Source organism: Mustela putorius, unplaced genomic scaffold (genome assembly GCF_011764305.1).
Source record: "Mustela putorius furo isolate JIRA1106 unplaced genomic scaffold, ASM1176430v1.1 tig00000407_pilon_pilon_pilon, whole genome shotgun sequence".
Lineage (NCBI taxonomy): Eukaryota > Metazoa > Chordata > Mammalia > Carnivora > Mustelidae > Mustela > Mustela putorius.
In genome coordinates, this window is record NW_025421373.1 from 16,484,594 (window position 1) to 16,628,772 (window position 144,179).

Sequence of the window (144,179 nt, forward strand, 5' to 3'; positions counted from 1 at the left end):
CCTGACCACAACATTCTACTAGACTTATCACATTCTGTACATCTAAGAGTGCCTGGGGTGTGGTATATATTCAATAGATGTCTGCATAATGAGTGACTGAATTTCTTGTCTTCTGTAGGCATTTATTATCCAGAGAATCAGAGACATCAGAAAGTTTATTAAGAATTAACTTATCAAAAATATCAATTATTGCTCATTTATAAAAAGAAATATTTAAAGGGAGTTGTGTAATTTTTAGATTGGATAAAGATGAAAACATTGGGGCTTATGGACTAGCATCTAATTGCACTTAAATAGATTCTTTGGTTTTTAAACCACAGGATTCCTGAATACCCCAAAAACATAATTATTGTATCTATAATAAAAGAAACAAGTTTACTTTTTCATTCTTTTTTTTTTTTACCATCATACAAATAATGTGCTGTGTGATTCTGTTAAAAATATATTAGACCAAACTGCCAACTTAGAATTTACTTCTGTTTACATGTACCTATTATTAAAGAAAGTTCAAACTGATATAGATTGCTTTTTTAGTTTAAATAAATTTACTTTGGCAGTATAATTTAATTAAATAAAAATTGATTATTTTTAAATCAACTTTTGATTAAATAAATATGTTACAGAAAGGCCACGTGTTTTCTTAAGAGTCAAGTATTTATTTTAAATATTAAGAAATAAGAAAATAGGGCGTGTGAGTGGCTCAATGGGTTAAGCCTCTGCCTTCTGCTCAGGTCATGATCTCAGGGTCTTGGGATCAATTCCCACATCGGGCTCTCTGCTAGGCAGGGAGCCTGCTTCCCCCTCTCTCTCTCTGTCTACTTGTGATCTTTCTCTCTCTGTGTCCAATAAATAAATAAAATCTTTAAAAAAAAGGAAGAAATAAGAAAATAATAATAAAAACCTTCAACAAAACAGGTTTAGAGGGAACATACCTCAACATAATAAAGGCCATCTATGAAAAACCCACAGCTAGCATCATTCTTTTTTTGTTTGTTTGTTTGTTTGTTTTTAATTAATTTTTATTTTTTATAAACATATATTTTTATCCCCCAGGGTACAGGTCTGTGAATCACCAGGTTTACACACTTCACAGCACTCACCAAAGCACATACCCTCCCCAATGTCCATAATCCCACCCCCTTCTCCCAAACCCCCTCCCCCCAACAACCCTCAGTTCTTAAAGGGGAAAACTGAGAACTTTACCCCTAAGGTCAGGAACAGGGCAAGGATGTCTATTCTCACTACTTTTATTCAACACAGTACTGGAAGTCCTCGCCACAGCAATCAGACAAGAAAAAGAAATAACAGGAATCCAAATCAGTAAGGAAGAAGTAAAACACTCACTATTTGCTGATAACATGATACTATATGTAGAAAATCCCAAAGATACTACCCAAAACCAGTTAGAACTGGTAAAGGAATTCAGCAAAGTCGCAGGATACAAAATCAATGCACAGAAATCTGTTGTATTTCTATACATCAATAAAGAAGCAGCAGAAAGAGAAATTAAGAAAACAATCCCACTTACAACTGCACCCAAAATAATAAGACACATAAGAATAAACCTAACCAAAGAAGTAAAAGACCGATACTCTGAAAATTATAAAAAACAATGAAAGAAATTTAAGACAATACAAAAAAATGGAAAGACATTCCATGCTCATGGACTGGACGAACAAATATTGCTAAAATGTCTGTACTACCCAAAGCAATCTACAGATTTAATGCAATCCCTATCAAAATGCCAACAGCCTTTTTCGCAGAACTAGAACAAACAATCTTAAAATTTGTACGGAGCCCCAGAAGGCCCCACATAGCCAAAGAACTCTCGAGAAAGAAAACAAACCTGGAGGAATCATAATTCTGGACTTCAAATTATATTGCAAAGCTATAGTCATCCAAACAGTATGGTACTGGTACAAAAATAGACACATAGATCAATAGAAAAGAATAGAAAATCCAGAAATAAACCCACAATTATATGGTGTATTAATTTTCAACAAAGCAGGAAAGAATATCTAATGGGAAAAAGACAGTCTCTTCAATTAATGGTATTGGGAAAACTAAATATCAATATGCAAAAGAATGAAACTGGATCAATTAAACCATGTTCAAAAAGAAATTGAAATTGGATTAAAGACCTAAATGTGAGACCTGAAGTCATAAAATCCTGGAAGAGAACACAGGCTGTGACTTCTTTGACATTGGCTGTAGCAACTTCATTTTAGATATGCCTCCTGAGGCAAGGGAAACAAAAGCAAACATGAACTATTAGTACTACATCAAAATAAAAAGTTCCTGCACAGCAAAGGAAATAATCAACAAAAATAAAAGCAACCTATAAAATGGGAGAAGATATTTGCAAATGACATATCCAATAAAGGGCTAGTATCCGAAATATACAAAAACTTATAAAACTCAACACTCAAGAAACAAATAGCCTGATTAAAAAATGGGCAGAGGGCATGAACAGACATTTCTCCAAAAAAGACATTCACATGACCAATAAACACATGAAAAGATGCTCATCATCACTTATCGCCAGGGAAATGTAAATCAAAACTACAATGAGGTATCACATCACACCTGTCAGAATGGCTAAAATAAAAAATACAAGAAACAACAAGTGTTGGTGAGGATGTGGAGAAAAAGGAACACTTGTGCACTATTGGTGGGAATGCAAACTGGTGCAGCCACTCTGAAAAACATTATGGAAGTTCCTCAAAAAGCTAAAAATAAAATTATCTTACAATCCAGCAGTTACACTATTGGATATTTACCCAAATAAAAAACACAAATTCAAAGGGATATATGCAAGCCAAGATCAAGCCAAGATAAAGAAGTAACCCAAGTTTCTATCATTGGATGAATGGTGATAAAGAAGATGTGATATATCTATATTTTTATGTATTTATATTATAATATATATAATGTTCCATATATATATATATATAAAATATTCAGCCATAATGAATTTTCAAAAAGAATGAAATCTTGCCACTTGCAATGACATGGTTGGAGCTACAGAGTATTATGCTATGTAAAGTAAGTCTGTCAGAGAACGACAAATAACCATATGATTTCACTCCTATGTGGAATTTAAGAAACAAAATAAAAAAGCAAGGGAAAGAAATGAGAGAGAGAGTCAAAGCCAGAAACAGACTTTTAATTACAGAGAACAAGCTGATGATTAACAGAGGGGAAGGTGGATGGAGGAATGAATGAAAGAGGTGATGGGGATTAAGGCGTGCACCTGTTGTGGTGAACACTTCCATGTGTTGCATGGAAGTGTTCGATCACTATATTGTACACCTGAAAATAACATAACACTGCATGTTAACTAACTGGAATTAAAATAAAAATTTAAGAAAAAAATTTATTTTTTTAAACTAATAAACAAATAATAATGGGATGCCTGGGTGATTCAGTGGGTTAAAAACCTCTGCCTTAGGCTCAGGTCGTGATCCCATGGTCTGGGATCGAGCCCCGCATCGGGCTCTCTGCTCAGCAGGGAACCTGCTTCCTCCTCTCTCTCTCTGCCTGCCTCTCTGCCTACTTGTGATCTCTGTCTGTCAAATAAATAAATAAAATCTTAAAAAAAAATAATAAATAGATTTATTTTCACGCTAGTTAGATAGCCATGAATATTCTTTGTATTCTTAATGACCACTTTCCTCTTTGTACATGTGGATTTTTTAAAAAATATATTATTTATTTATTTGAGAGGGAGAGAAGGAGAAAGTGGGAGCAGGGGACAGGGCAGAGGAAAAGAGGGGACGGAGAGAAAAGCGTCTTGCTGACAAGGACCCCAATTTGTGGCTCAATCCCAGGATCCTAGGATCATGACCTGAGCTGAACTCAGAGACTTAACCAACTGAGCCACCCAGGTGCCCCTGTGTGGTGAATTTTATTTAACAAGAACAGCATATTCTCTGAGTGGAATATAGTGGTTCTTTGACTTTGGTGTATATGCCAGGGTCTCTCTAGGGTTTTATATAATGTATTTAATATGTATTCTTGGGTCTAACCACTATATGGATCCTAGATACACTTTTCTTATAAGTCTAACAAGTGATTCTGATACTACGAATTTAAGGACCCTACTAGGGAGAGACAAAAACTAGAATATTTCCTGATAATATACAGGAAAACAGTGAAATGAGAGAAGGAACTTGTTTTTTGCTTTAGAAGAGAAAGTTAGAATCAAAGGAATTCAAGTAATTAGTGAGAAGAGTGGTAGAATTACAAGTAAAATGAAAAAATCCATACTGTTCATTACTGGTCATATATTATGAAAAGAGCCTGACTGGAGAAATTTCTGGGCTTTTAAGTCAGAAAACCTTGGGTTGAAATTTTAGTACTATCTCTCAGCAACTATGTCCTTACTAAGTATCTCTGAAGCTAAATTTTTGCATATGCAAAATGGAAATAATGTAATAAAGCTGATGTCAAGTGGGAATCACGTAAAGTGTATGCAATGGTTTTATCCTTCTCCAGACACTTTGAAAAGGTTTGATTCATTTATTCATTTTATTCATTCAGTAAACATGCGTTAGAAAATTAATTAGGTAGTCTCTCTAAGACACATGTTAAGGGCATAGAAAAGATTTCAAGCCGGGAAACCTTTAATCTCTGTAACAAGTTAGAATAGGTATATGTTGTTGCTTTAAAAAAGAAATCTTTGTCAAAGCCATAGATGAATCCATGCCCTTTGTGAACTTGCCAAAGTCACTCATTTCCCATCCTCTAGCTCTTTTCTCTCCACGGTTAATCATTATGTGGATCTGCCCAGGATCTTTTTATTTTTTTATTCTCATTATGATTTTATAATTAGTCTACCAAATCGAAGAATCAGATCTTTTTATTCCCCAATAATTTACAGTGACAAATGGAAACTTAATGATAGCTGTTTATCATCTCGCAGGTCAAGTCCAGACACGGGACAAGCACTCCCAAGTAAGCCCAAGCGCTAAATGAGAAAAGCAAGGACATGTGTCCCCCCCTGCTTCCAGGTCCCCACCTTCCACTTATCAGAACACCTGCACCTTAGTTCATGGTGACAAAAGGGCTACAGCTCTTTTAAATATCAGGTCTTCAACAATGTCCAAAGGCACAAACTGCAGTTTTCCTAACACATCTCCTTATAACACATTTTTCCCAGGAGTCCCAGGAAACTTCCCCTGACATCTCATTGGCTGGATTAAAATTCATGATATGCCTGAAAAAATTACTTGCAAGAACAGAATTACTATAATTGGGTTAGACAATTGACATTCATCCTCATACTCCCTGCAAACACAGGGAGAGTAAACGCGGACGAATCCAAGTCTCTGCCCCAAGAAAGAACCTGGGTGAAAAGATGGACGCCGTGTTGGCAACAGTCAGAGACTGCCAGAAACCCAAATCACCTGGAGACTGTGTTCCATAATGACAAAAAATATGTTGCTAGAAAAAATAAAGATAAATGTTTCTAGTCCTCGTTCAAATCTCAGTTCACCCTTTGCTTCTACCCCCGGCAAGCATTTCCTTGACTTCCCGAACTAGGTCACATTCCTGGTGTATCTCATCGGGGGACCGTTAGCAATTTCAGAGTGAGCGAGCACAGTACCGCTGAGATTCTTTGATCATGTATGACTTCCCGACTGGCTTATAAAATCTATGGGTTATTTTACTCACTTTTATAGACTTCAAGCTATACAGTGCCTGACTCATATTTAGGTCCATACAACTTTTATGTAGAATAAATGAATCGAGAAAAAGGGTAGTTTTTCTGATAGTGAAATAATACAACACAGCGAAGGGATGGAAATAGAGCATAGAAAAGTTAAGCGGATGATTAAGCAAATTTTAAAAGTTGGTATATGCAGAAACTGCCTAGACCTTAAGAATTGAAACATGCTATCTCTTAGGCAAGGAAGTGTTTTGAATTTCTTAGTACTGTATTTAAACACACACACACACACACAACAACAACAACGGTAAGAAGCAGACACGAACACTCCAACATGAATATTTTAACACTTAAAGGCCTCCTTAGTTGGTCTCAATCTACCCCTGTTCTGTGTGTGCGTGTGTGTGTTTTGTAAGTGGAAGACCCCATCTCTCAGAAGATCCCATTTCTCTTTGAAACAGAGTTCTGTTTCAAGTTCAGAAAAATTAAAATTAGGAAAAATTAAGAAGTTAAAACAAAATAGAGCAAACTAATAGAAAAATAGTACTCTTCAGTAGAGCATAGAAATAGACAATCAGAATATAAGGTCTTGAGGTTGGAAATGAGAGAGAAAGAAAGAGAGATAGAGGAAGGAAGGAAGGGGGAGAGGGAGCAAGAAAGACATGCAGAAGAATGTATGTGCTATTTTATTTAAAGATTCTGAAGAGGGGAGGGAATTCTTCCAAAGAAGGGACATACTCCATCTGTTTGGTCTTACAAGGAGTCTGAGTTCTGTCACACTGTCACTAACCTACCTCTGGCCATCCTGGTTGTGTGAGATTGATGGCAGAAAAACCGAGCAATAGGAAATCAAGAACAGAACAGTCCTATCAATCTCTTTAGACTGGCGCTTTTGAAACACAGCAGCCTTGAAAGGCCATGATGTATGAATTGATCTTTTTGGAATCTTCCTGCCGCAAGAAAAATCCATGAGTCTTTCCAGATAAAGAATGATAAAATCCTTGTACCGTGGTGTTCTGAAACTTTGTTATAGTCCGCAGAATTAAATTCTGGTTCTTGTACTTTTTGTGGTCTGTATAACTATGTAGAGGAGGTGTCTCATTGTGTTCTCTTACAGATGACAAGGATCAGTTTTTTCCCCCAATGTTGTCGTCCTTAGAGATATCATGGTATGTGCTCAACAGATAGGTGGATACAGTTTATTATCAAAAAATCATGGTGACATGGTAAAATGAATAAAGCAAACAGCATTTGTTATAAGGGAAACATTATTTCAACTACACCTGCCATCCTCTTCCAAGATCATAAATACACCTTTAAATCAGTTGGCCGTTGGTGCCAAAATAATTTCCAGTGAATATTAAAATATCTTGACTATTTAGCTTAGGACAACTGATTGCATAGAGCCAGAATTATTTCCAAGGAAGAATAAATATGAGAAGCTTTCTCAATAATGAGAAATATTCTCTCTCAGCATTCACCAAATGCTGAACTTGTTCTAGTTCTTCAGTAAGTTCAGAATTGTTGGCTATTCAACTTTATAATGTAAAAATAGAGTCAATTTTAACTGAGGGCAGCACTTTTAAAGGTTCTCATCAACTTGCTCAAGAGTATGAAGGTCAGAGGAAATTGGGATTGTCAGGACTGATATAAGTATATTCAAATGGCTGATGGATTTCTATCTCGAAATTGCTGACTTTCTTATAGATTATATATAGTTATAAGGTTTCATGAAAAATATTCTTGACTTCTTAAGGAAACTCTTTCTGACTTTACAAAACAAGAGCTGTTTTTCCCCAAGAGTCAGGATATGGAGGGCCCCTCTCATCACTTTTGCTTGTGGAACACTTTCCCAAGTTTTCCTTATTTTCTTCTCTTAGGTGTATATGAGGTGAAAACTACTGATAGTAAACACAGAACATCCTGCGTATAAAGCTATAAAAAGTCAAACCTGCCACTGTGGTTGAGACAATTGTCATGTTGATTGCAATCAATAGCCTACAGCACGTACTCTCTTATTTCTTCATTTTACATTTCCTTTACTGAAAGAAAACTCATGATCAAGTATTATTACATAAGAAGAGAGAACACCTGACGTTGTATCACAAGATTCTTGGTCTTGAAATTGAGTTTAATTTAAAATATGTATGAGATGCTTTATTCTTACTAAATTTGTTTATGATACATGACATAAAGTGATTAAAAATTAAATATTTCATACTATGTGAGCAGTAGAGGTTACGTAAATGATAGAACTAATGTGAATACTTGTTATATTCTGCCTTGATCAAACTGACACAATCAAGCAAAAGTTCATCCAAATTAGATTTCAGTGCTTTAAAGGAAGTCATTCAATTGAAACTAATTTTCTTATCCCTCGTCTCTTCTGTGTGTTGTCTGATTAATTTATAGTCAAAGCCAAGGGGTGGAAATGCATTACCACAACGTGTTTGTTTCTCTTAGAGGTTACTTATTTCCTTGGAATGTTTATTTCAATTGCATTGCCAATGGAGAGAAATTATGTAAAATCACTGATATAAGGCCTACATCAAGCTTTCATAAAAACAGACCTTATAGAATAACAATTTAGAAAGATGTTCCAAAAATTTAACAAACAATAATACAATGAAAAGAACATCAGTGTTACCAGAAGCAGCAAAGAGATTTCTTTGCTCGAGACAGTTTAAATTTGTGACTGTTTTGTGTATTAGGTTATTAATTATTTTCTGAATCTCATTTTCTCCTTTCTATCTCTTTGATATAGCACCCTGTGAGTTCTACTCAAATAATTTTTTTTTAGTACATAAAGAAATAGAGGGCATGAATACAAGCAAGAGAATAAGACAGCCCAAACTGATATTCATAGTGACAAACAATGTACATAAACAGAAAAACAAATTTTTCGATGAAGACCTGAAAAATCTACCCAAAATCTGTACGTTAAACAGGAAAAATGAAAGTATATCTAATTATGTGTACAGTAACATAGAAGATGATATTTTTTAGCGTGCTGAATGAAGGTGTTATGTTACCCTAATACTATTTAGTATCTCCAAATTTCTTTTTAGCAATTAAAAGTCAACAGTAGGGGTTTTCAAGCTATAATTTGTGGGTTGGCTGCCTGTTTTTGTAATAAAGTTTTATTGGAACACAGCAATACCCATGTGTTTACATATCATTTAGGCTACTTTTGTGCTGCAAAAGCAGAGTTGATTAGTTGTGATAGAGACTCACAAAATATAAATCTATACTATATGACTCTATACAGAAACGAGTTTTCCAAATACTGGTATATACAAATGAAAATAAGAACATGTCAACTACTTTAAAATAAAATAATTGACACAATTTTTCTAATAAAAAGATGAAGATGAGTTATAGAAGTCTAAGATAAGTAAAGGTGTATTACAATGCTTATATTTCTAAAATTGTATGTTTCTTAGAAAAAGCAGTTTTCTTTCAAGGACACAACACATATGAAACATTATCTGTTTGGATCTACAAAGGAAAGAAAAACATTCTAAAAATATATCTACTTGTTAGGATAGACTACCTGTTACATCAAACAATTCTAAAATTTAAGTGACCTACCACACTATTAGTATTACTAATTAATCACTCGGAAAACAATCCAAGGAGTGTTACCCTTCAGAAGGCTTTTCTGGGGTATTGTCCTTAGCTTAAGACTATTGGGCTCCTTATATTTCTGTGGTAGCATTTTCTTCTGGGTCCTTGGAGTTTTCTTCAGTTCATTTTCTGATGGAGAAAAAGAAGAGAGGAATGTGAGGGGGAGGGTATTATGGACCATAGCTGAAAGTCCAGTCCAGGGTGCCTGGGCGGCCCAGTCAGTAAGCTCCTGGCTCCTGATTTCGGCCAGGTCATGATTTCAGCGTTGTGAGATCGAGCCCTGCCTTGAGCCCCATGTGCAGCCTCATGCTGGGCACAGAACCTACTTAAGATTCTCTCTGCCCCATTCCTCCTTCCCATCCCCTCTCTAAAAAAAAAAAAAAAAAAAAAAATGATAAAAAAAGGAAAGTGAGGTCTGTCATTTCCATCCAGATTCTGTTGTTCAGAACTTAGCTATATGGCTTTCATGTAATTGCAAGGGTGGCTGGGGTATGTCGTCTTGTTGTGTGCTTGACTAGAATAGGTAATTAGTTTGATAAACTAGCTAGTTCTGTGTATTAAGTGCATGTGCCTATGTGTGCGCACACATACACACCCATACATTTTAATATGGAAGAAGCAGTTGTAACCTTATCTATAAATAGCAGTCAACTGTTATAGCTAATAAAGTGACTTGACTTTTTAAAAAATATTTTATTTATTTATTTGACAGGGAGAGAGAGAGAGAGATCACAAGCAGGCAGAGCAGCAGGCAGAGGGAAAGGGAGCAGTCTCCCTGCTTAGCAGGAAGCCTGATGCAGAGCTTGATCCCAGGATCCTGGGATCATAACCTGAACTGAAAGCAGACACTCAACTGACTAAGCCACCCAGGTGCCCCTAAAGTGACCTAATTTAAGAGTCTGTGGCAATTTTTCAAGTTCATGCATTCAAATTACTAATTTATTTACAGAAGTGATTTTTCTCTTAAAGTATGCATTTATGACAAGTAGCTTATATTTATGCAATAAAGATAAACATTAGTACTTGGGTGTCACAAATAAAAATCAAAAGTAAATATTATTTAAATTTTCTAATAAATTTTTAAGAAAACGTGAATGTCTCAGTGTAAAATTGAATAAATATGTGAAGTTATTATCAATATCTTCAGTCTAGAGAGCAGTGTCATGCAAAAGAAATATGATGCAAGCTATATGTGTCGTTGACAGTCTTCTAGTGGCCATGTTAAAATATAGAAATTGTGACTTTCGTTTTAATAATATATTTGATTTAATTCAATGAATCCATAACATTATAGTTTATAGAATGTAATCATTATGTAAATTTTTTAAGATATTATTTTATATGAGTCTTCAAAATCTTTAATGTATTTGATGTCTCACACATTTCAGTAGACATATTTCAAGGACCTAATATCCACATGTGACTATGGCTACCTACATTACTTTAGGGAGTCTGACAATTCCACGGGGAATTTGTTAAAAGTACAGATTTTACTTTCTCACTCAAAGTGTATGATTCAGCAGATTGGGATGTGGCCCAAGAATCTGCATTTTAACAGATATCTCTGTGATTTTCATGTGGGAGACCAGGGGTCTACAACTAAAGAAAAGCTGTTTAGAAATCTCTAAGGTCACTTCCATGAGAAACTTCTAAAGTTTCAGAGGCTACAGTTGGTTGATTTCAGCTTGCAATGTTTGTGATAGCCTATCATTTTATGGAAAATTTGTTTTAAAAAGCATATTGAATTTCCAGTCTTCAGAGATTTTTTTAAAATGTTTCTTCTATTTCACTTTATTTTTTTTTTAATTTTTAAAATTTACTTGACAGAAATCACAAGTAGGCAGAGCAGCAGGCAGAGAGAGAGGGGGAAGCAGGCTCCTTGCTAAGCAGAGAGCCTGATGCAGGGTTCCATCCCAGGACCTTGAGATCATGACCTGAGCTGAAGAAAGAGGCTTTAATCCACAGAGCCACCCAGGTGCCCCAATCTTCAGAGATTTTTAACAAAGCCACAGGGCACATTAGAGTTGACTGGGGCTATCTCTGTCCTAGGTCTTTTTCTTTCTCCACTGAGTAAAGGGACAGATGGATGGAAGGCACCTTCATAGTGTCACTGAGAAAAATATGTCTTATTGCCAGATATAAAGTAACTTATACATTTTGATAATCACAGTGAACTTTTGATTTCAGAAAACAAATTAAATCCATATGTAGTAGATCTCAGCTTTAAAAAAGTGTTTCTCACATTCTAAATCATTAGCAACATATGGTTTATTTTTACTGTTTTATTATCCTTCTCTTTTTTGAATTTCCCCTCAGATCTTCAAGCTAATATGCTTTCCTGTATGCTCTACCAGATGTCTCATTCTATCTGATACTGTACCTGTCTGAAATACAAATGACTGCTATTTAAAAAGTTCAACATCTCTGTAAATGCAAATGATTTGGATATGTATGAAAAACTTCTAAAGCACTATAAAACATCAAGTCTCTTAAAATCTTACATGTACGTTAGCAGCAGCTTCTGCTTTAGAAATAAATGATGGCTTTTCTTTTTTATCCAATTTAAAAGGATTGATTCCATTCACTCATATCTGTGAATCATTCTCCTCTAAAATCAAGGCAGCCAAGGACATCTTAGAGTTTATGTCTTTTTATTTTTTTTTTTTTAAGGATCTAAAGAACAGAGAAAATATACTTTTCTCCAAGGCTGCTTCATCTGTTGGCATGAATTCAATTTAATCTTCTCCATGATTAATCATGGTCCAACATATTTCTCCCAGCTATTTTCTTTCCAAAGACATGTACTTTTAAGTGAGGTATGGAATGTTTTTAGCTTTATCAGAAAAGAAGTTGGGAAATATATACTGTTAAGTTAATCTTTATCGCTTGAGACTTTTCTGTGAAATTTCTTGATAATTTTGACAGAAAATGGAAGAGATAACTTCTAATTACTTAAAAAGTGAAGACTTCTTTGGGAATGCTAATTCCAATAATTTATTGGATCTAGGTTTTTATCTGTAAATTAAGATGTTCTATATGCAAGAGAGTGCCACAGGTATTGTTAGGTATTCATTGAACCTTAAGACATGACCCTTACTTCCCAGAAGATGTAAATTGTGTGTATATGCATGCTATTTCATTTATTTCTTGGATAAAACTTTGTAAAGTATATTATTATTGTTATTGTTATTATTCCAACGTGACCGTGAATCTCAGACCCAGGATAACACAGCGCTTAGTGTTAACATTGGGAGTACAAGCCCCATATTTTAACTGAGGTCTGGAACTCTTTCTACTACATCTGGCAAGTATAGAGAAACAGGGCAGAGACAAAAGCAGAATGTACTCAATTTCAATGAACATTATTTATGATATTTATCTTAATTCTTCCTATTAAGTAGCAAATGTAATGTCTCAGATGGTTTTCATAAAATTAGAGAAATCTTGTGTTTGAACAGTGATGTGGAAAAAATGAGACTGGCAAAGATTTTAAAGAGTAGAACCAAGCTAATCATTTCTTTCCTTTAAAAAACACATGATAAATTACTTATTCTTACGTTCTCATATAGCCATTTCCTTGTCCCCAAAAGATATTTAATGTTACATTGTTATGCCATCACATACTGAACAGTGAAAATTAGTATAATTTAGTTCATGTAGAATGCTATCAAGATGCTTAGAGTAAAAAATATTTAAAGTGACATTCTTTCCTGGAGTATTGAAAATATCAATTGTTCTATGGTCTGACAATTCAAAGTTAAATGATAGTTAATAACATGCTTTTAATAAAGAAAAGACACAAAGTACTGTACTATCTTTTGTATCTTTTCATGTTAGCGAGGAACAATTTTCTAGCTCCTTTTGGTCTCCACCCACCAAAAAAAAATTTTAAATGAGATCTAAAAATCAACATTTATTCAGCCACAATTGGGTTACAGAGGACACCATTACAGAGAGATTTTATATTTGGAAAATATTTTCCCACATTAATGATGGCTCACAGTAACTGAGCGTTATTGGTATGTACATGCTGTAGTCTTACACAACCAACCTTTCTTCAACTTCTTTTTGTAGAATAGTTACCCTAAGGCTAAAGATGAATAAATTTAAAAAGATTGGTCTTTAAACAATAATGACTGAGAGTTGACAGTGGGAGGTAAGGTCAAGATTAAAATAAGCAGCAACCTAAATTTCTATCTTTTCTTCTTCTATTTTTCTCATAGTCTCCAACTTTATTACAGAACTTGCTCTCTGTACTTTGGACACGAAGTCTTTTTTTTTTAATATTTATTTTTTTAATAAAAATTTTTTTAATAAAATAAAAAAATATTTATTTATTTGACAGATAGATCACAAGTAGGCAGAGAGGCAGGTAGAGAGAGAGGAAGGGAAGCAGGCTCCCTGCTGAGCAGAGGGCCCCAAGTGGGGCTCCATCCCAGGACCCTGGGATCATGACCTGAGCCCAAGGCAGAGGCTTTAACCCACTGAGCCACCCCAGCGCCCCTGGATACAAGGTCTTTAACCTTGTTTTTCCTCTGCTAGAGAAGGTCTCCTAATCCCTTTGTTCTATAGATAGTTGATGTATCACTTCCCCTCCAAGAGACCATTCCCATCTCTGATCAATTCTCTTGGATTTATCTTTTATAGGTCTATAGGCCTCTCCTTAGAACCATTTATCATGAGTTTAATTTTCTTTTTGATTGTGTGATTATTTAATTTGTCTCTATTTTCTCTACTAAACACATGCCATTTTGAGAGCAGGGCTGATGTCCCTGGCTAGCCAATGTTCTACCAGCATCCATTGAAAGGCATGGTGAAAACCTGAGATAAGATGATATTAGCTCTTTATCTACTCATATAGCCCCTAGTATTTCTCTCCAGTTGGTAATTTGTTGTTTTGTCATAACCGACAGCAGTCTTTCCATTGGATCCATACCTCTAGCACCAATTTGATTACAAAACATTTTTGATTAAAATTAAGGATCTAATTTTGTTGTGATTGATTATTTCAGGGAAGGGACAAAGGTTAAAGACATGGATTCAAAAACCTTGTCAGATTTATTGAATGAATAAAAAATCAATTAGAATGTTTCCTAATATTGCTTAATTATAAAGCATTATTAAGTAGTTAACTTAGAAACCTAACACTCAGCTTAAATAATAAAAAACACAACTTTGCTGATAGCTGACACACTCTGGGAACATCCCAAGATCACCTTTCCCAATAAGCCCCACGTGGTAAATACACTAAATTAGTTATCATTCTATGTATCTTTCTATGTATATATCTATGCATATATGTATATATTTTTCTATGTAAATTCTACATATATATATCATAAACATATGGTATGGGTTTATATATTTTAAGTTTTATATATTTATAGATTATTTATATTTCATACACATTTTTCACCACCATAATTTTTTCACTCTACATCATAATTTTAGGTTCATTCATATTTTTTTACAGCTTTAGTTAATTAATTTTTCTCTCTGCTGTAGAGAGAAATTTAGGCTGCTTTCAGTTTTTAGTGTTTAATAAAGTGGTTTCTTTGAATGCTCTTGTGAATTTTTTTTTTTAAAGATTTTATTTATTTATTTGACAGAGATCACAAGGAGGCAGAGAGGCGGGCAGAGAGAGAGGAAGGGAAGCAGGCTCCCAATGCAGTGCTTGAGCCTAGGACCCTGGGATCATGACCTGAGCCAAAGGCAGAGGCTTTAACCTACTGAGTCACCCAGGTGCCCCATGGATTTGTTTTTATGTAGAGTTTCTCTAGAGCCTGTATGTAGTTTTGAATGGTTGGGTCACAAGTTATATTAAACACAGGGCTGTACTGGTTATATCAAATTGTTCTTCAAAGTACTTGCACCTTAAGTCATTTAGGTTTATTCTTGCTTCACATCCTGATCCACACTTAGTATGGTCAGATTTTAAAAATTTTGTCAGAATAGAGCAATGGATACTATGTGGATAAATCTCAGTAATAGTTGAATGGTAAAAGTAATCTTTAGATGCATATAGTATCATGCAAACATCCTTTTTTGAAAGCAGAGGAATAATAAATCCAAAGACCTGAAAAGCAATTCTCTCTGTGAGAGACCAGATATAGATGGGTGAATGGGAGGGGAAAGAAAAAATAGGTAGCAGAACATTTTAATAATGATCTACAGCTTGAATACGGATTTGGACTTATTGCTGTTACCTACACGAACAAAGAGACAAGTTACATATGTATCAATATTCTAATTGTGTTAGTAGTGTTAGTATGTCATGAGTTGTAGAGTTCAATTACTCCAACAATGTGAACACAATGACCAAACCTAATAGAAAAAGACAAAGTTAAATTTGTAAATGGAGCTATATGACATGAAATCATGTCACATTGTGATTCAAATCAGCATTTCTTCATTTTCCAATAATGTCAACCACATTTTAAATGTATTGGCAATTTGAGACTTCTGTAAATTAACTGTTGCTATGTTTTTTCCCGATTTTTCTATTGAACTAATTATATCTTTCTTTCTGATTTATATATTTTAAAATATATTTTGACTATTAATTCTTTGTTTTTCAAAAGCATACAAATTTCTTCTCTCTTTATTTCAGTTATTCAACCACTACATATGAATTTCCAATTATGCCCTAGGAAAATGCAAGTTTCTAAGAACTTGGGATACAGGCATAAACAAAGCAGACACATTTTGAGCTTCATGTGATGTATTTTATTTTAGGAGAAAAGAAGGTTAAAAACACATTAGGGGCATCTGGGTGGCTCAGTGGATTAAAGCCTCTGCCTTGGGCTCAGGTCATGATCCCAGGGTCCTGGGATCAAGTTCCGCATCGGGCTCTCTGCATCGGGCTCTCTGCTCGGCAGGGAGCCTGCTTCCCCGTCTCTCTCTGCCTACTTGTGATTTCTCTCTGACAAATAAATAAAATCTTTAAAACACACACACACACACACACACACACACACACATTAATGTTTAAGAGAATGAAAAGACACAGACTGGGATAAAACATTTTCAAAATACTTACCTGATAAAGGATTGGTATCTAAAATATACAAAGAACTCTTAAAAGTTAACAACAGAAACAACAACAACAAACCCAAGCAACCCAATTCCCAAATGGGTGAAAAGTCTGGATAGACACTTCACCAAAGGACATCTATAGACAACAAATAAGCACTTTTAAAGATGCTCAACTTCATATGCCTTTGAGGAAATATCAGTTGAAACAATGTGATGCTACTACACGCCTGTTAAGATGAATAAAATCCCAAACACTGAGAGCACCAAATATTTGTAAGAATGTGGAGCAACAGGGACTCTCATTCATTGCTGATGGGAATGTCCAATGACAAAGCCACTTTGGGAGACAGTTTGGCAGCTTCTTACAGAACTAAATATACTTTTACTACATGCTCTGCCAATAACGTTCCTTGGTATTTACCAAAATGAGTTGCAAACGTATGTCCACATAAAACCTGTGCAGGAATGTTTATAGAAATTTTACTCATAATTGCCCAAACTGGAAGCAACCAAGAAGCCCTTCAATAGATAAATGGATGAGAAAACTATGATATGTCTCACTTGGGTAAGCCTCCCTCGAGTACACCTTACTTGGAGTAAAGTAGGAAGTCACTAGAGGGTTTGAGCAGAGACCTGGCCCTATTTATTTTTACAGAATCATTCTGGCTGTGTTGAAAGCAAACTGTAGGTGGCAAAGACAGAAGGAGGTTCCCATTCAGTGACTCGATTTTTATTTTCATTAGAGGTGTTTGATAAAGACATGTTTTTAATTTTAATAATTTTGCATCCCTACCCACTTGTACAAATATATATTTGTAATAGATTTTTTTAATGTCTTGTAAAATATATTGCATTTGCCCTACCTTATTCTTCAAATTGTATTAACCATTTTTAACCCTTTGTCCTTCCACGTGAATCAACTTACCAAGTACTCTGAAAATTTGAGCTAAGATCTTTACTAAATCATTGAACTTGTAGATTTTAATGCATATTCCTACAATATTAAGTCTATTAATGAATAGGGACCTATATTCCTAACTATTTATGACTTCTTTGATAGTTTTTTTCTTCATTCTTCATGTACAAAATTTCATGTACAAAAATGAGTGACCTTTAAATACATCCTAGGTTTTCATTGTCACTTTTACTGGGACAGACTGAAGATTAGAGAATTACCAGGACTTCAGATCTATTGCTCTCTGCTCTGCAGCAGAACACAACATCTAAGGGTGTCAGATCTCAGATTCTAAAGATGGATCTATGGGCTTTGAGTAAGTTCTCAAATTTAAGTTGCACGGATTGGTCTCCAACAAGAATATGGCTGCTTAAAACATAACATCCACCCTGTCCTACCGTATCAGCATTCATGGGGGTGGAGCACAAGTCTCTCCCCTAATGAGACCAGGGAACTGGGGTCCATGTTTGTAAATTTCCCCTGTGTGGTGTGGGAACCAGTCCCCTGAGCACTTTGCGCTCTACCAAAGTGATTGCTTGAGGAGTTTGGTGTAGCTGGTTTTCCATAGAGTTGTTTGTTTGTTTGCTTGTTTTAAGATTTTTTAGTTATTTATTTGACAGAGAGAGAGATCGCAAGTAGACAGAGAGGCAGGCAGAGAGAGAGGGGGAAGCAGGCTCCACACTGAACAGAGAGGCCAACACCGGGCTTGATCCCAGGACCCTGAGACCATAACCTGAGCTGAAGGCAGAGGCCCAACCCACTGAGCCACCCAGGCGCGCCTTCCATACAGTTTTATAAGAGAAATTGCATAGCCTCAGTTTTGGACAAGTTAATCTCTTCTTCCCAGTTTTCTACATAATGTAAATCTTTTGTTAGATTGGCTCCTAGGCACTTTATATTTTTGTCATTATTGACATTCTTAAAAATATCTAGCAGCTTTGCTAACCTTTCATTAATACTAATATTTGTCTATATGCTCTTGGGAGTCTTGTTATAAGCTGAATTGTGTTGCCCCCAAATTCATATATTGAAATCCTAACCTCACTACCTCAAGTATGGTTGCATTTGCACATAAGGTATGTATGTATGTATGTATTTAAAATATTTTATTTATTTATCTGAGAGAGAGAAATAGATCATGACCAGGAGGAAGGGCAGAGGTAGGGGGAGAAGCAGGCTCCCCGCTGAGCAGGGAAGCCTGTCAGATGTGGGACTTAATTCCAGGGCTTGGGGACCATGACCTGAGCTGAAGGCAGATGCTTCACTGATTAAGCCACCAAAGTGCCCCTGGATATAAGGTTTTTAAAGAAAAAGGTTAGAATGAGATAATTAGAGTGAGTCCTAAGCTAAGATGACTGGTATCCTCATCACAGGAGATTAGGACAGACACACACACAGAGGGACGACAATGTGAAGACACAGGGAGAAGACAACCGTGGACAAGCCAAGGAAAGAGGTCTCAAAGGAAACCAACTGCTGACACCTTGATCTTGGACTTCTAACCTTTAGAATGTGAGAAAATACATTTCTATTGTTTAAGCCATCCAGAGTATAATACTTTATGTGACAGCCCTATCAAAATACTACAGATTTCATATTGAATTGTCCTTCTTAGATTTGGTCAACTCAGAAGCTCTTTGTCTATGGTAGTCTTTACATAATCATACAATCTGTGAGCAGTTATACTTTATTATTATAATGCTGTTATTATATTTTCATTTTTTTTTTTTTTACTGAAAGATTTAGAGCTTCCAGAGTAATGTTGAAAAAAATCAGTGAGTGAGCACGAAAGGGAATGTTTCTAACTTTTCACACTATGTGTGATGTTTGTTATGGATTTTTGATAGATAACCTCCATTAGGTTCATGACTTTTCTTCAATTTTTATTTGAAGAGCTTCTTTTTTTTTTCTTTTAAAGTTATGAAAAACTATTTAATTTTTTTCCTTATCAAAACAATATGTTTCTTCTTTCTTGCCTCATGTTCTTTGTAAAATTTTTTACTGGATAGGTAAAGGTATTATTTATATGATATAAAAAGAAGGGGAAAATGGAGTGAGTATTTATAATCTCCTGTATGATTTAACAACATCTGGTGGGTATAGACCAATTAACAAAACACTTGCTAATTATTTGTAGCCACAAACTTCATTAATTTTATTGGTGACATTTCTCAAGCCATACAGTTCAAAGAACATACAGAGTAAATACACATTTTTCAACGTGAAAAAAAAGACAGGGAGAAATTTCTCTTCTAGAAGTACCAGATGATGCTGGGAATTAACTCTCCATTCACTCTAACGAAGAGGGAAAAATTGTGGATTCTCATTAAATTATTCTTATTTTTTCAGCTTCACAAATAGTTGTGCAAATTATTTTACTTTTTAAAAAAAAATACATTCTGAGACTTAAAGAAGTTGTTATTTTTATGTATATGTTGTTCCATGTGCAGGTGATCATGTGTCCTAAGTCAGGGCTCAGTAGTATTTATTTGTGGGTTATGATGATATTTTCACAGTATCAATATTGATTCAATATAAGATATAATTGGTCTGGGTCAGGCCTGGACTTGTTCTTGACCTGAATACCTGAATTAATTCTTCACTTCCACTTTTATAAAATCAATAGTTTCTTCTCAAGCCATATATAAAACACTCCCATGAGACACTTACTAGGTTCTTTGTGCTAGGGAGATCTTTGAATTTGAGCATCTGCTAGATATATTGGCTAATTTTGTTTATCTTGGAAATCTGGCATCAAATCAGTCAGAAACAACAAAAGAGGGCGGTCTGAGGGGGAAAAGAAGAATTTTAATTTCTTCTTAAATCATCCAATATACATTTTAAAATTTTATTTATTTTTATTTTTACAAATTGAATTATAATTAACATAGTATTATATTAATTTCAGATGTACAATATAATGATTCAACAATCCTATACATTACTCAGTGCTCATCAAGATAAGTGCACTCTTCATCCCCATCACCTGCTTCACCCGTCCTCCTCCTCACCTCTGGCAACCACCAATCTGTTCTCTGTATTTAAAAGGGTTTGCTGTTTGTTTGTCTTGTTTCTTCATTTGTTCATTTGTTTTATTTCTTAAATTCCACATGTAAGTGAAATCATGTGTGATTTATCTTTCTCGGACGGACTTACTTCACCTAGCATTATACCCTCTAGGTCCATCCATATTGTTGCAAATAGCAAGATCTCATTTTTTTTTTTTAAGATTTTTTTATTTATTCATTTGAGAGAGAGAGAGTGAGAGAAAGAACACAAGCAGGGGCAGTGGCGAAGGGCAGAGGGAGAGGGAGAAGCAGGCTCCCAGGACCCTGGGATCATGACCTGAGCCAAAGGTAAGTGCTTAACTGACTGAGCCACCCAGGCATCCAAGATCTCTTTGTTTTTATGGCAGAGGAACATTCCATTCACTTATCCATACCACTCCTTCTTTATCCATTTATCTATTGATGGACACTTGGACTGCTTCCATGTCTTGGCTGTTGTAAACAATGCTACAATAAACATAGGGGTGCGCATATCTTTTTGAATTCGTGTTTTCATTTTATTTGGGTAAATATCCAGTAATCAAATTACTGGACTACATGGTATTTCTACTTTTAGTTTTCTGAGGAAGCTCCATACTGTTTTCCACAACGGCTGTATTAATTTACATTTCCATCAACAGTGCACAAGTGTTCCTTTTTCTCCACATCCTTGCCAAGAATTTTATTTCTTGTCTTTTTTATTTTAGCCAGTTAGACAGGTGGAAGTTGATAGCTCATTGTTGTTTTAATTTCCATTTCCCTGATGATGAGTGATGTTGAGCATCTTTTCATGTGTCTGTTGGTACGTCTTCTATGGCAAAATGTCTAGTCAGATCTTCTGTTCACTTTTTTCCATATAGGTGTTGCCAAAGCGATCACCTCTGTTCATTTGCAAATATCTTCTCCCATTCAGCAGGTTGCCTTTTTGTTTTGTTGATGGGTTCGTTCATTATGCAAAAGCATTTTATTTTGGTATGATCCCAATAATTTAGTTGGCTTTTATTTTCCTTGCTGGGGAGACATATTTAGAGAAGTGTTTCTAAGCCTGATACCAGAGAAATTACTGCCTATCTCTTCTAGGGGCTTTATGGTTTTAGGTCTCACATTTAGGTCTTTAATCCATTTTGAATTTATTTTTGTGTATGGTGTAAGAAAGTGTCCAGTTTCACCCTTTTGCATGTAGCTCTCCAGTTTTCCCAACACCATTTCTTGAAAAGACTTTTTCCCATTTTATATTCTTGCATCCGTTTTCATAGATTAACTGGTCATATAAATGTGGGTTTATTTCTGAGCTCTCTGTTCTATTCCATTGATCTATGCCAACTACATTTTTAGTGTGCTTTGAAGAAGGCAGAGTATATGAGATAACTTAAGTAACAATGTGTCATTTTCACTGATGCTAAGGAAGGAATTCTCCAAAGTTTTCCCATCCTGTTACAAGCATAAGCTGAGTCATCTCTGTGATTGAAATTTTTCTGACTGATTAAAAAGATAATGCTAACTAAGTCTTTTTGAGTTCTATCACTTCTTAATAAGACAGACAGCGGCTGACACATCATTTAGTGCAAGCTACTATTGTACATAAAATGTTACCACGACTAAAAATAATTTATCTCAACATTCTGTAGTTCATCTAAAACAAACATAATACCAAGAGTTTTAGTAAGGTAATGTCTAAGGAAATTCCAATTGAAAAGCACTATGTCTATGTGTATATATGTTTGTACATATATGCATATATATTTTGTAACAAATAATTCATTGAAAATAGACACATTAGTAAAAGTTTGCTGTTAAAATCTTCATGTAAAACACTTAGGTTTCATTAACTTCTTTTTTTTAAATTAAGAAGGCATCTCTTGATGCACAGTATTCCTATAACAAGAGCTTTCAAATTTGAAAAATAGGAAATGTAGTAGATTCAATAATTGACCCTATTTCTTCACCCTTTCCTGCAAACCCATTGTTATTCCTATTTTTGTAGACATTTCCCTTGACTTTGAATTTAGGTATATGACTGGCATTAGCTGATGGAACATGGACAGGATTGACAGCATGCCAGATTTAGGCTTAAGTTTCCAATGACCTTCCATGCTTTTGCTTATTCTCTTAAGCTTCTGACATTGCAAAGAGAACACATACCATGGTCAGCCTGCTGATCCAAGGAAAATGAGAGACACAGGAGCAAAACTGCTCCAGCTGGACCATAAATATACAGGGAGAATCACAGCTGCCCCACTCACTGCAGCCTGAGCCAGAGTTGCCCAGCTAAGCCTAGCTTAGATAGTGTAATTCAGTGAATTAATGAGAATCATGAATAGTTCTGCATGCCACTGAAATTTTGTGGTATTTTGTCATGCAGCAGTATTGCAGTAATAGCTGACCAATCCAGGGAGATTTGTATTTATGGAAATAAATAATTAAATTCCTTATAAGGTAGTTCTCAGTCTTAAAAACTACTGTTTTTCTCCCTGTCATTGCTATTTTGGAAAAGAAGAAGGAGGAGGAGGAGGAGGAGGAGGAGGTGGTGGTTGTGGTGGAGGCGGAGGAAGAGAAGAAGTAGTAGTGATGACCAGAGTCTCTCCTACTGACATACCTTCAAGACAGTTACTCAGTGTTCCCAGAAACATGAATCATGTGCCTACAGTAACTTGCCAATTTGTCTCATTTATATGCATGGAGCAGAAGTTGCGTATAAACTTTCCCTTCAATCCTCAACTCCAGTTAGGGTGGAAACAATCACTGAAACTGTGCCCAGAGATTAGATGTCCTGTCCCATGTCAGAAGCCACCCAGGCATTCTCTTTCTTGCTCTCTCAATTTTAATCATTGCTCCATATCTCTGGGATCCAGGGGAAAAGTTTCTTCTAAGGTCTTCCCCTGTTATATGTCTCACATGAAAATACAAGCCATTAAGTCAATATTTTGTTTCATAAAAATTTTAATTGGGAAATAGCAATTCTGCTTTTCTAAGAATTACCTGCACACAAATTATCAAGAACTCATTAATAATTAAAACCGTGCTGGGTGGAAGGCTGATTTTATAGTTTAAGAAAATCATTTGAGGTTGGTAAGTTATTTAACTACTCTCGTTCCAAAAAAGGAATTGCTGAAGAATGATAATTAAATGTAAATCAGAGGTCTTCACTAAGAGTGTAGGTGTGGCTGAATGAGTTTTTGTCTGTATGTCTTAAATATTTAACATGACTCTCTATAGCATCAGAATGCATTTATACTTATTCAAAAGGAAGAGAGCCCTTGAATTAGTTAAACTAAAGGAACTTTGGAGACAAATGATCTTTAGCAAAAGCAGGCTGTACCAGCTAATGGATATCTGTTTGGGAAACAGAGAATATAACATATGACAGTTTAAATCTAATTATAATTTAAAAATCTGTTGCTTGCTCTTTGAAATTACAGAAAGAAAAACCAGTGATTGAGATTGTAAGGTACATGGTGTTTCCAAGATGTTCCTTGGTAGCACATTAAAGTGCCACTCTGATATCTGAAAATCCACCTGCTTATTGTGCTAGGGAGTGGTTCAAAGAACACTGCTTTTGTGTATCTGTGAGGCATCTCTCATGTCTCAAGATGTGGGATGTTTTTTCATCTTTCTCTGGAAACTCAGTACTGCAGTAAAAGGAACAGTGAGTACGGGTGCAATGGCTCTTTTAAATTTAATGGTATAAATGGATTAAAACTTAATTTGTAAACTTTCACTTTTTCACCATTAATTTCTCCCGTATTATAAAAGGTATGAGGACCTAATTACCACAGTTGAGAACAGAATTGTGTTAGAGGGTACATATATCCTTTGTATTTCATTCATTCTAAATTTATGATTTTATATAAAACAAAGACTTCTGACAAACCAGTAAATTGCCCAAAGTCAAAAACCAATGTAGCAGTTATTGTGAGAGCTATGCTCACATCCCCTCTTACCAATTTGATTTATTGTAGATACCCATCTTTCAGCTTTGGTCCTGCTTAGTTCCTACTGGCTCAAAAGTACAGGTGTTTTACCCAGACACTAAGAAGTGCAAGTGCCTGGGAGTTGACATCCCCTGAGTCATTCATTGCCAATGATGGAACAGTGCAGGAGTTTGCAACACAGCTGTCTTCAACTAGTTAACACTCCAGGGCTCTGGGAGGAATAGGGCAGAGATTGGGAATTTGCTTGTAATTGTACTAGTTTGGTTTCTTCCTCTTCTTTTCTTGCTTCCCTCAATCCTTCATTGTTCTCCTCAGGCAGTACTGACACAGGAAACCACAACCAGAATCTGCTTCTGGGGAATCCAACCGAAGGCAGGCAAGATTTGAACAGACATCTAACCAATGCAGAAGCCCAACTGCACAATCACTCCAAAAGGTCACCTCATTTTTAGTTACCCATACTTATTTTTTTATCAGTTTATTTTATTCCTTTTTCTTTGTTTTACTTTCATACACCTTTATTTTTATGTACTAAACTGACACTTGGTCTATACACGCACATTACGGCATAGAACATGGAATGTCTATTCACAAAAAAAGGTTCGTTTGTAAATTTTAGTAGCTTTCGTTGGAATACTGAATTTTTTTTTTTTTTTTTTTTTTTTTTTAACCAAGAGTCTATTGTCCCAGTAACCTTCTAGGTAGAGGCCTGATTCTCTTTAGTGGAAGCTAATCTTCTCCTTAGAGAAGTGAGAATGTCAAGGTTCAAGAAAGACTATTTTAATTTGCTGTATAGAACATCTTAAATGTTGATTCATTGGTATATTGATTTATATATTGACTAATAAATATTTATGAAGAGATTATCATTTTTCAGGCATTATTTTAGGGTCTGGAGATACAGAAAAGATAAGCAAGTATTCCACTTATTTGCAATAATGGCTGTGCAAGACAGACAAACCAACCAACCAATAAAAACAATACTTAAAAATACCAGGTAATTGGGACGCCTGGGTGGCTCACTTGGTTAAGCAGCTGCCTTCGGCTCAGGTCATGATCCCAGCGTCCTGGGATCGAGTCCCACATCGGGCTCCTTGCTCAGCAGGGAGCCTGCTTCTCCCTCTGCCTCTGCCTGCCATTCTGTCTGTCTGTGCTCGCTCTCTCCTGCTCTCTCTCTCTGATAAATAAATAAAATCTTAAAAAAAAAAAATACCAGGTAATGGGGCACCTGGGTGGCTCAGTGGGTTAAGCCTGTGCCTTCGGCTCAGGTCATGATCCCAGGGTCCTGGGATCTAGCCCCGCATCGTGCTCTCTGCTCAGCAGGGAGCGTGCTCCCCCCAACCCCCTGCCTACCTCTCTGCCTACTTGTGATCTCTATCAAATAAGTAAATAAAATCTTTAAAAAAATACCAGATAATGAAAAGTGCTATGAAGGAAGGAAATAAATACCAACACTAAATAGTAAGGGTTAAAGACAACTTCTTTACATACGGAGGTAGCATTGGACACCTGGATAGTAATATATAGAGAAGGAAGAAGCCATAAGAATGCTGGCAGAAGAACGGTCCAGTCAGAGGGAGACCTTGAGATGGGAGCACTTTTGTGTGTTTATAGAAAAGAGTAAATAGCCACTGTGGCTGAAATACACGGAGAGAGAGAGAAAACAAACAAACACACAAATGCAGGGCAGAATAAGGGAAGCGAGAATTAACCAAGGACTGGGGTAAGTTCTTTGTGTTGAGGTAAGTTTCTTCTATACCTATTTTGTTGATAGTTATTATGAAGAGATGGAGCACATATTGAGATGATCATATGTTTTTACTTTCATTCTGTTAATGTGGTGTATGATGTTGACTAATTTAACTATGTGAATCCAACGTTGCATCCTAGGGATGCATTTCACTTGGTCATCTTGTATAGTCTTTATTATGTGTTGTTAAATCAGTTTGTTAGTATTTTACTGAGGATTTTTGCATCTATGTTTATCAAAAATATTGGCCTATAGTTTTCTTTCCTTGTGGTGTGTTTTTCTGGATTTGATATCAAAGTGATGCTGGCTTCATAAAATGAGTTGGAAGTTTTCCCTCTAGTCCACTTTTCTGGAAGAGTTTTTAAAGGATTGGTATTAATTCCTTTTGAAATGTTTGCTGGAATTCAGTAGTAAAGCCATCTGGTCTTGGACTTTTATTGGTTAGGAGTTTTTTCATTCTACTCTAGTCTCCTATTTATTATTGGTCTGTTCAGACTTTCTATTTCTTTTTAATTCAGTCTTGGTAGGTATGTTTCTAACAATTTATCCATTATGGGTTATCCAGCTGATTGGCATATGGTCGTGATAATCTCTTATAATTCTTTTTATTTCTGAGACAGTCATTGTGAAGTTTCTTTTTTCATTCCTGATTTTCCTTATTTGAGCCTTCTCAATAGTTGGTCTAGTTAAGTTTGTTGATCTGCTTATTAAAAAAACCCTCCCATTTGGTTGATTTTTATTTGTTCTATATTATTCATTGATTTATCTCTGCTCTGATATTCATGGTTTCTTTCCTTTTGCTAACTTTGGGTTTAGTTTATTCTTTTCTTCTCTAGTTCTTCGTGGTGTAAAGTAAAGGTTTTTACTTGAGATCTTCCATTTTAATCCAGATTATGGCCACTAGAAGCTTTCCTCCTTTAAGTGTGATGGAAGGCCATCAGTAAGCATGGCAAGCAATTCATCCAAACATTTGTCCAAAGCATTCATCATGCTTCCATAACACTGAAACTTTCCAAAAATAAAGACTTTTCTTGGATATTAACCCCCTTTGGGTCCATCCTTTGTTCCGCTTCCCAGACCTCCTTTTGTGTTCCACTTTTTAGGTAGAAGCAGATGACACATTTCCCCCACCTCCTGGAACAGAACCACACATGACCACACTTCTAATAAGCATGAAAAAGAAAGATGTACAACATTTTTTGGTAGTTGAGTTAAGTTCTTTCTATATTTTAGATATTAATCCTTTATCAGATATGTCATTTGCAAATATCTTCAGAGTTGGGTGCTCTTAAACATTGATAATGGGAGTATAGAATAGTTCAGCTTTTCTGTAGGGCAATTGGTCAGTAATCACCAAAAGCCTTAAACATGTTTAAAGTCTTTAGTAATTCTATTTCTAGGAACTTTTCCTAATAAGTAAACTGAGGTGCAGATAAAAAGTGATATAAAATAGTATTCATTGTGGAGTTAATACTTAAAATGACCTTGATGTCCAAAAATAAGGAATTTGTTAAATAAATATGTTACATCCAATATGATAGAACACTTGTAGTTTAAAAAAATGTAATATAAAAACATTTAGCAGCAAAAAAATGTTCTTCAGGGGCACCTGTGTGGACCACTCAGTTAAGTGTCTGCCTTCAGCTCAGGTCATGACCCCAAGGTCAGCAGCATGGGCTCCCTGCTCAGCAGAGGTCTGCTCCTCCCTCTACCTCTCCTCCCTGCTGTGATTTCTTTCTTTCTCACGTTCTCTTGAATGAATGAATGAATGAATGAATGAATAAATAAATTAAATGTTCATGTTCCATTACATGAAAAGCAGGTTATAAAATAATGAGTATGATATGATCACAATTTTTAATTTATGTAAATGCATAGGAAAAAGACTTACATCCTATAGATCGGTGCTGTCCAGTAGGAATATGATGCAAACCACACATTGATTTTTAACTTTGTAATGTCCCCATTAAAATAGTAAAAAGAAGCTGATGAAATTAATTTTAGCAATATACTTTAACCAACTATGTTTAAAATATTACCATTTCAATAGATAATCAATATAAAATTACTAATGAGATATTTTATATTTTTTCATATTAAGTTCTTGAAATTTTGTGTGTCTTTTGCATTTATAGCTATAGCACAACACATTTCAGACTAGCCACATTTCAAGCATTCAGTAGCCACATGGGGCTAATGGCTACCATATTGGCAGTACACCTAAAGAATGTCAGATATAGCCAATTTCTGTTTTTATATTTTTGCTTTTCTATACATTCAATTTTTATAATCAGGAAAACATGGTATTTTTGGTTTTTTAAAATTTTTATTTAAATTCCGGTTAGTTAACATATAGTGTAATATCGATTTCAGGTGTGCAAATAGTGATTCAACACTTCTGTACCAGACCTGGTGCTCAGCATAACAAGTGCACTCATTAATCCCTATCACCTATTTAACCCACTCCTCCCCACATCCCCTGTCGTAACTATCAGTTTGTTCTCTATGAAGAGTGTGCAGAAGACATGAATAGATATTCTTCCAAAGAAGACCTATAGATGGCCAACAGACACATGAAAAGATGTTCAACATCACTTACCATCAGGGAAATGCAAATCAAAACTACAATAAAATATCACTGAACACCTGTCAGAATGGCTAAAATCAAACACACAAGAAACAACAGGTGTTGGCAAGGATGTGGAGAAAGGGGAACCCTTTTGCACTGTTGGTAGGAATGCAAACTGGTACAGCCACTCTGGGAAACAGTATAGAGGTTCCTCAAAAATTAAAAATAGAACCACCCTACAATCCAGCAACTGCACTACTAGGTATTTACCCAAAGAATAAAAAAAAATACTAACTCAAAGGGATACATGCACACCTATATTTATAGCAGCATTCCCTCCACAGCCAAATAATGGAAACAGCCTAAGTGTTCATTCAACTGATGAATGAATGAAGATATGATATAAACATACGATCACACACAATGTACATTATGTATATGCATACACACAATGTATACTATATATACACACACAATATTCTCTTTCTCTCTCTCTCTATATATATATATAATATAAATATGAACATTACTCAGCCATAAAAAAGAATATAATCCTGCCATATATAGCAACATGGATGGAGCTAGACAATATGCTAAGTGAAATAAGTGAAGTAAGTCAGGCAGAGAAAGACAAATACCATATGATTTCACTCTTATGTGGAATTTAAGAAACAAAACAAATAAGCAAAGGGAAGGGAGGGGGGACAAATCAAGAAACAGACTCTTAACCACAGAGAACGATGGTTACCAGAGGAGAAGTGGGTGGGGGAGTGGGCTGAACAGGTGATGGGGATTAAGGAGCGCACTTGTGATGAACACCAGGTCTTGTATGGAAGTGTTGAATCATGATCTTGTGCACCCGAGACTAATATTAGACTGTATGCTAACTGGAATTTAAAAACTTAAAAAAAAAAACAACCATGCCCTAGGATTATAATCGAGAGGCAATATATGGCAAGAATTCAGTATTTGTCCAGTTGGTATTTTTTTTTAAGACTTTTAAAAAAAATTTATTTGACAAAGAGAGATCACAAGTAGGCAGAGGGGCAGGCAGAGAGAGATGGGGAGGTTGGGGGTGGGAAGCAGGCTCCCTGCTGAGCAGAGAGCACGATGCGGGGCTCGATCCCTGAGATCATGACCTGAGCTGAAGGCAGAGGTTTTAATCCACTGAGCCACCCAGGCACCCGGTATTGTCTGTTTTTCATGAAAGATAAACCTATTGTTTCCTGGGTTGGTTGTAAAACTAAGACTTTAGCCAAATTTTGAAAGATAGGTGGAGTGTGAGGGACGAGACGAGCAGAATCATGGCAGATCAAGAACTAAAGCAAGGCTTGGTTTATGAATAGACTTTTTGGAACGGTGGGGATCTAAATATGTGTCACTGGTAGTCCCATGTGCAGGTGGCTTAAGCAAGGACACATTTTTGGGGGACGTGGGGTAACTACTGAAAGGTTTGGTTGACACAACTTTACAGAGAAATCCCAACATTAGAAACACTGTTTTTTGCCAGCACTGTCTCTGGCCAGCAGAGGGTAAAATGCATATATTAGCACACCTATTAGCATCATCATCACACTGCTTGGAGTAGTTATTATATTTTTTTGAATTAAGCAGAAGTCACGGGACTCTGGGTGGGGCTGGATGGGGATATTCTCAACGGAACGTAGGTGCCCACAAGGAAATGCTTGATCATAAAGGTGGTTCCATGGATGCCCTAGGCAGAAAAGGAACAGAATAAGGACACTTGGCAACTAAAGGAGGTAGGGGTACTGTAATTGAGGGGGTAGAGAGCCAAATATACCCTTGCCAACAACATTTTCAGAACAGCGTGTCTTCAGTTTACAGAGACCTTTGAGTTGGATAAAATGTTTCTATAATAAAGGTTATTACAGGAAAGAAAAAGCGGAGTAATGAGTTCCTAGCATAAACTATTTCAATTTCCAAAGTGGAAATCACTTTCTGAGATATTGAGAAATGAAAAATAATGGCAGGTGCTGAGGTGAAAAAGCAGCCTGCTTGAAAATCATATTCAAATCAGTGTTATAATTTATTCATGAAGTGCCTAAGCTTATTAAATTGCCTTCAACTCTTTTAACACTTTTCAGTGTTTAGGAAAATGATGCCTTATATGATGGGGAGTACTAATACCAAAACCTTAAAAATATTGGGCCAATCTTATGGTGGGCATTTCCATTTTTAAATATTTCTCATTCTCGTTGGATGGGTTTTATTTTTTTTTAAAGATTTTATTTATTTATTTGACAGAGATCACAAGTAGGCAGAGGCAGGCATAGAGAGAGGAGGAAACAGGCTCCCCACTGAGCAGAGAGCCTGATGTGGGGCTCGATTCCAAGACCCTGAAATCGTGACCTGAGCCAAAGGCAGAGACTTAACCCACTGAGCCACCCAGGCACCCCACATTGGATGGGTTTTAAACCCATCAGGTACTTATGTGTTGTTGTTCTGTCCTAAGAATCTTCAAATTATAGTAGCTTTTCAACCATTTTTGGTTTTAAAAAACTTAATAGAAATAAATTATTTTTTAAAACTTTGGTATTATATTATTTACCAAAAAAATGTGAACTCCAAATTCTATTCGCTCAATAAAGAACATTCTTATACAATCAAAATATCCTGCGGATTAGTTATTAATTATTCAAATCGAGGATTGATCAAGTATGACACTGGTACATTTTATTTGCTTGCAGTCATGTGTGCATGCAATCGTGTGTGCAATCGTGTGTGCATTAGTAATTTCACTAATTTGTTGATTAATTTTTAGTAGAATTGACTTTCAACAAAGACTCGCAGTCACAAATTGTCTTGAATGAATCTAATATAAATGGAGTCTGCCAGCCTTACTAGAGATAAATTATTCCAATGCAAAAGAGAAAAAAAAAATCTGTTTGAAACTGCAGCTAAACCTTTTCTAATTGATGACAGGTGTTGAGTTAATTGGTAGTTAAAAAAAACTCTACACTTCAGATACAATTTCTTAATGGCTAATGCTGAGCACAGACGTTTTCTCACATTTTATATTTAAATATGAAGCTGCTTCTACAAATACGTCATATTCAACATCAAATGTCTTACTCTACTTGCACTGTTTAAATCTAGCAATGGGTGGAGGCCTTGGGCAAATGTTATCTTTTACAAAACAATGCAGATGTTTAAGTGCTTGGAGGGCATTGCTATCAATCCATACCACATCCTCCAGTAAAAGTTTTTTCTTCAACTCTTTCTATATTTGACATTTTGATTGATTAATTAAAATTATAGTGATCCCTTTTATTTATTTTTAAGCATTTACCTAATCCCCAGAGGATCACAGCTAAAAGTTGATGAAGTGGGCATTTGGCTGAGTAGAATGATCGAGGTAGCAGGGTTCCCTTTTCACTCGCATCCCACTCTCAGATGAATAAAGCCTCAGTGACCTGAATTCTGAACCTTGGTCTTTAGAGTCCCCTGTTAAAATGCAAATCCCCTTGGTAGAAGGTCAGATTGTTCTTTATTAGCCATGGAAACCTGAGCACTGTTGAATATAAAGAGCCAACATGGGAGCAGATCACAAAGCTAGAAGTTTTATAGTAGAATGGATAATAGTAAGATTTTAGGCTTATGGTGACATATGTATGTCAGTCAAAGGCTAGCAGGAAGGTCTCAAAGTGGGGAAAGATGACTCAAGGACAGACCTCACTTTTTTCCCATTTCATTTAAGGTAAATCTAGCCTACTATGACCAGATAGAACTACTAGATATTTGTGCTTTACTCTTCATTAATTTCTTTCTTCTAAAAGCTAAGTGTTGCAATAACACTACTCTTTTAAGAATTCTGACCATTGAATTCCTGGTTAATTGAAGTTTGTGCCTCTTCTCCTTATCTGTATATTTATTTGATCAACATTATTTTTCTCCTAAAGATCCTTAGTGACTATACAATTCTGTTTCATTTTGCTAATAAAAATCTTATTTATACACATTCTCTTGTTTGTTAAATATAATTTTCCTGCCATGTTTTTAACTCTAAATATGGTCATGATCAGATATTTCTTTAATTGAAATTGTGTACTAATTGATAATTAATTAATATCAGATTGTAAGAAACAAAACCTCAGATGCTTCAGAATAAATAATAACCTTCCTCTTTACCTTTCATTATTTTACTATATTAATAACTTTCAATAAAATAGGGTTTGTTTTTTAATATATGGATAAAGAATAACTAAATAGTCTATAAGTAGTAATTTTCTAAGCATTCTTTTTTGGAAGTAAGATATCTAGGAGGCATCAGAAAGGACGAATACCCAACTTTTGTAGCAACATGGACAGGACTGGAAGAGATTATGCTGAGTGAAATAAGTCAAGCAGGGAGAGTCAATTATCATATGGTTTCACTTATTTGTGGAGCATAACAAAAAGCATGGAGGACATGGGGAGTTAGAGAGAAGGGAGTTGGGGTAAATTGGAAGGGGAGGTGAATCATGAGAGACTATGGACTCTGAAAAACAATCCGAGGGGTTTGAAGTGGCGAGGGGTGGGAGGTTGGGGTACCAGGTGGTGGGTATTATAGAGGGCACGGATTGCATGGAGCACTGGGTGTGGTAAAAAAATAATGAATACTGTTTTTCTGAAAATAAATAAATCAATTTAATTAAAAAAAAAGATATCTAGGAGGCTTTACTTTCATGAAAAGATAAGGTATAAATGTATTTTCAGAATCTGAAGACCACTGAGGTCAAATATAGCCCTAGACTATTCCAATTCTGGTGTAAATCTTAGGGATAGTGGTTCTCTAATTTGACAGTATTATTAGGAAAAAAAAAAAAGAGGCTTTATGACAGACTAAGTTCTGGGTCTCACCCCTGCCTAGACAAATCTAATGAAGTTCTCTGGAGGGGGAGCTAGACATCTCTGTTTTTTAAAAGCTCCTGGGAGCTTCGTTTGCACGGCTGGATTGAGAATTGTTATGGTAAGAGTAACAGGAAGTGGTGTGTTTTGGGTGTTCTCAAATTGTCTGTAATACATGCTGATATCAAACTCTCCAAAATTACATCCAGGATAGTAGAATGGCTATTTGGCATCACATCTGCAGAGACAATCATCAATTTTGCTTTGGGGGAAATCTATATTTTTTGGTTTGCCTTAAATCCAAAGGATCATAATAGTATTCTGTAAGTCAGTGTCTGGAAGGCTTAAGCACATCTAAACATGACTAACATTCTATTGCATGTAAAATTTTAAAAAAGTTTCTTCAGTGTAGTTGACGACTACCAGGAACTCTAAGTATAGAATTGAGATAGCTTGATACCTTGAACTTGAACATAACATAATGATTAAAATATCTAAGATTTGGGGGGTAAAAAATTAATAATTTACTGCAAAACATGAATTAAATTATTATGTACACATTTCAAAACTTGGAAAATGTTCCAAGAAATGAACTTGTCACTTAATGAAATGGACATTTTGGAGAAGGTTTTTCAACTTGGATTTCAAAAGGCAATTTGTTCTTATCAATGGTCATTTTAAACTGTTGACTTTATTTTCCCTTATTACTTGGAAATGCTTCTCAAAACCTATTGTATCCATTTCTCTTTCTACTGACCTGCATTTCCTTCTTACCTAATAGTTACTTCATATTTAAATGAGAAACTGAAAAAAATAAAATAAATAAATAAATAAATGAGAAACTGATATTGTAGGGGAGCACAGTATAGAAGACATTTTCAATACAAAATTCAATTAAATTACTCCAACATTTAATGAAAAAAATTTACATAACAGGCCCTTTGCTAGGATTCAGGAATTCCAAAGAGCTAAGGGGCTCAGAATACTCCAGGGTACATAGACATAGCAATTAACTTAATTAAAAATACACATGCATACAGACATACAGAGATTCATGCTTTTTGGGAAATAGATAAAATTTTGGAAGGAGTGAAATAGGAGGAAAGGAAGTAATTGGTTTGACTTGAAATTTCAAAGCATCTGACATTTTATGTGAACGGCAGTAAGAATTTAATGCACCTAGGGACTCGTGCATGGCTTAGTTGGTTGAGCGTGGGACCCTTGATTTCCGCTCAGGTCATGATCTCAGCATCCTGAGATCGAGCCTGTGTCCAGGTCTGTGCTAAGCACAGAGTCTGCTTAAGAGCCTCTGCTTCTCCCTCGGCTCCTCCCTTCTGCTCTCTTTCTCTCTCTCTCTCATTAATAAAACAAACAAACAAAAATTATGCAGCTAAATTAGTATATGATTTGGGGCAGTGAGTGGTAAGAAAATTCCCAGCAGAGAGACCGTCCAAGGTCATGGCAAAAAAATTATTTGGGACAAGTAATCAAGTACAGGTGGAATCCTGAATACATCAGAGGACAGGTGGAGGGTTTCCTTCTTTTCTTTTTTTTTCTTCCTTCTTTCCCTTCTTCCTGTTTTACCTTCTAGATGATAATGTGCTTTGAAATATTTCTCTGTAAACATGGTGGCAGAAGTGTGTGTTTAGAGTGCGGCATAGAATACCAGCTTATTCTTTTCGGGCAGTGATTAAGTATTTGTACTTAATTAAGTACCCTAATCAAGATTCCCCACTTTGGAGACATTCGAAAAGACATATCAGAATCTATATCAAGGAGTTTGTTAATTAGCGTTAGGAATGGTAGAAAATTTTTTCTTTGATGAAAATAAGTGCTGTTTAAAAGACGGGGTTGGTGAGCAAGATCGTGTGGATGCGTGAATAAGATGTGTAAGTCAGGTGGACTCCAGGCTGGTGGAGCATTCGGGGCTGGTGGAGGACTCCGGAGCTGGTGGAGGACTCCGGACTGGCTAAAAATGCCTACCAGGAATATTTTTGCATCTGCCTCAGAGTAAATATCTGAGGCAAGAAGCTTATTATCACAGGACACAGCAGAGTTTTCCAGACCTTCCTTAAGCAGAATGTATCCATTTGTGCTTTATTCAATTTTATTTTGTATGCTCACTAATCAATATTTGTGATTCAGTAGCTCTTGGTGTAACCCATGCTTGCATTGCCTTGTACCCTAGTGGGTGCTTTGTGGATAAGGGTTGCCTTTGGCCGTAGAGCAGCCCCACTCATCGAGAGAACTTGTTTTTTGCTGCTTGTCCGATTTGACCTAGGTCAGTTCACAAACACCCTCTTCCCTCCTTCCTGCTTTCCTCACTCCTTTCTCCTCTATTGTCTGTTACTCATCTATGGAAGTCTCCCTAGGGATTGGGTAAAACATTAAGTGAAACTTTTATGATTTATGTTTTCGCCCCGCACCCAAAATAAATGGATTCCTTATATGGCCACAGAGCTTATTACGGTTAAGAAAGTTGTGCTTCCCTGACTTGTTGTGTTTCAGGGATAGACCTGAAATTCCTATGGCTACTCCTTGCTTGGAATCTCCAACCACACACTAGGCAGTTTTCTATCCTTTTGGTTGTGACCTCCACGTACATGATGCACGAAAATGAAAACTAGGTAATTAGTAGATAATCTAAGTATCTTTTGCTTTGAGATACAGATCTGCCCTGTTGCTGTTAATTTGGAGTAGTCATGCCAGGATTTATTTAGCAATTTAGCAGCGAGACTGCCTAGGAAGGCGGGTCAGAGAGTAAAGTTCATCTGGCCTGAGTTGGCAAGCGAGATAGGGCAAGCAGGCTCTAGGAATTAGCAATCGGGGTTCCAAAACAGTAGAAAGATCAGAGTCCAAAGGACCCAGACTGGGAAAAATATGAGATGACAATGAAGGGTCAAGTTCAAGTTAAAGATTCTGTCTAATACAAGACTGAGTCCTACTTTAGGGCCTTTCAGGGTCATCACCAAGCACTGGAGGCAGGTGTTGAACTGGCCTAAACCCCTCTGCACAGCCAGTTCCTTGTGTTTTTCCTGTTCATGATGGGGATGGCTTCTGACTTGGGAAATAGCTCTATAAAGGACAGAAACTAGGTGTTTATGTTTTCAACAAACCCCAAAGATACTCAAATGTGTTTATTCAATATGAGTAGATAACGGTAAGAGGGTCTCCAAACTTAAACTAGAGATAACTCGGTTTAGGGTATTATTATTTTAAAAAACTTCATATTTTCTTACTCCTATGGACTTTCATAAGTGTGATTGTGGTTCAATGTCCTGATTAAGTACTTTGTGCTTCAATGCATGAAATAGTGTTTGTGTACTGTTTTGGGAGTAAAGATTACTTCTTTATTTGCCTTTTTGTCCTCTCTAGAAAGAGCATCAGGGAACAAAGCAAAACAAAACAAAAACTGTAGAATTTTGTACATGTATTTAAAAATTTGCACTCCTTCCTGTTCCACAGGAACCTCTAATTCTTGTATTATATTAAGGCTAAAGGCACTATATCTGCTATTTGCTTTCCTTCTATACTATCTGATATGGCTTTGATCCACTAAAAAGTTTCATCTTGTCATTTTATTTTATTCAACATTCATTTTATTTTTGCCCTGGACTATCTTTAAAAACAAGTCCAAGCATATCCGTTGACTGTGAAAACATTTTATATCTTATTTTAGAAGTTATCATATAAAACCACATCAGTAACATGCAAAACTAATAATCATGGTACCTGTTTGATTTCTTAAACAAAAATGTTAAGTATATAAACCAGCAATGGAGAAAATTTAATTGGGCTTTTACCCTTAAATGTCTAAGCACCTGCTTTCCATAGCTCTTTCTAGTGTATATGTCAACATTCTCATCAAAGGTGTTTCTAGCTACACCAATTACTTCAGTGGCTGTTCTTGAAAAAAAAAAAAAAAAAAAAAAAACTGTTACTTTACTAATCTCATCATCCAGGAGGAGCTCATCAAATATAATCACTACTTTAAACTCTTCTGCATTTGAGTTAAGGGATATAGAGGGACTAGATTAAAAAATCATTAGATGCCTCAGAAGAATGAGTTTTGGGGAGGAGTCAGCAAGCCTACTAAGTTCACTATGTATATCTGTTCTGGGAATTAATGGGAAGAAATATGGTAGGGCTTGAATGTATAACGACTAACACTTCATTGCCTAATTCTGTGAATGATAGCTTACCACTTCCTTCCTCCAATTCTAAAGGTGAAATTTAAAATAAAGAAAACTTAATGATGCTTATCAGAGGAACTCGAGGCTACAAAAACAGACTAAAAATCTACAGACGTATTTTTCCTAGAATTTTGACAGGATTACATTAAAAAAAAAAGAAAAAAGATAAAACAAGACCAATCTTACCTCAGACATGGTTTTCTTTTCAAAGAATAAAAATCTTTTCTAATATTAGGCTGAAATCAAGACAGTTAACTATTTCTTTTTGATGACCTACTTCAGCTCAATTTAAAATGGTTAGAAACCTTCTGAAAGTAAATTTCATCTGTTGCTTTTCTAATGGTTTTCAAAGATGAAGTTTAATCAGCAAAAATACCAAATATTTTTTGATGAACTACAAAAGTAGCTTATAATTTCTTTAGGTTTGGGACTTCTTCTGTACTATTGATGACAATAAAATGAAACTAGTTATTTAATTCAGTGGTTATCTCCAATCATTTAGAACATTTGGAGGTCATGAATTTAATGTCCTGGTCTTATGAAATGAAAGTCCCAAACCTGAGAACTTAACTCAGCACACTTTAGGGAAACTCATCTTCAGGCTATATATACTATTAGAATAGAAGTGTTCATCATTTCCATTAAATATCGCCTAGGTAAGGAGTTTAACTAGATTCAATCATTACATTGTTTCAGTTAGTTACTTAGGCTTGAACACTTGGCTCAAATATACATACCCTGATTATCAGACTGCTTCGATTAATGAACATACTTAAATACAGAATTTAATTCCCTTTGCTAGATATATGTCTCCTCTCTTCTGTACTTCGGCTTCACTCTAGTGAAATAACCAAATTGTTTATCTTTAGAGTTCAGGGTTTCTCTGTCTTAGAGGAATTGTTTGTATATGAATTTTGAAGTAGCCTGATGTGAAGGGTCATTTAAACAAAGGGTAGTTGCCTTCGAACTTTAGAATCCCTTTATGAAACACCTACGTAGAAACAGAAACCAAAAACAAAAACCCGAGGAGATTTAACACTAGGGGGCACTAAGAGCCCCTTGTAAATACCCTGCCCCTTCCTTTTCAAGCTGGTTATCATTCCCACTTTCTTATTTCTAATCTTTAGAAGATAGTGTCCTTCTCTATACTTGTCAGTCATTTTGTTTGTCAAAGGGCAAAAGATTGAGTGGGGAAATAGTATGCCAGTTTGTATTTACAGGACTGGACATAATGAGTTACGAGGAAAGATTCTGCCTTCCCACACATGGGGACACCTGTTTCTCTGACCTTTAATTTTTCAGTAAAAGGTATGACCCTTAATTAAGTAAGATACTTTCAGACATGACCGGTGTAACCCACCAGACAAGTTCAAATTACCATTTTCTGCTATCCATACGTCTAAAAGTGATGTCTTTTTTTTTTTTTTTAAGATTTTATTTATTTATTTGACAGACAGAGATCACAAGTAGGCAGAGAGGTAGGCAGAGAGAGAGGAGGAAGCAGGCTCCCTGCTGAACAGGGAGCCTGATGTGGGGCTTGATCCCAGGACCCAGAGATCACCACCAGAGCCGAAGGCATATGCTTAACCCACTGAGCCACCCAGGTGCCCCTAAAAGTGATGTCTTATAATAACCTTCTCTTGACAAAGATAATTTTACTCTACAACTGCGTAGTAATAATGACAGAGAACATTGACTTGGCAGCTTCTTTGTACCCAGCACAGTGGGAAACATGTTAGTAGGATTTTCTCTTTTAATTTTTTTCCACAGCCCCATGATGCTGAGTTGGTTATTTCCTCTTCTTTGTAGATGAGGAAAATGAGACACTGGAAGAAGAAGTGACTTGTTTAAAGATAAAATTGTTAATAAGGGTGAGAACAAGTCCACGAGCCAGATGTCTGTGGTACCCAAGTTTCCTTAAATTTATTTTATTGTACATTGAACATCTGGCTTATATCCATAGTCAACTCCAGTTTAAATATCCCCTTCTCCTCTACATGTTAGACCCTATGTCCTGCTTTTGTTTCAGCAAAATATGGCTGTCATTAAAAAAAAAAAAAAAAAAAACGATGAAGCCAGAAAATACTCTATAATGTGTAAGTAATACATTTTATAATTTTATCATTTGGACAAAAGTGTTCGTTACTTCAAAGGGCTTCAGTGTATATGAAAAATGTTTTTTGGGTAAAAATGATCTCTCTATATATCTTGTCTGATGAGTCATTGAATATGATAAACACCTATGATAGATCAAATACTTTAAGGAGTACAAGACCATAGAATGCCACTTCCAATGTCCCTAAGAGACAATGTGTTAGAAATATACATGTGGGGGCGCCTGGGTGTCTCAGTTGTTAAGCGTCTCCTTACAGCTTAGGTCATGATCCCAGCGTGCTGGGATGGAGCCCCATATTGGGCTCCCTTTGTGTTCCCTCTCTGGCTATCTTACTCTGTCATAAAACAAACAAACAAACAAAAAACTTTTTAAAAAGAAATATGCATGTATATGTATATGTAAATAAATAAATATATGGATATATATATATATATTATATATGTATAATATATATTATGTTGACCAAATGGACAATGAGTTATTTTTCTTGAAATCTCCCTCTCCTCTGTATTTCTCTCTTTCCCCATTTTTTAGGGCCTTACCTAGGCACCATTGTTTCACGATTCTTTCTTTGGCCATCTCAGACCACGGTTCCCTGCCCCATTGCTAACATTCTAAAATATTGTTGAGTTTTGAGAGTCCTTTAAATATGCTGGACGCTAGTCCTTTCTCAGATACATGATTTGCAACTATTTTCTTCCACTTTTTAGCTTGTCTTTTTACTTCCTTGATGGTACCCTTTGCTGTATATATTTTTAATTTGATGAAGTCTGATTTACCCTTTTTTTTTTGTCACTTATGTTTTTGGTGTCATATCTAAAAAACCACTAACTCAAGGACATGAAGACTTATGCCCGTTTTCTTCTGACGATTTAATAATTTTAGCTCTTTTTTTTAAAAAAAAGATGTTATTTATTTATTTGACAGGCAGAGATCACAAGTAGGCAGAGAGGCAGGCAGAGAGAGAGAGAAGAAGACAAGCAGGCTCCCCGTTGAGCAGAGAGCCCGATGCGGGGCTCAATTCCTGGACCCTGAGACTTGACCTGAAGGCAGAGACTTGACCCTCTGAGCTACCCAGGCACCCCAATTTTAGCACTTTTATGTAAGTCTATGATCCATTTTAAATTACTCTTTGGATATGGTGCAAGACAGGGGTCTAACTCCATTTTACCCAAGTGGGTAAACAGTTGTTCCAGCATTTTTTTGTTGAAAACACTCTTGTTTACCCCATTAATTTTTTTGCCACCATTGTGGAAAATCAATTTGCCATAAATAAAAGGGTTTATTTCTTGGCTGTCAGTTCTATTATATTGATCTGTATTTTTTTAATTAAAATTTTTTAATTTAAATTCAATTATCCAACATATAGTACATCATTAATTTCAGATGTAGTGTTCAATTATTTATCAGTCACCTATAACACCCAGTGCTCATCCCATCATATGCCTTCCTTAATGCCCATCACCCAATTATCCCATTTCTCTAACCTCGTCCCCTCCAACAACCCACAGTTTGTTTCCAGTAGTTAAAAGTCTCTCATTGATCTGTAGGATTATCCTTAGGCCAATACTACTCTGTCTAGATTACTGTAGCTTTGTAGTAACTTTTGAAATTGGGGAGTGTGAATACTCCAAATTTATTCTTTTTTTTTTTTTCAAGTTTTTTGGACTATTTTGATCCCTTGCATCTCTTTCACTTTTTAAAAGATTTTATTTATTTGAGAGACAGAGACAGAAAGCACAAGTTGGGGGGGGGGGAGAGACAGGGGGCAGACTTCCTGAGTGGGGAGCCCAATGCCATGCTCAATTCCAGGACCCCAGGATCACAACCTAAGCCAAAGGCAGATGCTTAACTGACTGAGCCACCCATGTGCCCCAATCCCTTGCATTTCTGTATGGATTTTGACTCAACTCATTAATTTTCTGCAGAAAGGCAGCTGGGTTTTGACAGGGATTGTGGTCAATCTCTAGGTCCATTTGAAGATCATTACCATATTAACAATATTAAGTTTTCCAATCCATGAACATGAAATGTCTTTTCATTTATTTAGGTCTTTAATTTCCTTTGGTGGTGGTTCGCACTTTAAAATAGATTTCTGGGGCGCCTGGATGGCTCAGTTGGTTAAAAAACTGCCTTCGGCTCAGGTCATGATCCTGGAGTCCTGGGATCGAGTCCCACATCAGACTCCCTGCTCGGCAGGGAGTCTGCTTCTCCCACTGATCTCTCTCCTCTCATGCTTGCTCTCAATCTCTCTATCTCTCTCAAATAAATAAATAAAATCATTAAAAAAAAATAAAAAATAAAATAGATTTCTGTATAAAAAATCATGACCTCCACAAAGAGAGCTGTCTTTATTTCTTTCTTTCCAACCAGGATTCCTTTGCCCCTGTTTTTTGTTGTTGTTTTGCTTTGTTTTGTTTTTTTAATATAACCTCCAAAACAAAATGTAAGTGGTAAGACTGAATGGTTCATCTTGTGCTTGATCCTAGAGGGAAAGCATTCAACCTTTTACCATTAAGTATAATATTAACTATGCCTTTGTCATTGATGATCTTATCAGGTTGAAGATGTTATCTTTTATTCCTGAATTAGTGTTTTTATCAGGGAGGCATGATAGAATTTGTCATATGATTTTTCTCAATCTATTAAGAAATGTTTTTTCTTCCTTTATTCTAATAATGGAATGTATTACATTAATTGATTTCCATATGTTACATTAACCTTGGATTTCTAGGATAAATCCCATTTGATCATGATGTACAATTCTTTGTTACATAGAGATGGATTTGATTTCATCATATTTAGTTAGAGATCTTTGTACCTATATTCATAGTGGATATTGGTCTATAATTTTCTTTTCTTGTGATGCCATTGACTGGTTTTGGTGTCATAGTAATACAAACAGAGAATTTTGGGGGTAGTGTTTCTTCTCAATCTATTTTTTTAAGAATTTATAAAAGTATGGTGTTTATTTTTCTTTCAATTTTTTTATTGTATTCTTTTGGTCACCATACAATACATTGGTAGTTTTTGATGTAGTGTTCCAAGATTCACTGTTTACACATAACATCCAGTGCTCCCTGCTTTAAATGTTTAATAAAATTCAATAGTGGGGTTATCTGGGCCTAGGCTTTTCTTCATGAGAAGTTTTTTGGTTAATAATTCAGTCTCTTGTTATAGGTCTACACTGTTTTCTTATTTCTTGTTGAGTCATTTTCCATTAATTTGTCTTTCTAGGAATTTGTTCATTTGTTCAGTTAGGTTATCTAATTTATTGACAAAATGATTTTTCATAGAATTCACTCAAAATCCTTTTTGTATCTGTAAGATTGGTATTGATTTCTCCTTTTTCATTCCTGATTTTAGTAATTTGATTTTTTATTTCCTTGGTTAGTCTAGACAAGAGTGTGTTATTTTAAAAAAGTATCTGGGGGCACCTGGGTGGCTCAGTTGGTTAAGCATCTGACTTTGGCTCAGGTCTGATCTGAGGGTCCTGGGTTTGAGGCGGAGCTCTGTGTGGGGCCCTATGTGGGGCTCTACCATGAGCCCTATCACAGCCCTGCCGTTAGAGGGGAGTCTGCTTGTACCTCTCCCTCTGCTCCTTCCCCCATTCATGCTCATTTTCTCGCTCTCAAACAGATAAATGAAATCTTAAAAAAATATATCTTTGGGATGCGTAGGTGGTTCAGTCAGTTAAGCATCTGCCTTCCCTGATCCCAAGGTCCTAAGATCAAGTCCCAAATCAGGCTCATTGCTCAGAGGGGAAACTGCTTCTCCCTCTGTCTGCTGCTCCTCCTGTTTTTGCTCGCTCTCTCTCTCTGACAAATAAATAAATAAAATCTTTAAAAATATATATATCTTCAATAAAAACAACGTTTGGTTCTGTCAAATTTCATTTTTAAAGTTCTATTTTATTATTACATAAATCTTAATTTTTTCTGCTTTCTGCTTGCTTTATTTTATTTTCTCTCTTTCTCTCTTTTTTTTAAAGTTTATTAAAGTGATAGGTTAGCTTGTTGACTTGAGATCTTTCATCTGTTTAAATACAGGCATTTACTATAAATTTCCTTTTAAGCACTGATTTCACTGCATTTCATAAATTTTGGCATCATGTGTTTTCATTTTCATTTGTCCCAAATATTTTCTAATTTCCCTTGCGAGGTATTCTTTATTGGTTATTTAGAAGCATGTTGTTTAATTTCTACCTATATGTGAATTTCTCAAATGTACTCCTTGTATTGATTTCTGTTTTATTTTTTGTGTTGAGATAACACATTTTATATTATTTCAATCCTTTTGAATTTTTTTGAAGCCTCTGATATGACCTAACATACAATTTATCTTGGGAAATGTCTCATGGGTACTTGAAAATAATATGTATTCTCCATAATTCCAAAACCTATGTTGTTTAGGTTATGTTTGTCAGTGGTTCTCCATAGAGACACTGCCACCCTTCAGATAGTATTTTGCAAATTTGATGGGGGGGTTAGTTTTTCTTATCGCAATGATGGGGAGCACTATTGATATTCAGAGCAGAAAATCATTGCACAGAATGTTCCTGTGCCATTGGAGTCACCAATATGCTGCACCCCTCGTGGTTTGTAATTCCAGTCCCCCACTTAATGGTAATTCCATCAACAAATAAATGACTATTTTACTGTGTTTTCTGGGTCGTGTCTTAGCTTAAGTTCCCCTAACAAAATAAAATACTATAGACTCGGTAACTTAAACAAAGAATGTTATTCTCTCACAGTTCTGGAGGTTAGAAGTCCAAGAGGAAGGTGCCAGCACAACCAGTTTTTTGTGAGAACTCCCTTCCTGCCTCGTAGATGGCCACCTTCCCATTGTCTCCCCATATGGCCTGGAAAGAGATGTTTCCTTTCTTTTAGAAATTCGCCAGTTCTAGGGAGATTGAGACCCCACTCTTATGACCTCACTTAATGTCAGCTACCTCTTAAATGCCTGTCTTCAAATATAGCCACTTCGGAGGTTTGGGCTTGTGTTTGCAGAAGTGGGGTTTGGAGGACACGATTCAGTCCGTAGCAGTCATAGTCATAGGTGAGCATTTAAGTATTAAAATACATACTTTATAATATAGTTCTTTTATTTTTCTTTTGAATTGTAATTAAGGGCATCATTTTTTTTTTTATTTGCGTTTTTGTTTTTGTTGTTTTTAACAGTGTGTGTGTGTGTGTGTGTGGATGTGTGTATGAGCACATTTCCTTGCAAGATGGTAAAGAGGTAAGTTTAATAGTAATTATTATTAAAAAAAACTATTTGAATCTGATTAGTCTGCTATGAAGTAATGCTAACTGATTCCTGAGCTTTTGGAATCACTTACCGTCATTTATGCTCACAAAATCCTGGCAGAGTAGGTACTATTATGTTTATATTATCAGTGAGTAATTGAGAGTCATAAGATTTGGCACTTGATAAAGAACACCCGAGTGATATGTGACATCATCGTAATCCAACCTAGGTCTGCGTGATTCCACAGCCTCAGTGTCTATGCACCTCCGTTCTTACTGGGTCAAGACAGAGACACAAACCTAGTGAAATAGGTAATTGGTATCCTCTGGGGGAGGGCCAACTGGCAGCTCCACTGAAACTTAATGAGTATAAATTTGCATAGATTGTAAAGATTTTATGTATATATTTGAGAGAGAGAGAGAGAGCAGGAGAAAGAATGAGCAGAGATGGGGAGCAGGGTGAGGGAAAAGCAGGGTCCCCGCTGAGCAAGGAACGCAATGTGCTACTTGATCCCAAGACCCCTGGATCAAGACCTGAGCTGAAGGCAGGCACTTAACAGACTGAGCAACCCAGGCATCCCAACTTTTATAGATTTTAGTTTTGTGTAGCAGTATCTGTTTTGTGTAAGTCTTCAGTAAATTTTACTTACAGTCTTAATTAATATTGTATCTCTAAGTTATTATTCCAATTGCCTTTTATTATAAATTCATACTACTGACTGAACAATGGTAGATGCTTTGCTGACTGCTAGCATGCTAGTAGACAGGCAAATTAGACACAAGGACTACTTTTTAAAAGTTCTTAAATTATAATTTTGTGACTTGAAGAAGTTAAGTATCTTATTTAAGTTACAAAATAAGCTTTTTTGAGAACCATCACCATAACACAATAGGTTATTTGATGTAAAATAAGTACTGGACAAGATGTGATCCAGACTCCTCTCACCCAGTTGTAAAATTCTTTGTTTCCAGGTAATTAGCAAGATGTTTTCTCTCACCTATACCAACCTTCAGTCTTGGGTTTATTGATGAACAATTGTGATACAGTTAATTAAAACCTATGATTCAAAGTCTAGTGCAGAAGCTTAATTCAAAAACTATTTATTGGATATTTTCTACCATAAGCAGAACAATATTTACTTGATAATTTTAATATTTAATTCCAGATATGATTTCTTTATTGTTTTCCTCCTTAAAAAATGTAAATTTTTTTTTCTCTTCTCTCAAAGCACAAGAGTTTTAATTAAAGCTTTCTGTCTTTGGTACTTGGAAATCCTACCCATTTTCATATAAAAATGTATAGTGCATTTATCATTACTTTCTGCTTTATTTAAAAAACTCAAACTTTTGTCACTTGAAGCAGATAACATTATGAAAAATAACCATGGATGGGACTCCACACACAGTCCATCAAAAATGAGAGAGTATCATATTCAAAGACATTCTTCTTTATGAATATTCATGGGAATAAATATTAAGGTCCAATTGGTTTTGGGTTTTTAATGTGAATTTTGACCTGTAAGGGCAAAATTTTATGAGGTAGCTATTTTGTGTTACACATACCTTCAAGATGAAAGAAAATGCGGTATTATTTCTACAATGGATTTACACTGAAGATGGCTTGCACATCATGGGTCATTATTTACACTATTAGATATCTTTAACAAACAGCATGAATGGTATTATTACCTCAAACCTTTAGAAAGTGGAAAGTGAAAGGTGTTTGAAATGCTGCGGAGGGAGATAGTTGAAATGATGATGTCTAAGCCATAAAAAAAAATTACAAAATAATATTAAAAATAAATAATGTAAGAAAGAAAAAATGAAACTCAAATATACAGAACAGATAGTTGTTCAGAGCAAAAATATTTTATTAATAAATATTTTCTAGAAAGCAAAATGTATGGGCAGTCACATAAATATGAATAAGTATGGTTAAAATGTTATCTCTGCATAGTATACTCATTTTTATATATCTGTGGCTTAGAAAGATTTAATTAGAAACTGATTTAATTAGAAACTAATTTAATTAGAAACTGCCTTTCGCTCAGGTCAGAATCCCAGGGTCCTGAGATCAAGTCCCACATTGGGCTCCTTGCTCAGCAGGGAGTCTGCTTCTCTCTCTGCTCCTCCCCCCGATCATGTACACTCTCTCACAAAAATAAATTTAAAAAAATCCTGAAACTGATCTCAATTTTGCTATAAATTTCAATTTCTAACTAAATTCCATATCAATTATTATTGACTATATCTTAAAAGTCCACTTCTCTTTTTCCTATGGCTTATTTGTTTATGTGGCACATGGCTAGCTGATATTCTTCAGAAACTGATTAGAATCAAAACCTTGCAAAATAAGCTCTCAAGCTTTAATCAGTGAAATGACTAAATTTATCCAATACACACATACTTGAAGAGATAAAGGAACTCTCCCCTAAGGTAAAAAAGTAATAGTAGGCAGTTTGCTAAGGCAACAAACTGGAATGTCTCATCTAAAATTTTTCAAGATGATAAGAAAATAGGTATTACAGTTAGCATAATCATATTTCTTCCCTGACTTAATGATGCTCCTTTTCGAACTGTCTTGTTAACTCTTACTTTTGAGGCTGAAGAAAAAAGCTAAATGAGTCTGAATGATCAACCCTCTGGAGGCTCTGATTTCAGAGTGTGAAAATGAATGTCCTATCTGTTGCATTACGCCATCTAAATAAAACCCTGATTACCTATGCTACAAGGACCACAGAGGGCACAGAATAACATTATGAAATCAGTTATGCAATATGAATTTAGAACAGAAGCAGCTCTGCCCAAAGAACCCAGGAGGAAGAAAAAGGACATCCCCACAAGGGCAGGGACACACAGAATCACTGCAAAGCAACCCAGAACTTTTCAGTGCACTCTACATGGGCCGTGGTTGTTTTAATGAGCTGGCTGTAATTTTCAAAAGCATTTGCTTTTGTAAGCAGATTCATAAGCTCAGTTCTAATGGGGGCATTTATTAATTTGACCAAAGATCATTTCTTATGACAAAAGCCTAATAAATTTAACTGGATGCATTTTTAAATACCAGAGTCTGAAATTATCCATTAGTGTTTTAATTTCCCAAACTTTCCCATTGCGTACTGTGCCAAAATTTTCTTAGTTAATCATCTTTTCTTATCTTTAGATTATTAGAACTTTAAATTCAATAAGATTTTCTATCACTATTGTTTCATTTACCAAAACTACTATAAAACATAGTAGTTTTATACCTATATTGCTTTCAATTTCATTTTCTTTATTTTATTAAAAAAGATTTTATTTATTTATTTAAGAGAGAGAGAGGGAGAGAGAGCATGAGAAGGGTGAGGGACAGAGGGAGAAGCTGACTCCCCTCTAAGCAGGGAGCCCTACGTAGGGCTCGATCTCAGGACCCTGAGATCATGACCTGAAACTGAAAATAGATGTCTACCCAGGTGCCCCTTCTGTATTTTTTTTGAAGAATTTTATTTTCTTTAGATCTATTCATTAATTTTATTCTGTATGAAAGACTGCCTGATCACGTCCTTTGAAATGCTCTAGTCTGCAAGGCTAGAACTCTCTCTTTACCTTACCTACTTCATTTTTCTCTGATGCACTTACTACCTTATTTGTTTTTTTGGTGTTTTGCTTTTCAGTAGAATTTAAGCTTCTTAAAGGCCAGAGACTTTGTTCAATGGCATCACCTTGGAGCTTAGAATAAATTGTGTTTGGCATATTGTTGGTGCTCAATAAATATTTGTTGAGGGAATGAATAAAAAGACGAAAGCTGAACACACTGAATTCATTTCAATGTACCTTTCAAATTCTGGTCATTTTTTATGACCTAACAATCAGCTTTAGTGCACATCCATCTGGAGAGCTACCCCACGGCTGTTTAATACGATCATTCAACAACTGTCCTAGTTTGGACCTTAATTTTATACTTGGACCCTGCAATGACTTCATCATGGTTTTTTTTTGGCTTTAGTCTGCCTCAATTTGAGTCCCCCTCCTCGATGCTGTTGGTCGTCTTTTAAAAATGAAAAATAGACCAGGTCATGCCCTGAAAATGACACGAGATTTTGAGAAGAGTGTAAATTCCTGTTATGTTTTTGAAAAGATTAGACAGTATCCATTAAAATATAAAGCATGAATCTGCCTTGTCTCAGCAGTATAATTTCTAAAGATCACTTTTATTTAAAATAAAAGTGCCAGTGCTGATCCTTCTTGAGATAGACAGGAATCATAGCTTGCTTGTAACTGCAACAAATTGGGAGGAAAAAAATCTAAATCGGAAGGCCCATCAAAAGGCAATGGTAAATTAGTACCATGGATCATTATGTTCATATCACAGAGAATGAGGTAGATATTTACATGCTAAACAGAAAGAATATCCATGCATACATACATCACTAACTGGGAGGAGAAATTAAGTTGCAGAATTATGTCTTTAGTATAATGTAATTTTATTAAGGAGAGAGAGAGAATGAAAAAAAGAGAGACAGAGACAGAGATAGAGAAGGAGGGAGAAAGAATGCTAAAAGGTGAATTTGAGCTTTAAATTTGACTTCCTAATTAAACTAATAACCATATTAAAATATTTGTATTTGGTTAATATCCCTTAGGTTAAATCCATAGTCTCTTGCTCTGTTATGATATATGTGCTTTAATGATGTAAGAGATATAGAGTCTAAGATGTAGAAAGGTCTTCAAAGTATGAGTCTTTTTATTGCACTGGTGAGAAAACTGAATTTATAGAGAAATTAAGTTATTTCAGAAAGGTCACATAAATATGCTAAAAATGGAATTAGTGATAAACTTACACCTCTTGACACTTAGGTTGGTAATTTTTCCAGTGAGATTTATTGCCTCTTAAGGAGAGTATTTACTTCTTGCTTGGACTTGATTTTGCTTAATTATTATTGATTATCATGTCAGCTATATGCAGAACAAGAGAATACCTTGTCAAGAATAAAAATGTTATAAAAACCCAAATAATTAGATGTATATTGATTTAATTTGAAGAAGGAACTATAGTTTTTTTCATAAAAGGGTGATTAAAAATTTTAATTAGATAGGATAATAAATTTTAATAAATTTTAACACATTAATCACATAGAAAGCATTTCAAAGTTATACAAATTCACTGTGGAAAGAAAAAAAATATGCCTAAGCTGATACTGTAAATTAAACTGGGGATTGTTATGACTGTCACGACAGGTAATTCAATACGCCAACTCATTTGTCTGATCAATTATCGTATGGTAATAGGGTTGAGATTTCATATTCACCTATATTGCATACAGTCTAGACACACGCTCAGCTATAGTGTCATAAATAACTTCTATTTTGTTTTTGTATTTAGGATATATGTGGATTTGGACAACACACAAGCTGGATGAAATGCTGAAGTAGTTATATTTTACCTTAGACTATTCTCTGCCATGCATTAATGGCTGTATTTAGAATAGTTTCTGATTTATTTAGAGCTTTGCAGCTGCATTTTTATCAGGTAAAATATATGAGTTCTCACATAGCAGGACGTCCTGCTGATAGAATATTGAAAAGTAAAGCCATCACCATTGCCCTGGTTAAAAAAAGAAGGATAGACAACAAGCCAGACTTTTTTGTCAAACCCTTGTATAGACCATTGTTATTCAGCATGTCTTCTCCAGAGCACTAATTGTTCAGGATTTGTACAGGTGTTAATTTAAAAATAAGACGGGGAAGGGCGATTTTAGTCACTTATGTTTAGAACAGCCAGATTTCTCATGGCATTTAGAATGCACGTTTTAACAGAATAGTTTACACAGTCGTTGCTGATCTCATGCCATCTTTAAATTGTTCTTTGTTATCATATGATCTCCCTGAAATGAGGAAGTGGAGATGCAATGTGGGGGGTGTGGGGGGCAGGAAAAGAATAAATGATACAAGAGGGAGACAAACCATAAGAGACTCTTAATCTCACAAAACAAACCGAAGGTTGGGGCGGGTTATGGACATTGGGGAGGGTGTATGCTATGGTGAGTTCTGTGAAGTGTGTAAACCTGGCGATTCACAGATCTGTACCCGTAGGGCTAATAATATATTATATGTTAATTTTAAAAAGTGAAAATAAATAATAAATAAATAAATTGTTCTTTGTTTATCAGAGGATCCCACAAAACCATTGTGTCCTGCAGGACGAGCACCGGGAAAGACTGGTATGGACACATTTCTTTGATATATTACATATAATTTAGGGGTAGGCAACAGGCGATGGTGCAACACTATGAACAGTACAATCCATAGACTTGGTACTCTGCTTAAAGAAGTCCTCAGTGACTGCTCCAGCAAGGTCAACTCCACACAGAAATTTCGTGGATAGCATCGTATACGTAGATCATAATATAGCAAGGATTATTATAAAAGGTGCATTCCATGATGAGCTCACAGTTGGGTTTATGATTATGTCTGAAGCAGGCTGTTATAACTTTTGTAAGCATGAAGGAAAGAAAAGAGGTAATTGTAGAATAATTAAACTAAAAGTTGAATAGAACTCATATCATTAAATGAGTCAATATTGGTAAAGTACTTTGAAGAGAGTCTGGCACATAAGAAGAGCTGTATAAATGGTTGTTAAATAAAATAACATGCTGGGAAGAGAAGGGAGAGATCCAAATAGCTTTGAAATGTGGACACACAGAGAGGTATTGCTGAATCCAAGTTGTATGTGTATCACACTATTTAAGTAAGTCTTTCCTTTTATTTGAAGTTTTAAATAGTTTACTATTGACATTTCCACCATGAATTACTTTCTCCTTCAATTGATAATATTATATTCAAAAAGTCATCTCAGATCTTTTCTCTTTTGAATAAATAGTAGAGCTTCAATTGATACCTATAAATTCACATGATGTTTTAAGTACCTTCGTTGCTTAGCAATAGAATACATATTTATATTTCATAAAGGCTTATTATTAGGATTAAGTTATTAAATGAATGTACAGATATATCTTCATGTGAGTGTTTAGTAGCTATCTATTTAGAATCTGTTTCTGTCTTGCTCTGAATTCACCAGGCCAACCACAAATACAGAGTTGTTTTTTTCTTCTTAAGGTCCATGAAGCAAACTCTATGGCATATAAGGAAAAAAATACTGGCCCTAACTTTCTAAACTCCAGATAAAATGATCCTTAGCACTAAATTTCGATGTTTATATATTCTTATACACTATTTCTGTAACTTAAACATGGGCCAACTGTTAAATACTGCATTAAATTAGATTCTAAATTTCTCTGTATCTGTTCATTTTACTCTGTGTGTATCAAATTATTCCAAAGGAATAAACATTTTTACTGAGTCTTGAAAGTATGAAATATAGTTAGCTATTTGGTGAACTCTTATCTTACGTTTTCTCCTATAGTCACAGATACTGGAATGAAATATTCTCTATTCAAAAGAAACTTAATCTAATTAAAAGTAAAAAAAATTATTGATAATCAGCATTTAAAAAATCATAATTAAATCCATATGTGGGTTATATACAAAAATTTTCATCTATGAAGAAAATGATACTTTATTCCTCCTCATGAAGTTACCTAAATTTCTGGAAGTGGGATATTTCACATTGTTAGTACCTTCTGAAGATCTAAAGTTAATTTGCTCCCAGGGTACAAGATCATTTACATGAGAGAATCTTCTATTTGTAACTTAAGACCAGCATTGTTTTCTAAAAAAAAGGTCATTTTTCACACTTGAATTATAAAGCAACTCAGCTCTACTAATAAACTGATGAGTATAAACAGTGTCCAATTAATTCACAACTGAAAATAGAATAATTTGCCTCTGCATCCTCAACTCAAGAAACCTGATGCCTCTCTGAACTCAGCAGATGCCCCCAACCCCATAACCTTCACCCAAGCACCAGGCGGAAGTCTTCTCATGGCCTCATGCGGTCAGGCTCTCTGCTTAATTAATGCACCCCTCTTGCAGCTGGACTTTTGGCTTTTGACCTATTTCTCCCTCTCACTCTCCCCTCCCCAGCTTCTTGTGGATGTGTGTGGGATGTGCTCATTCTTGCAACCTTATAAAAATATATCTTATAAGCTCTGTTCGTAATTACTTCTCCAGAGTAGTTGTCATGAAGGTTTTCAGAGATTACATATGCTTATAGCAAATTGAAGAAGGTTTTTAAATTCTTATTTATTTTTTAAAAGATTTTATTTATTTATTTATTTATTTATTTATTTGAGAGAGAGAGAGAGCGTGCAAGAGCATAAGCAGAGGGAAGGGAAGAGGGAGAAAGGGGCTCTTTGCTGAACAGGAAGCCCGATGCAGGGTTCAATCCCAGGACCCGGGATCATGACCTGAGATGAAGGCAGACACTTAATCACCTGAGCTACCCAGGTGCCCCCTGAAGAAGCCTTTTAAAAGATGAGTTCTGGAAGGATGTTATTCTCAAGAGAGTCCAAGACTACTATTCAAAATATGAAGAGTTTTTCTCCTAAAAATATATCGTCAATACCGGCTGTCTTTTGCCACCCTGCCAGTTTGTTAAGGGGAAAATAAAACCTGTAAGTCAGTTAACAGTGGGAGGCTGTTTTTTGTTCTGACGCAGGTAGGGGGCTGGATATTACAGAGAGTCTGGATCCTGGTTTTTTTAGGTGTTCTATCAGTTAGGGTTTGGTTAGGAAAACAGAAACTGCTCTCACATATTTCAAGCAGGAAGGGCCTTAAAGTAGGGGATTTGAGACATAGAAAACTATCAGAAGTGTGAGGGAACTAGATCAGAAAAGCCAATACTGATGTTTAGGAAATCATAAATCAGACAGCAAAGAGAAATGAAAGGCAACCAAATTGGTAAAGAAGAAATACAACTTTCCCCCATTTGCGGATGACATGACACTATATATAGAAAACCCTAAAGATGCTGCCAAAAAAACTACTAGAACAGATAAGCAAATTCAGTAAAGTCACAGGATACAAAATCAATGTGGAGAAATAATAAATTACAAAAACAGCAGGGAAATACCCCCATGATTACAGCTGTCAGCAGCCCTGAAGGGAGTGATTTGTAGGTGGATGCAGAGAAGCCGGGGCAAACCCCTTTCTTGTTGAACTGCCAAAGTTCTTGCTCCTGCCCAGCTCTTGTTGGAAAACGAATAGTTCTATTTCTCTTTCTCCTTCCCAATCTCACACATGGAAACTACACCAGAACCCTGCTATTGAAGGAGTCTGGGAAACATGGTTTCCAGTGGTCCAGCCCCTGCAGTACAGGGACGAACTTGGAGAGGAAAGGGTAGTGCTGTCTACCAGCAGGTACTCTGTGTTAAAATTGGTCAGACAGTGCTACGGAAGTAGAAGGGACTATCTGTAAATCAATGCAATGAAACTACAGATGCCACCTTGCCAGGCACTCGGGGTATATAACTGGTTGAGGAAGGAGGACTGAGTCTTACCTTTGGCAGTCCTTTCCTAATATGAATAAGAGGACATTTTCCGAGTTCTATTGTAATTCTGATCATGAAGTTTCATTCTATCAGATATTTATCAGCACCACGCTCTAACCAACTGAGCTAACCGGCCACCCTCATTCTCTCAGATATTTATAAAGACAATAGAAATGTTCATTTCAAATAATGAGGCTGAAAATGGACTTTCTTCTGTTCCAGTGAAAATCCTTCCTTGGTCTTAAAGCATTATTTTGTTTCTGAACATGTTTTGTTATTGTTTGTTAGCATGTCTTAATTCTGTCGTTTCAGGGATGGATTTTACCATCAAGAGCTAACAGTGTACAAGGGCTGATAGGTCAAAGGCCAATACAAGTGTAGGGAAATATCCCAAGGATTACAGCTGTCAGCAGCCCTGAAGGGAGTGATTTGCAGGTGGATGCAGAGAAGCCGGGGTACAAGTAGCTGTACAAGTAGCTACAGGATGAGAAAACTGAAACATGGCAAACATTTAAGAGTGTTATCAGTTGTGAAGTATCAGTTGTTAAGTATCAATTATTTCTTCAAGAAGAAAACACTGGGCTTTGTGTTGGAATTTCAGAGAATAAGATGGTTCTTATGTGACTTAGTTCCAAGTGAGTTAGCCTGGTAGAGAGGTTCACAGGTCACTAAAAGAACCAGTGGACACATAATGATACTGACCATTCCTCTGGACATACCAGATATCTTTTTAAGGGTAGTGTATGGAAAAAAAGGTTTGTGAAAGTCAAGTGTTAAACCTTTACTTCTGTGAATTAAGGATTAGTAACCCATGCCTCGCTCCTGTAGCATTTATTGCACTAATGTGGTAAATCCGAGAGAAATTTCAGGGCTTTTAAACGTGCCCCCCTTACAACGAGTGGCTGCTTAGGAAATGGAAGACTATGGTTCCGTTATCTTCTCAATGATAATACAACCGACACATGAAATTGTTAGGCCAGACTACAAATTATTAAACAAGAAAATCCTCATCATTGGCAGCTTGGGAGCTTCTAATAGTGTCACATAAGAACGACTCTCATATCCATAATTCCATTAACGAGAGACCTATTTTTAGTTTGGCATCCAATTAGGCAGCACTGTTAGCTAAGAAAAGAAATGGAATGTAACCCTCCTCAGGCCATAGCCTAGATGTCTGCATTTTTTGTAACAAAGGGCGTATACGTTGGCAGAATAGACAGGTCCTCGCAGTTTGTGGAGAGACTGGCAGGACAAGTCTCTACGGGAATCAATTCCTAATGGCTTGGTAAAATTGAGAAGATCTCTGAGCGATCCATTAGGAAAATTTGAGACTAATCTGCAAGTAATGGCTCCCAAACAAGTAAGTGAGTCAGTCCCAGAGGAGACTGTATCGGACGTACTGACAATCGGCCAAACGTGGACGATACAGTAAGAGAACGGGCAAGAAACACATTTGTCTTGGCCAACTCGTCTGATGTTTGTTGATGCTTTAGTAAAGAGGAAACGGAGATTTATATTGAAACAGAGCGTATATCCTTTGGAATTTGGTGTCTACATTCATGTTTAAGTTCATATCTAGTAAAATAATATCATTACAAAATGTTGATCCAGTCATCATCGCTTAACAAAAACCAGGTTTCAGCCCAGGTACTGGGACACAGGTCCAAAGTAGAATCTCCCTCTCTTCTACTGTTTCATGATTCTGGCAAGTGAAAGAACTGAAACACAGAATACTGTAACAATAGCATTCATTTAACTTTGGGCATGATATCTATCATCCTTACCAATATGTGACCCACCTTATTGGATAAGTTTGCCGTTAAGAGTTAAATTACTGATAAGTTTATAAAAAGCACTTCTTGTTAAAACAGAACTGCATCTTCCAAGGCTGAGAAAAATGTTTGTATTGTTGAAGTAGGGAATTTTGGATCTCCTTATTTGCTAAATTACTCTCACATAAGGGAAGCAAAATTTTTTAAAAACACAATCATTTTTCATGAAAGTCCTCATGCCAAATAGAGATCTGCTGAGTAATATTATTTCCAAATCCCTCATTTGACTGAGGAAAGACAAACAGCTAGAATGAAATAAAATGTATTATGTGTAATATCTCAAAGCAAAATAATTTATGATAGTAATATATAAATTACCTGGAAAAACTTCAAAAAATAAAAATTTACTATCTTTGGATTTTTCTGGATTTTAGTTTTGAGTTGTGAATGTTATGGGATGTAATGATGATTTAGATAATAATATAGAATATATAAGTTGATGTTATTTACTTTTCATATAATACTATAAATGCATATTTAAAGCAAAGTTACCATGCTATAGTAGTTGAGAAAGTGCTGCATTTTCGAGGACATGGAGAAGACATACAGATAAACACATTTTACAATTAATTCTTACAACTTGAAAACAGGGAACTCATTCATTTGGGAATATGGAGTAGTATATTCAGCTCTAATAAAAACTCCATTCCAAGTATATTTGCTCAGAGACCATATGGGGAGAGTGTTCAGAGGGGCCTCTCCTAGTGTGGGATAAGGTCATGATTTCCCAAAGTCAATTCCACAGAATATTACCCTATCTATCATCTATCATCTATCATCATCACCTACTGTGTTTTTTAATGTGTTAGTCAATTCACAATTGACATTGTGAATCTTAGAGAACAGAATACTGTAGGCACAATTTTTTTTTTTTTTTTACTTATTTGACTTTTTGACCTCAGGAACCCCTTTCCTTGCTTTTTTCATTACATATTCTCATTGGATTTAAGCCTATTGAAACTGTAAGTACTGAGCTAGATTTTAATCAATTAGGCCCTTGACAGAGATAACTGCTTCTCTTTGTAGCACTTAAGAAATTGCTCACATTTTTTATTGATAAAACCCCCAAATTCCATTTGATTTAGTGGTATCAAGAAAATACAGCCACAATTTGCATGATGGACTTTTGATTGTAACAAAATAAAGACTAAATGGAGGAGAATATTGACAGATTATATAATTTGTTATTTCCCTTTGCTGTATTGTGAATATATTTGGGTCACCCAGCAAGCTTCCCCTCTTCCCCTAATTTGGTATAAATTGTGTAATTGCCTCTTTAGAAATTTGCAAGGCCAAATGCTGAGAGATAAAGCCAGGTAGTCTAACTGATACTTCCTTCTTCTTCATTACCCACTTTGGTTTAACTGCCAGGAGAACATGGGCTTGAGGAAATACTGTGGAAAACAGAAGACACATAGAAATAAGTGTTTTTTCCCCCTCAAAGTTCTTAAATGCACATTAATTCTCCAAAGCTGGTAAACACTCTAAACATTTGAGAAAGAATAAAAAGTAGGGAATGCAGTCAAAATTTAAAAAAAAATAGCTTGTAGAGTTATGGAAGGAAGAATGAGAGAGAGATGAAAGTGATGATTCTTTTTAAAATTTTATGACTTTAACTCTTACAAACTAGGTCATCCATAAAACTGATACACCTTACAGAATAAATCTTGTGGCATTCTATACGGAGATAAACATTGCTAAATATCTTCCAAGAGTATTACATGATAAAGAGTTTCTTGACAAGTGAAGTAAGGTCAGTTTTAGGAAGCAAAATCCGCAAGAAAAAAAGAGTAAAATGATTCCTTGTTTTAAGTTTGCTCCATTCCTTCAAGCGAAAAACATTTTGCCAGGCTGTATCTTTTCTCAGAAGTAATAGTTTGATCTCCTACACCCAGGCAAGGTCAGTTCAAGCTCAGAAACGATGTTCTATCTTTGGCTATAGCAAACTGTTGTCATCTCAGTGTGGAAACAAGAAGAGGAATCCAACCCATTATTTTGTTCCATTACATTTCTCCACTGACACATAGCAAATAATGGCAGAGCAAGGATTCAAGACTCCAGTTCCTAAATCCAGTTTATTACTATTTTAAATCTGGATTGAAGGAATAATACCCATGTACTGGACTGAAGGAATAATACTTATGTACAATGCAAATAAAGGATTTAACATTAATATCATTGGAACACTGAATAATTTTCTTCAGAAAGCCAACTGATTAGAACTCATTGTCACCAGATGCGTCTGGGAGCCAAACGATGTTAACTTCATACCCAAGTCAGCATTTAATTAAGCCAATACTTAGTTCTCTGCAGCAGTGTATGTCAGAGCCTATTCACATCGATTGCTTCCAAATCTAATGATTCATCAAATAACAGTAAGAGCCTGTAAGTCCTGAGGAGGTTACTAGAAAGCCAATGAATACAAATGTTGTATTCACAGTATTTTGATATCACAAATCCCGCACAGAAACTCTGGTTTATTCTTATCGATATTTAAAGATAATTTTTTTTGTTAATTCCGAATTTTTTTCCCAGTGTTCCAAAATTCATTGTTTATGTACCACACCCAGTGCTCCATGCAATATGTGCCCTCCAATGATAATGTTAAGAGGAAAGAGTTAAATGATTCTGTTTGTTTGTTTCTCTGAATGCTTCAACATAGCATCTATCCCTTCCCACTCTCAAGGGCTCTTTTGGGACATCCTGCAATGGGGAGACCCTTCACCGGCAAGTGCTGTAGCCATTTTTCCCAGATGTTCTGACTTCAGCTGTCTGATTTTAATGATTTCTGCTTAATGTGTCACACCTGTTTTTAATGCAGAAAAAATATGTCTATGAGTACAGGAATCACACTCTGCACTGAGGATTTCACAGGTAGTATATAAATATATTATATATACACTGTGCTCTCAGGACTATATAATTAAGCTTGTGCCATTGTAGGAGATTATAGGCATTGTCTATTAGCTCAGTGAATAGTAAAAGATAGAAGAAGAAGAAGAAGGAGGAGGAGGAGGAGGAGGAAGAGGAGGAGGAGGAGGAGGAGGAGGAGGGGGAGGGGAAGGAGGAGGAGGGGAAGGAGGAGGAGGGGAAGGAGGAGGAGGGTGGGGAGGGGGCAGCGGCGGGGGAGGAGGGAGATGGAGAAGAAGAAGAAGGGGAAGGAGGAGAAGAAACTTGAGAATGTACCATTCTCAGATATCCATATACTTTTTATAAAATACATATATTTATCATATATTACTAATTTGATGTCTTCTTAAAAAAGATACCCAAGAATACACATTAAATGGATAAAATAAATATAAACTAGGCAACATTTTAAAAGAATTCTTAATTGTGATTACTGATCTGAAACACACAGTGACAATAGTATAATAATTGCTTTATGTTTTTTACATTTTGATTCAATACTTCATGGTAAGGTGGATTAGAAATCTTGATTCTAAGTTTTGCACATTTCTGCACTTTATTATAACAGCTAACATATCTGTAAAATTTACTTCTAAAAGATACATAGATCTGAAATGTAAACCACTGATAAGATTTATTAAAACAGGACAACACATTTTTTCAATTATAAAAACCATAACTTTTATAAAATAATTGGCTCTAACTTTTTAACTTTTCTGCTCTCAGTTTTTCTTTCAAGTTCATTGTAATGCTAATGAATTTTTTATATTTAAAGAAAGCTTTCAAAACCCACTAAAACTCTCCATTTAAAAAGCTTTAAAATTCCACTTTCAGGTCTTTAAGAATAGATTTGAGTGATTTAGAAATGGCTCATTTTCATTATTAAAATGAAAAATGATTTGAAATATTTTAAAGATAATCTCTCTATAGCAAAAGTTTTCTTTTGCTTTTTCTTGTTCTTTAAACAATTTATTTTTGAAAGAAGAGATTAAATTTTTTGTTAGTTAAAATTCATTTTGCATTTTGAAAGAAATTACACAAAAAAGCTACAAATTGTATAATCCCAATTATCTGACACTCTGGAAAAGGCAGACTATGTGATAGAATACAGATCTGTGATTGCAGGCGTTAGGGTTTTGAGGGACGGGTGTTGACTACAGAAAAGGTCACACATGAAAAATTTTAGGGTGATGGGATTGTATTGTATAACATGCTCTTTGGAAGATGTGACACTGCACAAATCAAAACCATAGTGTCCTGAACTTTAAGAAATTCAAACATCAACCACGATGTCAAGAATCTCAGAATAGGAGTGTATCTCATGTGGATAACATTACCTTACTGAAAAGGCAGGAGAAAGGAGCTGACCTAAGTACCCTGGGATACCATTGTTTTGACTGATTGCTATAAGGCAACTACACAATGAACTGTAGATAAACAACCTATACCATTTGGTAAATTCATTCCCCAATGGAGCGTGTGATAGTTCTAAAACTACTGTGCATGTGTACTGAGGTTAAATAAATAAGTAAAATGTATATAATGGTAATCAAGTTTCTTACTGTCAGAAAAAGAACATAAATAAATGAGCGAGAATTTGAACAACCACTGCAGTGCTACATTAGAGTTGGAAATACCAGTGTGAACTCATGTTTATTTAATATGGATACACAGATTATAAAGGTATATGTATACATTCTATAGTATATGCATATATTCTCTAGCTCTCTCCAAAGAAGTTCTAGACACAGTAGCAATTCCTGGACTTATTTTGTCCTTTACACTCTAAGAGTCCCCTTTAATATTTCTTGCAGGGCTGGTTTAGTGGTCACAACTCCTTTAGTTTTTGTTTGAGAAATTCTTTACCTCTCCTTCTATTGTGAGTGATAGCCTTGCTAGATAGAATATTCTTGGCTGCAGATTTTTCCCATCAGCACTTTGAATATATTGTGCTATTCTCTTCTGGCTTGCCAAGTTTCTGTTGAGAAATCTCCAGTTAGACTTAAGGGTTTTTCCCTTGTAAGTTAAGGACTTCTTTTGTCTTGCTGCTTTTAAGACTTTCTTTATCACTGTATCTTGCAAATTTAATTACAATATGTCTTGGTGTTGGCCTACTTTTGTTGATTTTGAAGGTAATTCTCTGTGCCTCCTGGATCTGGATATCTGTTTCCTTTCCCAGATTAGGACACATTCTGCTATCCTTTCTTGTCACAAAGTTGTCTTAAATAAAGACAAGAAAGGATCAGAGAAAATCTCCAGAAACAACAACAAAGCAAGTGGCAAAATGGTTATAAATATATATCAACCAATAATTTGAACATAATGGACTAAATCATAAATGAACATAAATCAAAGGGCATAAGGTATCAGAATGGATTAAAAAAAAAAGACCCATCTGTATATCGAATATAAGAGACTCATTTTAGACCTAAAGACACCAGTAGATTGAAAGTGAGGAGATGAAGAAACATTTATCACACAAATGAATGCCAAAAGAAAGTTGGAGAGATAATATTTATATCAGACAAACTAGATTTTATTTCTTGTATTGTTTTTATCGTGATTTGGTACCTGAGTAGTACTGGCCTTATGGGATAAAGGTGGTCATTCATTATTATTTTTTAGTGTTTGTTAGAATTCATCAATGAAATCATGTGATCTTGGGCTTCCCTATGCTGGGAGATGTTTAATTTCCAATTCAACTTTCACTCTTTTTTTAGTCTAAGAAGATTTTCTATTTCTTGGTTTCAAGATTCATGATTCAATCTTGGTAACTTGTGCATTTTTAGGAATTATTTCCCTCCCAAGCTATTGACTTATTAGCATATAATTGTTAATAGTAATCTGTTATCACACTATGTGTTGTATTGTTTTCCAATTCTCATTTTAGTTTTTGAGACTTCTCTCTTTTTTCTTAATGTAAGTAAAGCATTGAAAATTTTGTTCTTTTTTTTTTTTTTTTGAAAAACTGGTCATTATATTCAATGCCATGTTATTGTTTGTTTTGATCTCTATTTTATTTATTTCTGACTTTTCCTTTTATTTACATCCTGTACTAAATTCAGCTAGGTTTCTTCTTTTTTTTTTAGTTCCTTGTGGTGTAATGTTAAGTTGTTTATTTGAACTTTTTTCCTTAATACAATAATTTATAGCATAAATTTCACTCTAATATCTGCTATTGCTGCATCCTATACGTTTTGGAATATTGTGTTTTCTTTTTCTTTTGTCTTGAGACATATTTGATTTGATATTTAATTTCTTATTTGGTCCATTTTTTGTATAGTAGTGTGTTGTTTAATATTTACATATTAAGTATATAATGTTTACATTGTAGATATTCCAACTTTGTTTTATTTTGATCTTTAGTTTTGTACCATTGTGGTTGGAAAATATACATGGTATGATTTCAGTCTTTTTAATTTTGTACTATTATATCTCTTTTTATGTGATTTAACCAAGGGATTCCTCTAAATGTATTTGAAGAAAATTTGTATTCTATTTTTCTTGGAGGGAATGTTTTATATATGTATTCTGAAGTATGCTTCAAGTAAAAACTGTTCTTGTTGAAAAGAAAAACAACTTTAACTGAGAGTACTCATTTAAAATAAAGCATATCAAGGACACCTGGGTGTCGCAGTTGGGTAAGCATCTGTCTTTGGCTCAGGTCATGATTTGGGGGTTCTAGCATCAGCCCTGCTTCAGACTCCCTCCCTTAGACTCTCCCCACTGCTCCAGTGTGTGCACGTCCCCCAACAAATAAATAAGCAAAATCTTAAAAAATAAATAAAATAAAGCATATCAGAGGGTAGGTGTGGGGAAGGGTAAGATAGGTGAAGGGGATTAAGAAGACATTAATCATGGTGAGCACTGTATTAGAGTTTCTGAGTCACTATATTGTACAGCTGAAAATAGTACAACAATATACATGAACTATACTGGGATTAAAATACAAAACTTTATTAAACACTTTTCAAATAAATAAATAGACAAAATCTGTGATGTGAGGTGATGGCTGCAGAAAAGAAGAGGTTGATCTCTAGCCCCTTCAAAAACTCTTCTGGGCTGAAAGTATCAGAGTAGGAATAGAGAGTACAAGAACTCGCACATTTATTGGCAAAATTGGCACTTATTGACCAGAACTTTTCTGAGTGGATTTTTCTTGATGAATAGCATCATGTGTTAAATAGAGTTTTGAGTATTCATGGATGACTGCACTAAATTTATTTTTAAGCTTGGAAGCTTTCTAATTGTCTGTATAAGCAAGTAGCATAACTGACACTGTATGTTAAAAATAACCGACTTGAACACATTTAGTGTTTTTTGCTCCAGTAGCATAAAGCCAGCTGGGTATCTATAAAAACAAATTTGAATAGCCATATGTATGCTCATCAAAACGGTAATATCTATGTTTTTAGGCACAAATAATTCAATCATTTTATCGGTTCCAAGTAGTGTGAAGTCTATTATAATACTTGAAATAATGTGATTTGAATGACTTGATCTTCTTTCACATGCAAATTTTTGGGTTTTGATTGCACACGCCACCCCATTATCTTCATGAGAAATAGAAATTGTGGATCATAAGTACCATCCTCTACACAAATGTTTTCCTTAATAGCACTCATTTTTCCTCTGAGGGACTTCAAACTTATTGTGGCACCACTCATATTACACAGGCTATATATACCTTCCATCGCAGCTCTAGACAGTCACATTCCACTATTCAGTTTTCAGGGGAAGTGCACTTTAAGCAAAATAATACTGATTAAAATCATTAGAACATATGAATCAGAATTAAAATCGTAAGTACTTTGACATTATGGAAAAAAAAGGTTTTAAGTATTTTCACATTCTGCCGCTATCCCAGGGCTCTGACCATATGAAGTGCCCACTAAGAGTCTGTTGAATAAGAAAATTAATGAATGCATTCCTCTTTATTAATAAACTTGATCCTAAGAGAACGGAAGAGTAATGTACTGCTCAGAACCAGCAGAGCTGAGAGGCTTTCTCTAGGATGTTAAACCAAACCGCTTACTTAGCTTTCAGATTCAACGTAAAATGCAGTCGAACAAATGGAAAGGAGAGCTCTGTCAAGATGAATATTAAATATATGAAGGAGGACTTTAGTAACATCACGTAATGAATGCCGAATAGCAGGTTTGTGCCACCTCTTCCTGTGGCCGTTACAAAATTTAATTGTACAAATAACTCATGCTGTATGTGCTGTGTTATCTTTATTCATATTCTATAAATCAGGGAAGACCACAGCTAGTTACTTGAAAGACAGAATACTGAAATAATATTGCCTTGGCCTAATTTTAATAGCTTTTTTACTTCATTTTAGCAAAATTCTGGAGAGCATGTGGCTCCACGACTAAAAATTTATGGCTATAACCTCTGTCATTGTCGTCATCTTCTTCTTCTTCTCCTTCTCCTTTCCCTCTTCCTTCTCTTCCTCCCACCCCACTTCTCCTCCTCCTCCCCCTCCCCCTTCTCCTCCTCTTCTTCTCCTTCTCCTTCTTCACATTTGGAAAATGACAGCATGACCTTGGGAGAGGTCAGAAAAACTCTTCACGATGCTTGTCATTTGTTGGCTTAGGTAGCTGAGGTTAAGATCACCAGACAGACAGAATGATGTGATGGAACTGTGCAAGTTTCGTTGGAAGAATACACTTTCCTTTCTAAGAGTTACTTGTATTTTAAAATGCATTAGTACACATTCCACTGGTTTATTGGTGGATTATGGGGTGGGTTATAGGGTATTCAAAACAACTAGAAATATAAGAAACTTGTGGAAGGTAAGAAAAGCCATGAGGCAAAAGATTGAGCAGAGAACCTACAATAAGATTGAGCAGACAATACAGACAGTATAAATATCAGCTAGATAGATGTCCAGCTTTCAAATTTGAAGACAATTGAAAGAGATTTCTATAGAATGACACCATTTTGTAGCATAAAGTGGCCCACTGTAAAACTTAAAAAAAAAACTTAAAAAAATATAAATATAAAATGTTCATCTAATTCATTCTGTAAGTTAATTAAGGCTCAGTCTTTGGCATTTTTCATAAAACAAAACAAAAACAAACAAACAAACAAACAAACCCCCAGAATTTTAACATTGATACACACTTCTGGGAAGAATTCAGAGGTCCACATTGATTCCTTTCCAAGGATGGAATCAGTTTTCCTCTTCTTTGTGTTAAGGTCTTCCCATTAATAGTTCATGTTCTCTCAGTTTGTATTATCCAGGGCTCTGGACCAACTAATTAGCTTTCTTAAATCTAGACACAATTTACATTGTAGCTCTGGTTTGTAACAAATGAGCCCTTCCAACAAACAAATGATTTATGAACAAGGAACGAAACAGTCTTGTGTTTTAAGTTCTAAAACAAAACGAAACAAAAAAGCAGTCTAGTTGATGGATAGGAATGGGTAAAAACTGGGTCTGTTTGGGAAGCAGAGGTACAATATGATTGTCTGGTTTACACATGTAGCTAGAAGCCTTGTCAGAGCTTTTCCAAAAGCCATTCCAGAATTATATGTACAATCTGCATGTGGTGGCAGAGCACAGAGATGAAGCTAGAAGCAAGCATTTTCAGAATTCTGATTTCACCAAAGCACCACTGTGTCAGAAGAGGACCCCTGGAATTGGCACTGGGGAGCACAGATTTCCATTCTGTGCCTACAGAAAATGGTGAGAATAATAAGCCAGGCTTATAGCTCATCACCCTTTTCTTTGAGGAGATTTTGAATGTGAAAGCCTGTGACCTTCTGCATTCCAAACATAAAAAGATTTATTGTATTTCATAGCGGGAGGATCTTTAAATGTTGTGACTCATTCAGAAAGAAGACTTTTTTCATTATGGAAAACAAATTTATAGTCCTGGTGTGATTGCTCTCAGGAGCAGTTTTATAACTTTTATAACTGGTTTCTACTAGGCTGAATAAAGGGAGGATTATCCTAGTGAATGGCAGAAAGAAATGCTTCATGACCCCACTTAGGACACAGGCTTTGGCTGTGCCATGCCTTGGTTTGAGAAGCATTTGGAAGTGTTCAAAAAAGTATATTAAGACATTCAGCCTAGGAAGATACTACTATCAGCTATTTCCAAATCCAGTGTTCTAGTAGGAGATCATTATTCATAAGGGGAACTGTCAATCATTTCCATTCTATATAGACTCTGCAACATTATTTGTTAAAGGTTGCTGAGAAAGTTAATAGCAATAGTAGATAATTCCACCTTCAAAATCATTAACAGCTTTCAGTGTTCAGCAACAAGTTCGTGAAAGTTGCAAAGTCATAGTGTCTTAAAACTGTGGGCTCTCTGTGAAAATCTACTCAAAGAAAATAGTTGATAGTTTTTGACAATAGATTTCTTAGATTGTTTCCTCATTTCTTCTATTGACTACATGATAGGCTAACCATCATCTGAATTTTCAGCAAGTCATAATCACTGATCACAGATCACCATAGCAAATATCATCCTAGTGAAAAAGTTCAAAATATTTTAAGAATTACCAACATGTGACATAGTTAATATGTGAGCAAAAGCTGTTGGTAGAATGGCATTGATAGACTTGCTTGATGCAAGGCTGCCACAAAACTTTTTTTTTTTTTTAAGATTTTATTTATTTATTTGACAGACAGAGATCACTAGTAGGCAGAGAGGCAGATGGGGGTTAGGGGGAAGAAGCAGGTTCCCCGCTGAGCAGAGAGCCTGATATGGGGCTCAATCCCAGGACCCTGGGACCATGACCTAAGCCGAAGGCAGAGACTTTAACCCACTGAGCCACCCAGGTGCCCTGAGGTTGCCACAAAACTTTAATTTATAAAATACGCACTATCTATGAAACCCAACAAAATATGTATGCCTGTACAAAGCACTTCACATGCATTAGCTCGTTTAATGCCTAGTGTATGTTTTATGGTTAGTACTAGGGAGAATTTTTAAGGTATTAAGAAACTTGAATTTGAGAACCTCCAAAATAGAGTGTTTATCTTACTTGACACAGTTCTGAACCAACTGAGAAATAAGACAGATGGTGGAAAATATTTTCTTTTTGATTGATAAAGTTTGCATAGGAGAATGTTATTTATATATTTGAGCAAGTGAGTTTCCCCAAGGTAAAGTCCTAAATTAGATAGATTGATTTACTCTGGAGGAGCAGGAGAGTGTGTGCTCCTTGCTAGCTCACTCCCAGGGAAAGAAAATACAAGAGGGCTGAGTTATACAGGCGGAGCAGCTTCTGGCACTCATCAGTTAGGTTGGGGATTTCACTCTCTTAGGGCAGACAGAGTGTGGGACTGGAAATAGGTCAGGAATGAAACACTAATGACCATTAGGAGGGGGAAAGAAAAGTCTTTCTTGGCCCCAAAGTGTTCAGATGTGTCGTCACTTCCTGGCCGACCAGGCTTAACAGTGAAGTTGATGTTCAGGATGTGCTGAAAGCTCCCTCAAAGCATGAGGCTACAAACAAGGAGTCTTGCTGCCCTTCCAATAAGGTTATTTTCTTAGTGTGCATTTCTAAGGTTTGGAGTATGCCCTTGAGACAACTGGTGGACAATAGAGATTTTGCCACTAGGTTTTCACTCAATATGTTTGGTCCCATCCTCAGATCAGGTAATATATTACATGTTTAAGAAAACAAGCTTATTTCATTATATTGTATTACCATAATACTAGACTCCTCCAGGGAAGGAGGATTCCTATTAGATTTTCCATTAGTCCTTGAGTGCTGGTCTATTTCCATCCACAATACTAGGTTTTTCTAGAGGAACTCTCCCACATATTAACCTGGTAATGGGAGGAGAGGCTATTTCTGGAGAGAAGAAAGAACCATTTCTGAAGTGGCTAATGGCCTGTTAGGAAAGAGAAATGGGCAAGAAATATCTGAAGCTGGCCATTGGCAGTAGCAGATGTTTTCTTATGGAAGAGTGAACAGAAGCACTGACCAGACCAAATGTGACATCAGTTCCAAACTCTCATGAATTATCTTAAAAGGATAAGATCAGTTTTGTCATTAAAGTGGTAAAGGGCTTGACTACTACCACACTTCAGTCTCTTAACTTTAAGAAAGTGGCAATTTGGTCCTTTTTCAAGACCACATTTTGTTTATGTGCCTTGTTCAAGATGTAGCAAGTAACATGTCATGCAAATCAGATTTCATTAATCTCTACTTGGCTTCCTTAATTAAAATAAAGAGAAGATGAATTCTCTTACATTGCCTATAAATACATCTTTCATAAATAGAGCGTTTTTAAAAGTGCTGAGTATGTTATGAGTGTGAAGTCTATTCAAAATTGAAATTAGAAGATATTAATTCATGGACTCATCTGGGACAGTATCTTCAAAGTCTAGTAATAACAAACTATTCCTATGGGATAATTTTATAATGAGTTTGACTTTCCCCAGAAAGATATACAAAAGATGATTTTCTGAGAGTAGAGGAAATCTTCCTTTAATACTTACTCTTTCAATTCCTTTTTTATTTATTCTGATGAAATCATTTGTGGTTTTATTAATGGGTCATTTCATACTCAGTAGTCAAAGAAAGAGATCCAAAATGTTAATTTTAAATTCTTTTTCTTTCTTTCTTTTGGGACAGAATCTGAAGCATCAAGATTTGACTTTTTCTTTAACACTAAAAATTTCTAAAGAAAATAGAAAGATTAATTTGTGGAGATAGTACTGACCAATTTTTAACCATGTATGTGGATATATTGAGGAACCTAACCCAGTATTCCAGGATAGTAGAACTTAGTTGTAATATATGATCTAAATTATATTTCAGGCAAATAACTTAAGAAAAATTAGGAAAGATGATATGTAGACCAGGAACAATTCTAAATTAGAGAGTCTAATATTTCAGGATTAAATTTATAGATGTTGAAGTGTTTCTGTAAATACTGTTATGGGTCACTTAGACCAAACTTATGTCATTACGTGAGTTAAAACAACAGTAAAGATATCGTGTTCATTTCTGGACACAATTTGAAGAGGCTCATCATTGTGGCATGATGAAGTTGAAAGTCTGGATCCAATGCTCAGGATAGGGTCAGATTATAATGATAGATTTGAGATAGTTATATCTTGTATGATATTTGGAAAATAACTCGTGGGGTCACCACACCCAGTGGTAGATTATCACTCACAAAAAAATAAGATGACAAGCATGGAAATTGGCAAAAATGATAAAGTTTTTAGAAACAGTAGTCTCCAAAGTATTCTGAAAAGAGAAAATTGGAGTCATAGTGGGGAGTAAGAGTGGGGAGAACGATCATCCTCTGGGTTACATATAATACCAGACATTCCTGTAAGTGCTTACATTATATTATATAGGTGTTTTCTTCTATTAGTTTTATTTTTATTTTTTCAGTTTTATTGAAGTATAATTTACAAGTAAAACTGTATATGAGGTATGCAAAGTGTGATTTGATATATATAAACATACACATTTGAAATGAAGAACGCAGTCAAGCTGATTAACACATCCATTCCCCTCACATGGTTACCAATTTTTGGCATGTACAGCAAGATCTCTTTTAGCAAATTTGAAGTACACAATACAGTATTATTAACTATAGTAACCATGCTGTGCATTAGATAAAGTTTTATATTACTATTGTGAGGAAAAAAGGAAAAAAAGAAACCATGATATACATATGGATCTATTTTGTTGGGTATTGATGGTGACCTGGGCTACAGGAAATATCTCAGAAGTGAAAGTTTCAAAATTCTGTCCTCATAAGTGCCCATGCATTCATTCTTTTATTAGGGTTACAGTTGGAAGACTGACGAACTATTAGTAGTCAACAGGATAACTCAAAGAGCTGTCTATCAATGTGCCCCGTACACTGGTAGTCTTCTTCTTATCCGAAAGTATAAATTATTTTTTTCACAAGGTTATAATGATTTACTCTGTTTCTTTTCAGTTTGCAATACACTTTTTTTAAAAAAAAATTAACATATAATGTATTATTAGCCCCAGGGGCACAGGTCTGTGAATCGCCAGGTTTACACACTTCACAGCACTCACCATATCACATACCCTCCCAAATGTCCATAACCCAACCACCCACTCCCTACCCATCTCTGCCCAAAGTTTGCCATACACTTTTAACCATAAATCCACTACTAAAGTCCCACTGACAACTAGGTCTATATTGAACCAACCTGGGTATTATGAATTGACAAGGAATTAGGCATCTGCCTTTTTTATCAGAGGAGATAAGTTTCAATGCAGTAGCAGGTGCTCCTCAGGAAAAAAACAAACAAACAAAAAAACCGCACATTCCTGATTTCAGATATCAAACACGTTTATCTACCTCTAAGCAAGAAATAGCCATGGTGACTACCCAACCCTGTGAATCTACCTCATCTGAATTTATAGTTACATTCTGTGTTACTATGAATAAATCAATTTTTTGCTTTTCAATCACATGTGGAAAATATTATTTAACTAAGGGCACAGATAAAATCATTTTGTAGAATTCAAAAATTGGGAGGAAGAAGTTATGTTGAGTGTGTGTATATTCATGTGTATATGAACGTCTGCTCCCATAGGTGGATACATCCAATTTAACCATCTTTAATATTGTGAAGATTGCTAACAAACCCTAATTACTAGGGAAGCGGTTAAAAAAAAATGGCTCATATGACAGGTTAGGAAACTGAGGGTTGATGAGTTGAAGTAAGCTTTGATTACAGAGTAAGCCCCTTGTCTAATTTGGCTTTGTATTATGCTGAGCACAGCCCCTGGCCAACAGCAAGGCCATAGGGAAGTTTGCTTTGACTAATTGAGTGACTCTAGAAAGATTCACACTGATGTGCTTAGCTACAAAATGAGAATTGGGCTCAGTTTCCCTGCCCAGCTCCAGTTTTTTAGTACCGAGTAAAGAATATAAAAGCCAGCTTATTTTCCTTGAAGAGTATAAATTCTAGTCCCTGCATTTTCACGAGTGATATTATGCTACATGGATCATCACAGCTTGCACCATAAAGATCAATACGAACACTGCATTTTTTTGGTAAGTAGTACAAAATGTAAGTGAATGTATTAAATCACTAATTTCTCCTCCATGTACATTGGAATTAGACATCTGAACCAGATACAAGTTTGATAATACTGATTTAACTTTAATCGAATAAGCTGAAAATCAAAAGATTAATAAGTGTCAGTATGACAAAGAAAACAACTACTTAATTATTGTAGTCATCCATAACACCAATTTATAATTCACATTTTATGACATAACTCTAAATTTTATGTTGTCATAAAAATTTTTTCCGACATAATATTGTTGTCCTGACATCTCTTTGTTGGACAGTCTTTCTGGTGGATTCCATCAATCATCTGGATTTGAAAGTGAACTCAGGAGAATCAGAGTCCCTCAGAGAGCACCTTCTGGTTCTCTTTCGGTTTTTAATTCTTCTAAGAATGGCCATTCGGGCACTAATATTTCTGGAAGTTAATATAACAATGCATTTTTATTCTCACATACAGAAGTCAGAAACTATCTTTAATGTCACTTTTTAAAAATCTTAATATAATTATTGTTTAGTATATTTTTTCCTATAAGAAAAATAAGGGAAATATTTAAATATAAAATTTCTTCTGAAGATCTAGATGTCTTATATATATAATCAATTCCCCAAATTTATATCAAGAATGTTCATCTTTGCTTGAAAATAAACTTTGAAAATATGTTTTTTTTACTGTTTTAAGAGATATAAAGTACCATAAGGTCAACACTTTGAACTAGCTGTGGAAATATGAAAGAGTGATTATTTCAGTCTCAAAATCCAATTGTATGATACTAGCTTATGGAAGAAAACATGTAGATATCTGAATTCCTAGCCTAATGCCTTTTCACAAACATTTTAGTTTTTCATTGAACATGGATTTGACTAAACTTTTCTATTTTTTTCAGTAAAATAAATGTTCTCAAAGACCTATTATTCATTGCTCAACAGCAACAACAAAAATTGTTCAGCTCCTGACTTTATTCTGAAGACAGAATGTACTTTTATTCTTTCTCTGTTAGCAGTATACTTTAGTATTTAGACAATGGAAAGAATATGAATTGCATTACATTGTGACCAACATTATTTCAGAAATCTTATTCTTTTGGCATAATATATACATTTTTCCATTAGAATATAAATACCTTTTGGTGATGTAAGTACATGGCTGAAATGAATTCGGAGTTACTGAAGCAATGCCCAAGAACTGAAGCTGAGTTTACATGATATTAAGCTAAAAGGAATTCTCCGATGTCTGTAGATGTAGCCGGAAAGACTCAGTGGTAAATTTTCTAGTACTAACCAATAATTATAACATACTTTATTTGTGTAACTCAAATAACTCTTAGGTGTTCTCATTTATTTTGAAACTTTTATCATATTTTTCTTTTTTTATGAACTTTTAAAAAAAGATTTTATTTATTTATTTGACAGACAGAGATCACAAGTAGGCAGAGAGGCAGGCAGAGAGAGAGGAGGAAGCAGGCTCCCCGCTGACCAGAGAGCCCGATGCAGGGCTTGATCCCAGGACCCCGAGATCATGACCTGAGCCAAAGGCAGAGGCTTTAACCCACTGAGCCACCCAAGTGCCCCTATCATATTTTTCTGCTTCTCAGATTCTCAGAAGCATATGGAACTATGATGTATATGACTGAAACAGTAAAAGGATCTTGGTTAGTCCTCTGGGATCTCCTTTTTGAATCAACTATTTGTATGGAAAACCAGTTTTATTTGAAAACAAAATGGTAATTTTAGATAAAAGAATCAAAATACCGCATAATTTTTTTTTTTTAAGATAAGGAAAAAATCTTCCAAAGAAATCAAACTACTGCCTGCCTGCTCAAACTCATTTCTACTAATCCCCTCACAGGCACCCATATTCCAGTCCTATCAGAGAACGTCGCATAATTGAAGTATGCCTTCTAGCTTGCAAATTCGTCTTTGCCCTGCATGTCCTCAACGTTGAATACCATTCTTCCATATCTTTTCTGGCCAATTTGTAGTCCTAGAAGACTCACTACAAATTTCATCTCTTCTCAAACTATCTTCCCTCGCCCATTCAGAGGGAGCCATAACTGTACTCCAGATCAACATAGCCATTTGTACATATTTCCTTTTACAGTTTTTCTTATGGGTATTATTTAGTTATCTACCGTTTTTACTTGACCCTGTGCTCCTTGAAGGCAAAGATAGTAGATTTTGTCTTTGCATGTCTAGTTTCTGGAAGGAATTAATCTCTTCTCTTCCACCTGGCACATCCCATAATAAGGGATTCCATACCCAGTGTATCCTTAGCACATGCTAGCTGGCTGACATCTGCTTTATTGAAATCTCTCTATCATAAAATCATATACATATTAAATATTAAGATATGTATAATTTATGTCACACCTGTTTTCAAAAATTATGAGGCACCTTTAAAAAAACCCAAGGAAAAATATATCACAAACCCAAAATGAGGTAACCAAACTAAGTTTTATGACTCTCATTTACTTGCCCTTTACTTTTTCATCCTTAAATATGTGAAATTATAAATTGGACATTAAAACCTTAATGTAAAAATTTTTTAAGCTGTTCTTTATCTTACATTAGACAGAAGGTGAGAGAGAGTGTGTCACCAATGTTTTGGAATTTAGTATCACAATGCCATATACCAAACGTATGGGGGATAATTGAATAACCTTACAACAACATTCTAGGAAATAATTCTTGTCAAAAGTATTTCCAGAGGTGATTCTTGATTTAGTTATTTTGCCAGATGGCTGTGTCAAGTTCTATATAAATGAATATTGGTTCCCTATGGAGGGAGGAAATTAGCAAGTAAATCAGGTATGAAGAATTCATAAGAAGGAAGACTTTAAAGCTGCAAAATCTTTTAAAGTGACCTATTTCATAAAGAATATGTCTTAAACACTGATCTATTATGAAAAGGTCAACACATATTAAGCTTGATTATTAAGAATTCTATAATATTTCAGAGGTGAAAATTTGAAGTTAAGATATTTTATAACCATGAAGATTATTAACAGTAAGGTAGTAGTAGAAGAGAAAAATATGATTTTTGGTTTTTTTCTAGCTTAGAATGATCTCTTTACATACACACCCAGTGGAAATCTCTTCCCCTTTTTCAGGTAGCAGATCATGCATAATTATATTTGTTAAATATGCATATGTAAAGTTTTGATACTACCCAATGAGCATAACAGCTAATATGTTAATGGTTCTATTTAAAGTTTTATCTGAATCTTTTCTCCTATATTAATAATATAAAACTTGGATTATTCCAACCACATTAACATTTTCCTTTTGTAACCTGTATCCATACAGATCTATAGCACATAGTTTAGTATTTACACCATAGTTTCCTATCTCTCTCTCTCTCTCTGTCATCTACCTATAAAACAACAACAGCAAGCAACAACAAAACCAATATATAACCAAGGACACTCCTGACTCCCTCAGCTGGTGCCAAGGTCATAATCATATTTCTTGACTAGTCTACCAGCCATTCTAGATCCCAGTCAACATCAGGCATCACTTTGGCTGCTCTACGTTCCTTACCTCATGGGAAAATCACTGAGGGATCTGAGCACCTGGTTGTCCTTGTCAAGTGGTCATTGCTCTGACTTTGTTCATTCATGGTTAGTACCAGGCGTGGAAGCACCACGAGCTGCCCTAGTGACTTTCCTGAGTTCTAGACATACTTTTCCCTACCACTACTATTTAGAGGCTATCCCACGTCTGAAAAACAGGATCAATTGTCACTGCCAGTATAATAACTCCCTTTTAAACTCAAGATCTCTTGGCAAAAAGAACCGTGAGTGACAAGATGGCCATTGCATTAGGTTACGTGGAAATCTTATTGTATCATCTGATAGAAGTTTCCCTTACCAGAAACCAGAATCTTTAATTTGGCAGGTCCTAAAGGTGAACAAATAGGAACCATAAATTGCCTAAGTGGACAACTGGGAGTGAGGTATGATGATGCAATTTATGTCTGACCTATAGTCACCCTGAATACTTAGCCTAACTTACAGTTGTCAGCATCTTTGTTTCTTTCCCTGAATGCCAGAGTGTTAATTAAAGCCCCCATGAGCTATTGTCAATAAGTTACTGACTGGAACGATCTGTGGAAATTCAAGGTCTCTTGCTTCCTGATGGTAGCTCTACAAGATGTAAGCCCAAAGTTCAGCCTATAATAGAGCAGTATTGTTTTGCTCCCTTCCTTCTCTATCTCACTTTCTTACATTGCTTACTAGTGAGCGCTTTGCCTCTCCAGTAAATTACTTACTTTGGATCCTTACTCAGTTTCAATATCTGGAGGAACCCATATTAATTCAAAGGGGCCACTTATATTTCCAGTCCTTGGTATTAGATCCAACTATTCTAGCTATTAGGACTATGGCATTGCATAATTGTTACTTGTTCAAATATATAGCATATATTGAAAAACAGTGTCCCAGTTACAGTGTCATTCTTCCCCATCTGGTCCTTATAATTGCACCTTTAAGAAGCCATTTGACTTTCTATCATGCCAGTTGCTTCTGGATGATGCCTGTACTCAAAACACCAGTAGATTCTGTGGTTGGACACTGTCTTGCACATCCTCCATTCTAAAGTTGGCCTCTTGTTCAAGGCAATGTTACATGGGATCCCTGTAATGGTAAATTGAGCACTCTGTGAACACTCACATAGTAATGCTGGCTGAGAGACTGTGAATAGTGGTGGTAAACTCATACATGAAAAATGATAAGTCTCACTATATATGAATTGCTGCTGCTGTCCTCCCCAATTAAGTGGAGAATTTCAATAAAAGTGACTTGCCCCGCAAGGGCTGGCTTGACTCCTCAAGGAATGGTACTTTACCAAGACTTCATGACAGTCCGTGCTGCTACTGACAGGTCTCACATTTACTAGTAGTGGTAGCTAAGTCAGCCTGGTAAGAGGTAGCCCATGCAGTTGGCTCATGCATAGTCTTGGTCCCTTCCACCATGGTTTTTCCATTCATGGATCCATTGTGTTCGCACTGGGGTGGCCAAGTATAGAGCTAAGTAGGATCACTCTTTCTACCTATTTACTGAGAACCTCTCCTAAGATTCTGATGGTTATAGGAATCTTCCACGCAGAGTTGTAGGTGTTTGTAGTTGAAAGTCATAGAGTCAGTCTACATAGCTATGTTGAGTGCCAAGCAGATGTAGGTAGAGTGACAACAGACTCTGCCACTATAATGGACACCACAGCACACATTTTTCATTGAATCCCCTTCACAACCTCCCTGGAAATTAACTATGGCTTTCTCCTTACTCCAATTGTAACTAAATCAACTGGCTTAGAGAGTCTAAACAACTTTCCTATAAACTTCAGTACTTGATTCTTTTTTTTTTTTTAAATTTTAATTTTTTTATATTTTTTATAAACATATATTTTTATCCCCAGGGGTACAGGTCTGTGAATCACCAGGTTTACACACTTCACAGCACTCACCAAATCACATACCCTCCCCAATGTCCATAATCCCACCCCCTTCTCCCAAACCCCCTCCCCCCGGCAACCCTCAGTTTGTTTTGTGAGATTAAGAGTCACTTATGGTTTGTCTCCCTCCCAATCCCATCTTGTTTCATTTATTCTTCTTCTACCCACTTAAGCCTCCATGTAGTACTTTGATTCTAATTGCCATGCTCCTTTCAGGAAACCCCAGTAATATTTATAATTCTCCAGTTGCAGATTGCCTCAAAGAATCTCTATCTTTGGTTTCAGAACAGTGAATAGAATATTGATCATAGCTGGGCCTCAATCCTCCCCAAAATATGTTATTTATTTATTTATTTATTTATTTGCTAGAGAGATTGAGAGAGAGAGAGGGCAAGCAGGGAGCATGGGTGGCAGAGAGAGAAGTAAGTTCGCTTCGAGCAATGAGCCCAATGAAGGGCTTGATCCCAGGACCCTGGGATCATGACCTGAGCCTAAGGCAGTGCTAAACCAACTGAGCCACTCAGGCATCCCTCAAAATATGTAATTTAGTTAGTATGATGACATTAAGAAATGTTATAGGTGATGTCAGAGGAAACAGAACAGAAGCCATAATGGTCGCTATTCAAGATAAAGGAAATTATTTTCTGGTGAGAAATCAGGGGGAAAAAAGCGCAACTAAGTGATTTTTTCAAAATAAAAAGCAGTATCAACAAGTTAGAAAGCTGCAGGCATAATGCTTGCCCAGATCCATATTACAAAATGGTAATTTCATGTCAGCCTGCTATGTGGAATGCTTAGTGAGCACAACTGTTCTGGTTGACATTCCCAATCCTTCTTTCAATGCCTCTTTGAAACTGAGGCCATGGGGATGGGGGGAAAAAGTAACCATCCAAAAACACAGAGAACGTGGAAGGCTGAAAGCAGACTCAAAAACAAACATACGGAACCTCATACTGTGAAGAAACATACTGTCCCTACTGCCAGCTGTTTCTATTGATTTGTTGGGTTAGAAGCAGGACACATGTCTCAGAAGGAGGAAATTCTCAGCTTGGTACTTCATTACCAGAAATGTAATCTCTGCCTGAAGGTCTGTGTAACCCACATAACTCAGCCTGTTTGTGGTGGCAATTCAGAGAAATAGTCCCAGAAAAAAAATGTATCTCCAATTTTTGGTTTTTCAATAAAATAGAAATCAAAATAACTTTAAAATTTTGTTTACGATCTCTGACACTGTCATCATTCTTCCTTTAAATTCTTTCTTTTTGCCATTTTCAACTTCCTGAAACAAATTCCAAGACATTCTCCCTCTGGCCTTTTGGACTACTTGGTACCTGCCCTTTCTCCCTCAACCATCTTAGTGCTCTTATTTCTTTTTTTGTGTGTGTGAATAATTCTTCTTGTTTCAAAAAATTTTTTTTTGCTTTTGTTAGACATTAATATTTGTTCTCCTGTCCTCATAAGACATTCGTATCCATCCTAGATCATTGCACATTGCCCAAATCAGGATAGGAACTTCCTGGTTAACCTTTAGTATCCAATGTGGTTAGAAATAGTAAATGCTATTTATATTAAAATTACACACATATATTTAAAATACACATCCATAATACGTATCAGCAAATGCTAATATAAATATATATTCATATGTATGGGCAAATATAATTAGAATAATTAGTCAATGCATAGAGAAAGAGATTTGCTAAGTACTTTTGGTAATAATTTATTTTTAAGTTATGTGATAACTAATAAGAACTCTGAAAAGTAGTAATCCAGTTGGCTTCATAGTCGTGAAAGACTGAGTCTCAGTGAATTCATACAAATTGGCCCAAGTCAACACATGGCTAGTAAGCAGCAGAGCTAGAATTCTAAACCAGGGAGTTAGATCCTAAATCTTAAATCACACTCGGGGCTGTCTTTCTCAGAAGAATTTTGAGTATCCTAGGTGCTTGAATTCACGGATCACAAAGACCCAGTGCAGCAGGAGCCAGTTATGAGATGGTAGAGGAGGGTTTAGTCAGAAAACTGCTCTTCTTCCTCTGTTGCCCAGAAAATGACTATAGACCTTCATTTATGTTTTATAAACCTCACCCCTAGTAGTTGGTAGTCAGTTTGTAAATTGTGAAGTTGTTGTAAGCCAATAATATTGCTACCAGAGCAATTGCTTCCAGTCTCTAGGAGGGTGAGATGTGTGAACAGTAGTCAAGGTGTTACACTCACTAAATCAACTTAGAATCTGCTTTATAAAGGCATCATGGGAAGAGAGTAAAGTATATCATTGTCATTACTAAAATACCTGGACTCATAGTGGTTATCTTATGAATTAAACATGAGTTGGTGTTTATTTTTCATTGCATATATAATACATGTCCTTAGAAAAAGTTCAGAAAATAAAGATAAGCAAAATAGAAATACATAAAACGACATAATGTATTTGATTTCCTTCCTTTTCTATGCACACAAATATTTACAATCTTATTGAAGTGAAATTATACCCTATATCACGCTCTATTCTTTTCTAATACATAGCAAATATATCTCCAGACCCATAAACTTAATTCTACATCATAAAATAACTTCTACATGTTATTGTTATATTATTTTAATAAAATATTCATTGAGCATATACTACATTAATACAATATCATAAGGTATTATTGATAAAGTTAGGCATTTTCTTAAAGATTTTATTTATTTGAAAGAGAGAGTGTATGAGAGAGAGCAAGTTTGAGCAAGGGGAGGGTAGAGGAAGAGAAGGAAGCAGACTCCCCACCGAGCAGGGAGTACGATGTGGGGCTCGATTGGAGACTTCATCCCAGGCCCCTGGGATCACGATCTGAGCCGAAGGCAGAAGCTTAAACAACTGAACAACCTAAGCACCCCATACAATTAGGAATTTTTTAAAGTCCCTATCTTCCGGGAGCTTACAGTCTAGTGGGAAGAGGCTGCCATCAGTAAACTAGTGAGTAAATCATGCCAAATGAGCCATGTATGTCCGATGCAGATAAGTGCTATGTAGAAATTTTCAAAAGACTAGCTAAGGAGAATGAGATTTTCCATTTTAACTGGACTACTGTGAGAAAGCCTCAAGAAGAAGATATTATTTTAACAAAGACTTAATTTGACCAATCTTCTGTAGTCAATTCTTAGGCTATCATTACAGGCATAAGCAATGAAACAATGGCTGTCTTCACTTTTGCATAGCTGTCCATTTATTCTCCTAGGTCAAGAGAGAAAAGCAAAGTTTTTGTAGTTCACAAAAATACATCTCATGGATTCCTGAGTTACTTGCAACCTTTCCCCATATTCTCATCAAATCTTGACACTCTCATTCACTCTTTCTTTCTTTCTTTCTCCTTCATTTATTATGAGATTATTATCAATGTTAAATATTTTATATTTACATTATTGCAATATTAGTTAAACACCAAAAATTATTTTTATGAAAACTTTTTTTTTCCAAAAGAACATACTTTAATATTGTAAATGGTACCAAAACACCTATATCAGAGTTACCTGCAAGAGCTTTCCCTACTTCATCCTTCATCCATCCTCGGATCAACCACTTGAAAACTTGAACTCCATATTCTGGCACTTACACATCATTTTTTTTTTTTTTTTAAGATTTTATTTATTTATTTGTCAGAGAGAGAGCGAGCGAGAGCGAGCACAGGCAGACAGAGTGGAAGGCAGAGTCAGAGGGAGAAGCAGGCTCCCTGCGGAGCAAGGAGCCCGATGTGGGACTCGATTCCAGGACGCCGGGATCATGACCTGAGCCGAAGGCAGCCGCTTAACCAACTGAGCTACCCAGGCGTCCCGACATCATTGTATTTTTAAATACTTGATCTACTTATGTCTCATTTATCAGTTTTAGATATTATTGTTTTCTCATTATAATGTGATGATTTAACTCTCTCACTTACCATCCTATCTTGTTCTCCTCTCCCATCCCTGAAAATTTTAATACGTTGATATTTGGTGTTGTAATTTACACTCATGAAAATGTTATCCACAGATGAGGGTTGTAATGTATTGTGATTATGTGATTATGTGTAATGTATTGTGATTATGCTATTTTTTAATTTAACAATTGCTTTGTTTTCCTCTGCTCAATTTATTTCCTGGTACCTCTTCCTAATTCTTTCTATACCAAGCAAGACTTTTCAGTACTATTTTCCAGAAAGCCAATCATTTGAGGTGACTTGCTAGTTCAATTTTTCTTTTTTTGGAGACATCCATCTTGGAGATCTTTTATCTAGGCTAATCACCCTGCCCATCTGGTCCACTGTGAAAATTCTCCCATTTCCCTTTGCCATTATCCTCTCTATACCTACATCAGTACTTCTGCTTTCTGTACTCAGAGTCTTGCCATGTATCATTTTGCCCCATTGATTTGGTAGAAAACATTCTTTAGAAGCTTACCAAGAAAGCATTTATGGGAGATAAATAAATTTGAAACCCTACATTGTTCAATTTACCTTCACAGTTGATTGATAGTTTGGCTACACATAGAGTTTTAGGTTGCAAATCATCTTCCAGATATTAAAGGCATTACCTCCATTACCTTCTAGCTCCCAGAGTTGTTGAAAGGTCAAAAAGCACTGTGATTCTTCATCCTTTGTATGTGAGTTGTTTTTCTCCAGCCCTCCGGAAGCTTGCAGGATCCTCCCCTTCCCTCAGTGATCTAAAGTTTCAAAATCATGGACCTTAAGCCAAGCTGCTTTTATCTAGCCACTCTCTGGGCACTTTAGTCTGGAAATCCATGGCTTTCACTTATGGGAAATTATTCTGAATTATTGCACTAATGATCTCTTCCCTTCCATTTTCAATATTGCTAAAGACATGGCATAACATAATACATGTGGGGGAGGGGTCCCTGATACTTTAATTGTGCTAAGGGTTAATATTAAGGATCTTATGTTCTTTGTATTAACTCAATAAATAAACTTGATTAAGTATAGTCATAGACTTTAAAAAAAGAATCATATATTTGTCATTTTTTGAAGGTAAAATCCCTAGAAGTTATAGAGATATTTACTTGACTTTCAACATGTTGCAAGTTTGGCCTCTGACCAAGTTGCAAGGTGACAAATGAAATAAAAGTAACAGCTTTCTTACCTGTAATACACAAATTTCTGATGAACCTAGATTAGATGTGGCATTGCCTCCTATCTCTGCCTCCAAAATGAATTTAAATACCCTTTTATCTGAGACTGTGAACTTTTCCATGGAGATAGATTTCCATCTCGGTGAGTTTATCACAAATAGCTGAAGAGGAGGAGAAAAACTGTTCTGCTTAAAATAATGATAATTCAAGAGAAAGGAAAATGAGAAGCTATTTGTATGTCTACTTCATTTTAATGTCGTGATTCTGCCTTTTGTCAGTGGACCCAATGCATGTCAGACTTCCCTAGTTTTACCAATAGGCTAAGGTATACTTCCTCCAATAGAAAGAAGAAAGTAAAGGTCATGGAGAATTCTAGAGCGCTTATTCAAGCTTTCTGCAAGTGGCAAAGAAAGCAGAAATTATTGAACTTGGCAGACACATGGGAATAGTAAAGGTGTACTCCTGCGTCTACATTTGTGATTCTCAAAAGTTTAGCGTGCATAAATACAATCAGGGAAGTTTAATAAAGTGCAAATGCATGGCTCTCACTTCAGAGACTTTCATCTAGTTTGTCTGAACAAGACATCCAAAAGTTCGGGAAAATGCATTTTAATAAGCTTCTCTGATGATTGTTTTCCTATGGTCCTGGGATTCCACTTTGAGAAACACTCAACGTAATGTCAAGTACCTGTATACAAATTTTATAAATACAAAAAAAAATAATAAACCCAGGATTAGTGTCACAGGTTTATGAATTTTTGCTTTGATTTGTTGTCATCAGAGTGTGTGAACCATGAATATAATTCAAACCTTTAATGTTATATGGGCTTGTTTTGTTTCACATTCATTGATAGTCTCTCACAGGTAGTAATCTTACTAATGTGAGTTCCCAAATAACAGGTAGCATATTATTATTATTATTATTATTATTTTTCTCTATTACACCGATGTGCCACAATTCTCCTTCACTTATCCATTCTCTTCATCGCTCCGACAACACCTTTTCTTTCCTTCCATCTTTTTTTTTTTTGGCCTGCAGAACTCTTAATGATAAATATTTCAGATTTTATTTTAAATGTCATTCTGGACATCAAGCTTGAATCACATCACTATGTTATTTCTTCTTTTTTTTTTTTTAAAGATTTTATTTATTTATTTGATAGAGAGAGATCCCAAGTAGGCAGAGAGGCTGGCAGAGAGAGAGGAGGAAGCAGGCTCCCCACTGAGCAGGGAGCCCCATGCAGGACTCAGGAGATCATGACCCTGAGATCATGACCTGAGCTGAAGGCAGAGGCTTAACCCACTGAGCCACCTAGGTGCCCCACTATGTTATTTATTCTTAAAGACCATTGTATATCTCCGCCATCGTCATTTTCACAATTAACAGCAATAGAGTTGTTTGTCTGAATATTTCACTAATGCTTGTCCCCACTATTTGACTGGAGCTCCAATAGAACATATTCATATTAATTATCTCTCAGCCTTCATTGAAAAACACCTCCTAAGGATTTCCAGTTCTTAGTAGAGTTCCTGCTTCATTATAGCCACTAATTCAATGAACAAAGTAGGTAAGATTCTGATTATAAGGTGCAATAAACCCTGTGTAATGAAATGAGATCAGAAATGTTAATAAACAATATATCAATATTTTGTTTTCTAATTTTATTCTTATTTTCTTATTACATCAATGGCACACATGTTGTAATTTTTGCCCCATTCTGAGAAGCATTCAATGATCCCTCTTTAGTAGCAAGAATAATAACAGTATCCATTGATTACTTCATTTTTTTAAAGATTTTATTTATTTATTTGACAGACAGAGATCACAAGTAGGCAGAGAGGCAGGCAGAGAGAAAGAGGAGGAAGCAGGCTCCCCACTGAGCAGAGAGCCTGATGTGGGGCTCGATCCCAGGACTCTGGGATCATGACGCAAGCCAAAGGCAGAGGCTTTAACCCACTGAGCCACCCAGGCGTCCCCGATTACTTCATTTTAATATTATAACAGTCTAATGAAGCAGATAACACAATTATTAAATGATATTATTTTAGTTAGAATTTTACATATAATTGATTCATTTTTTATTTTATGACTATTATTTAAATGATGCTGAAAGGTAAGCGCTATATATATATTTTTAAATAGTTTATTTTAGAGAGCACATATGAACGGTGAGGAGGTGCAGAAGGAAAGGGAGAGAAAATCTCAAGCAGACTCTGTGCTGAGCACAGAGCCCCCCATGGGGCTCGATCTCACAACACAACTCCAAGATCATGACCTTAACTGAGGCCAAGAGTTGGACACTTAACTGACTAAGCCACCCAGATGCCCCAAAAGTAAGAACTTTAATTGTGGGATTTATATGGGACACAAATTTTAGAGAACATTACTTGAGTTTCATCATGACAGTTAAAATTGATTATTATTATTATTATTATTATTATAGCAACAGGAACATTATAGTTCTAACATAATTACTTCCTTTTATAATAAGGTATTTATTTTTGTGTTCTGTGCTGAGGGAAATAATTAGAATCATATTTATAAAAGTTATCTTTATGATAGTAGCCACAGTTTATATTGTTAATAAGTGATTTTATAATCTAAATAAACATGTCTTCTATTTTTAATATGAGAAGAAATAATTAGCTAATTTCTAGAAAAAAATACTAATATCCTGTTTATGTATAATTTATTTCAAATTAAGTTTAAATAGAAAACAAACTTAATATTTTCTAATTATCTGTATAAGTAAAGATAATTTTAGAAAACCTATTTCATATTCAATAAGTCTTTACTATTCTATTTAACTCTGCAGGTTAAAAAAGAAAATGGAAGGAGAAAACAGGTCTAAATGGAAGATGTCTAGTAACTAAATCTTGAAACCAAAAAAAAATCTCAAAATCAGCCTTGAAAAATGCAGTCTTCTGTCTACAGTACCTATATTCTATGATAGCTTCCTTATGAATTATATTTATATTTATGTATTTCCATTATATTTATGTATTATATTTATGTATATATTTATGTATTTCCAATTATATTTATGTATTTCCAAAATAATTGGCATTTTGTTCAATGTCCTTTTTCACTGAAGGATTAATAGCAGTTTTTTTCAGAAGCAATTCAACTTGTATTTTTATTCACAAGTTAAAAAATTAAAATGAAACTTGTAGATATTCAAGCTGGATAACACTATTCAGAAATAATTCTAAAATTAGTAACTCCACTTTACTGTAATTAGTAAAGTTGGTTGTAGCCTTATGCTTATTAAGAGTTCAAACTTCACTAGAATCTATTCACTTTCTGAGCCTTGAGCTGCTCTTTGCCCATGAAAGCCACGTCGATGTGGACGACCCTCGCATGGCACAGCCATGTCATCCAGCCTGTCCACTGTCATCTGAACACCATTGTCATTTTTTCTACACATGCCCTTCGTGTGGCAAGGGCTGGAAGCCTGGAAATTGTATTTGATGGGCTCTCTTGCCATCTCTAGCTTGGGTTTCACTACGGAGAGGTAGGTACAGCTTAAAAGGTGGAAGAGAAGAAGACATCACTACTCCTTTGACGGTGGTGGGTGCTCCCTGAACTTCAGGTGAGAGCAGAGAGGGGACGTGTCGGTAGAGTCCAGGCATTCTGCAAATCACCTGTCCGAGTGCTACGAGCAGTGAGCTCATCTGTAGTGGTTTCCTGAAGCTCCTGCAATGGCCAGATTTCCTGGAAGCCAGAAGTGGGTTTTTCTGACCTCTGAGCACACAGGCTTTGCTGAGATTTATAAACAACCATTTTCCACATCAGATACCTTTCTATTTGGTGTATTTAGAATGTCTCTGTTTTTTGTTTTTTGTTTTTTTTTTTTTCCTTAACTGAAAACTGATGGGTACATCACTAATGGACTGAGCCAAATATAGCCAACCAAGTACAACCTCCTGGTCACAAGTACCTGAAGTTCATTAGTATGGCTTATCAAGAGACAAACAAAACAAAACAAGCTTTATTTCCACATGACTGATTCTTTCCCAGAAAACATATGTCTAAATTAACACACACGCACACACACACGTACTCACACACATATGCAATACTAAACTGAAGAAGCAGCGATAACATCTCAAGAAATGTAAAATTTGGTGTTTTTTTTTTTTCATTTTTTTTGGTTGGTTGGTTGGTAAGTTTAGGAGAAAAGCAGAAATCTCCAAAGTACTGTTTCTCTTAAAATACCTGGTAATCACCAGCTGGAGGTAATTACGTAATTTTTAAAAAGTTTTTAGGTTATGGCTGTTTTTATCTACCTAAGTGTAAATAATTTGTTTTCCTTTTCTCTTTTTGGGAGGGTCACAGGAAGGAATAGAAACTCTCAGAAGACAATGATGTTGTGATTTTGCTCCAAGCACAGAGGGGGACCGACTTCCTTAGTACTTGTCTGTTCTTCACAGGTCTTCCCAGCCTGCAGTGTTGGTGTCTCTAGATATTCTGCTGCTGCTTTGCAGAGATCATGCCACATCCCCACTTTAACATGTCAAGGTCTTCTCGCCATTCATAGATTACGTTCAAGCTCCACACATGGCCCACCAGGCTGCCCACTTTACTGGTCCTTCTCTAGACCCTGTTTGCTTCCCGCTGCTTTCTCCACTTGTAAGACACTCCAACCTCGGGAAACAATGGTTCCTGCCTTTGCCTGCACTACCGTTTGCCTCTGAATGTCTCCCATGCTCCCCTCCAGACTTCTGGTCACACTTTGGATATCACCTTAATTCTGACGAAGCTGTTGTGTCTCTGATTTCCACTCCTTCATAGTCAGTTGTACATGTCTGCATTGATGATTGTGATAGCTCATTGACATTTTCTGTTGGAGTAACGTCTTCCCCATGGAATATAAGATACCTTTCTGTCCTGCTCCTTAATATGCGGCACCGCACATGCCTGGTGCACGTGATAAGTGCTGTCAATGTTTGTTGAGCAAATACATGAATGCATGTTTATTGACTTACATATTTATGAACTGTAATTTATAACTATTAATTTGATTTCCAGAACTGCATCTATGCCTGGTAATTGTGATGAAATTAGAGATATTCATCCTGTCTTGTAATACATGCTTTACATAACTGGTATAATCCAGCTTCTGTCCGCATCCTGGATAGAGACAAATTTGAGACTAAATAGAGACTAAACCATTTTCTGTGGCAGTGAAGCTAAGTTATTATTGGCTGGGGTTTCATATTTTTGTTGTTAATTTCAATGAACCCAGTAGCTGCATATGTATCAACTACCACATGTCCAGCTTTGTGCCAAATTCTACTGGGGAAGCCATAGCCTTGTCAGTCTGCCTTGTATATGAGGCGGTCAATAAGCATTTGTGCCTTGGTGATCCATAAGTATTTGTAACATGAATGAAGCCACTAACTGTCCATTTGGAGGCAAAAAGATTAATACTGCTAAGCTAAGCATGGTCAGACAACACAAGATAGAAAACAAATTTTATATGCATGACAGTGCCTGAAAAACCCCCATGTTCTTAACACGCATACATCTTCATAAGAAGCAAAGAGTCTTAAATGAATGCCGGCATCATCTGATAGGAGAATATATGAGGCGGATAAGCAGTGTGAACTACAAAAGATAAGGGGGAAGGGCGAAATAATGCCGGGTCCCAAGACGACACAGATTGAATGCAGGAAAGCAAGGCTATCTATATTCTCCTATAGGACTGACAAATGTTACTCCTGAATCTGGAGGGGACAATTCTTGTTATATTTGGAAAGCTCTAAAAATCTTTCTTTCTTAGCAAAATATAAAACAAGCCTGGCTGAATATGATATTATTTTCTAAGTATTGATCTTACAGGTTTTGCTGGGCTCATTCATCCTGGGATAAGGGCGGGAGAAGGGAAGTGATGAGAAAGGGAATTAAAAAAATTAATGACAAAAACCACCTGGAAAGGGGAAAGAAAACAATGTGAATGTAAAGGGGAGCATGCTGGTGGTGTTTGCAGTACTGAGCTCCGGACCCTCGCTATCCAGATGATAAATTTCCCCACAAAGAGATGAAAACATTACAATAATTCTATCATTTCCGTTCTGAGAAACATACTAAATAATTTTAGAATGCAAAATTTTGAGGATTACAAATTCTCTTTATTTATTTTCAGCTCCAGGCATTCTACAAAGCCAGTTTCACTGTTTGCAAAGGTCATATTGTTATTTGAAGGGTGGTTTCTGTGCTTTTCTTTCTTTCTTTTTTTTTTTTTTTCCCCAGAATTGTCTATTCTGAGTCACTGGAATATTTTGAATTGTCTTAATGATGTCTGGTCAGATATACTGCTTTGAGCTATGGAAAGCTCATACACTTTGAGTCAGATAGAGAAGTGTAGTGCTTGGGGAGGTGACTTATCATTTCCAATTTCGTTGTCGTCATCTGTAACATGGGGCAGGGGGTAATGCTTTTACCCGTCATTGGAAACATGAAATGAGATTGTTTGTGAGCGTGTTTATCGAGCCCCAAACACAGAGTAGATGCTCCTGAGCTATTATCTCCCTCTTCTCCTTTGTTTAATCCCAAACCTACATGAGTAGGTTGGATAACGGTTCTTTTTCAAAATAGAATATGTCCTTTTGTTTGTCCAAGGTCATTGACTCACGATGTAATTCCCAACATGAGGGCTGACCTAAACTCATCGTCCAAATAAAGATTCTGTTATTTCCCATAAGATTTATAGCTGAGATAGTGGATGACTTTTACACAAACAAGAAAGATACCTCAGTGTAGGTGAGCAAGGACTTTGGCTACTGATAATCATCAATTAGAAATTAGCTTAAATGTTAACGACAGTGATCCAGCCACTTGGGAAAGGGAGAGTAGATGACCAGGTTAAAAGTTGTGAAAGAAATGACAAAAGGAGGGAGGTGGGGGTTGGGTGAGCCTGGTGGAGGGTATTATGGAGGGCACGTATTGCATGGAGCACTAGGTGTGGTGCATAAACAGTGAATGCTGGAACACTGAAAAGAAATAAAATAAAATAGAAAAAAAATAATAAGGCTTCTCAGATCAACATGAGTAGCTGATATTATTTACTCTGTGCCAGGTTCTATGCTAAACATTACCTTGACTATCGCACTGATCCCTCCAACAGCCCTAGTACTAGAGAGTAGTACTATTACTACTTTGCATAGAAAGAAATCAATTTTTTTGAAGATTTTATTTATTTACTTGACAGACAGAGAGAGAGAGAGAGACCCCAAGTAGGCAGAGCAGGAGGCAGAGGGAGAGGGGGAAGCAGGCTCCCCGCTGAGCAGAGAGCCCCATGTGGGGCTCAATCCCAGGACCCTGAGATCATGACCTGAGCCGAAGGCAAAGGTTTTAACCCACTGAGCCACCCAGGAGCCCCAAGAAAGACATCAATTTGAGTTCGGATTTGAGCCTACCAACCTCACCCCTGCAAAATCATTAAACCAGGAAGAGGTCTGTAGGGGTGGGGGTGGGGGAGCGGGCAAATCTGATCAGATCAGAGATCAGAGTCTGTAGCTGCTTTAGTTCAGAAAAAGGAGAATGGCCAGTTAAAGTGCTCCTAATATTTATGAAATCTATCCTGTCCTTGGATCTATTCAAGTTCCCATAACAAGTTAGATTTCTGTGGTCTCTCTAAACTCTCCTGACAAAGGATTTCTCCTCCATCCTAGAAATGTACCAGGATTTTTTATGAAATGGCCATCTAAGGTGGAAGTTCTTCGGTATTATTGATTTTCTGCTTCCAGTCCAGATCCATGAGGTAAATTCTATAAGCGCAGGAGTCATTCAATGGCTTTTAAGCATCTGCTCTGGAGCCAGATTGCTGGCTCCAATCCTTCCTGCCTGCAGTATGTCCTTGCTCTATGACTTTGGGCGAATTGCTTAATCTCTGTGCACCTCAGTTTGTTTGTGTATCCATGCTAGATTAAAAAAATTTTAATTCTACTGGTAAGATTGATTTGAAGATAAAATCAGTTAATCCATTTGCTGTGTTTAGGACAATGCCTGGCACATTGTAAATTCTCACAAACTGTTCAGGCAAATATTCTTGGTTGACATAGTGATATTTGAATCAAAGTGTGAGGTGCTTTCTGCAAAATTGACATTAATAAATTCAAAAGGATACAAAACTAGAGACAAAGTTTAAGAAAAACCTAAAGTTCGTGAAATTTTCTTACTAATTACATCGTGGGTCAAAAGAGATTGTGAGGCACCGTGATGAGTCTACCTCATTCCTTCCACTTTAAAAAACCAAAGCACATCAGGGCGCCTGGGTGGCTCAGTCATTAAGCATCTGCCTTCAGCTCAGGTCATGATCCCAGGGCCCTGGGATGGAGCACCGCATTGGGCTCCTTGCCCAGTGGGAAGCTTGCTTCTCCCTTTCCTTCCCCCACTCCCCTTGTTTGCGTTCCCTCTCTCGCTGTGTCTCTCTCTGTCAAATAAATAAATAAAATTTTTTAAAAAAACAAAGCACTAATATTTCATGCATGCAGTTCTGTCATGAAATGGTCACACTGATGGGAGGCAACAAACAATGCTTATCTTTTGCCTTTGAGGGGATTTGTCTTCGGAATCGGCCACTAAGCCTTGCCTCCTTCCTTGCTTTCTGTCCCTTCTCCATCAGCTGCTTCCTTATTTGGTTCTTTGAGAGACTGAACCCCATTGTGTCGCATAAGAGCTAGAGGAGGAAGGGTAAGGAAAGGCTTCAGAAACTTGGGGAAAAAGTCTGGGGTGCCTGGGTGGCTCAGTGGGTTAAAGCCTCTGCCTTCGGCTCAGGTCATGATCCCAGGGTCTTGGGATGGAGCCCCACATTGGGCTCTCTGCTCAGCAGGGAGCCTGCTTCCTCCTCCCTCTCTCTCTGCCTGCCTCTCTGCCTACTTGTGATCTCTATCTGTCAAATAAAATTAGTAAAATCTTTAAAAAAAAAAAAAAACTTGGGGAAAAAAATCAGTAGGTTCAGTTCCTCTTGGGGCCATAAAAATGTTACTCTTCTGTGTACCAAATTTTTCAAAGAAAAAATTCAAAAACTCAAGCTTTTCAAACTTCAGATATTTTAAAGAACTTCAAACTTCAAAAAAAAATTAAGAGATATGGAAAGATAAAGAAAAAGAGCCAGCTTATATGATCTTTTCAAATAAAGTGACATTTAGAAAACTGATCAGGCAGAACTAGTTTAACTTTCTTTTTCACATTTGACTCCCATCAAGGTTACCATTTACCATCAGCTACTTAAAATGCGTAATGGCCAATTTTCATGCATTTACATGGATCCGTACCTTAATATTTCTTTCCTTTATATTTGAAAATGGTCTTTGACAGTAGCAGTTGAGATATGATATTGTGAGCAACAAAAAGGTATATGAATAATAGGAGCTGAAAAAAACCTACTTTAGCAAATTATACCTTTTACATATACCACACTGCATAGAATTTGCTCAGCCATTTGTGTAACCTCTGTTCTTTGTGGCTTATAGCTTGCATGTCATGTTGTAAACATAAATCTAATTTTTACTAAAATGGTTTGCGTTGGATAGGTATATAGTTTTGTTGTTGTTGTTGTTTTTAAGATTTTATTTATTTATTTGAGAGAGAGAGACAGTGAGAGAGAGCATGAGCGAGAAGGTCAGAGGGAGAAGCAGACTCCCCCTGGAGCTGGGAGCCCCATGCGGGGCTCGATCCCAGGACTCCGGGATCATGACCTGAGCTGATGGCAGTCACCCAACCAACTGAGCCACCAAGGTGCCCCAGACAGGTATGTAATTTTAAGAGTGCCTCTGGCTAATCCTAGAATCTTCCATGTTGGAAAAGTAAGCACATGGAGGTACTAAGAGTATACCTCATTCTGTCAGGTTAGAGAGAGAAGTGAGGACTAAGTATGCCTTAAATGTGAAATGATGCATGTGTGTAAATGAAACTTCATAACAACTTTGTAAATCTTTAGGCAGAATAATATTAACAAATTAGATGCTTAATGCAGGTTTGTTGAGTAGAAGACCTTGAGCGTCTTAAGGCAATGGCAGTGAAGTAGGAAAATTATTTCTAAGATAGAAATCCTAAGACTTGGGGACTGAATGTAAAAGGAGTGGCCAAAAGCTTCCTGGTCTCTGGTCTCAGGGAGTTTCATAAATTAAGATGTGGTTTGATGGGGCTTCTGGGTGGCTCAGTGGGTTGAGCCTCTGCCTTTGGCTCAGGTCATGATCCCAGGGTCCTGGGATTGAGTCCCGCATCGGGCTCTCTGCTTGGCAGAAAGCCTGCCTCCTCCTCCTCTCTCTCTCTCTCTCTCTTTCTCTCTACCTACTTGTGATCTCTCTCTGTCAAATAAATAAATAAAATTAAAAAAAAAAGATGTGGTTTGGTGGCAGTCATTAAGTGATGGGAATATAGAATTAAACACAGATTTCAGAGGAAAGTTTGTTTTGGAACATAACAAAGCTTTAAAAATCATGGGTTTTTAAAAAGTAGACCCCTTTCTTTTCATCTCTTGATACAACTATTTAAAAAAATTTTTTTGAAGTACTGTTGACACATTAGTTTCAGTTTTACGACACAGTGATTCCACAAGTCTATACACTATGCTATGCTCACCACCAGTGTAGCCGCCTTCTGTCACCACCCAACGCTATTACGACCCCAGAAACTATATTCTCTATGCTATACACTTTACCCCCATGACTTATTCATTTTATAATTGAAAGCTTGTAAGGTAGACACCTTTTAAAATCTTCCTTTCCGTTTAATCCCAATGACATGGCCTATAATAAATTCACAGTAAAATTAGGATATAAAAAAGAAAATAAAAATCAACAATGCTTCAAACAAATGAAGGGATGACTGAATGAGCATCCTGATTGGAATGTTCAGGGGCAGTTGGGAAAATGAATCAGAAGTTCAGGATTAGGTAGTAAGATTGGGATGGTGGGAGTGAATATATTTTGCCAAATTAGAGTGCGAGGGGCAAGCAGCCTAGAATATATCAAATTTGATAAATGTAGAGGTGAAGAAAGGTATAATAATCAGCCCCACAGGCAAAAGGTTAGAACTAGAAAGAGATCATAACATTTTTAGTAATGCTGCTCCACCAGAAACACACACACACACACACACACACACACACTGATATTACAGCTGAGAAAACAAGTCTGAATGTGTTAAGTGCCTCACCCCTTATCAGGTGGCTGACTCAAAACTCAGTGTCTCTGTTCAGGGATCTAGGATAACATCAAAACAGAACAAATGTTTTCAAGGGTTATTTATATCACTCTATGCATCACTGTTTACACTTCCATGGCCAAATATAATATTTGTTTACTTAAAGGTCTTTTGATTTATTTCCCCCTCAAAGTCACTACTAACTAGCAATAGCAGAAGATGGGCTAATTGTTCAAGCGCATATGGAATTTTTTGTATGTTTTAGTATTTTCAGAGAATTGTTGTTTGGGGGCTGTTAACGTCTTATCTTTCAATAAATCACAGCTTGTATTAGCATAAAAAGGATGGCATTCATGTGTATGTAAACAGCTCTCCTTTTGTGAATATCAATTTGTTTTAGGCATTACGTATAAAACATAAATATCAATGTTGTGAATAATTGGATGCAAACTTTTAATGTGGAATTGGTTAATATCAGAGCTTCAGAAAATATGATAACGGAAGACTAATTTGAAATGTCCAAAGATAACAATGGCAAGAAGGTAGAAGCAAATAGGGCAATATTAGCGTCTTCTGTTAGGTTACAGACTGTGTGCTTAGTGAATATTCTTTTCTCTGTAAGTCTTAATAGTGTAAATGTATCTTAATAGTGTAAATATAAATATATATAATATATATCAGATATATATATAATAAATATAAATATAAATCGGCATTATGTAAATATCTGTGGCTTGAACTTGTGAATACATCATGATTTAGTAATGATATTTTACACAAAAAGTAATAATTCCTTAGGGAAAAAGATTAGGTAAAATGACCCATGTGTTTTTGTCCAGGACATTGGTAAGAAGCATTTTTCTTTCTTCTGATAATTTTCAGTATAGAGACTGCTCATCTTAGAGAACTTGGCCTTAATTGAACACACATCTTCATCCTATAAAGTAAGAGGGCTTAACTATTGTTTTTTTAAATCTTTTCATATATATATTTGAAAACATGATTTGAAAACACCTTCATCAATAGCATTTGAGGTCCTACTTCAAATGAATAGTTTATATTCTCAAAAATTAACTTTGTAAGTATTGAATAGTCAATGGATAATGATAAAATTTAATAACTCTAACACGTAATAACTTCCAGATTTTCTTCTTCCAACTGCGACGAATGAGGCCGAATTTACCGACGAGTCAGGGTAGGAAGGTGTGCTTTATTCTCTTCTGTCCCTAATGTCCCAGGAGTTGTACAACCACTGTTGTGTGCAATTGATTAATGTCCCGCTCTGGGACATGCATGGTCAGCAGGGGGCCCCAGCCATTGTGGACCTAAACTGGTTTCCAGGCAGGAGGCCTGATTTCTTCTCTGACAGCTTCCGTAGAGAGGAACATAAGACATCCTTCACTAGTTTGTTGTCAGAGTTGGGAGTTAAGCTCACTAATTCAACACACGGTACTTTAAAGTTTTTAAATGTTTGCAAAATATGCATAATTAGGATAACGTTGTTTCGGATGCAAAGTGCACCTGCATTCTAATCTTTCCCCTAGCAGAATGATTTGTGGTAGTGCAAGCATCATGGTTTTGTATACTCACAGCCCTTCCTGAGGTTACTTCTGCCTGACTTAAAGAAGCATGTGTGAGTTATTTTGGTACAGGCTTTAGTCTTGTAGAGGACAGCTGATGCCTTTTATTCAAAAGAAATTTTATTTTAAATTGGACATCAAATTCTCTATTACTAAGTTGAAATTTTATCAAATTACAACACTGAACACACAGTTCACTTCCAATGGATTTTCTGTCTCAGGAAGTGAGATAGAACAACAAATTGTTTGGAGTGGAAAGCATTAATCTAATATGAATAGATTCCATCAGACATAAATAAGATAATCATATAAAAAAGAGTGGTAGATGCCCTGGGTTTCATGTGCCTTTATCTCCTAATCGATGGCAAGTAGACTTTTTTTTTTTAAATAGTTTCTTTTGAAGTCAGAAACAAAACAAAGATGAATACTACCAACACTGTTACCTAATATTTTCCTGGAAATGCCCCTCAGTACAACTGGACTGAAGAAATGCAGAAGAGGTATATAGAGTGGAAAAGAGGAAACAAAAATTATCATTAAGGATGATACTTTGAAAGCCAAAGAAAATTGACTGAAAAATATTGGGAACTATAATTCAATAAGATAATCGAATAGAAAATATTAGAAAATAAAGTACTGGATTTAAGATTAACAAATAAGTTGGGGCTCCTAGGTGGCTCAGTCAGTTAAGTGTCTGCCTAGGGCTCAGGCCATGATCTTGGTGTCAAGTCCGGTATCAGGCTTCCTGCTCAGTGGGGAGTCTGCTTCTCCCTATCCCTCTCTGCTCTCTCTCTCAGTCTCTCTCAAGTAAATAAATAAAAAAAAATTTTTTTTAAAGATTTATAGGTAAAATATCCAGAAATCAATCTGTACTATACAGAAGATACAGAAAGAAAAAAAATGGAATTAATATGATTTATTGGCTAAAATTATAGACTCTGAAAGCAGATCACACTTATTTGAAATATGGCTCTAGTACTTTTTTGATATGTAGCTTTGGAAATTATGATGATGATAGTAATAATTTCCCTGTAACATATAAAGGTCTATCAATGAGTTTATCAATACAAAAAAATACAAAGCCAACCGGTGCAGCTGCTGTAGACACTGATATGAACAGACTTGACATTTAAAACATGAGGCACAGACTGGTGTAGAATGCATGCTGTCATTTATGTAAAAAGAAAAAAACAAGTACCTGTTTATGCAAGGAACTTGTTGGAATATACATAGCAAATTCATCTGGAAGACACAAAAATATTTGCTTCCAGGGATGAAGACTAGGAGGAATTTGAACTATATTATCAAAAAAATGTATTGCTTTTATATAAAAGCTCGATGAAAATATGAAGTATCCGTTTATATTTGTATGTTCATACTATGGCATTATGTGTATGATATATGTGTAAAATAGGAACCTGTGGAAAGTCACATAATAAAATATTAATGGTGGCCACCTCTAGTACTACATTTTAAAATTCCCTTTTGCTTTTCTGTGTTATCTAAATACTCGTTAACATAGATCTACACGACAGAAAAAATACTTTTAGTAATACTTAACACTGTGAATCAGATTTCGTGTTTTCACATTCCTCATGAATGTGAAACGACCTAATCACATACATTACGCCGAAGTTCAACTTTCCCTATTCCATTTCAGTCTTCAGAAGAGCACGTAATGAGACAAATTGGAACAGTGTCCTCAGCTCTGAAGTGGTGAAAACTGAAACGCAGACCAGACCAACCTAATCTGAGTATAGGCTGAGAATGACATGTGATACTTAAGAATATATAAAGCACACAGTTTAGTACCTAGGGATAGTTAAATTCAGTAAATGTGAATCTCCTACCCCTTCTTCAGACGTTTCCCTGCAGGGACAGGAAGAGGACCACAGCCCTCAATGTCTCCGGAGAAACTGGAGAACGTGGCATCAGGAGGATAAGCCCTGCTTGCTTTGGCCTGTCATTGGCCATGTGCAATCAAGAGTTAAAATGACTTTCTAGTAAGCTGAATTCCTAAAATGCTTCTTTTTTTTTAAAGATTTTATTTATTTATTTGACGGAGAGAGAGGAGCAGAGGGAGAAGCAGACTCCCCGCTGAGCAGGGAGCCCAATGTGGGGCTCGATCCCAGAACCTTGGGATCATAACATGAGCCACAGGCAGACGCTTAACCGACTGAGCCATCCAGGCGCCCTGTCCCTTCTAAATCAAAGACAGTGAATGTGAATAAATGTCTATTCAACAGGATGTGAAAAGAAGCTAAAATCAGAATCTCATGCTGGGAAAGCCCAGGATGAATTGTTTAATTTTATGTTTATTGGAGTGGACAGCTATGAGGCTTTGAAGTAACTTTGCTTATATCTATGGATCTTTCTTGTATGAAACACCTTCCATCCACTACTCTAGAGATGTTCCCCCACTGGAGTCATCAAAAACACCCTGGTTCCTGGGGTGTGTATGGAGAGGACTATGGTGGTCAAAGTTGGACATCAGGAGATGAGGGAAAATTCTTGAAAATGCTGGCATGTCAAAGTCAGCTTCTTGCAGAATGCTACAGTCAACAGTGGATTGCTATGCTATGCTATTGCTAAGAGTGGGTCACTGGATGTTAAAAACAATTTTCGAAATGCTGTAGAAATTCTAAATTACTTTGATCACTTGATTTTTTTGACACCTACACAAAAGGAGTAAAAACACTTTTATGTAAGTATAAAGTAGTCAAGAGAAGGAAACTAAAATTTATCGAGTGCTCCCTACATATCACTCATTGTGTGAGGTACTTCTCAGGAATCCTCACCACTGCACAGATGAAACAACAGACAACTCAGACGTCTGAGTGCATAGGCCAAGGTCAACACTGCCAGAAACGGTGAGAACCTACCATCTGGTTTCCCTCCATCTGAAAAAAATCCTGTCCTCTTCACTACAGCATTAGGTCTCGATCCTTTGAACTGGGTGTAGATTCTTCATACAGCTTTTTTTGGACAGTATAATAAAATTTTATTCCTATACCCACAATCCTACCATAAATTTGTCAACATCCATAAGAACCACTGTGGCCTACAAACAGTTGTTCAGTTATAGTGATCAATATGGAGGTAACCATTTACGAGTTACTATTGTAAGAAGGGTAGTGAGTCACTGCTTTAAGTCTGAACTCTTTCAGAAAATTCTGGCAACTTTATTTTCAGGGTTTGCCCGTCAAAGCGATTACAGCTATCAGAAAAGAATGGTACCCAATCGTTAGATTTACACTGGGAAGCAAAACGTTGTTGGTAGTGGAAAGAATATACTTCTATGGGCTGAGCAGGAGAGCAATGGTCTGTGGGCTATTTTTGTCTTTATTCCTGACAGCCAGTATCACTTTCAGAGTTAATTAGATGATATTATTTGAATGGAGATGATGGGGTACAACATGACATTAGGCAGTCTGAGGAGAGGAATTACAGAAATATGAGGTTTAGGTTTCACTGCGCCAAATAATTTCTGTATTACACATATACACATTTTGAGGCAGAGCTCGCTATTTAGAAATCATACATTTTCCTTGGGTAAGAAAAAATTTATAAGTAATGCTTGAAGATGCATATAACACCTATTATTGGGGAGATGCTAGAATCTAAATGAACACGGTAACTACAATGTCTGAAATAATCCTTCCATGAAGGAACCAACAAAAGGCCACAAATTCTGCAAGTGTCTTCACTTCTTCATTGTACACTAAACATTCATTTGAGAATTTGCACGGAGGCCGAAAGAGCATACCAGTAAAAGTGAAAAATCAGTCAGGCCTGCTTAAGAAGTTAGTCATCTGGTTAAGGTGGCTTTTTTTTGTTTTTGTTTTTGTTTTTTTTCAGTAAGAGACAATTATGCTTCCAATTTTGAAGGAGTAAAAACAATTTACCTCAGGTGACATTTGAACTGCATAGCAACAGAGATAATTGACAATTTAAGGTAGTTTTCATCTCTGACCATTTAAGTTCTTTCCTCACACAACAGTATCTATTTAGATTTTCTTTATTTTAAGGTTTAATTATATATATTTTTGAAAATCCTGCTGTGGAGAGTCTTCTCTGAGTCTAGACAAGGAGTATATTTTGGGGGAAAAATGAAGAATCCCACCTCACATATTGTACAACATGAGAAAGAACAGGACTTTCCTCAAAGGCAAACTGGAATGCTCCTCTGATTCTTTTGGGTGTTGAACCAGATAGCTGGATCATATAAATCACAGGAAAATACTTAGAGCTCCAGAATTTGTAGTCACTTGACTTTTTTTTTTTTTTAACAAAGATTCTTATTTTTACCACATTCTTGGTCCCTGTTCTTCATTTTTACTTTACTATTGCTAAGAATCTATTTAATAATATATTTAACAAAACTTTATTGAGTGATTAGCATCCAAAGTACTTAGAGAACAAGAACTTTAAAAAACAGAGTATCTTTGTACTCTTTTAAAGAGTTTAAAATTAATAGAAGGTAAATGTAAGCATTTTAATAACTAGTTTAAGGCAGTATATCTGATTATAGGCACACAAAAAAAGAGACACACAAAAAAGTACTCGAGGAAGGAAAATGGAAGAAAAGATCACTTGTAATTCAGAGGATCTGTTAAAATCACTTGAAGAAAAGTATATTGAAAAGTATATTTAAATTAACCAGAGTTGCACTGCAGGTAGGGGGTGGTTAGGGAAGGAGTTACAGATGGTGCAGCGACTAACACAGATGCAAAAGTCAGAAAGAAATGGGATGAGATTGAAATAAGACATTCCTCTAGACCTCTAAGCACACAAAGAGGAGAAGAAAATGAGATTGGTTTATTTTGATCTTAGCTTATTGATGATGTGATTAGACTCTAAACAAAGGAATTACTGTACATCTAATACAGGACCCTGGATGTGGGCTCCTCGGGGAGGGGCATGGCCTCCAGGAGCAGAGGCAATCTTGGAAGGGTGTAGTGGCTAACAGCATGTCCTTGGCTAAAGACTTTCGGTGTCACACCTCCTTGTCCACCATGGTCCCCTCCTTCTGCTTCTCACATCAACTTTGTTCAGACACATTATGGGAACAGCCCCTCCAGATTCTACTGGGTCTTTCTTCCCCCAGGGAAGAGATACAAGGAGAAGGTTATTGGGATGAACTAAAATTCACTCCCCACCCTCTGCAGCTGTTCTGGGGGCCAAATTGATCTGTTTCTTCTACCACTCTCCACTCAAAGTCACTCTCCCTCTCTGCTGGCACCTCTGCTGGTCTTGGCCATTTAGCTGGTAACATGATATAGGTTCACGTCCCAAAGGAATCTGAGCCCCTGATCACCATGCTCTCCTCAGGCCAAATTTGCTACACTTGTGAGCCATCTGCACTGGGCACAGGAATACAAAAAGATATCCAAATGGATGGCCTTGGCACTAAACATAATCCTCTGGTTCAGCATTACTGGATGACTTGGGGAAATATGGATTAAATGTGAGAGCAATCCAAATAATCATGGTTAATAAGAAGACCCCTCTCCCTGCTATAGAACTTTAGCTTCTCTGACATCTCACCTGAGTATATACAACTTTAATTAGCATTGGTCTGAGAATCCTATACAAAAGTCAAAACTGTTTTTTAGGCAAAACAAGCAAACAAACAAAAAACCCACTATGTTGCCCCTAAATTCAATTCTTCAGCATGCAGACATGAAATAATTAGCATTATAGAAACCCATTCCTACATATAAGAAAGGGTTTGTGCTTTCATGGTTTTAGAGAATATGGACATTCCACATGAGTCCACGTTTAAGTGATACTGATTTATCAAAAAGAGTAAAAGTAGAACAACTTATTATTCTGAATTCAACCCCAGGTGACACGATCCAAGGGAAATGGAAATTTTTCTAAGCCACGTTTATGAAATTATCCTGATGAGCTGTTTATAAAGTGATGCCTTAATTACAATGAAATTATTACAAAAGGGATGAAAATTGATGTCATAACAATCAATATAATCATTGTACTAGAATTCATATTAAGAAGTTGTCTGAATGGTTTAATATCAATTTGCCTATCTTTCAGGTCAAAAAAATAGCAAACCCCAGAATTTCTAATTATAAAGGAATTATAGAAAAAATCTGTGTATATCTATGGATGTAAGTAGATATATTCATAAGCTCTGATCATTCCAGTAAATCACTCATGGCAGAGGTGTTGCCATATAATGGGGAGGGGAGAAGCCTAGGTTTTGTAGCTGGCCGACTGAAAACTTCTTCTGCCACCTTCTAGTCATTTATAAAAGTCACTTGAGCTCACACTGCCTCAGTTTTCTCATGGGTACAATATGGTAAAGAAGCTCGGGGGAAAGGGCATACGAAGGACTGTGAAGTAACTCATCACAAAGAGGGTGTTCAGAAATGCTGACTCTCGGGGCACCTGGGTGGCTCAGTGGGTTAAAGCCTCTGCCTTCGGCTCAGGTCATGATCTCAGGGTCCTGGGATCGAGCCCCACATTGGGCTCTCTGCTCAGCAGGGAGCCTGCCTCCCCCCACCCCCCTGCCTGCCTCTCTGCCTGCTTGTGATTTCTGTCTGAAAAAAAAAAAAAAAAAAAGAAATGCTGACTCTCCCCTCTTGTTGGGAAAAGCACAGCAGAATGTGGATTATTGTGAGCAGCAAGTAGCAGTTGTTTTCTCTGGAACTCAGTAATTTCAGTACGATAAAGATATGGTCACCATCAGTTGGGGTTAGAGAATAAAGCCAGCGTTCAATGGGAAGAGGCCTGGAAAGGTTGGAAAGATCAAATCTGAAAACGCCATGAAGCAGAAATGGGTCAAATTTCAGGCTTTCACTTTCTTTCTTTTTTTTTTTTTAAGGTTAATAATTTTTTGTCATCTCTACACCCTACATGGGCTTGAACTCATGACCCCACGATCAAGAGTTGCACATGCTTTTCCAACTGAGGCAGCCAAGCACCCCCAGGTTTTCACTTTTAAAAGAACATTTGCTGAGCTGATCAAGTTGTGGACCTTATATGTTGCTCTGTATTAATCAGGCTATGGTTGTTCTGTGTGCCTTTTGTTTTGTTTGATATTTGTTTTTGTTTTCCCCTCCGAGAGTTTAGGAATACTGAAGCATCTTTCAGGTTTGGCTGGAAAAGAAATCAGCCTGTAATCTTAATTAAAGTGTGCAAAGCGTAAAGTAAAGCTACATCTAATTTAGCAAGATCGTGATTCCTTCTCCCTCCATTCCTAGCCTATTACCTTCTCTCTTTTTTCCACTTCCTTCCTCCAGGGATCACGACAGCTGCGCCAGAGTGGAAACATGGCGTCTTGTTGCTTTGTTTAGTGGTCCACCGACCCAGTGCTTCTCTCTTTCACGATGCCTCCTTCTCAGGAGGCTAGACCATTTTATAGTTAAGATTTTGCCAGACATTTCAGTGAGACTGTGCCTAGTTTGTGTGATGGAGGGACGAGAATACCACAGTCTTTATCCTCCCCACCCCCGTTGGATTAGGAGCACAGAAACACGATCTGTTTCCTAGGGGCCTTGTTTTAATGCTATGTCATTCTTTAATTGGTGAGCGTGGAATAATGGAATGAAGCCTAGTTTTGGAATCAGAAGGTACAGTTCCAGTCTGCCATTTAGTCATTATGACTTCATAAAAATGTCACTTCAGCTCTGTGAGTTTAGTTTCTTCATAAATAAAATGTGGGGGTAAGATAGGGTGTTCCCTGCAGGACCATTTCAGCTCTAAACTTGTATCCCTCTATCTCAGATTATTCCAAACTGCTCCTACCACCCTGAGCGTGTAATTTATTTGTCAATTAAACACAGTTTTGTCAAGTGAATAATTACTTTCCCTCAACGCGCCCTGCCTTCCTCTGGAAAGGCTCTAACGAGAAGCTCCCATTCAGGCAAGCTTTGAAAACCATTGAACAAAATTAACTTTAATATTTCTGTAAGTCTAAGATTCTAAGACTTTAGTGTTACAGAATTTTAAAATTAAGCTCTGAACGATTGAGGAGGAGAAGCATCTTTATGGAATATGGCACAGGTCGACTCCTAATTTCCTTGTCACTTAGCGGGCAAATGTTCAACTTAACACAAGCGCATTCCCGCCCCCTCGGGGTAAATGTGTGCAGTGAATTGCAGCTCTAGATGCATTTTGTTCACCTTTTCAAGGCTTCCCCAGCTCTCTTTTCATTGTGTATCTCACGAAAGAGGGAGGTTTGGAAATTTCACAAAATGTGCAGGTGAGTGTAAGTACATACATAACAAGTTAAAATTTATATCTCTTTTCCTGAGGGAAGATTTTGAAAACTGATTGACATTTATTGAAGAAGAAATACTACTGCTTTTAATACAATGGAACTCTTCTAGCAAGGTCCTTTCCAATTCTTGCTACAATCTTCCCCTCATAGTGATGAGTGGGTCTTGGGAACAACATTCATTTATTTATCTATTTATCTGGCTATTTATGCATTTATTTATTTACTTACTTACCAGACAGAAAGAGAGATGCAGCGAGAGAGGGAACACAAGCAGGGGGAGTGGGAGAGAGAGAAGCGGGCTTCGCACAGAGCAGGGAGCCCAATGTGGGGCCCGATCCCAGAATCCCGGGATCGTGACCTGAGCCAAAGGCAGACGCTTAACGACAAGCCACCCAGGCACCCTTGGTAGCAACACTTAAACACAGAACGGGATTTGTATCAGTCCGAAAAAAAACAGCATGTTGTTATAGGATGCTTAAGTGTTCTTTGGAGGAATTAGCAATTCTTCGAGTTATTGTACCATTGACCTGAATAATAATCAACAGAGTATAATTTGGGGCCCTGGAATCAAAAAAATACATCAAGCAAAAGATGACAGGACTCTTCCTTCCTTCAGGCTCTACTGTCCTTTATGAAAAATAGAAGGGATAGCTCTTGTTTCTGAGATTCCTTTTAAACTGTTGGTTTCCCTTCTGTTGTGTTATGCAGGGTCATCGGATTACTTTGCCACAGCACCGTCCCCCGGTCTCCGTGCGAATCTGGGCCGAGTGCAGGTAGAAGTCGCAGCCACAGCCGTCAGTAAGGCCGGAGCTGTAACCCCGGGGGAGGCGTGGGAGCTTCCAGAATCCCTGCAAAACGGGGCGAGAAATGGTCCATTTAATCCCTTCATCCTGTCCTCAGTTCTCTGCCAGTATCTCCCCTTGGCCAAACCCAGCTAAAAACTAGAGGACGATGAAGCCGGGAAGTGTATTTTATAACACAGAGCGAAGTAGGTAAGCGTGGAGAGTAGATGGGAGATGAATGAGAGGCAGAGTGTCAGCGGTTCTCTTATGTTTGACTTGGTCACCACCTGCCTGGTCTGCGGCCCGACGCTGTCAGAGCAGCTGCTTCACAGGGCTGAGCCCGCCATTGTCTGTGCTTTTTGTACATCCTGAACCTAATGCATCCGGATAAGTATGACAATGGAACTTGCCAGAGCTCTTGCAACCAGTTTCTGGATGCATTAACATCAAAAGACAAAGTAAAGGCCGCTTATAATGAGGTCGTGCTGAGCCACCAGTCTACAGGCCTTCAAGTCACGCTCAGCAGAGCTCGGCTTCCTAGGGAGCGAGATCAGAGGCAGGGCCTGAGACGGCACACCTTCCTGCAGGGATCCGAGCAGATGTAAGTCAGGCGTGCAGAGCAGGGGCCGCAGGAGACCAAGACACGGCAATCCAGCACGGGCTGGAGGAGAGTTGCCAAGAGTGCACCTGCAGTGACCCAGGCGTGGAGCAGAGAGGGGGCCACGTAAGCTCCTCCAATTGGATGCAATATATACCGTCTGGGTTACTTGAGCTTGGTAAGCTGGGTAATGAGGTTTGAATGTCTGGAGATGAATGCCACAACAGAATTGGAATGGGAATGAGGCTTTGCCTTTCGAGGTCCCGGTAAACCCAGAAAAGTCACTTTTAACTAAGGACTTGAGATCTAGAGCCCCCCCCTCCCAAAGGCAGAGGATGACGCTGCTCACACTATGAAATGAATGATGTAAGGATTACCAAACAGTTAACCAATGTGGACTGTTCCTGTGTGCAATCTAAAAAAAACTGGGTCATCTTGTTCTTGTTTCCAGGCCCCTCTTAGGCTTGTGTCATATGAAAATGAAACACTGAACCTTGAATAGTTATGAAGATCTTCCTGGATGGTCTGTTTAGGATACGGAGGGCAGAGTTTACAGAAATGTTGCAAGCTTCCTAAAATATTCTGGGTATTTCTCCTTCCTCATCAAGTTCCGCTTGTCCTTGCCACTGGCGAGTTAGTCATTCCCTCTTTCGTTTCCTTCTTTCTTCACTACCATTCTGAAGCTTCTCTGGGTGGCTGTGCCCTTTCTCTCGCAGGTCTAACTGCCACAGTCATTTGCTCCAAAAAGCAGAGAGCTCAGGACTTGTGCTTTTATGAAAGCTGAGAAGGAGGGAATTCTAAATGCGTTTTTATCGATGTGTTTCTGTTACATATAAAAAGGACTGTACATACTACACAGAATATTCTGGAGTAAACTTTCAAGCTTTCTTCATTAAAGGAAAATCAATCCATGGGCTATGGGACACTAAGAAAAACATCTCGGCAAATTTCTGCTCTGAATTCTCTTCATGATTTGGTGTTGTACACTTTTACTTAGTCTTACCCAAGCTGGTCAAGGACTCTAAGAAAACATGGGTGTTTGTAGGTTTTGTGGGACCTCCTTTGAAAACACAAATGGAACCTCTGGTTCTAAGAACAGTCTATTAGAAGATAAAGAACAAACAATTTATCAGATGGATCTTTCTAGACTCCCATCTCTCACCGGCCAAAGTTCATTCCATAGTTCATTCATTCATTTAATTCTCCTACAGTCCCTGTCTTACCTGTCATCACCAGGCAGCCAACGGAGACACAAGAGTCTCTGCAGGTCAGGCTGATGTGGTTTGGAAGACAAAATCCCCCAGAGGCTGCAACAAAGGCCATGTTAAAGCCCAACCCTCACTCCTGGGAGGCTGAGAGAGTCAGCAGCAGATGGAGACAAGAAGAGAGAAGATGATGGGTGTGTCTGGGCAGGAATGGTGGAATGCATCAAGAAGCCACCAAAAGGGCCAGCAGAACAAACTGATGGGGGTGGTGGACAGGTGTGGCCAAGCCTTTCTAAATGCTACATAAACTGGGTGTTTTGTAAACGATATAAAGTGTCACCCAGAATTCTCTCACCTCTCTCTCTTTCTATATATATGGTATAAGCTCTATATAGATGTATCAGAATAATTCAAAATAGTAATAATAATTTTGATAATTTAAATTAAAAATGTGAAACGCGAAGTGATGCAAATTTCCCCCATAACTTTTTGGCCAGCCGAGCTAGTGGCACCTGGAGTAGACGTAGAAACACTTCTGCTGGCTGAACCCTGGTGTGGGCGGCTCCGAGGAAAACACAAGACACAGTCAAGTCCTTGGATGAAGCAAGGCTTCTCTCCCATAGAGAAGAAACAGAGCAAGGTCAGGTTCAGTTGTGGGAATCAGTGCCACCTGACTAGCTGGATCCTGTACACATCCTGTACACATCCCTTTTGTGTCACAGCAGAAGGACCCTGAACACTTCCCCAAAGGGCCAGATACGGTAGATGCCCCAGATACGGTAGTGGGGTTGCCCAGGTGCAGGTGATGCCCGCACATCAGCAGAACAGAGGGACACACTCAGTCTGAAGCAGGGACAGGTGTTCCTACAGGATATGATCATTCCAACCCGGGCTGTGAGGGCTCTTTATCTGACGGTAAGGAAATGTCCAGGCCCCAGACCCATTCTTAATGCAGCCGAATGGAAATGAAAAGATGGCAAGCACAAGGCTGCGTTTCCCAGTAGGCAGCAGGAGCAAAAATATACTCAGCTTGAATTATCTAGATAATTAACTCATACCACTTTGCAGTGTTTGACATAATACAATTACGAGTAAATTCTACCTCCTGTCAAGCAATCCCTATCCCCATGTTGCATATGCTTGATAAATGTCGATTAAAAATAGCATCAAATTTTGAAAAGCTACATTTAATCTGTCAAATGAGAATGTCTGGAGTCCACAGAGGAGTGTGTTTTGCTGATGACGGCTTTGTCCTAACTGAATGTCACCTTAAGCATGGTGGGTACACTCCGGTATGTAGAGGACATCAGTAATGCCAATGTAAACAGCTTCCACTAATAACCTCCGAGTGGTCTCCTTAAGACCAGGAATGGACTCCCTGAGGCCCACTGGTCGGAAGACAGGCTGTTCAGATAGCTGAGAGCCACAGTAAAAAGAGAAAATACTCTGCGGTGATATTAAGGGTTGAGATGAGTAGATGGAAATGGAATTCTTTTTAAAAAATTTCTAAATGATTTTATTTATTTACTTGTCAAAGAGAGAATGTGTACACACAAGCACGGGAGTGGCAGGCAGACGGAGAAGCAGGCTTCCCACTAATCCCCAGGATCCCAGGATCATGACCTGAGCCCAAGGCAGATGCTTAACCGACTGAGCCACCCATGCGTCCTGTGGAATTCTTTTTTTTAAAGTATTGAGGTCACGAGCTTAGCTGTTACGTTGGGCTTAAAAAAGAAAAAAAAAAAAAAAGACTAGAATTAAAATGGGCTAAAAAAAAAAAGACTAGAATTAAAATAAAATGGGGGAGAATATCAATGATAAGCACATGTAAGAAAAATAATGAGCCACTCTTATAGCTTAGGGTTAAAATACAGAAAATAGAAGATTGCTGTCTCTGGGGGTGCCTGGTGGCTCAGTCGGTTAAGCGTCCGACTCTGGATTTAGTTCAAGTCATGATTCCAAGGTTCTGGGATCAAGCCCCACATCAGGCTCCACACTCCTCAGGGAGCCAGCTTCTCCCTCTCCCGCTTCCTCTGCTCCTCCCCCTGATTGTGCTCTTTCTGTCTCAAACAAATAAATCAATATTAATTTTAAAAAAATTGCTGTCTCTCTATATTTGGGCCTTTATAGAAATATTAAGAAAAATGCACCTCTTCCTAAAACTAAAAGGTTATATATATGTACACACAGAAGTGTGTAAGTCTATGTGTATATTCACATCTCCACATAGGTATGCATATATACACAAAAACATTTATGTGTACATGTATGTATGTATAAAACTAGTGAGTGGATGGCATAAACTGAAGAGGAAGAAGGACTGTTGAATCCAAATCTAGATGCTTCCATTTACTAGCTTGTGGTCCTGTGGTTCTGGGTGAGGGAGCTAATCTCCTTTTACAGATATTAGGTTGAATCATATGATACTTCCATTTCTTTAGGACAAAATGGCTGAACAGTAGCAATATCCAGTTGTACAACTTAAGCAAATGGGAATAAACAGAAAAGTAAATCATTATATAGATTTACCACATAGATGACTTTGCACAGCTCCTGACATATACAAAGTGCTCGTGTTTATTATGAAATAGCATTTTCCCACTTCCACCGCAATGTTGAACTCTGAATAACATGCCAAGGGCAAGTGAATTCTTCATGCTCTTTTATAAATTTCAGCTCTAGTCTGTGAAACAAGGTATTGGGAGAAACAGATAACCAAATATTTACAGAAACACGAAAATGAAGCCAACTGAGTAAAATACTCCTAAACCGGATCATTTGCCCCTGTGGCTTATTATTTCCCAACCCAAAGCCCTGATATCAGGATGTGCACCTGAGTGTTTTGATGACTGGATGATATTCCGTTACTTTAGCAACCAAAAAAGGGTTTCTCCCTCTTTTCCCTATATGGGAACAAGAGAAAATTACTCTTGACAGCTTTACTGAGGAAGAGAAACAGAAAAGGAAACGAAATCAGTTAATGGTCTTGAATCCCATCTCTGCCTCCCCACCCCGGCCAGTCCCACCTCATCGCAGAGCAAATACGGGAATGTTCTGTGGGTACCCCCTCCCTGCCGGTGTCCAGGAACTCGGGGCTTTGCACAGGGACACTCACTGTTCCGAACCTGAGGGTCTGCCCAGCGGGCTCCTCGCATCCTGGGCTGCGCCTCTGGAAGCTGACTATGATGATGTCAAGGCTTTCCTGAGGGAGACTCATTTACTCCCAGGAAAAGCGTTAGTAGGGAAAATAGGATTTCAGGAACCGATCGTGGAGACCATACAACTATTACAATGCCTGCACCCACCCCCCGCACCCCGAAGAGGTTTATCCTCAAAGACGGACTGGGTATGCCTGGGGTCACATGGGGCAGACACTGCGACTTGACAGGAAATATCATTGTACCTAAAACCCACCTAGACAAGGGATCACTGGAACAATTGATGAGTATTTAAAGTCATAGGTTCTGCGATCTTCAGGTTGAAGAACACTCCTCAACATATAATGAGAAAAAGGTTTAATTCCAAGCAGTACAATGTTTAGAAAAAGGTTCAAGATTCAGAAAGTCTTAGGGGCACCTGGGTGGCTTAGTCAGTCAAACGTCTGATTCTTGATTTTGGCTCAGGTCCCAATCTCAGGGTCATGACTATAGAGCCCCACGTTGGGCTCCCTGCTCAGCAGGGTCTGCCCGAGTTTCTTTTCCCCTCCCTTTCCCTGTCCCTCAGCTCAACGTGCTCTCTCGCGCAGGTTCACTCTCTCTCTCAAGTAAATAAATAAATAAAATCTTAAAAAAAAAAAAATTCAGGGGGCGCCCAGGTGACTCACTCGATTAAGCACCTGCCTTCGGCTCAGGTCATGATCCCAGGGTGCCGGGATCGAGTCCCACATTGGGTTCTCTAGTCAACCTGGAGTCTACTTCTCCCTCTCCCTCTGCCCCTCCCCCTTGGTTGTGCTCTTTTTCAAATAAATAAATAAAATCTTCAAAAATTTTTTAAAAAAGGATTCAGTACATCTTAGAGCCCACTCTCTTTACCTGGCAAGTTGAGTTATAACCTGAATTAAAGTCCTGCGTTTCACAGTGCATCATGGTGGCCGGGAGGTAACTGAGTTCCCATTGAAACTGCTGGAGTAAAGCAGTGTATCATGTCGGTTAGTGTTAAAGAACATACATGGTCCTCCCTTTGTTTGGGAGAGCAAGTACATCAAAGGGGTATAGCCAAAAGGAGGAGGAGGAAGAGGAGAAACATTGCACAGTGCAGACCGTAAAAATACTGAACTGTTGAATGATTAGAGACTCAGCCTGAAGCCTGCGTATCAGTCCCCGCTCTGATCTGTCAGCTTGACTCATAGCTTCCTTGCATCTCACATGAGAACTGAAGGAGCCAACGCTGCTGTGTCGAGAGGAACTTTTTATTTTGGTCTGACTCATTTGCCTCTCCAGATAGTTCAGTGAATAATTAGCCGGTATTTATTCCATATGCTTCTTGATCTTTCTGGGACTTGAGAGTATACACACTGTTCCATGAAAACCTCGCCCCCTTTACGTGCCCCACCCAGCTCTTTGGGATGTTCTCCCCACTCCTCAGTCTCCTGAACCTTTCCCTGAGAGTTCGCCAAGGTGGCTCTTCCCCATGGTTCAAAGCTCTGTTCTCCTCCCTCGTTTCTCTCCATCTTTTAATTCTGAACATTATATTGACCAGGTTCTCCCCAGACATTTCCATCCTCTAGTGCAAAAGTGCAAATGGAGACAACATATTGTGAAATCATAACCCACGTCATCTCTGTGGCCTGCCCCACATTCCCCCTCAGGTCCCCACAGCCCGCTCCTCAGATACCACCCAGGTGACGTCAAGGATAGTCTCCATGGTTTTCTCGGGGGCAGCCCTCCTGCTCGGTAACTAGAACAGCTCTGGAGACTGGCTGACGCGGAGCGTGGCAAAAACTAGGTCGGGCCCAGGATTCCTGCCTTGTGATTGGACTCTCCTGAACCCAGTCTAGGGACTGGCATTGTCATGCTCCCCAGAGATGGACAAGATTGTCTTCTGGACACACCACTCTCCCAACTTAGGGGAACTTGGCTGTTCTTAACACCTCCCAAAACTATACCAACCAAGAAGAAAACAGAGAGGGCAGCCATCTGGGGATCCTGGGCTACTTAGCTGCTTCATCTTGGGGATTTGGAGTTGTCACATTTTTTTAATGAATCAAACTCTCTTCCTCTGTCTTCTCAGGAGAGATGCCATGCTCTTCTTCCCCCTCCGCATGCACATGTGTGTAGGCTCTCATCTGGCACCCTCTGGCTTACAGCCTCAATTTAGCTCTTCTTCCATAATTGCCCTTTGCTAATCAGTCCCCTAACTTCTAAAAAACTTTATAATGAGCATGAAAAGATGTGTGTAATATATATGGAGGCTTCCAAAACATGGCACCTAGGAAAGGGACCCCTGTTGCCCAGATCTATGCACCGTGCTCTTATCTCCTCTCATCTTTTCAACTGCCCCCCATTGGCTGATGTCTCCCACATTCGCGCCTCCCCTGAGATTCATGACTGTGAGACAATAACTGAACAGGAGTTAGAATACTTTCCCAGCTTCCCTGACAGGTACATGCTGTCCTGTGACTTAAATCCAGCCACCTGAATGCGAGCGGAAGTGGAAGCTTCTTCCCCACCTCCCCGCAGAGGCCATGATAACCTTGCAAGCTGATCCTTCCCTGCTTTCCCTCGAGGCAGGGATGATGCAGAAGAACTCCAATGACTTTGGTGGCTGTGGGTTAAAATAATGTGAAATAAGCCTGATCTCTTCCATTATTGCTTGCAGGAGAGCTGCGACATTGATCAGAAACGCAGGTTCTGAAATTCCCATCAGGAAGAAGAAAGCTATTATGTTAAGCCATTGAAATTGTCAACAGCCTTTTTGGCTCTTTTCTCCTGGAATTTTCAAGAACACATTTAAGTCAAGGTATCTAAAACGGAACTAATCCATTATGGTCCTCCCTAAGCTCTTCTCTTCCTTCTGGAATTGCATTGTCAGTAATGGCATCATTGTCTTTCCAATCACCCAAGCTATAAACTTGGCTGTACGATTAAATCTATCCTTGCCCTCAAGTAACAAATTGGAAACCAAGCCTCCTAGTGTTACCTGCAGAATGTCACTTAAAGTAATTCTTTCCTTTTGACGGTGATGGTATCTCCTAAATTTACACTCTCTCCAACCTGCATTATTTCCTCCGCCTCCCACTTAGCTTCCCATGTCTTGACTCCTGGCTAATCTTGTCCTGAAGCTGACCTTTCAGTGCCATTGCTGAAACGCAAATCCAATCACCTCTATGTATAGAGATTAATACTTCTTTATGGCTACAAGACAAAAGTCTGAAATTGTTTTAACCTTGCAGGTAGAGTCACTTAAGTTCTGGATTCAACAATTTTATCACCACTTGCTACTTAGTCTCAAACAACATTGACTCTGGCTCAGGATCTAATGAGGCTCTCTTGTTTTTTCACCTGCTGTTACCTCACCCTGAAATTCCCCTTCCCCTGAGCCTGTGTAGTCCAGACCATCCTGAGAACGTAAAGACCATGGGATGCCAAGTCAAACGGAGTGTGTTCAAATTAAGGTTGTACTCATCTTTATATCCTTCTAGCATTAACAAGCAAAGAAACTCACATGTACATAAGCCTTTATATTTCACCTATAGAAAAAGTCAACACTAAGGGTTTAAAAAATATTTCCTTGGGGCGCCTGGATGGCTCAGAGGGTTAAGCGTCTGCCTTCAGCCCCAGTCATGATCCCAGTGTCCTGGGATCAAGCCCCACATGGGGCTGTCTGCCTAATGCAGAGCCTGCTTCTCCCTCTCCCTCTGCTATTCCCTCTGCTTGTACTCTCTGGCTCTGTCACATACAAAAAAAAAAAAAAAATATATATATATATATATATATATATATATGTGTGTGTGTGTGTGTGTGTGTGTGTGTGTGTGTGTTTGATTTTTTTTTTTCTCCCAAGACCTCCCAGGTGGCACAGTCGGTTGAGCGTCTGACTCTTGGTTTTTGCTCAGGTTGTGGGATCCACCCTGGTGGGCTCTGAACTCAGCAAGGACAAATCCGTTGAGGTTTCTCTCTCTCTCTCTTATTCTCTGGCCCTCTCTGGTCGCTCTCTCTCTTTCAAATAAATAAGCTTTTTAAAAATATACCTTTTCCTTTAAGTGGAACGGTCTTCCCCAGAGTAAAGTTTATTCCACCACTCAACTCCCAGCTGATAGGTAAACATTTGTAACTTTCAAAGTGAGAATTGGCTACTTGCAAAGGCAACAGCTTGGAGCCCTGAAACTGATCTCTATAACCCATCCTTGCATGAGATGCACATTTTTCTTAGATGCTTTGCTATTTGTTGTCTACTTTTATTTTTATGTTTTACTAAGTTTTTAATTTTAATTCCAATATGGTTAACATACAGTGCTATATTTGTTTCCAGGGAGCCTCATAATGACTCAACACTTCCATACCTTACTCAGTGCTCATTATGATAAGTATAATTTTTCATTTAGTGTCTATTTTTAAGCTGTTTTTGCTATTTTGTTATGCTTGCCCCTGACTTTTTGTTTCAACTAGGAGGAATTTAATGAAATCATACTTACTCCTCAGGGTGCAAGCCAAGTGTTACCCCTTCCATGACAGCTCTCTCATCCTATCTGTCACCAGGACTAGTAATCCTGCCCAGGATTGCTACCTTTCAATGTAGCCTGTAGTTTTACCATAAACGTGTCCCTTTTCTATCATGTAATATATTTGTATTTCATAATACTATATCTTTGTATTCACCATGTAATCTTAAAAGCAACCATGCTCATCTTTATACTTCCCTAGCATTAGCAAACAAGGAAACACACATATGCACATGTCTTTATACGTTACCTATAGAAAAAGGCAACACAGGGGTTTAAACAATGTCTTCTCCCTCAAGTAGAACTGTTTTCTCCGATGTCAAGTTTATTTCAGGGCGCAACTTGATGCTGATACATAAGAATTTGCAACTTTCAAAGTAAGAAGTAGTCACACACTGGGCAGAGTTAAGAATATCGTGCTTCTAACAAATCCTGTGCCCTTATTACCCTTAAGAATCCCTGACCAGGGGTGCCTGGGTGGCTCAGTGGGTTAAAGCCTCTGTCTTCGGCTCAGGTCATGATCCCAGTGTCCTGGGATCGAGCCCCGCATCAGGCTCTCTGCTCAGCAAGGAGCCTACTTCCTCCTCTCTCTCTGCCTGCCTCTCTGCCTGCTTTGATCTCTGTCTGTCAAATAAATAAATAAAATCTTTAAAAAAAAAAAAAAAAGAATCCCTGACGAGTTAGGCTTCAATTAAATGCAGTCGCAGTGTTCTTCAACTTTTTTCTTTCTTTCTTTCTTTCTTTCTTTCTTTCTTTCTTTCTTTCTTTTTGGTCTGCAGAATATTATCTATAGTGTACTATTGAAGCAGACATAATCCAGTTCAACAAGCATAATTATAGCTTACTACTTGCCCTTTAGAAATATAATATGGTTAGAAGATTTTCCCAGGATTTCACAAAGATGGCCCTAAATAGCAAACTTCCTCTAATTTATATAGATTCATTCTGGCACTTTTCAAACACCAGGGGCTGTAGGTCATTCACAAGATTTGGAGACAGAAATACAGTGAAAGAGTAGAGCAAGTGTCACAACTTGTTAGTCTCTTCTTTAATAGACATACCAAAGGGTCATTCAAATCGCTATTTTGGCTCACTCTAAAATCTATCAGTGTAAGAAACAACCTGAATTTCCAAATATTTCTTCTTCCCTGAGATGAGAAAGAAATCAGGAATGTCTATGGAATATACCTTGCTCCTTACCCTGGTGTGATTAAAACCATTGAATGTTATTATCAATGGATTTGATTATCTTCATTGTGTTAATACCACTTATGTAGATTTCTTAAGTGAACCTCATTCCCAGTAGGTAACCTGGAAATAACTATTGTGTATTGGACATTTGGGGATCCTGACACCCTTTAAGCATTTAAGAAATGTTTTAGATTTTCTTTTTAGAAAAACATAAATAGATGTTTAAATTAAATTTTCATAAAATTTCGATGGATCTCTTTCCAGTAAAACAGTTGACCCCAAGTTTAAAAACACAATTTTAGAAGAATTTGAATCCTTGTTAGTTATTTTTCACACTTCAAACTCTGCTGGAAGGAAGAATCTAAATCTTTAGCAAAAAGAGTATCTCATGATAATATATTTTCCATTTAGCACATGAAAGCAATAATTAGTATGAAGTTGGTTACAATAAAATGAGAAGAAAATAGCAAAAGTGGAAAATATGTAATTAAGTAGGTTTTGTGGTCCCTTGTCTTACTATGAAATACATCTGGGTGTGATGGCTGACCATGTCCATCCTAGGACAGCTGACTAGCAGAGTAAAAATGCTATCTTTCCAAGTACATAGGTAGTATCAATAAATAGCAAAAACATATGAATATAGACTTGTTCTTACCTTCTGCTAAAAACGGCTATAGTGCTATTTTCTTTCATTTTTTCATTTCTTCATTCATTCATTCAGAAAGAACTTATTTAGCTCTTTGCAACTTAATACAGTAGGAAGCAGACAACAAATAAAAATAATGCATGACTATTATACTTACGGAATTTTGAATCTATTTGAGATGATTTCAATTTCCTTTTGAGAATTGAATACAGAAAGGTTATCAAATTTACCTATTCCTTTCTTACCCATCAAGATTATTTTTTTCTAATAGACCTATCATAGATATCACAACAAAACTTCTTGTGCATGTGTGAGTGTTGAGAATAATTTTCCTGACAAGAGCACCAAAGGGCACGAGTATGAATGTCTCTCTTCCATGCTTCAATCCTAGTGGACATGGGAAATGACGTAAAGGAAGAGAGCAGATTTGTTTAGACGACTGTGATGGGAAATAGGGAAGGTTGCTCCAAAATATGCCAAAATGGTATATTGATTATTTTAAATTAAGTTACTTTTAAAATGGTGCAAGCAGGACACTCTGACCTTCCTTTCTGTTCCCCTTAAAGCAGGAAATAAAACTCCCTTGTGAATGTATCCTCATGGTAGAGAGATATCCTTATCACCAGGGATAGAAAATCCAGGGCCAAGAAGTCTCTGTAAACAAATCCTTCTTAGTTTCTTCACTAATTAGTTCCCAAGTCCAAGTGCCTTTCTCTGTCAATTCTCCAAAAATGTATTGTTTCTTTCTCTGAAAGGTATATAAAGAGCCTGCTTTGGTCACTTCTTGGGTCTCATATCTAGAGGACTTTGGTATGTACAAAATTAATTTTTTTCCCTGTTAATCTGTTCCATGCCAGCTTAATTATTAAACCAGCCAAAAGAACCCAAGAAAGGTAAGGAGGAATTTCTCCTCCCTGACAATAGCAATGGCTGAACTACAGATGTGTTTTCTTTATTTGAACACCTCCAACTATGACTCAACAAAAGAATTCTAAGGAAGTCTTCCAAAAAAAAAAAAAAAAAAAACACCAATCTATTTATTAGTACCCAATTCTGGGATAGCTAAATATATATTTTAAATAGATAAATTTGTAGGAGAGGTTACATTTGCTGCAGATCATTGATATATCAATACATGGAAAATTATTTTGAGTAAATGTAGATTTGTGGAAAAACCATATGTGCCTTTTAAATGGTCAATCTGACTTATGGCATAAAGCAGAAAAAAAAAATTAAAGCAATACTTAAACCAAATGACACCATTCCTTCCAGAACTAATAATAATATTTGTACAACACATTGAAAGCGGCCAGCTGTACAATGGCTATGGAAACAGGAGGCAATACAATTCACTTTTGACTTTTGTAAATATGAACGAAGATAGTCTTTCAGTTCAGTCACATGCTGGTACTTACCTGCTATGTTTACCATAAAGCTGACCAAGAAAATTCCCTATTTTAGGAGCCTCTTTTTTTTTTTTTAAAGATTTTATTTATTTATTTGACAGACAGAGAACACAAGTAGACAGAGGCAGGCAGAGAGAGAGTAAGGGAAGCAGGCCCCCTGCTGAGCAGAGAGCCCGATATGAGACTCGATCCCAGGACCCAGAGATCATGACCTGAGCCGAAGGCAGCGGCTTAACCCACTGAGCCACCCAGGTGCCCTTAGGAGCCTCTTTTTAAGGCTACAAGGACTACAGCATCATTGTAATGGTGAAGAATTTATTTGCAGTGTTAAACTTTTACTTGGGTGAAATTTTGGAAATTCTTTATACAGCTGAAGTACTTCTAGTGCTTGGCAACACATCTAGTTTTACTGTGTTCTATATTGCCATGCATTAGCATTAAAAACAGAGCCAAAAATATCTGAAAGAAATGTCTTCGACTGTCATGAAATTTATCAAATTCATCAGCACAAGGAGCTTAAATCACTGCCTCTTTAAGTGGTATTGTCAAAAATCAATGCAGCTTATGAAGCTCTTACTACCAATAAGTTCACTCTCATTTTCAAGGGCAAACCTTAAAAGAACAATATTGAACTTAGAAAAGAATTTTTACATTTTGTGAAGGTCTCTAATAAAACAATTTAAAATAGAGAATTTTGCAAATATTTTCATCTATTTAAATAAGATGAACCTTTTGATCAACATCTGTCAATCACCATAATGAATCCTGCTGAAAAGCTAGAAGGTCTTTGACCATGTTGCTGGAATGAAAGAAGATTGTAAGTGGACACGTTGAATACATTCTTGAGAGGTTCTAATGCTGATGCAGTACATGCTTGGGTGAGAATCCACAATTATAAAGCCTTTCAATTTTCCAACAGATAAGAATCTTTAGACACCAAGGAAAAACAAATCTCTTTAATCTTACCTTCACTGAAAATATGAAAATAAACATTTTAAATTCAAATCTGTATTTGTCTGCTGAAGCTACCATAACAGAACACAGACTAGTGGTTTAAACAGAAGAAATTTATTTTCTCACAGTTCTTGATGCTGGAAGTCCAAGATCAAGGTGCTGTCAGGGTTGGTGTCTGGTGAGACCTCTGTTCCTGGTTTGTAGCTGACTTCCTTCTCATCCTGTCCTCAAATGACCTTTCTGCGTATGCACATGCCTCGTGTCTCTTTCTCTTCCTGTAAGTACTCCAATCCTATTGAATTAGGATCCTACCCTTATGGCCTAATTTAACCTTAATTATCTCTTTAAAGGTCCTATCTCTAAATACAGTTGACTCTTGAACAATTTGGGTGTTAGAGATCCCAATCCCTGCACAGTCAAAAAGACACATATAACTTTTGACTCCCCCCAAATTTAACTACTAATAGCTTACTATGGATTGGAAACTTTACCGATAAAATTAACAGCAATTAAAATGTATTTTGTATGTTATTTGTAATGTAAACTATTTTCTTATAATAAAGTAAGCTAGAGAAATGAAAATATTATTAAGTAAATCATAAGGAAGAAAAAAAATTTATAGTACTGTACTGTATTTATTGAAAACAATACACAGGCAGACCCATGCAACTTGAACTCATTTTTTTCAAAAGTGAACTATATAGTCATCCTGGGGGCTAGGTTTCCACCTATGAATTTGGGGAGCACAATTTAGCCCCTAACATTATCATACTTAGAAAACTTGCTCAGTGATAGACACATTTCCAAGGATGATCTCACTGTTATAACAAATTAAATGATGCAATTTAAACTCATTTTGAAGAGTCCTTAAGAATTACAATATTCCTAAATCAACAAGTCAGGAAATGACAGATGCTGGCGAGGATGCGGAGAAAGGGGAACCCTCCTACACTGTTGGTGGGAATGCAAGCTGGTGCAGCCACTCTGGAAAACAGCATGGAGGTTCCTCAAAATGTTGAAAATAGAACTGCCCTATGACCCAGCAACTGCACTACTGGGTATTTACCCTAAAGATACAAACGTAGTGATCCAAAGGGGCACGTGCACCCGAATATTTATAGCAGCAATGTCCACAATAGCCAAACTATGGAAAGAACCTAGATGTCCATCAACAGATGAATGGATCAAGAAGATGTGGTATATATACACAATGGAATACTATGCAGCCATCAAAAGAAATGAAATCTTGCCATTTGTGACAACATGGATGGAACTAGAGCGTATCATGCTTAGCGAAATAAGTCAAGCAGAGAAAGACAACTATCATATGATCTCCCTGATATGAGGAAGTGGTGATGCAACATGGGGGCTTAAGTGGGTAGAAGAAGAATCAATGAAACAAGATGGGATTGGGAGGGAGACAAACCATAAGTGACTCTTAATCTCACAAAACAAACTGAGGGTTGCTGGGGGGAGGGGGGTTGGGAGAAGGGGAGTGGGATTATGGACATTGGGGAGGGTATGTGCTTTGGTGAGTGCTGTGAAGTGTGTAAACCTGGTGATTCACAGACCTGTACCCCTGGGGATAAAAATATATGTTTATAAAAAATAAAAAATAAAAAATGTATTAAAAAAAAGAATTACAATATTCCTTAATACAAGACTATAATTATGTGTCAGTGGGAACTCTGACCCTTTTGTTACTATATACCTATGTGTGTCCAGGTTTTCAACACAAGCAACAATAAAAAAAGTGAAAACAATTTTAAATATCAAAAGACATGAATGTTGTCAAGACTAAGACCATCCTGTAATTAGAATTTTACTTTTTATGACAGGAAAATTAGAGCATGCTTTTCTGTAAAATTTACTTTACAACAAAATTAGCTATATATTTTACAAGTGGCCATTAAATTTGCATGAAAGGAAAAAAGTGGAACTCATAGAGAGTAGAATAGTAGTTGTTAGGGGATGGGAGGTGGAGGAAATTAGGAGATATTGGTCAAAGCATACAGACTTCCAGTTACAAGATGAATAAATTCTGGGAATCTAATATACAATATGGTGACAGTAATTAACAATACACATTGTATACTTGAAATTTGCTTAGAGAGTAGAACTTAAATGCTCTCACCACAGATGCACACACACAAGGTAACTATGTGAGATGACATTTGTATTAAGTAATTTTATTGTAGTCTCTCAACAATGTAGATGTATATCAAATCATCTCTTACACCCTTTAAATCTATATAATTTTATTTGTCAATTATACCTCAGTAAAGCTGGAAAAAGAGATAGTACCTTGGAAAGTTTATTTTTACATTGAATTTATTGAAAGTATATACTTCCACTACACTAAAATCAATTGTACAAAATATTTTATGTATCCACAGTCATTATCTAATAAAGGCTGCTTGGTGGTTCCTGTAAGTGATACTTTTGCATGCATACTAATGTAACAGCAGTTCACTTAGTTTCTGAACCACATAGACGTAATTCTACTTGGTTCTAATTAACAAATAACCTTTTGGCAAAATCACTCAGAAGTTTTTTCATTAGTAATCAGAGAAAAATCTTCAATTCTATTCAGAGCTGTATTTGCGATTCTAAAAGTGTAATTGGATTCCTCAGGTTCATCTTGTTAAGCTTGTGCCTTTCTCTAGCAGACACTCATATATATCTAACACGCTTATAATCTCTTCTTATTCTCCTTAATTGTTTAACTTCAGAGGGCCAAATTCATAGTAATTACAACACATCACATATACAGGCTTGATCATTGTTTGCATGATTTCACTGTCATTGAGTTGTCTATTTTTGTGCATCTACCATTTTCAGAGTTAAAAAGGCAATTTAGTTGGATAATGCCATTATTCAGTTTATACTTACGAAATAGTTCAGACAACAAAAAGTCACGGAAAACAGAAATACAACAAATTCCATGAAACTATCACTTAATTGAAGGGAGGAAAAATTACAAGGGATTTTTTTGCTTCCTGTTTCAAGAAACAGTAAATGAAATAATATTGAATAAAGTTATTTTAGTACATGTCAAAGCCAAAGGCAAAAATCTGAAATGGAAAATGTCACTTACTCTTTACAAAGTAAATGCTCCCAATGAATGAATATGTAGCCTTAATCATACATATCAACACTGGGTAAGGATAAGCTTGGTGTTTTCAAAGGATCTAGAAGTCATATGGACTGGAGCATTTGTCACATTTAAAATTGTCATGAAAATTCACCTAACCACTGAAATTATAGAATAATACCTTGATTTATTTTGATAGTCCACTAGTTTTTGCATGTGGTCTATAATACTTGTTCTTCTGAAATTATATCTTCTTACACTTTCAGTTTTTCTTTCAAGTGACAAGGAAGGTTTTAAGAAATTCACTGAACTGCATTCATCTAATGTCTTAGTAAGTAAAATCAAGAGTAAAATGGAAAAGAAGATGGTAAAAATAATTTTTCAAGTGGGAAGAATGAGGAGCAGGATAGTAAAGGAGTGAATAAATACCGAAATAGTAAGAGGTAAAAAGCTGAAAAGATGGGGTGCCTGGGTGGCTCAGTGGGCTAAGCCTCTGCCTTCGGCTCAGGTCCTGAGCTCAGGGTCCTGGGATTGAGCCCCACATTGGACTCTCTGCTCAGCAGGGAGCCTGCTTCCCCCTCTCTCTCTGCCTGCCTCTCTGCCTAGTTGTGATCTTTCTCTCTCTCTCTCTCCCTCTGTCAAATAAGCAAATAAAATCTTAAAAAAAAAATTAATTTCACAACTATTTAATGCAATCTCTAGCTAAATTACATGATCAATAAAAATGGGCATATTAACTTTGCTGGTGTAGGGATTCATATTAAATAAAGATCACTGGGGATACTACTCAGCAGAGTTTATGATAATCTGTTTATTTAACTTATTTTACTTTTTTTGTAGGGGCCAGATGGTGAACTAAATGATGATGAAGACCACTACCCCTGCATGTTTTAGGTCTTTAAAAGCAACATGAGATACATGAGCTGCTCCTTCTGGGATAGATATTTTTTAATTTTAAGTTTTCTTGGCCAAGAGTTTTAGGCATGGGGCCAATCTCAGAGATTTCCACTTGGCCTTCATCATTATTGCTTTTATCCTTAAGGCCAATGAAGTAATGCTGGGTTTTCAACCTACAAATATATCCATTTCAATTGTTTATTTAGGGGCTAAAAAAAAATGGCAAATGGATAGGTTTGTAGAGCCAGTGAAATTATGTTAAGCTGGATTCTATTTACTAACTGGCCCCTACTCCACATGGATTCATGATAATGTTTCAGGCTCTTGGGTATCAATGTCCTCAAGAATTCTGTACTCACTGGTACCTGAGGCTAAGGGTTTTTGTTTTTTGGTGTTTTGTTTTGTTTGAGAAGGTCTAAAAGAATCATTATCATACATATTTCCATGATTTCTACTTGACATGGACTCCTCTACCTTCCCCTTTAGGACCTAAACTCTCCTTCAGTGAGTTTCAGATCTAAGAACAGGCTTAAGATGGAAACTAGGACAAATATTCTGACATTGAGGTATCTATCCTCAGCCTCCCAACCCCCATCTTTGATTTTTTTTTTATTTCATAAATTAAGTAATACTCTATTGGCTGCCCATCTATCAGATACCCTGTGTTCATTATCCTTCTTCACAGTTCTCTGTGTTTCTGTTTTCTTTACCACTTATCATAATAGTTGCATCTGACCGTTAACTGTAACAACTGGCCTCTATTAACTCAAGAGTCTATAATTCTTATTTCTATGAAGCCTACCAGTTCTATAAAAGCATATTCTACACTCAGCCCTGGCCTACAGAAGACCTTCAGCATTCAGCTTACCAGTGAGACTGGTGCTCCTCTCACCAGCTCATAAGTTCTGCGTTCGTAAATGGACATTCTTCTGGGCATCCTTGTGCAACATGGTCAGCTGATGGTTTTTCCAACCTCACATAGTGCATACACTCTAGCAGCTCCTCTCTGAACCTCTGTTAACTTTCTCCACTATCTTTAATTCTGAATGAAGAAATGTAATTCTGACATTTCTTCATCACTCATTGTCAGCTGCCACTTTTCTCTTAGCTTCCAAAAACCACCCTAGCATATATTAGCAATATTTCTCAAGGTCCTTGCCAGGGTGTTTAATCTTGAATCATAAAAGAGTAATAATCCTTTTTTAAAATTTTTTTAAAAGATTTTATATATTTATTTGACAGACAGAGATTACAAGCAGACAGAGAGGCAGGCAGAGAGAGAGAGAGGAGGAAGCAGGCTCCCTGCTGAGCAGAGAGCCCGATGCAGGGCTCCATCCCAGGACTCTGGGACCATGACCCGACCCGAAGGCAGGGGCTTTAACCCACTGAGCCACCCAGGCACCCCTAGTAATAATCCTTTTTAAATAAGTCTTTATTCATCCAATTTTATATTCCATCACCCTGGATCCAGCACCCAAGTATGTTCTTCAGACCTGACAGTATATATTGGCTGTATCCTACAGCATTTTGGTGTAGAGTTCCTTTTTCTTATCCAACCTGGCAATTTTCTATCCAGATTATATCGTGACTTATTCCTAGTTATTAGCAGGTTAGACTAGAGGGTAGGGGAGTGGGATACCGATGTGCATTGGTCGTGTCCTCTTGGAAGGTAGAGTCCTCTGATCATCTTCAAGCAACCGTGAATGAGCAACTTCTTCAGGCTTAGAGACTTTTGGAGAACCTAGAGATTCAAAATTTCTGAACACAATGACCTATATATTTCCATTCCAAGTCTCAGGGTTCTACTGATTTCCAACCAGGGTCATGACCTTGGCATAGCAGGGTTGAAAAGTAAACCTTCTCTGGTGCCCTTATACCTTTATAATTGCAGGAGATCATAGAGGGTTTTGGGGGAAAAGTAAAAATTCTTGCACAATTAGATAGTAAGCACGCCATGACTTAGGGAACTAGATGGATGACAAAACTATTTTCAAAGACATACTGAAAAACTAGCATTCTATAGTCTATGAAAAAATAAAATTTAAAATATAATATTAGATCATTAGAAAATTGATTAATTACCTACAGGACAATAAAACATAACTTTTGATGCAATATTCTCTAATGGACAAAAAGAAAGTCACTGTATTTTATTAGTTTCCTAGTAGTTAGTTTCTAACTTTGCAGAGTTGAGAAATGTCTAGATGTAACCAATACCAAGTAGTATGTCAAACAAACTTGCAATTTCCTAAAGAGGAGTATGATCTGAGGTGGACCAGTTAGACAATGCTATAGGATGACATTAAATGCTTAAACAATCACCTTTGCTTTATTTTCTATTTTGGAATGTTTATTTCTTAATATTCTGGTATCTTCTTCATGTAATCAAACCAAAGTATGGCCAAATTACAAGAGCAAGAAACCAACAAAATGATTTTCCTTTACCTTTTCTGTACTGCATTCTTATTATTAGCACCAAAGAGGCTGTCGTTATTACCTTGTCATTATGGTTGATTAATTCTGAAATAAATAGGTCAGCTATGTTTACATCAGCAGAACTGTGGGATCTAAATATTCTTCCTCCACATTATAAGTATTGCATCCCTGACTGACAAATAATATTGTATATATTGTAATAAAGATTACGAATTAGGGCATATTCACCTCTGTTTTACCACACCTCTGTTTTGTAATAGTTCTGTAAAACATCAAAAGCAGATCATTAGGGGACAAAAATCTCCATATGTATTGAATACAACATATCTTAAAAATGTAAGATATCATTGACCAAGATGGTCTTCACATTTTCCTCAGCTTGACTAAATTTTCAATGGACTTCTTTCTGCCTCAAAGTACCAACTTCCCTCTCACGCTGGTCTTTACAGAACCCAGAGGGTCTAAACACAAGAGGCCCTTCCCCTCTCTTTACCTAGAGCATTTTATTTAGAAAATGTATTACTGTAATTCCTTCTTCTGTTGCTATGAAAAGTAAATATTTTTAAGTCGTCTTACAGTTTTACAACCAAAGGAATCTCTTTCTCAAGGACATGGGAACCATCACATTAAAATGGAATTGAGGCTGGGGCGCATGGGTGGCTCAGTGGGTTAAAGCCTCTGCCTTCATTCAGCTCAGGTCATGATCTCTGGGTCCTGGGATCGAGCCCTGCATCGTGCTCTCTGCTCAGCAGGGAGCCTGCTTTCCCACCTGCCTGCCTCTCTGCCTACTTGTGATCTCTGTCAAATAAATAAATAAAATCTTAAAAAAAATTAAATGAAATTTTAAAAATAAATCAATAAAATGGATTCGAGGAAAATAACATTGATACCTTGCTGTCTCTGTGTAATGTTGGAGCATAACTTCTAACCTCCACAGATGATGATTAGCAAACACAGATGGCCTAATGACAGAAAAAAATATTTTAAAACTCAGGAAATAACTCAATAAGCTCAACACATCCCATTGATCACCTTCTTCATCAGGGTCCTCCAGTACTTTTCCACTAGTTCACCCTTGCCCTTCAAGACGCTCCCATTCTTTACTCCAGCAGTTGAGTCCAGACTGAGTTCTGGACTCTCTCTCTCTATGACAACAGCCTTATATAAAGTCTTATTTGCCTATTTTTCCTCTGACATCATTTTCTATAATGACCTCCTCATTCGCAATGTGTCATATTTCTAAAATTGCCCCACAGTTTTCTGTTTTCCTTACAATATACTAAACTGGAGTAAAATACTAAATCAACATTTTTCCTTATGCTTTTATTCATAGAAAAGAAAATTTACTTTATGAGCTGAATCAACGTTGTGATGCTTATTACTTGAGAAAAATAACTTGGGAAGATAACTCTGATATCTTAGCTCTAAGTGAATGGAGAAGCAGAAGTTTTTAGTTTATTTGAATCAATTGATTAAGTCGAGTCAAACTAACAAAAACATAGAATGGCAAACCACTTACTCTTCCATAATTTTAACACAAAAATAAGTTTCTCACTTGATCAATTTAAACAAAGATCTTTGAAAATTTTACAGATTCTGTTTAAAGACAGACCAGATAATTGCAAGTCTATTAAATTTGAGATTAGCTGATTACAAAATAATAAATTTTCATCCTTGAAAATTGAGAGAATATGAGTGATTTTTATAATTTCCCAAAATGTTTGGAAGCCAAGGTGATGTCTGAAGAAAGAAATGTTGATGGTTCAATGATTAATTCTTATGAAAAATTAACAGACTCTACAATAGCATTATATAAAAATGGAATTGCTTGATTTTGGTCCTGCGGTTCCCTTCCCAACAGCAAATAAAGATGTTACCCTCTTTGGATCTTCTCCAGTTCATGGAGGAAAATAAGCTCAACTGAAACAAGTAAGTTCATCTATCATCAAAGTGGCAAATGTGTTATTTGAAACAATTGATTCGGAAAAATTGAGCACTGACCATTTCATTATATTAAAAAGGAGTCACTTAAACCAGCAGGGGTTCTTTAAATAGCATGTTCTCCTATTGTATTTAAAATGTGTTTACACATCATTAACTACTTGAAAGAGAACAAGGGGTAGAGAAACTTGGTGCTTAAAAATTAAGAGCCACTGTTATGTAAATATAACAGATAAAGATGAAGCAATTAGTCTTATAAGGCATCTGAGGACTAAAATGAGTAAATTCACAGATAGTCCATTGGTACCCTAATTTACAGATACATATTTTCAATGATCTGGCACCAGCAATATATTTTGGGTCTTTCTGTTTTATAATTAATAAGCTTGTTAGAGGGAACTAGAGACTTCCACTTAAATAATCTTGCTGGTACTTTAAACTATTGTCACTAGCATACTGGGTTTCAGGTTATTTGTTGTTCTCAAAAACAAAAACCCTCTATTTCATTCAGGTCTTTCTCTTTCTTGTTGTTTTTTGGTTTTGAGTTTTTTGTTTCTGTTTTTATTTTGGAGGGGGTTTGGGGACAGACAAAAGAGAACAACAAATAACCTGAACTCCAATAAGCTAGTGACAATAATTTAAAGTACCAGTAAGACTATTTAAGTGGAAGCCTCTAACAAGCTTATTAATTATAAAACAGAAAGACCCGAAATACATGAGCTAGGGAAACTGAAGGACGCCATAAAAAATCTGCTTTTTGTTCCTTTTCCTGCTTCTATTCTTGCTAGGACCGGTACCCTCACTTGACACATCTTCGTGGTGCAATAATGTATATCCTCCTTGTAAGGGACAAGGACTTAACAATTTCTCTAGAACAGATAACATCTAAGGAAGGACCAGATGAGAATAACCAGACAAAGCCATCATACGTGCATTCCGGACCACGGGCGCTTGACATCTCCATGCCAAAACCCCCTGACTCCAAGGAGTAAGTGACTTATGAAGGTCACCTGGGCCCTTGTCCTTGTTCTAACCAGTTCCTGGATAGCTGAGAGGACATGTATATCAGACCACAAGCCTCAATAAATGGCCCAGATGCCCAGCAAAGAGGAGACTCTCTCTCCTTTTCTTTTCTTTCTTTTTTTTTTTTTTTTAAGATTTTATTTATTTATTTGACAGACAGAGATCACAAGTAGGTGGAGAGGCAGGCAGAGAGAGAGGGGGGGAAGGAAGCAGGCTCCCTGCTGATCAGAGAGCCTGACGCAGGGCTAGATCCCAGGACACTGGGATCATGACCTGAGCTAAAGGCAGAGGCTTTAACCCACTGAGCCACTGAGACGGCCCTCTCTCTCCTTTTCTTTCTGAGTCTTCTAGACACTCTGTCTGTACCTGAGTTCTCTCTACACCTTCAACAAATTCTGCTCTCACCTCATGCTGGTTCACATTTGGATATGCCCTTGCCTCAAGTCTAGCTCATACCTGCAATTTAAAGACTTCTTTTTCTTCCAAACTCAGAGAATGTCCATGACTGACCTGAGGTTTAGATATAGGCTAATTCAATTGTCCATTGGTACTATCAGCAGTTTTGCTGAACTATTATATCTGTCTTAAGTACTAACACAATTTGCTGTTGCTAAATTCCAGGAAAAGCATCAGATTCTTTCTCTTTTTGAAACTCATTGTTTTGGACACTTAAACATATGCCTGTATTCATTTATAACATTTTTGCCGAATTTTATTTTTCTTCCTTACTAGAGATACTGAGCCATTTATATACTTCATATGTCTAATTAGTGTACCTTAGTCCTCCATTAAAAACAAACAAACAAAAAAACCCAAAAAAACAGAAGTAATATTTATTGGAGGCACATGGACTCCAAAATCCCATTGGAGAGGTTATGACATTTTGGTCATCATTCAGAACAAAATTTTATAAGCAATTATTCAAGAAAGAAACATCTTTTATATTGTTCCAGGATTTAAAAATCTCTGTTGACCATTTAGATTGGTTTCTTGAAAGAAATATTAGACAACTATTTGGAAGAATTTGCTGGCTCCAAAGAGGCTCAAAATAATGTTCATTCATACTTAAATTTATTTTTAGCTTATTAATCTTAAAATTAAGAAAATGTATTCATGTGTTAAAAGATAAAATTCAACCAAGTAAATTTGAATATCTAATTATCTTTATTAAACAATCCATAAATCAGGCAACATTCCATCTAGCAAATAGAAAGGAACTCTAAACATCTATAAAAAGGGAAAGGTTTTTAAAGGCAGAACAAGGAATTCATAAAGAGAAGAAAAATTATTTCAGGTGAGCCCACCTTCCTTTGGGGACAAAGAGGTCTTATTAGGATTATCCCATCTTCCTTCAAGAAATGGAGAGGGCCAATATGAATGTTATTCTTATTGACCAGAAAATTCCTGACTCATCAGCTAAGACTATATTTTGGGGGGAGTTTGGAATTGAGATTAGATTAAGGTATTAAGTCCCAGTTTGGTGACTTGGCCTAAGTGATGCCATTTTGAGCCTGTGGCTTTCTTTTTACCATTGTGAATGTGCTTTTAAATTTTAACAAACCTCTGTCTCAGGTACAATTTCTTTTTTTTTTTTCTCTTTCCTAAGATTCTGTAGAGTGACTATTCTTTATTCTTTGAGCTTAATTCAACATTGTTGAATTGAAAGGCCAATCAACAATGCAGAAGTGATTTCATATCTTTTCCTTTTGTTATGTAATTGTCAAAAGTACACATTGTGTACCATAGGACATTCTGTCACCTGAATATCGGTATCACTTCCACCTGTCCTGGTACTTCACAGCACCTGCTCTTACTTGAACTTGAAATCTTATCTTTGGTATTAAAAATTTCCATATTAGAAACAAAACAAAACACATTTTCATTCCCTTTATTAATTACAAATATAGGTAAAAGTGGTAATTATACATTTTCAATGTTAAGTTATGGTTGGGAATGCAATAAATCCTAACTTCTATTGGGAAATATATTTGAGCTATAAATATTTCTCAAGGTACTGTTTACTCTGCCTCCTGAAGAAAAGGTTGTGTGTTTTTTTCAATTTTTGACTTAGTACAAGCCAAGAGAAAATAATATAGTTGCTCTGCATTGACTTGTTCAACTCAAATGCAGACAAGCAAGAAAACAGAAATCTTCCAAAATTTTATTTTAACTATGTAAAGAATGTTTATCTTTCATGGTGTGTGTGTGTGGGGGTAACTTTGTAGAAATGGCTCTTTATTGCCTAAACAATGCATTGTATTTAGATGACTTCTAAAAAACTGCAACATCTCAATACTGAGTGCAAGATGCATTTTATTTCTTCACACAAAGTCTTAAGGAAACAGAATGAGGTTGTTTTTTTTTTTTTTTTTTAATTTTGTTCTAAGACTTTTAAAGCTCTCTACTTAAGTCAAGCATGTTAATCTTGATCTACTACCATGATAGATAATATATTTAGTTTTCACAATAGCAGTATAGTTTACCCCCCCCCCAAAAAAAATAGAAAGAAAGAAAGAAGGGGAAAAAAAGACTTTTCAGTATGCGTAAAAAAACATTCAGGAGTAACAAACGCTATAGAGAATTCTTACTTGTTCCTGTTCTATGTCCTGGTGTGCTCTAGGGGAGTTAATTCTAAAGGGTCACCTGGAAAACATTCCATAAAACTGTTGACAATATGCCTCCCTGTGTGATTCGTTTTTGTAATAGATCTTCATTATGATGTACCAGTCTTTGAATTTAAGATTCTTTGACTCATTTATAAAAAAAAAAAAGCCAATTAACTAATTTCAGGAAACACAAAATGCTATGTATGGTAGTCTGTATTCTATTTTCAGAACTGGTTTGTTTCAAATTTGTGCACTAGTCTATTTCCATTAAACTCAACAAGAACATGTTGGACATAAGAGAAGAGGTTCCATAGACTATTGCTCAGCTTTCAAAGATTTCTTTAAGCCAGCTTCCATGGAAATGCTTTCTGGCACTCTGTTGGGCACTAGGGATAAACTCCATTGAGCCAAACAGACACTGGTACTATCTTCTTGGGGCTTGTAGATCATGCAAATGAGGCATTGCAAACAGTAATAAGGACTGTAGAGGACTTGGCATTTGAGTTGACACCTGAAGGTTGAGTAAGAGTTAACTCAATACAGATGGAAAGAAGTTTTACCAGCGGAAGGAAGCATATGTGCAAAGACTCTCAGGATAGAAGAAACACTGTGCATTTTAAGGAACTATAAGAAGGTACTAGTGTTTCGACCTGCCCATTTGACACAATGGCTTTCTTCCATAAGGAAAGTAAATGTCTAGTCCTTCGGCTCCCAATCCTATGCCAGGTACATACCTATGAATCTAATCATCAGTTGGAGGAATGCTGTCACTTTTCTTTTTAGAAAGTGTAAGTTGTTACCAAATATCATCTACATTAAACAAATCCCAAAACACAGCTTAATTTGCTTTACAAGTTTATCTATCTTGCACTTGTTATTTTCTCTGTCTGAAATATTCTTCCTCCAAATATATAGATGGTTCTTCATTCAATTTTTTGACTTCAGGTCAGAAGTCATTCAATGACAAAAACCTCAAGATTTTTTCCCTCTTCCTATTATCCCTTTTTATTTGCTTCCCAGCACATTTTTTTGAAGAATATTTTGTTTATGTGTATACTTATTTATTGTCCAGCTATACCCACTCAAAGACAGGGCATTCAGTGAAGTTTCTGTATGCCACTGTAGGTGGCATTCAGTAAGTATGTATTTAAAAAAAAAAAAAGAATGCCTTTTCCCACCATTTTGTCTTTTCTTCATCCAGCTGTCACATCTCCTGCTTTTGCTTTCTACAAATGTTTAGTAAGTTTACCGGCTAATTTCATATACAATAGTTCTCAACAAATGCAATGATAATTTTCCTTTCTAGAGTACCTCTCTCTGCTCCCATTCCACATTTTGTCTCCAAATGGTTCTGCTTGTAACTCAGACTGCAAGGCAGATTGATTTTCAAAATCAGCCTTGTGACCAGGCAGTAATTAAGGCAGATTATAGAGTCTGATGCAGAATAGTAGCCAGGAACCAGCAAAGTCACAAAAAACAACCCAGCAAAGCATTGAAGAATGGAAACGAGAGAAATCAGATAGGCAGAAAACAAATATCAGCTTCAATATAAGATCAGAATAAACCCCCAGAGAAAGCTAATTCGACAGAAAACAGTCACTAAGTTTTTAATCCTCTATTTGTTCAAAGAGACCATAACTAGTTTTACCCCATAGGCATAATGTCTCCTTCCAGACTGAATGAAGCCCCTCTTCTTTCAGATTGGAATCCGTTTTATCCTTCTCGCATCATCTCTAAACAGGGTGGTTGCCCTTCATGAAACTCCATATCCTCAGGCATCCGTTGGAGGCCAGTCTCTGTGGCAAGAGAATCAGTCCTTCAAAAGATGGTCAGATATTGGTCTCATTATTTAAATGAGAATTTCAAGGCAAATTTAAATTGTGTAGGAATTTCTTTTATAGAATAAGATAGATTCTTTTCCTTCCAGCTGGGTTATGCAGTGACTATTAACCAAGCAATTTAAATCTGCCAAGTAAGTTTAATGAGTATGTTAATTAACCCTTTAATTTTATCTGCTACTAGATAATATTTGTGTCCAGTGTAAAACCCAGTTGCTTATTATGCCATTATTATAACTTCTAATCTTTTAAACGTGAGAGCTTTTTGCTCTATAACTGCTCTAATAAGAAATCAATTTTTATTAAGAAAAGAGCAAATGAAAATAGATTAAGGTATAAATAAACAAGATGGACCAGACCATAGGAAAACTATGACTACAATCTGGAACAATTATAGCAAACATCAGTATTCCTGATTGCGGAATTACTTCCAAATTGTGAGGAAATTCTGTCTGCTTGATATTATTTAATATCATCTAGACTAGAATCTGAAGAACAGGTTTGAGACTTATTCATATTTTCTCTGAATTTTACAGGATCAATTTGTTCATTGTAGAATATTTTTTAAAAAGTTGAAAAATTAAAATCATCGATGATTCTATCATGTATCAATGATCACTGTTGCCATTTTGATGCATTTCCTTCCAGTCTTTTTCCTACAATGTAATTTTGGAGTATATAGCCTAAAAAAACTACCCTAAAGCCTTTTTGGCTTAGCCATATATCATAAATAAATCTCCATAGCAATACGCGTTTTTCTGTTGCATCATGTAAAACTACTGGAATTAATTGCTCCAGTTATCCTGGATAACATCCTATGATGTATCCTAGACTTATTCAAAAGTCAAAATCGAATAGGTGCTGATGGGCTTCAGGACACACTACCCACAAAATACTGAATATCTTAAGCTAAGGGAGATTGAAAAACAACAGAAGCAAAAAGTTCAGTCACTCTGATCTCCCCCAACACCCTGCCTGCCTTTCCCTGAAACAGTCATAAAACTCCCATGTGAAATGTATCCTCCCTGTAGCAGGAGGAAAGAAAACATAATTATCACCAGAGATGGGGAAATTGGAACTGAGATTCTGTGCAAATAAACCTTGTTAAACTAACCCTTATCTTCCCAGTTACTTCTTCACCATTTACAACCTTCAGCCCAAACCCCTCTGTCTTGTCAATTCTTCACAAATATATTATTGTTTCTTTATGTATAGAAGGTATAACAGTTTGGGGCGCCTGGGTGGCTCAGTGGGTTAAAGCCTCTGCCTTCGGCTCAGGTCATGATCTCAGGGTCCTGGGATCGAACCCCGCATCGGGCTCTCTGCTCCTCGGAGAGCCTGCTTCCTCCTCTCTGCCTGCCTCTCTGCCTACTTGTAGTCTCTGTCTGTCAAATAAATAAATAAAATCTTTTTAAAAAAAGAAAAAGGTATAACAGTTTCTTGCTCTGGTCACTCCTTTGTCCAGTATAATTACTAACTGTAATTACTGCACAAAATGATCCTCTGGGTCCTCATTTTTTTGAGAAGGCTCCCATACATATATTAAAATTCAGTAAAATGTGTATGCTTTTCTCTTGCTAATATGTCTGTCAATTTAATTTTCAGACCCAGCCATGGACCCTAAGAGACTTGAAAATTTTTTTCCTTCTTTATAGCATGCAGGTATCCTAGATATTTTGACTGATTATCACTGAGGTTTTAGATTTTCTTTTACTTGAAAATTCTCCTCTGGTGCTTGTAGCCCTCATAGTTCGTTTATCACAGGATTCTTTGGGAAATCATTATATATATAACTATTATATATATAACTTTGAAAATGTGGAGACTCTAAAACTAATGACAGAAGTGTCTCTATTCTGTTAGTAAAGTTCCTTCTTTCTTTCTTTTTTTTTTTTAAGATTTATTTATTTTAGAGAGTGAACATGAGTGGGAGGGGCAGAGGGAGAGGGAGAGAGAATCTCAAGCAGACTCCGCGCTGAATGTGAGAGCCCCATGTGGGGCTTGATCTCGCAACCATGACATCATGACCTGAGCTGAAACCAATAGTCAAGATGCTGGACAAACTGGGCCATCCAGGTACCCCATAGTTATTTCTTTAGGGATAAAAAATAGGAATTCTGAAGTCACTGTACCTGGGTGTACTAGTGTTGAATAAGTTTATAGCAGTTTGGAGAAGTCATGGCTCTCCCTGTTAGAATGGATGGTTACAGACAAGCAAGGGGAAGGTAGAATGATGCAAGCGGTAATGAGCTAGAGCTGGAGACATCAATATGAATGCATGTTAAGCTTACCATGGATTCAGATGAATACATATAGAGATTTTATGGATATTTATACAAACACAGGATAGTACACACATATATTTTTTGCTCTGTCAGCTATGAGAGTCTGGAGACAATGATACCTCAGTTGCAGCAAGCATACCTAGCACCCGAATTCTTTTTCTAATATCATCCTCCAATAAAATAAGCCAGGGCTCCTTAAAGAAATGGCAGATTCTAGTGCTGGAGAAAGAGACACACAAGATGAGCCTGGAGCATTGTATACTATCTGAAAGTAAGGAAGTACTTGAAAAACTACAAGGACAAGGGTATGTCAAAAGGACACTGAAAGAGCTCCCATTGGTCAAAGATGAAACAATCTGAACAACAAAATTAATACAGTAGTAATGAATTCTAACCCAGAATATAATATAAAAATATGAGTCCATAATTATATAAATTACTTAGATAAAAATAAACAAATAAATACATAATGAGAATAAATAAATGTCCCGTGCAGAAGAATTCCAAATAGTTTTTGTAGATGCCCTGTTGTCATGTAGTAGGAGCATAACTACTCATTCCTTAAGGGTCGTTGCTCAAAATGACTTCCTTCCTAAGAGTTCAGTATTGAAAGTGGGAAAACACACAGTATAAAAACCTGGCAAGTACCGCCTCAAGGTTAATATCCTCAGTGATGTCATGTTGATAATACTTACCCTTGATGGGAGGTGATGAGAATGACGCTTTACCTCTGTGGTTATCCACATAAAAACTCACAACTCTACTACAATCATGGGGAAAACATCAGACATATTCCAAAAAAGGGATATGCTACAAAATTCCTGACCTGTACTTCTCTGAACAGTCCAGATCATCAAAGACAAAATAATTCTTAGAAAGTGTCACAGCCAAGAGGAACTTAACAGAGACCTAATGAGCATATGCAGCATGGTATCCTGAATGTGATTCTAAACAGAAAAAAGCATTAAGTGAAAACTTAAGAAGTCTAAATAAAGCATAGACTTAAGCTCTTAATAATGTGTAATTACCATTTCATTAGTTGTGAAAAATATAGTAATAAAGATGTTAATAATAGGGGAAGTTGGGTTTGAGATATACAGGATGTCTCTGTACACCTTGGTAACATTTCTGTTGTGAGATATATATATATATATATTCTATATATACATTCTATATACATACCTATATATTATTTATATAGATATACATATATCTATATATATAGATATATATCACCAGCAATACATAACCAAGTTTCACAATTATTTCTGAGGTAATAGAATGTACTGGAAATCTCTACAGAGAATCACAGGTTTTTTCAAGATTACTAAATAAATAATGACATTTACACATCTCTAGTCATGCATATTCATAATTATTTCTTCATTCTGACCTGTGAGAGTAAAATTTAAATGCAAATGTCATGCTTTTCTGATTAAAGCATGCATAGTTCAAGCTTTTCAATTATCAAATAAGCGCATTTTATCTTCTGGGAAAGTGCTAAATATGTTGTACCAAGTTATCTTTAGACATTTCAAATGGTGACTCCAGGGATCACTTAATTAGTAAAGACTTTTCTAATCAATTCAAAGGGATATTTTTGCAGAATGAGTAAACGGAAAATGCTTACTTGTCCTTTACGGAGGGAAAATAAACTGAGATACAGAGGTTGATATACAATAATTCAATTTTAATCTAGTTTTCTACCTGTGTTGACAGGGTTGAAGAAACCAAATTACTTGTCACATCACAATGATCCAGTTGGGATTTCATCTAATGAAGGGTAAAGCCCTCTTAAAGATTTCTGAGCAACTGCAAAGTGACAGTGAGAAGGCTGAGAAATTGTCCTTTTTATTTAATGGCACGTTTTGTGGCCCTGTAATAATGTATGTCTGCTGGAAGTGTTTACTATGAATCTATTCTGTTCACTACTTTCTAAAAGAGTTTTTTTTAATTATCTAAATTTTTAAACATTTAAATATTTAGAACAAGTCTTCAATGAATTGCAACTAACATTAGAGTTGGGAAACCATCTATGAGATGTTCTACATTCTTTGCAGCCAAAGCCAACTACCTAAACAAATATTTACCAACCACCTTTTAATAAAAGTTCCTTTGCTAGAAAGTAAATATGCATTTCAGGAACTATGAAATCAACAAAGAAGATATACAGATGGCAAATAAGCACACAAAAAATGCTTCACACTTTATGTCGTCAGGGAAATTCAAATTAAAATAGGAAGATACCAGTACATGTCTATTAGAATGGCCAAAATCCAGACAGCACCAAATGTTGGTGAGCATGTGGAGGAACAGGAACTTTCATTCCTTGTTGTTGAGAATACAAAATGGTACGGCCACTTTGGAAGATGGCTTGGCAGTTTCTTACAAAACTAAGCGTACTCTTATTATACAATTCAGCAAGAGTTAAAATCTTATGTCCACACAAAAACCTGTGCATGTATGTTTATAGCAGCTTTATTCCTAATGCCAAAACCTAGAAGCAGCCATGATGTCATTCAAAAGATGAATGGATAAATAAACTAGTACATACAGATGGTGGAATATGATTCAGAAATGAGCTATCAAGCCATGAAAATATGTGGAGGAAACTTAAATGCATATGATTGAGTGAAAAAAATACCAATTTGAAAAGTCTAACTACTGTATGATCTCAACTACATGGCATCCTGATAAAAGGAAAAACCATAAAGATAGTAAAAAGTTCAGTGGTTTCCAGGAGTTAGTGGTGAAGGAAGGATGAGTAAGTGGAGCACAAAGGATTTTTAGGGCAGTGAAACTACTCTGTCTGATGCTCTAATGGTGGATATATAGTATCATACATTTGTCCAAATCCATGATATGTACAACACCAAGAATAAATGTAATTTACTTATCCTAATATAAGCTATGGATTTGGGTGACTCTGATGTGTCATTGTAGGTCCATCAGTTGTAGCAAAGGTACCACTCTGGTGAGAGATGTTGATGGTGGAAGAGGCTATGTGTGAGTGAGGGTAGGGAATATACAGGAAGTCTCTGTGCCTTCTGCTCAATGTTGCTGTAAACCTAAAATTGCTCTAAAAATAAGGTCTATTTTTTAAACAAGAAGAAGAAAGCACATGTCATTAATTTTTTCTGTGGTTTTTTGGGTTAATTGACTCATTGGCATGACAAGCTGTAGACTAATGGTACACCCTCTCTCCATGATATGGTTGAAAAAACTTCTACAGTCTTTCTCCTTTCCTCCAGACCAGTGTTCATAACTTTTTTCGGTGCCATGAATCCTTTCAACTCTGACTTCTTTCTCAGAATAATGTTTTACAGACACAAAATTTTAAAAAGAAAAACAATTATGTTGATATAGCCATCAAAACTTGTTAAAGAGAAATTTGTTACAGCAATATAAATGCTTTTTAAAAAAAGATTTCATTTATTTATTTGGCAGAGACACAGGTAGAGAGGGAACAGAAATAGGGGGAGTGGGAGAGAGAGAAGCAGGCTTCCTGCAGAGCAGGGAACCCAATGCGGGGCTTGATCCCAGGACACCAGGATCATGACCTGGCTCAGCTGCTTAATGGCTGAGCCACCCAGGTACCCCAGCAATATATATGTTATTTTATTAAAACATTAAATAATAATACTTAGTAAAAACATAATAGCTACTGTAATCTTGAAGAATATGAGCATAAATATTATTTAAATATATCTATAAAAACTATAATTTAATACAAGAATGTATGGTATTTCTAGTGGTAAAATAGCAGATACTTCAAAAAATTTTTTTAAAAAGTAGCAGATACTTCAAATAGTACATTGTTATGTTTCCCTATCTTCATAATCAAAGACAAGGATAGATTTCACTAACACTGTCCTTCTTTTATTCCTCTGACAGAGCAAGCCTCTCACTGAAAAAACTTGTATTCATTGTTCTTCCTACCTTTAATGATCTTTCCCTAAAATCACCAGGGCTGATTCCAACTTGCCCTTCCCATCTGAGTTTCAGTTTGTCTTGCATGGAAAGGATTTTCTTGAGCTCTACAATGAAAGCAATAGATCAATTACTTCCTCTACCTGACCCTTCCAAATCCTCTGCCTCACACTCTCTTTTTTCCTTAGTAGGTTTCACCTTCTTCTCTGTCACCTCAGTATCTCCAGTACTTAGAATGTTTCCTGGCATGTAGTACTCAGTATTTGTTGAGTGAATGAATGGATGGTATCTTTCCATTTGTGCCCTACAATTCACAGCTGCTTCCTAAACTTGCAGTGTGATAATTCAAGAAGACTAAAGAGAAAAAAGGAAAAGAGTAGAAAAAACACCATGGTGTTGTCATGCTGTCCAGTGGGAAACACCTTTTTATTTTATTTTATTTTATTTTTATTTTTTAAAATTAATTATTTATTTATTTTCAGCATAACAGTATTCATTGTTTTTGCACCACACCCAGTGCTCCATGCAATCCGTGCCCTCTCTAATATTATTTTTATTTTTTGATTTATTTTTTAAATTTAAATTCATTTAATTAACATATAATGTATTATTAGTTTCAGAGGCAGAAGTCAGTGATTCATCAGTCTTATGTAACACCCAGTGCTCGTTACATCACATACCATCCTTAATGTCCATCACTTGGGGACCCCATCCTCCCACTCTTTTCCTCTCTCCTCCAGCAACCCTGTTTATTTCCTATACTTTAGAGTATTTTATGGTTTGTCTCCCTCTCTGACTTCATCTTGTTTTATTTTTTCTCTCTTTCCTATGATGCCCTGTTTCCTTAACTTCCACATAGGAGTGAGGTCATATGATAATTATCTTTCTCTGATTGACTTATCTCACTTAGTATAAACAATATTTTAAATAGTGCATTCCTACTCTTCTTTGTTCTTTACTCCAGAGTAAGTCCAAACAATTATATACTAAAAATAGAAACACTGTGGAATCCACATATATCTTTATGTGCATTTTCTCTCTTTAATTTGGCTTTTCCTCCAGGGTTTAAAAATACTACATCAAGAAATATAAAAACATTCAAACTCTTTGACACCATAATTCCTCTTTTATAAAATTAAAGAAGGAACAATTAATATAGGAAAAAAAAACCCTTTATATGTGTATGATCAAGGCATGCTGTTGATACCAGGAAAAAAAGAGAAAATAAATCTAGATAACAATATGGGAATGGTTGAATATGAGGAATATTTAGATAGCAGAATAGTAAATTATTTCTGTAAAGGATTTTTAATGAAAAAGTTTATATTATACTCAAGTGAAAAAAGTATATAAAATTTTATACATAAGGGAATGGTATATACATCTCTTTATCTATTACTTATTTTTTCATGTATTCATTTACTAACCTACCACACTATTCAAAACAATAAGTGCATATAAATACAAAGAAATCACACCAAAAATTTTAATTCTCTTTGGTTGGTAGAAATACAAAGGCTTTTATCTTCTACTTACTTCTTTGCAGAATTTTTTGAATTTTCTGTGTCTACAGTATTTTATAATGTGAAAATACACTTAAGTGAGAAGCATTGCTAAGATATTTACAGGTCACATCTTTTTCCCTGCTCCATTATTAATGTCATCTTGTTCTAAAATGGTGTGGCCTGAAAGAGATTTAAAAAAAAAAAAGTCTGATTTTACATATTAATTTATACATGGAATTGTTTGGACGGAGCCCCTGAGGAAGAATGCCAGAAGAGGGTGTCTCTGAATGGCCAAAAGATGACATCCAAGCAGCTGCTTCACCATGTGTGTTAAAATAAAATGTGTGCCCAGGAAATTCTAGGACAAATGGAATTCATGCTTCTATATCTCAAAGTCGCTAAAGCTTTTTCTTATATCTATTTTCCTACCCTTTAAGGCTTCAGTTTCTGAAATTGTAGAAGTCGTCTCTTCTATGTCTTGGTCTATGGATTTAAATGACAGAGAATTAAAACTTACCGCAAGTGAAATTGAGCAATACTGAAAGCCTGCACTCTTGTCATGACTTGGTCTTCTCTAGAGCCCATCTGCAATCTGATAGCCCAGGAGGACTTAAATATCTCTTTTGAAGATTTAAGGTGTACTTACAGTGAGCTTGTAACTACTGACTTCTGATAATTCTTACCCAGGAGGTGGAAAAAAATGTGAAACTTAAATCAATCCATTTTCTCATTTAGTACTAATCTATAATGGAAAACTAGTAAGTCTGTATCTGAAAAAATAACAACAGATTTTACTTCCATCTGTAGAACTATCCTCAATTGCTGACAAATAAAAGGTGTCGAATTGGATAAAAGGTTTACATAAAAAACCTAAGAAGCTACAATTTGGTTGTTTGGTAGAACATATCACAAGGTATCTTCCATTAGCAGCAAAGAGACATGAGCTTTAGTTGATGGAATCGGATCCATAAATCAGTGCAACGAGATCAGTGTGGGCTTTGCCTCAAAATCATGAGGAACTTTTAAAATATTGGGTTATGCCAGGTCTACTGAACCACCAATATTCAACAGAAAAGGTGATTTGATGCTATCCATCCACAGATGAGTACTTGAAAACTACTAAAGTAAATAATCTTTAACAATCAGTAAATTCATTCATTCATTTATCCATTAATTCATTCCATACTTACTGATAAACAAGTCTGTGCAAAGCACTGGAAATTTATTTTTTTCTCAATTATCTGTTTGGTAAACAACGTGTCTGCCGTCCCAGGCATCCTGAGTATTACATTCTGCTCTAGGATATTCTTTGATGTGCAGGAACTTAGCAGCATAGCCTGGAACTACAGAGCAACCCTCAGACAATGGGAGATAGCAGTTCATGGGTAAATGATTCAGTTCCTGCCCTTCAGGAAGAAAACTGTGGGAGGTATTTATACCCTTCTCAAGAAGTTCTGGCAGAATTAAGTCTCTGTTGCCCAGTATATTAATCCCTATAATCTTTATATAGGTTTTTCTCCTTCCCTGTCTCTCATTCTGTCTGATTTCCCACTTCAGCATGATGGGATCATCTCTCAAATAAATTGAAGAATTTATTTCAAGTGCTGCTTTGGGGAGAATCCAAACCAAGTCAAAATTGAAAAGTAAACCTCTCTTCTTCAGTTCAGGCCTTCAAGAAGACAAGAATATCACTATCCATCATTGAAATATAAATCAAAACCACAGTGAGATATCACCTTACACCAGTCAGAATGGCAAAAATTAACAAGACAGAACACAACAAATGTTGGCGAGGATGCAGAGAAAGGGGAACCCTTGACACTGCTGGTGGGAATGAAAGTTGTACAGCCATTCTGAAAAACAGTATGGGTGTTCCTCAAGACATTAAAAATAGAACAACTCTATGACCCAACAACTGCACTACTAGGTATTTATCCCAATGATACAGATGTAGTGAAAAGAAGGGGCACGTGCACCCCAATGTTCATAGCAGCAACGTCCACAGTAGACAAACTGTGGAAGGAACAAAGATGACCTTCAACAGATGAATGGTTAAAGAAGATATGGTTCATATATACAATGGAATATTACTCAGCCATTAAGAAGGATGAATACCCACCATTTGCAATGGAATGGGAGGAGATTAAGCTAAGTGAAATAAATCAAACCAAGAAAGACAATTATCATATGGTTCCACCTCATATGTGGAACATAAGGAATAGCATGAAGGGCCATAGGGGAAGGGAGGGAAAACTGAGAGGAAAGAAGTCAGAGAGGGAGTTGAACCACAAAAGACTCTGGACTCTGGGAAACAAACTGAGAGTTATAGAAGGGAGGGGAATGGGAGGATGGGGTAGCAAGGAGATGGGTATTAAGGAGGGCACATGTTGTGATGAATACTGAGTGTTATATGCAATTAATGAATCACTGAGCACGACATCAAAAACTAACAATGGCTAATATGTTGGCTTATTGAACATAATAATAAAAAATTAAAAATAACTTTATTAAGGTATAATTAATATAAAATAAAATGCATCTATTTTAAGTAAAAAATGATCAGAAGAAGACATCAAGAAGCAATCAGAGATTTCCTGGGGAAAAACACCTATTACTTAAAGAGGGCTGAGAAAGCTGATAGAGCATGATAAAAGTCTAACACCTGTGGTGCTGAAAGCTGGATCAGAAAAGTCTTAGACTGATTGTAGTTCTAAGAGCATCTTGACAAAGTTAATAATCCCTGAGCCAAGGTTGCCAGTCCAAGTAGCCCCATATCTCCCAGAAATTGTCCTGCCTTACTTTTTTCTTCCTGCCAAGTCACTGACGAGCAGCAGCCAGTGGGAAGTGTGGCCTTGGTGCAAACTCATGGATGAATTTGAACAAAACATTCAAATACATATGTATATCTATGTATCTATCTGTCGAGAGGGAATTATTATAAGGGATTGTTTCACATGATTATGGAGGCTGAGAAATCCCAAGATCTTCAGTCAGTGAGCTGAAGACTTAAGAGAGTTAATGGTGTAGTCCTAGTCTGAATCTAAAGGCCTGGGAGCAAGGAAAGCTGATGTAAATTTGCAAAAGCCATCAGGATCAAGATCCAGTAAGGGCCCGTGTTCCAGTGTGAGTTCCGAGGAAGGAACAGACCAATATCCCAGCTCAGTCAGCCAGGTCTTCAAGTGATTAGATGGCACCTGCTCACCTGAGGGAGGGCTCTTTGCTTTACTCAGTCTACTGTTTCAAGTGTTAATCTCATCTAGAAAACATCTTCACAGACATACCCAGAATCATATTTAACTAAATATTTGGGCACCCCATAATCCAGTCAAGTTGGCATAAAATAAACCATCACACTATCTAGATTAATTTGCCATTCTGCCCCTGCAAAACCTAAATGAATGCAGAATAGTTACCATAGATTTCAGACTATTGTAGACTTACCTAAAGAGAAGCTCAAGTTTCATTCATTCTGCCAAACGTGGCATCATTGCTAAAGCATAAACATTTTGAGAAATAGCCCTTAATGTATATAGCTTGGCCCTGAGAGAGAGAGAGAGGACATTTGGCCATGGGTGCTATGCACCAGAAATTCATTTATCCCTCCGATAAGCTCTTACTCTAACAGGGTGGCCCTGATGATGTTTTGGTGCTCCGGATATCAAGTCAGACACTAAGTCCAAAACTCTTCAGAATGTCTGGATGTTCTTATTTCCCAATGGTAAAATCACTAATAAACAGCCATCCTTTGGGGGAAAACTGGGGGAATCTTCACAATATACCTTTGCTATGGTGCTTCATGTTGCTTCCTCTTAGTCAATCAATAGGTTCTGGATTTGAAAAGGGGCTAAAGCCTGGGAACTAAGCAAGAAATTGTGACTTTTTAACTACCTTCAGCTCATGTTCTTCCATTCTTACATCCTTTTGGTTGTTGATGTTAACTTTTAAAAATAAAATTCATTGGGCTCTCTGCTCAGCAGGGAGCCTGCTTCCTCCTCTCTCTCTACCTGCCTCTCTGCCTACTTGTGATCTCTTTCTGTCAAATAAATAAATGAATAAATCTTAAACAAACAAACAAATAAATAAATAAATAAAATTCTTGTCTAATTTTCTGTAAGGACACCACATTCCATTGGGCACCTTCACAACTCTGTGTGGGTTAAGCAAAACTTGCGGGATCTCCCTTCAACCAGGTTGGTCATTATAGAAATTGTTTGGCGGTTAAGCACCACTACTTGGTCTCTATTTCTTTGGGACCTCATTTTCTTCACGAACATTAATGAGCCCAAGTCTATAAGTGCTTCCTCTACCATCAGCCCTGACCTACTACTGAACTTCTCGTGATGCCAGTGATGACCCTCTTACCAGATCATTTCTGACACATTTGGTAAATTGTGTGTTCTCTGAACACTTTAATGGCACACAATCCTTGGGACAGAAGGCGGGCGGGAGGGGTCCTTTAATTTACTTATATATCCATTTCAGCTACTTCCCTCCATCTATTTTATTCCTTCCTCTACCATCTTCCAGGGCAGCTCCTGCATTCTACTTTGTTCAGCCAAGTTACTTTAGACTTCAAATAATCACCTTAGCTGCGAGTTCGTCCCATTCCCAGAGGCCTTGCCACAGTTTTAAGTGTTTTGTTCTGAGAAAGTGCTCTCAAGACAATGAATTATTGCTTCTCTAGTCTTATATTCTGCCCTTTCCACCCAAATACATTCTCAGGAGTATTCTCCTGACTCCTGTTAAGCAAGCAAAGACAGTTGCAGTAATTATATTGCGAGGGTTCAAATTATGGTTCCATTGACTAGTTTTGTGGCCTCGGGAGAGTTACTTAATTTTTCAATGACTTAGTTTCTTCATTTGCAATATAAGGATGATATATTAGTTCCCATCTCAGAGAGTAATTATGAACATTAAATGTAGTAATATATGAAAAGTGCATAGATTTGTGCCTGCATCCAATCAATACTCAAGAAATATTAGATGCTTGCAGTGTGATGGCCTTTATGTACAAGATGGTCTTGACTACCCTCCCTCTTTGGCTACCTTACATGAGGTACTGTGATATGAAGTGACCTTGGAGAATTCAACCATGTATTAAAATACTGGACAACGAAATAAGCTGCTAATAGCCCTACTCTAACTCCGTGATGGTTATAAAAAATAAAAGCTGGTATTCATACTTTGCAGCTACTTTTCAAAACATTAGAATGGCACTGTTCCAGTGGTGTCTTTTAGCTCCCAGCCCTTTGTAGCCAACTCTCACTGTGGTGGAATGTGATGCATTTTAGAAGCTTCTGTCAGCTTTCCTCAGGAGTTAGGTATTTTCACTTGACTTTAAGGCTGCGAACCATGAACTGTCGGTCTCTTTTAGATCTCGATGAGCTGACCTTTCCCGTGCAACAGGGCCTTGCAGTTGTGTGTCTTTCCAGATTAGACTG